At 39.6% G+C, this 121896-nt stretch overlaps 2 protein-coding genes across 4 annotated transcripts; one reads left to right on the top strand and one right to left on the bottom strand.

Annotated features, from left to right (window-relative positions):
• Positions 1 to 994: 994 nt before the first annotated feature.
• MXI1 (MAX interactor 1, dimerization protein) lies at positions 995 to 86842 on the top strand. Of its 3 annotated transcripts, none has more exons than XM_036828785.1 (6): positions 998 to 1726; positions 20663 to 20795; positions 39149 to 39178; positions 78477 to 78591; positions 79220 to 79391; positions 82972 to 86842. In XM_036828785.1, the coding sequence occupies exons 1-6, from the start codon at positions 1465 to 1467 to the stop codon at positions 83133 to 83135; spliced, it is 876 nt and encodes a 291-aa protein (XP_036684680.1). In that variant the 5' UTR covers positions 998 to 1464; the 3' UTR covers positions 83136 to 86842. The 3 variants fall into 3 exon arrangements, with proteins under 3 accessions (XP_036684681.1, XP_036684680.1, XP_036684682.1); XM_036828787.1 differs by lacking the exon at positions 998 to 1726 and adding an exon at positions 18445 to 18674; XM_036828786.1 differs by lacking the exon at positions 39149 to 39178 and having other exon boundaries at positions 995 to 1726.
• Positions 86843 to 91368: 4526 nt separating this feature from the next.
• Positions 91369 to 102681, bottom strand: SMNDC1 (survival motor neuron domain containing 1). The gene is made up of 6 exons (XM_036829403.1): positions 102500 to 102681; positions 101193 to 101312; positions 96248 to 96390; positions 95471 to 95632; positions 93433 to 93586; positions 91369 to 92621 (listed from the first exon to the last, which is right to left on the bottom strand). The coding sequence occupies exons 2-6, from the start codon at positions 101310 to 101312 to the stop codon at positions 92484 to 92486; spliced, it is 717 nt and encodes a 238-aa protein (XP_036685298.1). The 5' UTR covers positions 102500 to 102681; the 3' UTR covers positions 91369 to 92483.
• Positions 102682 to 121896: the final 19215 nt, after the last annotated feature.

Raw genomic sequence — 121896 nt, 5'->3', positions numbered from 1 at the left:
TGTGTGAAGCTGACTCTAAGCAGGGTGGCTGGGTTGCACAGCTCCAGGGGCCAGCGTTCACTGTGTCTTCTAGGTAAACGGTTTCCCTGGAGGAAAACTCCAGGTGACCTCGCAAGTTGACAATATTTAGGTGGGCTTATTGCAGATATGTTTTCCAACAAAGTGCAGAAGAGTCTTGTTTCCTGCAACTTATTTCCCCCCTTAGCTGCAGGTAGGGGACTCAGGCTCTTGTCTGGGTCTATACTGGAAGCAAAAGATCTTACTATGGGCCAGGCAGTGTACTAAGTGCAGATATAATTTAATCAGCACACGAATCTTATGAGAGGTTTCGTGGATGGGGAAACTGAGGCCAAGGGCAGTTATAGGACTCGCCCAGGCACACATGCAGTCTGTATGCAGCAGAACTGGGACTTGAATCCTTCACTATGGCACTCCCAAAGGGCCCTGACTCCCACCATCCTTCCCGGGCCTGGAGACCACCCACGGTTCCTGCAGACTCTCACTGGGTCTGCAGTAGCAGTGAAACAATGTCAACTGGGGCAGGGGTCTTCAGAACCAAAAGGTGGAATTCAGCTGGGGTAGGGGTGGGAGGTTCCTGGGCTGCCACTTCTGCCTTTCTGTCAAATAAAAGAGAGCCAGGTGTGGAGGCACCCTACTGTGAGCTTTGCACAGCTGGACTATGGCTGGGAAGAGGAGTGTGGGGAGAGATGCTTACACCTCCTCCCTCTTCCTGGAAAATAACTTTGCATTCGAAGGGAGAAGGAGAGAGTGAGTAAATCTGTAACTGGGATTTGGTGGCCTGGGGATTTCATTTGGCCCCGTGAAGGCAGATGCCCGTGCGTCTGTGAGTGAGTAGTGAGTGAGTGTGCGTGCATTGGGGGAAGAGAACTTGAGGTCATATATGACGATATTTTGGATTGGGCTTTTATTTTTTAAGTCATAGCAGCTCCCATTTGTTGGAAACCTACTATGTGCCAGGCATTGCTATTACTTTTATGTGAAGAAAAAACTAGCTCAGTAGTTTGTTTTTATGCCGGTGCGCTCAGAGCCTTCGAGTATTTTTTTCCATTCCTGTTTAAATCCTACGCTCTACAATGTGGTAAGATTTGGGGAGAGTCGGAGAAGTGTGCGGGGACGGGCAGGGGGCGGTCCCTGCCTCGCTTGTCTCCACCTTTTATTTTGACCGGTCCGATGGCGACCGGCTCGCACTAGGACCCAGGCGCCAGAGCGCCTCCGTCTGTCCTGTAGGTTCATTCAATCTCCCATACACACAGACCCACTGCGAGACGGACACACACTCACACTCAGACACACAACTGCACGCAGCGAGGCTCGGGAAGTCAGGTCGCCTCCTCGCCTCGGCGCCTTCTTCGCTCCAGCCAGCCGGTTCTCCCCTGGGGCCCGGAGCTCGGCCGGGCCGCGCAGCCCCAAAACAGGACGAGCTCGGCGGACCCCGGTTCCTCCATGGGCAAACGCGGGCGGCCGCGCAAGGAGGCGCGCTGCGAGGGTGCGGGGCTGGCCCCCGCCGCGCCCCCGGCCGTGACCGCGCCCCAGCCCCCGGCCCAGCCAGAGGAGCTCGCGGGGGCCAAGCTCAGGTGCCCCTTCTCGGACATTTTCAACACCAGCGAGAACTCGATGGAGAAGCACATCAACACTTTTCTGCAGAACGTGCAGATTCTGCTCGAGGCCGCCAGCTACCTGGAGCAGATCGAGAAAGAAAACAAAAGTAAGTTTGGGGGCGCTGGCTCCTCCTCGGCGCCCGGCTCTTTCTTCCTCGCCCATTTGGGCGACCCCTGTCGCCTGCTTGACCCCCCTCCGCCAACACACACACATCCAGCCCTCGGCAGTAAAGCCGATGACACCGGAGAAAGGACACGCACGCACAAAGCTGCTAAAGATGTAACAAAGACGAGCGGGGGGAAGGGGGGGCCTGTCGGTGCGTCCGTCTGTCCGTCTCCCAGAGGCTGGCAGGACCGCTGGGCCGAGGAGCGGGGGAGTGTTGTTGTTTGCTGACAACTGAGCCGAGAGCTCATCTCTTCGAGGTCGCCTTTCTTCCTTTTTTTTTTTTTTCCGGAGCCTTCTCGGGCAGACAAGTGTTGTTTTTCTGTCGCTCGTTCCTGGGTGGGGTGGGGATTAGAAGCCGAAAGTTGGAAACTGTAGGCAGAGCTCAGCGGTTCCAGAAAGAAAACACACAGACACACACGACAACGATAACACCAACAACCAAACAGCCCTCCGCGGCGTGGGCTCGGGCTGGCTCGGCTCTGCTTCTCCCTCCTGTCTACTTTGCTTTTTCCTCTCCTCTCGCAGCAAGGCTGGGCTCAGGCAATCGCGTCCACGGATACAGTCCTCCTGCGCCTCTGGTGCCCTGTGGTTTCCTCACCGCCCCCCCCCCCGCCCAGAAACAGGCCGGCAAAGCCAAGCACCGCCAGCAGCTCGCCCCGGACCCGCCGTCCTGCGCCCGGGAAACTTGGCGAGGGGGACGCAGCCAGAAGGAAACTTTGGGATCTCGCAGGAAACAATAGTTATGGAAGAAGGTGTAGGCTGTTATGCTCGGTTTTTTTATTTTCCGGGATACGGCTCCCGAGTGAGCGCGCTGGGCGAGGAAGGCAAATGCCTTCCTCGTGGATTTCTACTGTTCCCCCCCCACCCCAGATTCAGGTGGAGAGCGATGCTTTGGGGGGGGTGCTGGGAGCCCCACCCCGGCCTGGCCTCCTTTTTGTATTTGTTTGTTTCATTTTTGCCTCTGCCAACTGGGTCCCCCCATCCTCCCCAGGCAGTCGCTCAGCGCCGTTAACGGGGGCACGCGTGTGCGGCGTTTCCAGCACGGTCCTCACAAATAATAGCTGCGAGAAGGGGGAAGGGGCCGAGGAATATAGACCGACAGAGTAGAGAAAAGCAGGCTGTTTTATCTGTCCGAACAAGTAGGAAGATCAATGAGATGAGAGAGAGAGAGGAGGACAGAGAGAGAGAAAGAAAGGAAGAAAGAAAGAAAGAAAGGGTCCGATTGCAACGTGTCAGATCTTGCAACCTACTCCCCCCTCCCCCAAACACAACAACAACCCTCAAACACAAAAACACCTTAGCTGACCGACACCCCAGGCCTTCGGGGTTAAAGTAACCGTGTGATGGCAGCGAAATCGTGCAGTAGCTTAAGGCAAAAACAAGGATTTTTGTAGCGTGGTCGGTAGTGCGTTCTTTTCTTCTCTCCTGTTTTCTCAGAGTGCCTGGGTTGCGAGAAAGGCGCATCGTCGGCCGTGTAGCTGAATGTTTGCGATTATTCACGGGGTTTTGCGGGGGGGGGGCCAGTGTGCATTCGTCAGTAGGGTAGTTTCTGAAAAGCCAGAGCTGGTGGGGAGATGGGGGAAGACGTGGTTTTGTTTGGTGTGTTCGCTTTTGTTGGAGGGGGGAGGGGCGTGATTTCTTACGCTATCCCCCGCCCGGGTGCCCTGTTCCCCTGAGTCTGTCCCGTGGCGTCGGCTCTGGCCGGGGGTGCACCCAAAGAGGGCACCTTGGCAGTGTGTGGCAAACCTGGTTGGCCCCCTCCGCCCCCCTCTACAGAAGGGTGTACTAAACAGGCTGCTGGAGCTTCCACCGCATCCCTCGCCCTCCGCCCCTCGCACTCGCAGACAATCGGAGACCTCTGCTCCCCACCTCGCCGCCCCCACCCTCGCTCCCCCGGCCGCCTCGGCCGCCGCCACCTCCTTGTTTACCGGTGCCGGGGCTCTGGCGTGGCCACCAGTCACGTAAGCAGAGGGCCGGGCGCGCTGGGCCGGGCTGCCCCGCACCGGGCGGGCCAGCGGCAGCGGAGCCAGGCTCCCGAGACTGTGGAAGCCAAGGGGCTTCCTCCTGGTCCCTTTCACGAGGTGTCCGCGCTGCAAGACCCCGAGAGGGGCTCGGGAACCTGGGCGCCCCAATCGAAGTCAACTTCGTGTGCGTAATCAGCCCCTCGGCCCCGCTGCCCCCCTCCTTCGGCCGGCTCCCCGCAGGAGTATTTTTAGCTCTCGCCTCTTTTCGCAGCCGCTGTTTGGCTCAGCATGACGTGATGCCAGCGGCCCCCAGATTTCCCCGAGAGCGGGAACTCCGCTCTAGGCTCTCGCCCCCTCCCCAACAGCTCACGCAGGCGAGGGTGACCTCCAGCAAACTATGGGGCGACCATCCGCAGGGCCCTCTATTATCTCCCCTTAAAATTGGAGCGGCCCACGGAGGCCACTTTATTTTCCCCACTCTCGCCCCACCTCCCGCCCAGTCTCGGTCTCCTGGTACGGAAAACAGCGGGCCCTACATCTGCCTCATTTTATTGGGGGTGCTTCTTCGCGCTGGCGGCGCTCGCCGTTGTTTTCTGCTCGCTGCACACAATGCCCGCGCGTCACGGCGGTCCGCGTGTGCACAGCAATAACGCGAGGCGGGGGGCGGGTCGTGCGTGCGTCGGGTTCGGGCACTGAGGGTCCCTCCGCGCGCGCAGGACTTGTTTTGCTTCAGAGCCCCGCTTTCCGAAACGCTTACATCATTCGGTCGTGGGGGGAGGGAGGGGAATCTAGGCGTTCCGATAGGATTCCAGCGTTTCTCAGGTCCCTGGTTTTTGGAAGGAAGCAAGGACCCTAGCTTTTTAATTATTTTTATGATTGGGGGGCTCAAGTTTTGTTAGTTGGGCAAGGTCTTTTTGTTTGTTTGTTTGCTTGTTTTCTTAGGTCACTACTGCAAAGGGCATTACTGGCCGGCTCAGGTGCACAACCTCCCCGCTTTCATTTCAGCCAGTTCTCCTGTAATCACTTGATCTCAGTTTCTCCGCCTCCTCCTCTTCCCCCTCCCAGCTAGAGACACATGGTTTCCACATGGAGACAAACTTCTTTCCTCTGACTGGACTTGACCTCGCAGCGTCCCTCAGCCAATCGGCAGCTTCAGCTTCCTCTGACGTCACGAGTTGCTGAGGCCAGAGACTGGGGGGTGGAGCCAGGAGGCAAGCCAGAAAATCACGGGGAGCTCTAGTGTGGCCAGCTGGTACAATCCCTTCTTAAAGGGACGCTCTTCGCCCGGGTGTTGAGCCTCAATTCTCCATTTCGGGTTCTGTGAGACATCCTCGAAACGCACCGATAGGCCCTGGTCACGAGTTTACACGTTCCGCTTTTACCGTTTGCAAAGTATTTACTTGGCAGGAGCTTGCCTTATTTTCCGTTGTCACCAGAACTGCTTTTCATGGCTTCTTTGAGGTTTCCGTACTAGCAGAGCTGAGTGTACACAGTACTGAATTATTCTCAGTATATATAATGAGTTTTCTTGGGGTGTTCAAATTAAGTCACTCAGTATTGACTACTCTGTGCAAGGCAAGGATTGCTTAGGATATGCTGGTACATTCTCCCAAAGTTCCAACTGATGTGAATCCCTGAGAATCTCAAATTATAGGCCTCCAGAAATATTAATCATGGATACTGTGACCCTGTTATCACAAATTCAGAAATTATACATAAATAACCTCTGATATATCACCCATATCCATTTGGGGTCCAGTGGAGGGATAGCAATTTAGGACTGACTGATTAGTGGAAAAAATATGTACTTCCTGTTTTAGAAAAGGTTAAAAATGAAAGGGAATAAGAAAGAAATTCACAAAAGGGTGTTCTGTGCATAAAAGTTGTTCAGCAGGCAAGTGGAAGTTACTATAACCGGTAAGGTCTACAGGACAGAAACGGGCTTCCCAGTCTGTAGGGAAGGTGGCTTTGGGGCAATGCTTAAGATAGAAAAGAATGATTAAATGGGAGTAGAAGCCATGGGTGGTTCTCTGGAGTGTATTACCTGGGTTTGAGGGTGAGGTGCTTTCCTAAGGGCATGGACAGGCTCAAGAGCAGCCTCTTCCCCCTGATAGAGTAAGCTGCTGCTGTGTGGTGTCATTTGGCCCTACCCTGCCTTCCTGATTTAATCTCTGCTCCCGTCCAGCAGGTCCACCAGCAAGCAGGCTTTACAGTCATGCCTCTGTGCTTCACTTAGACTCTTCTCTCTGTCTAAAATGCCCTCATTCTCTTACTCCCCTGGGGTTATCTGTGTCTTACCTACCCTTCAAGGCCTAGGTCAGTTCCCACCTCCTCCAGGAAACCTCCCCTGGATATTTCTTAAGTCAGGGTAGTTGAGAAAACAAAAGCTTTATAGTCACCCAGAGCAGGGCCCAAATTCCCCCTTCACTGCTTACTGGTTGTGTGACCTTGGGCACAAGTTACCTAACCTTTCTGAGGTTTCATTTCTTTTTTGTAAAACAAGGATAACAATAGCATCGGCCTCCTGCCATTGCTGAACAACTAACTGAGGTGCTCCTTTTAAAGTACCTGGAATATAGTAGGTGCTCAATAAATAGTCACTTCTTTGAGCCTTGATAATCAGCAATTCTCTACTTGCTTGCTGTGCATTAGCTTTATCCTCACAGGGAGAAGATTAGCATCTTAAGGGAAAAGATCACTTACAGTATTTCAGTATATGTCACCGTTGCAATAACACTGGCATACGGTAGACAGTATACAGCCTTTGATTGGTTGGATTTGTCATTTACTGGCTATGGCACAGTGATCAGGTTTGAAGGCCAGGGGACACATGACAGACGTTCTGAAGACTTGGAGAAGAGTTAGAAATACTGATCTCTTCCAAGAAGGGAGGATGTCTTCCATTATCAATGCAGAATGCCCTTGGGCTGTAAAGACCAGGGCTTATAAGGAGATGGTAGGTCAGGCCTAGAGAGCTGAAACTACATCAGCTGTGACCCTACAGACAGATCAGTTATTGGTTTAGAGAGCAGGAAACCAGTGCAACTTATGCTAAAATTGAGGGCTTTGGTGGCAACTAATGTTCACCTAGGTCACATTTCTGTACAGAAGGCATCTTACGATTCATTCATTCATTCATTCCACAATATGTAATTGAGCATGTACTATGTGCAATTGCTTTTTTTTCTGAAAACCTCCATGGGTTGATTTATGATGGAGTGGAGTGATGTACTTGTTTTTGGTGGAGTTATGTAAAGAGCATTATTAAATCAGGCTTCTGTTTCCTCAGCATCCTAAATTATGTTCCTCAGATTCAACTTTCTTTCCAGTTTTAAATATTATCTCTGCCCATAGGTAAATGCCAGAAATAGACTTTTGAGGATACTGTTGTGGCTTTCAGAGTCCCAGAGCTCCCAGGGACTGGGTAACCTGTGGAGGGGACCCAGGAAAAGCATCCGGACCATGGGAAGTTAGAGAAGCTGAATTGAGCCATTTCTGGTTTGGGATGTGGTGGGGGGGGGAAGCTCTATCAGATCCAAGGCAAAACAACAGCTGCTCACCTACCTGCCCTCTCTGACCAAAACACTCTCCCACTGATGCACCTAGAAATGGGGGTTTTCATCTGAGGATGGCTGGCAGAAGTCTGGGGGTAGAACGGAAGGAAATGAAGAGGGTGCCAGCATGCGGTGGCAGCAGCAACTAATTGCATTGTATAATGTCAACACTGGCAACTATTTATCGAGCACTGACTATACTTGGTAAAGAATGGGGCTAAACATGCGTTATCTCCTCCAATCTTCACAACAACCCCACGGCATATGCACTTCTATTACCCCCATTTTACAGAGGGGGTAACCAAGGAACAGGGAGCTGAGTAACTTGCCCAAAGGTCACAGGGTTAATAATGGCAGAGCTGAGTTTTGAACCTAGGCCTCTGATTCGACTGAGCCTACAGTTTTAACCATATATACGTGTATGCATTTTCCAGCCAAGGAATGAAGTCCAGAGAGGTGAAATGACTTGCTCAAGGTCACCCAATAATCTGAAGCAGAGCGGGTGTTTGTAACACCCTGTTGATTGTCCAGGGTCTTCCTGCACACACTCTGCTTAGAAAAGGTTTAGAAGTGAAGCTGGAGACAGAAGAGCCAACCAGAGAGATTGTTTTTGTTTTTCAGAGTTGTTCAACTCTGCTGGCCCTACTCAAGTTTAGGCTCCTAGGAAAACACTAACCTACCACCCCCCTCCTACTGCCTTTCCCAAGTCTGTCCTCTGGACATATTAGAGGACCTTGGGGCTGTTGCTATGGTACTAGGGCCAACAGCAGGTTCACCAAAAGCTGGGTCTTTTGCCTTTTAAAAAAAGCCTGGCCCTGCAGAAATGAATTGGCCACAAAGATTTGCATCAGTCATTGTGGCTTGTTCTGTTTTAGATGCCCCTGCCTCCCTACCCCCCCCCCTCTTCCCTACCACCACCACTTTCTATAAATACAGTTGGATAAATATTGATTTAAACTGGGTTTCTGGAGGAGAAGCCCATGGTTGCCCTGGCCTGGTCTTCACTTAGATACCACCAGTATGCCAGGCCTGACACACCTAACCCCCGATAGCACTGGCTTCCAAATGACCCGTTTTGGGGAGGTGACTTGTGGTTTTGTGGCTTTTGAGTTAAAAAAAGAGAGAGAAAGAAAAAGAAGTATAAAAATCAATAACCCAGCAAAAAATGGGAATCTTCCTGCAGAATGAATAAAGGCATTTTCAGCAGGAAGAAACGGGGGAAGGTTTATGGTAGCCTGGCCTTCTGAACCAGTTCTCTGCCCTTTCCCATTCTGCCTTCCACTCCCTTTTGGGTTTTGCCTTTAAAGGAGGCAGGTGGTAAGACGGAGCATCAGGGCCAGAAGGAGCCCCAGAGGTCACAGAGCAGCCATCATCCTCACTATACAGACGGGGAGGCCGAGGCCCAGAGAGGGACAGTGGCTTACCCAAGATGACACAGGAGAGGCAGAACCAGGGAACCAGGTCCTTCTGGGCTGTGTTCCCTCCCGCCTGACGTGAGAATGGGTCCCAGGCAGAGCCCCAAACCGGGCTTTTGTTTTATAAGTCAGGTGCTCATAAAGTCAGCAATTCTCAACCCTGGTTTACTGATCCCAGGGTGTGTCCGGTTATTGCAAAGGTCATTGCAACATTCTCAATAGTCTCTCAAAATTGAGCTAATTTGAATTCACCATTTAGAAGAAATATTTCCTTTTACATTTAGGGTGGGGGGAGTGGGTGGAGCCCGAAGGCCATGACAGTGACAGGATGGCTACCCAGCCTTAACTGAGGAGGAGGAATTCAAGTCTTCCTGGAGGGGCCTCCTTCTGGGGGTGGAGGGTGGAGCTCTGGCTGACACTGGAGAGAAGCTTCAATTCCGCAGGGAGAGACACCTGCTCTCTGGCTCTTCTGCTAAACTAAAGGGAAGTAATTTTCTCGATACTGTTGTCCCTGAGTGGCCTGGCTGGAGGTCTTAAAGCTGTCAGCAGCTGACTTGATCTCTCCGGCCAAAACGAATGGGCGTTTGCCACCATCCTCCGCAGCTGGAGGTTCCTTCTTTGCTTCCTCATCTTGGCAGAATGCTGTACAGGGCCCCTTGCTTGTGAAATATTTTGAAAGTTCAGGTGACCCTTGTTTTGAGCAATACATCTCCAGGAAATATATGTAAATAGGATCTCTTTTTTAAAAATTTAGGTTAGAGAACCTTTCTTTAAAAGGCCCTTGTGGCAAATAATTTTATAAAATGTGGAATTATATTGCATGCCAGGAATTCTCCCTAAATGTGTTCTGTGAGTTTGTTCATTCATCCATCCATCAAACTGGTACTTAAGGGGTACACACTGCTTTATGTCAGGCTCTGTGCTAGGACCTGGAAGTACAGTTTCCTGCCATCATGGAGTTATACTCTATTGCAGTGCCAGATTTTAGAAATTCAGTTGTCTTAAAGTAAACCCCAACAGTGTGGGACTGCATCTGACTTGGGCTTTGTGTCTTTGGTTCTAGCCATCATTACAGATAGAACAAAAATTTATGCCGGGCTTCCAAAAAAAGGAATAGTCCCTCCCCTCCTTGCATGCACCCTGCCACCCCCCAGCCTGGTGTTTAAAATCCTTTGTGTTTTCTGTTTATTCTTGTAATATTTACAGATCTGACTCTTTTTTTTTTTTTTTTTTTTAAAGCTGCCTGAGCTTAGGAAATCAAGTACTGTGTAAGCAACCTTGTAAATAAGCACATTCCACTCCTAGTTCTTTACAGACTAGGGCACTCTGCACTTGGAGGATTGTCCATAGCAGTGCTCCTACCAAGCCTGCTCTCCCATACAACATGCCCTTGGCCTCATACCTCTAATATCCAACTCCAGTGTCTGCTAAGGAAATTTAAACACAGCAAAATTAGAAAGATAAACACAGTGTCCTGAGGGAGAGAAAGATTGGGAAGTTTAAAGCTAATAAAAGGGGATTTGGATTACCTGCTATTAGAGATATTTTACCCTGTGTCTTTATTGCCATTAGCAAGGATACTTGAATAAAGATGATTCGGGACTGTTTTAATACTGTTGTATTAAAATGGAGGGCGTGCCCAGGGCTGCTCTGTTTTTGGCCATGGGTGACGAGTGTAAGCGCATGTGGCCTTTGTTTTTATTTCTACAGGGGCCCAGAACTTCATTATGATGTCCCTGTGTTATCTCCCTCTTACCTCCACCACACCTGACCATCTCTACCATATTTCTTGACTCCCAAGACTCTGAGTACCTTGCATGCAACTTTCTTTCCTTTTTTCCACCAGCTGTAAAATTTCTAACACCTGTGAGGAGCCAAGCACTGTGCTTGTTGCTTCCAAAGTGCAGTATGTGTGGTCTCCAGTTCTAGTTCTATATTCCAGTGCAAGTGACAGACAAATAGAGAACAGTAAATAATACTTGCCTGTCTCCTGCGAGTCTGATAGCCTGTCCCCAAGGAGGCTGCTGACAAATACAATGTTGTCTCTGTTTTCCAAAGGAATAGTGATAATGGTGCCCTTTTACTGAGCAGTTACTACGTGCCAGCACAATGCTAAGTGCTTTATATTAAATCCTAACAATCATCCAACAGGAGGGTGCTATCATTATCCTCATTTTATAGATGAGGAAAGCCTTAGCCTTAGCAAGGCTAACTAACTTTCCCAAGGCCACCTGCTAACAAAGAGTGGAGCTGAGACTCAAAACCAGGTTTTTCTTTCTTCCTAGGAGACTTCAGAACTCTGAGAGAAGTGTCAGAGAGCAAGAGGCAAGAAATGGAATCTGGAATGTTTGAGGTTCAGGCTGAGGGTCCCCTTGGGAATGCCTCCCTGGAGCGACTTCCTTTACTTCCCACTCATCCTAGGGCAGAGAGAGGGCAGCCAAAACCTTCCGGGACTCTTTAGGCATTGACACTGAAGCCAGATAGGGCCCTTTTTTCTGGAAGGCAATGGTCTAGGGTGTTGCCACTTGCCCTTGCAGTACCACCTTGCCCAGCACCCCCTGGGGAACTCACCCAACCAGTAGGGCTCCTGACACTCTGGGTGCTACAATGTCAAGGGTGTGAATCCACACCCTGTCAGGCTCTACTAGGTTTCCAGAAGGCACTTGAGCTTGTAGGGCAACTGGTCTGGCCCGTGCTTGGCAAGTGTGAGCTGCACAGATGAGCTTTAGGCCCTGGCTGCCACCTTGCCAGTGTGGGCCAGCTGGTTCCGGTCAAACGGCGTAGGTCCAACCTCTTCCTCTCCTCCATCGAGATCTAGGAAACAAGAGTGATCTTAAATATAACTGGGTTCATGTCATTTATTTGGTTAAAGCCCTTCAGTAGTTTCCTTCCTATCTCACTTAGAATAAAATCCATCTTCCCTGCATGGCCGTCACCCTTACTGTTTAACGTGAGTGTGGTCTGAAGATGGGTAGCCCTGGTGTCTCCTGGGACCTTGTCAGAAATGGGACTCCCAGGTCCCACCCCAGAGCTGCTGAATCCAAATCTCCATTTTAGCATGATTCCCAGGTGATCTGTGCGCTCATTAAAGCTTGAGAAGCTGGCCTAGACAGCCCTTGTGATTGCCCTAATCCCTCTACCCACCTAAAGCTACCCCCCCATCTCATTTATTATTTATCCCTTATCCTACTTATCACAGTTTACAATGATTTTACTTGCTTATCATCTGTCTATCAGGCTAGAATACAAGCACCTTGAGGACAAAGACCACAAGCAGTTTTTGGTTTTTGTTTTTTGTTTTAATAAATTTATTTATTTATTTATTTATTTTTAGCTGTGTTGGGTCTTCGTTTCTGTGCGAGGGCTTTCTCTAGTTGCGGTGAGCAGGGGCCACTCTTCATTGCGGTGCACGGGCCTCTCACTATCGCAGCCTCTCTTGCTGCGGAGCACAGGCTCCAGACGCGCAGGCTCAGTAGTTGTGGCTCACGGGCCCAGTTGCTCCGCAGCATGTGGGATCTTCCCAGATCAGGGCTCGAACCCGTGTCCCCTGCACTGGCAGGCAGATTCTCAACCACTGCGCCACCAGGGAAGCCCCACAAGCAGTTTTGTTCATTGTTCTCTTTAGCATCTAGGTTAGTGCCCAGCATGTAATGGAGGATTAAGAAAGATTCGTTGAACAAATGATGAGTTCTCTGCCTTTAACCTTTTGACCTAGTGTTTATCAACAAGGGAGCTATTGATGAGACGGTTCTTCTTGAGCAGGATTTAAAATCCTTGGTTTGTACTCACTAAATGCCAGTAGAACTCCCCAGTCATGGTGACACTCAAGAAAGACACTCCTACACATTTCTGAAGCCTTCTAGGCAGATGGTATTACACCTGGGTGAGACCATTGCCCTAACCAATTTTGTCTGACCTTGTCTGACGGAACATACCCTGACGTATGCTGTGGGGTCCAAGAGTTGGGAAATCTAGGTTTGAATCCGTTTGCTACCTATGTGACCTTGGGCAAATCACTTAACCTTTTGGGGCTTCATCTGGGAAACAGGAATCTCAGAGGTGTGTAGAGGATTAAATGAACTGATTATACAAGTGGCACCATGCACATTGTTGGCTCTCATTATGTAGCAGCTAGTAGGCAAGTGGAGGCATATGTTCTAGGATCTCTGGAGAATCCCAGAATCCTAGAATCAGAATGCTGGAAATAGAAGTGATGGTGAGATCACAGACATCTTTGGCCAGGCAAAGGCCTGGTGTTTTATTCTAAATAGTGCACCTGAAGCTGAGAACTCAGCCACGAGGCAGCAGGGCCGGGTGTGTGATTTAGTGTCCAGGGCCTGGCTGGCCCTAAGAGTGACCTCCACAAGTTTCTGCCGCTTGGAAGGGAGTGGTGATGCCAAGGGGTGGTGAGGCAGGGCAACTGTAGGCAGGCTCCTGGCAGGGGAGGGAGGGTTACCCAGGGCTGTGTCAAGAATGTGGGGCATCCTCTTAGCAGCAGGGGAAGGCCTCTGGTAATATATTTTTTTAAGGCTTTAAAATCAAGTTGCATTTAACTTTGAAAGAATAGGTCATTGCATCCAAAACCTGATAAGTGCAACAAAAAATTACAGTACATTCTTGCTTTTGAATAGAGATGCAAACATTCTAAACAAAATATTAACCCATGGAATGAGCAGTTTTAAAGAACAACATACAATGGCTGACCAGGATATATGCCAGAGATGGCTGAAAGTCACAAAATCTATCAGTATAAATGATTATAACCACAAATTAAAGGAGAATAATACATGGCTACAGCAACACATGATGAAATGTCATTTGAAAAAAAGTATTCGGGAGGCATTCCTAATGAAGGGAGCTACTTCCATACAACAAAGATCATTTACCTGTGCTGGTCTTTTAATTAAAGTGATGTAGCGAGGTTGGGCCCATGGCTTGTGGTCATCACCAGCAGAGGAGTTGATTCTTCCCTTTCCTTAGGGAAGAATGAACCTTGAACAGAAGATGAAACAGGAAACGCTTTGGATCCCTTTGGAATGTAACTTGATCTAGATATTTAAAGGAGAGGGTCTCCATAAATTTAAAAGACCAGAAAATGTATTCCACTTTATTTATCTATTTTTTATTTATTTTATTTTATTTTTTATAACTTTATTTGTTTGTTTTTGTTTTTTGTTTCTTGGCTGTGTTGGGTCTTCGTTGCTGTGCGCGGGTTTTCCCTAGTTGCGGCTAGCAGGGGATACTCTTTGTTGCAGTGTGCAGGATTCTCATTGTCGTGGCTTCTCTTGTTGCAGAGCATGGGCTCTAGGCACGCGGGCTTCAGTAGTTGTGGCACGCGGGCTCAGTAGTTGTGGCACATGGACTTAGTTGCTCCACGGCATGTGGGATCTTCCCGGGCCAGGGATCGAACCCATGTTCCCTGCATTGGCAGGCGGATTCTTAACCACTGCGCCACCAGGGAAACCCCATATTTACCTATTTATTTTTAAAACCACAAATCAACTAGAAAAAGAATTATGGAGATGGGTAGAGAGCACAGGATGAGAGTCTGTAAGACTGAGTCCTAACCCTTGCTCCATCAGTTTGATAGATAACTGTGTGACCTTGGTAAGTTACCATACCTCTCTGAGCCTCAGTATTTTCATCTGAAAAATGGAGGCTGGATTGAGGAATAAGCTTAATGATACAAACTTCTACAAAACAAACCATGAAATGTTATTCGGGGGGACATTCACTTGGCATGCCCCTAGCAAGATCCTCCCGCATACCTTATCAGTTGCACCCCCAAGTGGGGTGCTCCGGGGTAAGCAAGAGTCTTGCACGTGCATATTAATTGAGTCCTGCAATGCAGATTTCTTCTTGGATCCAAGTTAATGCAAAAAAGAAGGAAGAGGACATTCGAAAGATTAACACATCCATTACAATCACCGAAACAGGCTGCTGTTATAAGGGCCATTTAATAAAATGTAAGAAGCCCTTTTCTAAGAGGGAAGAGATAAGCCAGGATGGAAGTCAAGTGCAGCTGTTTGAGCTTCTGCCAGTGGCCTGATCTCACCAGAAAACCAAAGTTAAAAAACAACAAACTTCCAGATTCAGCGATCTCAGATTAACACTGCCTCCCCCTGCTGTTTCCTCCACCCTCATGTCCTTTCTTTCCCTTTATCCCCAGCTCAGGCACCTGGGTCGTGGTGCTTTTCCGTGTGGTTGGGATGTCAGCCGGCAGCCCTGGCGACTGGAGCCCTGGGAGGCGGCAGCTACCTCTCGGGTTTAGCATTACGTCATCCCTTCTAGACCCAAATTTATCTCGGCTGCACACAGACCCGCAGCTCTGAGCTGCTGCTGACTCGAGGAGAGCTTACGCATGAAGTTAGGCAAGGCTGACTCACTGGGCAGAAGAAAAGGTTTTCTGCTGCTCCTCACGTTTCTGGGCTCCGAGGAGAGAGGCGAGGAGGAGGCTGCGGTTGTCATTTTGGGGTGGGCGATGGGAAGATGTATAACTGTTAACGGTTCTTACTTAGGAGCTCAGGACTTACCTCCCCCGTTCCCAACCTTGATTATTTGAAGATCCCCACCCTTGAAAATAACTGCGGAAAACAGTGCCCTGCACAGTATACACTTTGCAGTTTCAGAGAAGTTCTCTTAAGCGCCAGGTGTCACTAAGACAGTGACTTCGGACTTGCACCTTAACCTCGTGGCCCCTTCCCCTCTATTCGTCTTTCCTGTCTGCAGAAACGATGTAACGCAGACCAGCCTTCTCCATTGTTCATGGATCTGCAGTAAATCATTTGAAAATTTACATTGAGTAAACGGTGCAGGGAGAGGACCCCTAGGAATGGAGAGCTTTGCCGTGTTCTTCCAGAAGGCAGACTGTCCCCATCCAGGCTGTTTGTTACAGGGCTGGGGGACTCTGGAGGACTTTTTCCGTCTTCAAAAGAGACTCCCCTGAGTGAGATACTTTAGGGAGAGGACAGAAGAACCAGAAACTATGGGTAAGATTCCAGGTTCTTTTGTCATAGACTTTGGAAGCCTTGCTTTTCCTCAGTTTCCCCATTTGTAGTGCAGATTGGATTCATCTGCAAAAGAAAGGCCATGGCTGCCTCTGGGCTTCCCCAGGCTGGGCTGGTGCTGAGGGATGGTTTGTGGGTAGCATCACTCTCCCAAGGCTAGAGCCCCAGGCTTTGTGCTGTAGGAGGCCCTTGTGGCCAATGTCCACACAAGAACTCTGGGAGTCAGCCGGAGCAGGTCATTTGCTGTTAGAAGAGGCTGGATATTTCTGTACAGAAACCGGTTCTTAACACTGCCCACCATCACCATCACCTTTTCTCTTCTTCAACATATGCAGGTGGCCTTTTGGTGATTCTTGCACTACTTTCCATCTCCTCATCTCCCTCTTGGCCATGGCTTTAAAAGAAGGGTTGGTTAATTCATCTGGAGGTCAACTGTGAAAGGCCAGGCATGTGCTCCAAGCATCCTGCTTTCTCTTAATAGCCCGCTAGGGCTTATGATGTATGGATTTAAACCCATCTTGAACACATGTGTATTTTCAGTTTGTACTTTTTTCCTTGATTGCATGTCGCATGGTTTACCTCCCATTGGGTAGACTTTTATTTGTTATAAAGCTACCTCTTTTAAGTTCCTGGGGTAGCCCTTAGCAATTTGTGATCTGAAGTGGTAGAAACTTTCAACTTTATTAGAAACTTTCAACCTTATTTTTATTTCTACCCTCAACTTACAGATGTTCTGAGTGAACAGGTATTTTCTTTTAAATAATTCCATTCTTCCCCTATCCAACATGTCCCTTGTTGAATGTGGAGGGTGGTTGTTACCAACACCCAATGGGAAAGCCCAGATCTGAAGTGACCTAGCCAACAGCTGAAAAAGCACAGTTCCTGTTTCAAAGCTTTTACAAAAAAAAAATCTCCTGTGGCTTGTGAACATCTCTCATTTTGGGTCTCCCTGCATTTGATGGAACATCTATTTGGTTCTTAAATGTGGTGCCAAGTGTAATATTTAATAAGGCTGGTAGAATTTTGCAGATTTTGACCTCATTGGAAATCTTGTTCACTTTGGAAAAAAAAAAGGAGGAAGAGCATATTAAAATGCAGCATGAAGCCCATGACATTTTTGAGAGTAACGTTTTCATTCTGAGATGGTTATTTTCTGCAGTAGCCACTGGAATGACCACAGGAAGTTCTCCCCTCACCAAGAGCTTCCTGTTATTCTGGATGTCCACCAGGAGGTTAAAATAATCAGGGTGGGGAAAAGTTATGGATGTTTACGCAATTCCCAGCTTGCTCCTAGAGCTTTCAACAGTTATGACCCTCTTGCCTTTCTTCGCCCTAGACCAGAGCTTCTCAGTCAGGGGTGATTTTCTGCCCCAAGAGACATTTGGCAATGTCTGGAGACATTTTTGGTAGTCACACCTGAGTTGGTGGTGTGCTACTGGCATCTAGTGGGTAGAGGCCAGGGATGCTGCTGAATATCCCACAATGCACAGGTCTCCACCCCCACCCCCAGTTAGGAATTATTCGCCCAAAATATCAATAATGCTGAGGTGGAGAAACTCTGGTCTAGACTTTGAGGACTTGGAAAGACGGTGGTGGTGAGGGCAGCCATTGGCAGTCTTTTAATGTGGTCCTGCTCTCTTTAGCCTCTGCTTTCAGTTCCTTCTCTGTGGAGGAGAGCGTGAGAGGAAATGATCATCATAGCTTCCATTTATTGAGTGCCATGTACTAAGTGCTGGAATTATTTAATCTTCACAATTAGCCCTACTGACTACACACTCCTTGAGAGCAAGGCCCATCTCTGTTTCTCTCATTACTGTACACATTATGTCTAGTACAGTGCCTGACACATGGCAGGCCCTCAATGTTTGGATAAATGGAGTAATTATACCTGATATAGATGTGAGGAAAATGAGGCCTGAAGAGTCCACACAACTAGTGTTAAGTAGCAGAGTCAGAATTTGAACTGAGCCTCATGTGACTCCAGCACCAAACCACTGAATTATATCCCTCACTTGCAGCACCAGAGAGGTTTTCTAGTCTCTAAAATCTCGAGGTTTTCTAGCCTTTTCCCCTCCTGAGGGAGGTGAAAGGAGTTTTAAAAAATAAGATTAAAAAAAAAAAACACAAAACACTACCTCTCTGTGAAAACTGAGGTGGAAGAAGGGCCTTATGGGAGCCCTCTCTGGCTCTGATAGGATCACCCCTTGTTCCTGAACAGGGATTTTTGGCTTTTCAAGTATTTATTCTGCACATGGGGCAACCAAGGCACACAAGTTACAGGAGAAAGTAGTAGTAGATAGAAAACTGGAGCGTGGCACTGCGGATCAAGCATGCTTCAGCTCCTAGGCGCCCGCCGGGAGTCATTGAGAAAAGGGCTCCCCGGGAGTAGACTCACAGTTCGCTCAAATCCTTCCCTCCGCGAAGCAAAGCCCAGAGAGCTTCTTAGTCTTTGCATCTGGGCGGTAGAAGTCGAGCGGGACTACATCTCCCGGCGGCCATTGCGGAACTTGGCAAGGCGCAGGCGCATTGAAGCGGCGTGCGTACTACGACTCCCGGCGTGCAGTGGGCGGAGCGGGACTACATTTCCCAGGAGGCAGAGGAAGGGGCGGGAGGGGGCGGGCCGCGGCACTGCTCCCGCCCCTCCCCCGTGCTCGCGCGGAGAGGTAAACAAACCCCGCGCTGGCTGTCTGCTGAGGCGCGGGGGCGGTGGGGCGGCGGGGCGGCGGGGCGGTGGGGAGCGCGCGGAACCGCGGCGGGGCTGGCCCGCCCGCCGCCGCACATGTCCCGGGGCGGTGCCGGATTGTAGCCGCATGAGGCGCCTCCTGTCGGCCGGGGAAGGGAGCGCGGAGAGGCCCCTGTCGCCGCCCGCGGTGCCCATGGAGCAGGTGCGGATGATCAACGTGCAGCGCCTGCTGGAGGCGGCCGAGTTTTTGGAGCGCCGCGACCGAGGTAACGGCTGGACGCCGCCGCCTCCTCCACCGCTTGAGCCCGCGCACTCCAGCTCCGCGCAAGGAGTGCGGTGCGGCGGGTGAGGGGTGCGTGTGTGAGGAGGGTGCGTGTGTGAGGAGGGGGTGCGTGTGTGAGGAGGGGGTGCGTGTGTGAGGAGGGGTGAGTGTGTGAGGAGGGGTGTGTGTGTGTGGGGAGGGGGTGCGTGTGTGAGGAGGGTGCGTGTGTGAGGAGGGGTGCGTGTGTGAGGAGGGGGGGTGCGTGTGTGAGGGGGGTGCGTGTGTGAGGAGGGGGTGCGAGTGTGACGAGGGGTTGCCTGTGAGGAGGGGGTGCGTGTGTGACGAGGGGTTGCCTGTGAGGAAGGGTTGAGTGTGTGACGAGGGGTGTGTGTGTGAGGAGGGGGTGCGTGTGTGAGGAGGGGGTGCGTGTGTGAGGAGGGGGTGCGAGTGTGACGAGGGGTTGCCTGTGAGGAGGGGTGCGTGTGTGAGGAGGGGGTGCGTGTGTGAGGCGGGTGTGTGTGTGAGGAGGGGGTGCGTGTGAGGGGGTGCGTGTGTGAGGAGGGGGTGCGTGTGTGAGGGGTGAGTGTGTGAGGAGGGGGTGCGTGTGTGAGGAGGGGTGAGTGTGTGAGGAGGGGGTGCGTGTGAGGGGGGTGCGTGTGTGAGGAGGGGGTGCGTGTGAGGGGGGTGCGTGTGTGAGGAGGGTGCGAGTGTGGAGGGGTGTGTGAGGAGGGGGTGCGTGTGTGAGGAGGGGTGAGTGTGTGAGGGGGTGCGTGTGTGAGGAGGGTGCGAGTGTGAGGAGGGGTGAGTGTGTGAGGAGGGGGTGCGTGTGTGAGGAGGGTGCGAGTGTGAGGAGGGGTGAGTGTGTGAGGAGGGGTGAGTGTGTGAGGAGGGGTGAGTGTGTGAGGAGGGGTGTATGTGTGAGGAGGGGTGAGTGTGTGAGGAGGGGGTGCGTGTGTGAGGAGGGGTGAGTGTGTGAGGAGGGGGTGCGTGTGTGAGGAGGGGTGAGTGTGTGAGGAGGGGGTGCGTGTGTGGGTGTGCGTGTGAGAGAGGGTGGGCATGTGAGTGGAGGGGTGCATGAGGCAGCAGGTATGTGAGGGGAGGAGTGCCACTGGTGCATGCGTGCGGGGGGCACATGTGGGTGTGTGTATGTTAATGAAGGAGAGGAGACTGTCACCTGGGGGAGACGGAGAGAGGGGTCAGGCTGGAACTGGGAACTGCCCTGAGTGGAGGTGGACCAGAGGAGAGGGAGGGAGGGTGTTGAGAGTGGAGGTGATCTGAGGACCTGGGAGGCAAGAGGATGCAAAGAACTGGAGGAAAGGGCTGGGAGCAGTGCAGGTAGGGGTGGAGGAGACAAGGCTGAGAGCAAAGAAAGGGAATGCCTGCTGAAGAGCAGGGCGGAGGGCAGACACTTGTGGCCAAGGGACCTCTTTGAATCTGAAGTGTGATGCGATGGGATCCCCTTAGGAATGGAGACTAAGGGAGCTGTAAAGAGATTGGGGTATGAAGAGTACAGCCCCTGGAAATTGTGGTGTTGAGAGAAAATGTCCTCCTAAGACTAGGTGATTGATTTATTTGAAGTACACAAAAACGTGGGGCTTAGAGAGACACCTTCTAGAAGGGGGATAGTTAAAGGAAAAGGGATTTTGAGGCAAGTGAAATAATTTAGGTGAATGGTAATTGGTCTCAGAAAAGAGTGTTTGAGTCAGGAATTCTTGGAGAAAAGGATTTTGGAGAGGAGGGAGAAGTTCCTTGGTTTAGAGGAGGTGTTGGTACACCTTCCAGGGGTGAGTTGGGTCTGTATATAATGTCACAGGATTGATGACCAGGCAAGGACTGGGAATTTTATCTTCCAACCAGAAAGAGTGGAAAAAATTTACCTCTTTTTCTTCTCTTGTTTTCAACAACCTGTTACTGCAAGGACTTGAGATCTGTAGATCCTTGAATTTGGGTATATTCCTCTTATCATATCTTTTTTTCTTGCCATCTCTTTAGAGTGTGAACATGGCTACGCCTCAGCGTTCCCCTCCATGCCGAGCCCCCGGCTGCAGCATTCAAAGCCCCCACGGAGGTTGAGCCGGGCACAGAAACACAGCAGCGGGAGCAGCAACACCAGCACTGCCAACAGGTAGCAAGCTGGGGAGGTTTAGAAAGGGCAGCTGGAGGGAGGGAGCACATACTCAGGCAGAAGTGCTGGCCCAACTGACCTCAGTTCTCTAATACCGAGTCTAGAGCAACACTGAACAGCCAAATGGGTGCCTTTCCCACCATCCCTCGGGATTTGGCCCTTTTAAAATAATAAAGTCTCGGAATCATAACCTACCTTTGTGTAGAAGAGAAGAAATAGAATCTGGAAAGACAACCAAAGAAGTTCTTGCTGGGGATTATTAAGTGGAGATGTCTGTGACTGAGAGCGATAGTAAGTTCAGAGACCTGGCAGCATGTGTCCATGCATGCAGCCACATGCTAAATGCAATCTTGGGCCAGCTTTAAACTTGGATGATCCAAAAATTTTTAAAAATCAAAAATAGCTCAGGCAGAATATAAAACAGAATCAAGGGTTTTGTCAAAGGAATAAAAATATTTAGGTAGAGTAGGAAGTTAGTGGGCACAGTCTATTTTTTTTAAGGATGATAAGATTGAATTGGGAGCTTTTAAAGCAAAAAAAAAAAAATGGAAAAGAAAGAAGGTGCTATTCTTCAATCAAAACAGAAACTTAGAAAATGCTTACTTGGCTGTACTCAGACATAGTTGACTTCTATTTTTTTTGAAAATTTTTGGTAGTGTGTGGCTCTCTCTTCAGTGTTTTTGTTCCAGAGGGTCAGTGAATTCTAAAGATTCATCTCATATGAAGTTTTCAAAAGTCCAGTCTTAAAAGAAAGTCAAAATCAACAGATGCTTGCCTTTTCCATTGATAAAAGGAATTAAATGAGATCTTTTTTTCCAGAGTTTGGTCTAGAGAATATAAGCATTCATTTTGGAGGGGCACAGAGCAATCTCTGGGTAACTAAGTTTGCCTGAAGACTTTGGAGAGCTCGAGACAGGAAATTGGATAACACCTGGGGAGGTGGATTGGGGAGGGGTCAGGAGTAGGGGCTCTAACTCACTGATGCAGAAAACTTGAGGTTCCTATACATTAACAGAGCTCAAAATGTTGGATCTTCCCACTCTGGATTACTGAGGCACATCACTAGGATTCACTCTTCTTTCTCTGACTTATCTTTAAAGCTGTGTTTCCTTTATGGCTTCTATTCTTCATTAAGACTATTCTGTGTATTTTAAACAATTTAAAAAATTATAACAATAATTAGCCAGAAGTGTAATATGCTGTATTTATGTTTATGTGTGGATCTAGAGGGTTTGTTGTGGTATGGTAGGTTTGGGAAGAAAATACGTAGTATGATATGCAGCATTAAACAAAAAGTACGTATAAATTTTCTTGCCCCTCACAGTTTCTCTGGTTAAGGTATCGTCAACTAAAACCTGTATTCAGGAATTTATGAGTTTTCCAATCCATGTGTAGATTAAAAAAAAAATTTTTTTTTAACTTTGAGACATGGGAGAAATACCAGGTAGGAAACCAAACGTGGATTCTGCCATGCTGCAAGTATTTATTGTTTCCTACTTTCTAGAAATCAAGTATATGATCTCATTACATTTTTTCTCTGTCCTTTACTGTCATCATAGTAAATTGAGGGATGAACTATGTACTCACCAAGGTCCCGCCTTCCCCTGAAGTTCTGTGACACTGATTTATTGACAGTTTTAGAGATCAGTTACTATATTGGTTATTCAGTACACCACCCCATCATTGCAAATGTGACATTTTTACTAACAACTCAAGGATTATAGAGGTATAAATAAGATGTGTATTTCTAGATTTTACCAGTTATGTTACAGGTCATTAATGTCTTTGTCATCTGTTGACTTATACTTTGCTTAGCTTGGGGTTTTGACTAAGTGATGTTTCTCTTTCATGCTAGTGTTCTTGTCAGGATTCTACTATTGTGTGTGGGACCACATTGCTAATTACTGTGTATTTTAGCACAGCATGTCAGAAAATTTATAACACTACAAGTATGCCATGTTGTTCTTAGTACCCAAGGGAAAATAATTACGTGTACATTGGACCACCTAAGACTAAGTAAAGTAATTTTTCATGGGAATATAAATAGTAAGAAAGAAAAAAAAAGAGAGAGAGAAAGAAAAAGAGATTTTAGGATATATTATCTCAAGGTCGACCCATGTGTGGGATTTAGGGTGGGGCCTTTAGATGAGAACTAGTATGTTAAACTGGAATACTAGAAATTATTTCTCCTTACCATTTAAGATTTCTGCTTCATGGAGTAGGGAACCAGGGATCAAATTCTAATACTGGGGTACTTGGGAGATAGTGTTGTTGTTTCATTTGTAAGGGAGCACTGTAGACTCCCTGTTAACTTTAAGCCTATTACAGGATTTAATAAAGATTTTATTATACTGGTTGCATAAAGCAGAAAGAAAGAAAACTTGTAAAAATTTTCATTTATTAGTCATCTGAAACAAGGAAAGGAATAGAGTTGATGAGTATATGCGTCTTATTTTCCTGATCAAAAAGCTACCTATATGGAAGTTGCTGTTCTTATGCGTCTTGAACATTGATCTCTTGTATGTCATAAAGTGACATTTGTTTCCCTGACATTGTAGCATCCTTAAGATATAATGTTGGTTGACTTTTCCCCCCCTAATATTCTCAGGTATAATATAATATTCCTGATATAAAATGTTACTTTATAAATTTATGCTGAGAGTTGACTCATAATATTATAAATTCCTATTCCTCCTTTCTCCCAAGCCTTGAAACCTTACTTTCATAGAAGTAAAAAGGAGAGAAAATGAGTGATGTAATGTGAGTTTAAAAGCATGTACCTTGAAAATCCCAGTAATTTTATCATTTGGGATCCTTTTAACAATTAGGAGGTGGGATCTGTAATACATAATTATTTTTTAAATTCATGGTTGACTTTACTGTAGTCTTGGTTCATGGCCTTCTGGCACACTTCCAAAAATCATCCTTGCTAAGATGTTATTGCTGTTAGAGAACTGGCTGCAGTTGCTATCTGGCTTATTGAGTAGTATCAGATAAGTTCAAATTCCCAGCTTCTTTACTGTTTGGTCTCACAACTGAAAAATATTAAGATCTGTCATCTTTAAAACTCTACTGACACTACTGTACATGGCTTCAGCGTAACACCGATTTCCTCCTAAATATCTCTTGAGCCTGCCTTTTCTCTTAGCTTCGTTACTACCCTCCTAATCCAAGATACTATCACTCCTCACCTGGACAGCCGTTGCGACCTCCTGACTGGTATCCCTGCAACCACTCTTGTCCCAAATATAATTCTGATGAATTATATTGGCTAGCCTTCCTTCAGTTGCTTCAGTATACCACGTTTCCTCCTACCTCAGGGTCTTTGCACATACTCTGTTCTCTTCTGAGAATCATTTTTCTTCCCCTTTTGCCATGTTACCTCTATCTAATTACACTCTTACTTCAGCTCAATAATAACTTCTTCAGGGAAGCCTTTTCCTCATCTGCCAAAGTAGAGCAGGTATTCACATACCTCATGGCATCCCTACTTTTCCTTCACTGTTTATCACAGTCTATAGAAATACAGTTATCTGATTGATAAATTCATGTCTCATTTATTGGACTAAAAACTCCATGAAGGCAAGGATTGAATCTCTTCTGCTTAAAGATTTATCCCCAGTACCCATCACAGTGCTCTGTACACAGTACAGGTTTTTGAAGAATGGAAGGTTTTCAAACTCCAAGTAGACTGTCCTAAATTGGAACTGAGTTTTTCTTTTGTGCCAAGTATTATATTAGACTCTGTAAGTAGAAATAATGGAAGAATGTGCAACTCCTGCTTTGGCAAACTCTGATTACTTTGTGTTCTGAAGGATATTAATGATAATACATCTGGAAAGGAAAACAATATATAGTATTTGAAGAATAAAAATCTTCAGATTACCAGTTCTTTTAAACAGGTATGTTATTGTAGACTACAGAATGCTACAATTAATTTTAAAGACTACTATTGTCATCCTGTGTCATGAGAATTCAGTGATATCAGAACTCATATATGCAAAGAACCGTAAGTCTGTCAAATATTGGCAGTAAATATTGGTATGCGCTTGTGACACACATATAGTAATTGTATTATTTTAAGGTGATCTACAAAGTAGTAAGTACAGGCATACCTCATTTTCTTGCACTTCCCTCTATTGTGTGTCACAGACATTGTGTTTTTTACAAATTGAAGGTTTGTGGCAACCCTGCCTTGTCAAGTGATGGTAAGCATTTTTTAACAATATTTTTGAATTGAGATATGTACTTTTTTTTTTTTAGACATAATACTATTGCACATTTAATAGACTATAGTAGGAACTTCCCTGGTGGTCCAGTGGTAAAGAATCCGCCTTCCAATGCAGAGGACACGGGTTCGATCCCTGGTTGGGGAACTAAGATCCCACATGCCGTGAGGCAACTAAGCCCGCGTGCCACAAATACTGAGCTCGTGCGCTTCCACTAGAGAGCCCGCATGCTGCAAACTACAGAGCCCACGCACCCTGGAACCCGAGCGCCACAACTAGAGAGAAAAAAAAAACCCAGCACGTCACAACTACAGAGAAGCCTGCGTGCTGAAAGGAAAGATCTCGCATGCCTCAGCAAAGATCCAGTGTGCGGCAACTAAGACCCGACGCAGCCAAAAAAAAAAAAAAAAGACTATAGTGTAATGTAAACATAACTTTTATGTGCACTGAGAAACCAAAAAATTTGTATGACTCACTTTATTGAGATATTCGCTTTATTGCAGTGGTCTGGAACCAAACCCATGATGTCTCCAAGGTATACCTATACCAATTTACGGTTGAATTTTCAAGTTGATGAAAAATGTCTTACATTTTTCAGCTGCAGTATTTCAGTACTATGTGCTAAGATTGATGACGTAAAAAACAAAACTTTCCTTTTGCTTGTAAGGCTTTAGTTTAACTTTTCTTAAACTACAGAATGATGAAATGTTTTAGTCTTATTTTAGAGGGAATGATGTACTGTTATATTTTCAGCTTTGTATCCTTTTTGTCTGTCTTCTTCATGGATTATTAGGGATTTTTTTGTTTTGTTTTGCAGGAGCGGGGTGAATTCTTTTTCTAGTATAGTTGTAGAGGGTTTTTTTTCCCCCTAGTGGAAGTAATTTAAGATATATCTTCGGTTGTTATTCTTAAACATGTACTTATTTGTTCACAGAATAATAGAATGAAACCTTATTTTTATTTTTGTGAAATTTCTTTTTAGTCTATATTTTTCAATTTTTCTATATTAAATAACTAGTTGCTGAGTTTTTGTCCAGTAGAGAACTCCCAAAGTTTCAGGACAAAAGTGGAAATTAGTAGCAGTTAAACTCTTAATGATATTAGTGTTGTTCTTCACGTACTTTCCAAATGTTGAGTGATGTGATCTGATGTGTTCTGTGATATTCTGTCTTCCACTAAAACCAAGTTTAAATGAAAAATTCTCAAGAATTATTTATATACCTCAACAAACTCAGATTTTCCATTAAATGCTTCATTGAAGCATAAGTTTGCTGTTGTTGGGTTTCTTAAGAATATATCCCCCTGTGGAAGTATCGTTTGAAGGAGACTTGCATGATCATGGCTTGTAAGTTGGTAGGACAACTCCTTCTGTTCCTATTTGATGAGAAGCCTTTCGCCAGAATATTTATGTGATACTGTAATATAGACGATCACAAATCATAGAAAGGGAATTCAGGATTTCATCTGGTACAGCTCTCTGTTTTATGAAGGTAAGATATTATCATATATTTTATGGTTAAAGCTCATGTGGCCTAGAGATGCTTAAGGGATTTTTGTCCAAGCCTTATAGCTATAAGTGATGGTTAAGTTTAATATCAAGACAGATTTTAAGCAGTATATGCATAATTCTAAGCAGGCAGGAATGTTAACCTGAAGAAAGCTTTCTCTTCTAGTTTTTTCCTTACAAATTAAACAGCATTGCCTCCTTTTGGATATATTGTAGCATGATTCTTTGTCATTTCTTAAGTGAAGACAGTTTCCCCAATACTAATCTAATCAAAGAGGTTTTGTGGTGTGGTTTGACAAAATATGTATCCAGATCTCATTTCTGTTCAATAGTGCTAATGTAATTTAAGTATGCATATTTTTTTTAGATTGTTTTTATTTTCATTTTGGCTTCTGACATTTTAAAACACTGGCAGACTTTTCTTCCCCGTGTGTGTGTGTGTGTGTGTACACATATGTATACCATCTTCATTATCATCTAACACATGTTATCAAGTAAACATATAAATACATTATTTCAAACTATGATGAGCTTAATAGAGAAAAATAGAAGATCCTGTGAAGGCCATAATAGAGGACCTGATCAAGTTTGAAAGATGAAAGAAGGCATCTCAGTGTTGTGAACCTTTGCAATCCTGCTTTCACTTACCTTGAACATTTTTTCAAGTTCATACACATCTGTTAAGTCGTTTTTAATTACAGCATGATATTCTACTTCATGTGTGTACCATAATTTGTTAAGCCAACCATCTGTTAATGACGTTTTTAAAAATATTTATTTATTTATTTGGCTGCACTGGGTCTTAGTTGTGGCACGCGGGCTCTTTTGTTGTGGTGGGCGCACTCTTTGTTGCGGCACACAGGCTTCTCTCTAGTTGTGGCCCATGGGCTCCAGAGCATGCGGGCTCAGTAGTTGTGGCATGCAGGCTTGGTTGCCCTGTGGCATGTGGGATCTTAGTTCCCCGACTAGGGATCGAACCCCTGTTCCCTGCATTGGAGGGCAGATTCTTAACCACTGGACTGTCAGGGACGTCCCTGTTAATGACATTTAAAATGTTAATTTTACACTACTTTTTCATGCCATGCAGGGCTACTATGAACATCTTTGTACAGATACTTTTGTGCATTTGTCCACCTACATCCTTAGGATAAACATGAAGAATTAGAATTGTTGGATCAAAGGGTAGAATCCATCTTCAATAACACCTTGCATTTAATATGCTACTTGTGTGCAAAGCCCTTTAACATACATTATTATTTCTTTTGAATTTCAGAACATTTCTGTGAGGTGAAGTGGAATTTATTTCTCTATTTTTTTGATAAGGAAACTGGACTGGTATGCACAGTACAACTAGAAGATGAGAGAAATCCCTGCAATTTGTTTCTCTGGAATCAGCAAACAGTCCTTAGTAATAATTTACTTAAAAACTAAGACTCAGTGACTATAACCTGAAATTTATGTGTTTTACTGTTCTCCTTTTCTGCTCTGGGAAATGCCTGAAACGTGTGGTCTGCACCTGCTGTTTTAATGCCTTACCACCAGGGTTCTTTTTTACCCTTTGCAATTTGCTTCCTTATTTGCTAGCTATTGAAACTGCTCTCTTAAAATAATTTGTAATCAAATTTATTGAACTTACACTATAGATATAGAACTATTGCTGTACATGCTTCCCTACCATAGAGGAGCTAGTGGTATATTTGGAAAGATAGTGTATATAGTAAAAATGATAAATAATACAAATCAGCAAGATGTTATAGACAGGGCCATTTTTATTTATGTTGGATGATGGTACAGAGAGTAAATAGCTTAAATTTATAGAAAAAGGTTATTATGGAAATGCTATAGATTCACAATATATACTTGTTCATTGATTAAATTTAATGTGCATTCAAGGAGACATAGGGATTCCACCACATAGTATTAGAGAGAAATTCCTTATGTTTTATCTAAGTAATGAATTTCTTATAAGAGAAAATATTTGGTTTAGTAGATAATTTTGTTATTAATGTTACTGCATACATTTCAGGGGAAAGTGTTACGGATTTTCTTTTTATTTAGTGTTATGACATTGGATAAAAGGGTTTCCATGTGGTATTTATTTCCTTGTCTTTGTTTATCATGGGAAATATTTTTGCTAGTCTTTTGAGAACACTATGTAAACACCATTTGTGGAGGCCACATGACGAGCGCTTTGAAGCCATTTGAAACGAGCATTTTTAAATTATAGAAGAATATAATTTTAGTCTTTAGTCAGTCATGTATTTTGATAAAGCAACTGATTTTCCTTTACTCTTATTTTGATTAATTAGACAGGGGCAATTTAGGATTCTTTTTGAGGAGCTATAAAGAACCTTTCCTCTCATGTAATAAAAGAGACTAGAGAGTAAAATGTGGTAAGTTTGCCTTGGTATTAGAAGAAGTAAATTTTCAGGTTTTTAATTTCGATCACCATAGTCCTGTGTGATAGTATATATCTTCTATAGGAACAACAGAACAAAAGTGATCTTTAGTCTCCACAAAAACTCTGGATAGTGTATTGTCATTAATACTTAGTCTGTTGGATGGTTTTTTGTAGTCTTTGTTGGTAACAGTAAATGCACATAAGTTACAATTTAAAATTTAGATTTCTAGGCCTGGCTCTTAAGTTTTGGTGTACTTAATTTTATCATTTTAATATGTTACCCAATCAGTTGTCCTTTGGAAGGCAGGTTACTTTCCTGAAAATAGCACTATTAGTCAAAAAGAAGTATTTGAATCTCATTTTTGTATAGAATCATTGTTTATTGCTGGGAGGGGGGGGTTACCAAAAGCTCAGAGTCTAATATTTTAATGGAATTTATCACAAACACCATATTTAATCCACTGACTGTTTAAAGAAACAAAATGATTTATTTGTATAAAATTTAAACATGCTTAAGTGTGTAGAAATTAGTTTAAAAGAATTACGTGGTGGTTATCTAACATTCTAAGAATATAGTGCCATAGTGTATGGTATATAGTTGCAATTTTCTTAGTAAGTCCTGCGTTATTTTTGCTATTTTTGTTATTTTTACTTTTTGCAAAAATTGGATGATGGAATATGAGCTACATGAGGGAAGAGACTTTGAAATTTTAGAGTACTTATATTCCCAGTGTAGGCACTCAATAAAGCCTTACTAAGTAAATGAATGGCTGAATACTTTGAGCATGATTATGTAGACCTGAAGGTACTTTTTAATGAAATGTTGATATAGTTTTGAGAAGACTTTTAGAGAAACTTAGGCTTAATTGATTGTTTTGTACAAAACTGATCTAGGGATGTTTAATATCTTTATTCTAATCGTCAGTTTATTTGTAGCAGGTAAACTCATTGGAGACAAAGTTGTTTTTGTTTTTGTTTTTTAGCATTTGAGGTTAAGACCCATATTATCAGAAATAGCTGAGTAACATGTTTCTTTTATTCTTTTAACAAACATTTTAAGTATCAGTAGGGATTTAATATTAATTTATTAAGTATCAGTATGTGCTTCATACTGTTGGCCACAAATGTGAAAAATCATTTGGCTGTTAGTGGTAAAGTGTAACAAGTGTGAGGCACTGTCCTGTAAGATGAAGGTCTCTTATTCTACAGGAGTCCACAGGAAGACTTGAACATGCATGGTCATGGCATTATTCATAATCACCAAAAGCTGGAAGCAATTGAAATGTCCATCAGCTAGTGAATGGATAAACAAAATATAGTATATTGTACAATGGAATACTACCCAGCAATAAAAAAGAAAAAATACTCATACATATGACAAAATGGATGAACCACAAAAAACTTATGTAAACAAAGTCAGATACATAAGAGTACATATTGCATAATTCCATTATATGAAATTTATAAGGCAAAACTATAGAGATAGAAAGCAGATCAGCAGTGGGTGAGGGGTGGGAGTGGAGATTGACTGCAAATGGACATGAGGGGACTTTTGGGGTGATAGAAGTGTTCTAAAAGTGGAATGTGGTAATGGTTACACAAATACGTAAATTTACAAAAGCTCATTGAATTGTACACTTAAAATGGGTGAATTTTATAGTATGTATCAATAAAACTTAAAAAAAAGATTGCCTATCTTATTTATTGCAGTAAGATAATGAAGGGTCTTGGACATATGACAAATGATAAAAAGAACTAAAGGTAGAATGAATGAATGAATATTAAGCAATGTTTCCTTTATTTTTTTCTTCCAGTTTTATTGAGATATAATTGACATACAGTGCTATATAAATTTAAGGTGTATAGCATAATGACTTACATCATGAAGTTATTATCACAATAAGTTTAGGGAACGTCTATCATCTCATACAGATACAAAATAAAAAGAAAAAAATTCTTTTCCTTGTGATGAGAATTCTTAGTATTTACTGTCTTAACAACTTTCATGTATTACAAACAGCAGTGTTAATATATTAATCATGTTGTACATTACATCCCTGGTACTTATTTATCTGATAACTGGAAATTTAAATATTTTGACTGCCTTCATCCAATTACCCCTCCCGTCACCCCCGGCCTCTGATAACCACAAATCTGATCTCTTTTTCTATGAGTTTGATTGTTTTTGAAGTATAATTGACCAACAACACTATGTTTTTGAAGTATAATTGACCAACAACACTATGTTAGTTCCCAGTGTACAACATAGTGATTTGTTATTTCTATTCATTACAATGATCACAGCATTGATTCCTTTAAAACTTGAAATAAACCAATAAGGAGTAGGGAGTGTAGTCAGTTGGAAGAAGGCACTTCCACTCTCCTGCAGCAACCAGAACAAGGAAAATTCAGCTATCCTGCCAACCTCTCCTCCCTTACTCCCTTTGAGAATCACTTTTCTATGTGATATATTTCCCTTAGACAGGAGGATTCTTTGAAATAGATATATGTATAACATCTGTGTCTGCTTCTAGTACTATAGTGAGGAATGGAGTATACTAACAATGAAAATTGGGATCTATGGGCTTTCTATTATGAGTAGTGCTATTAATTATGGTACCATTTGGGTTTTTTTTTCCTTCAACAAATATCTACTGAATGTTTATTTCATGCCTGACTCCTTCCTGAAATACTGAATTACAATTTGGAAGTCCAGTGATTTAGGAAATCACTGATATTTTTTCCATTTTCAAAGATTTTTAGAATGTTGCTCTGTAATAGAATCAAATAATGAAGCAGTCTAGGTAATTAGTGGTTTGTCTTTTTAAATGCCTTGTTTTAACTTTTGAAAATTTGTTTAAGAGCAGTCATTTTAATCTTGAAAATTCTCTGTAGTTCCCAATATTGCTTTTACCTAAGAAGTGATTATTTCACAAATATTGTATAACTTTAGTATGTATTTAGATGCGTCTTAATTTCTGGCACTAAGATAAAAGTTAGTTAACACTAAATGGCTTACAAATTAAAATAACATTCCTCTGCCTCATCTCTCCCCATCCAATTTCTGCTTCCTAGAGGCTACCACTTGCAATAATTTAACAGTTTCTTCTACTGTTTGCTTTCATATTTCTAAATTAGGAACTTATCCTGCTTGTTATCTGTTGACTTCCTGTTATGAAGATGAAGATTTGACTGTCTATACTCTTGACTGACAGCAGATTAATCATATGCCAGAAATGAAAAATAAATTTAAGTAGATGAAAGAACAGATATTCCCCAAAGCGCTTATGTTTTTAAATTATGCACTTTCTAGTAATTTGTATTATTAGTCTTCTAGAATAAGGAATTGATGTTTTAGTCTCATTCCTGAATACTTTGTGGTAGATTAGAGTATTGCCTCAATTGTAGGATGAGGTTTATAACTTTAAAAAAATTTTTTGATGCAGTGTAATTTCTATACAGTAAAATTCCTCAATTTTTAGTGTATGAGTCAGTGACTAGACGTGTATACAGTCATGCAACCCCCAACACAATTATGATACAGAACTTTTTTTTATCATCTCAAAATATTATTACCTCATGCCTCTATAGTCAGTTTCTAATCTCCACCTTCTGATCTGTTCTGTCACTACAGTTTTGCCATTTCTGGAATTTCATATAAATGGAATCATGTATATACTATTCCGTGTCTGACTTCTTTCACTTAGCATGATGTTGTTTGAAATTCATTCCTGTTGTCCTATGAATCAGTAGCTAAGTCCGTTATATTGCTGAGTCCATTGTATGAATATGCCACAGTTTGTTTATTCATTTACCAGTTGATAGACATTAGGTTGTATATAGTTTCTAGCTATTATAAGTAAAGATGCTACATACTTTTATGAACAGGTCTTTCTGTGGACATATGTTTTCATTTTTCTTAGCTACCTAGGAGTAGAATTCTGGGTCACATAGTAAGTGTATATATAACTTTATAAAGAAACTACCAAACCATTCTCCAAAGTGACTGTACCATTTTACATCCTGACTAGCAGTGTAGGGTACTTCCAGTAGCTCCAGATCCTGGATAGCACTTGGTATTGTCAGTCTTTTAAATTTTAGCCATTCTAGTGGGTGTGTTGTAGTATCTCACTGTGTTTTATTTTGCATTTTCCTAGTGATTTTGAATATCTTATTGTGTGTTTGTTTGCCATTGATATATCTTCTTTGGTGAAGGGTCTGTGTCTTTTGCTTTTTATTTTATTTAGTTGTTTGTTTTCTTATTGAGTTGTAAGAGTTCTTTGTAAATTCTGGATACAAGTTCTTTGTTACATATGTGGTTTACAAATGTTTTCTCCTCAGTGGTTTGCCTTTGTCATTTTCTTAACAGTGTCTTTTGAAAAACAAAAGTTTTAAATTTTGATGAAGTACAGTTTACATGTTTATCTTTCATGGTTCATGCTTCTTTTTTTTTTGAATTTTTGAATTTTATTTATTTTTTTATACAGCAGGTTCTTATCAGTTATCCATTTTATACATATTAGTGTATACATGTCAATCTCAATCTCCCAATTCATCCCACCACCACCACCCCCCACACCAGTTTCCCCCCTTTGTTTCCATATGTTTGTTCTCTACATCTGTGTCTCTATTTCTGCCCTGAAAACCGGTTCATCTGTACCATTTTGTTAGGTTCCACATATATGCGTTAAAATACGATATTTGTTTTTCTCTTTCTGACTTACTTCATTCTGTATGACAGTCTCTAGATCCATCCACGTCTCTACAAATGACCCAATTTCGTTCCTTCTTATGGCTGAGTAATATTCCATTGTATATATATATATATATATATATACCACATCTTCTTTATCCATTCGTCTGTTGATGGGCACTTAGGTTGCTTCCATGACCTGGCTGTTGTAAATACTGCTGCAATGAACATTGGGGTGCATGTGTCTTTTTGAATTATGGTTTTCTCTGGGTATATGCCCAGTAGTGGGATTGCTGGGTCATGTGGTAGTTCTATTTTTAGTTTTTTAAGGAACCTCCATACTGTTCTCCATAGTGGCTGTATCAATTTACATTCCCACCAACAGTGCAAGAGGGTTCCCTTTTCTCCACACCCTCTCCAGCATTTGTTGTTTGTAGGTTTTCTGATGATGCCCATTGTAACTGGTGTGAGATGATACCTCATTGTAGTTTTGATTTGCATTTCTCTAATGATTAGTGATGTTGAGCAGGTTTTCATGTGCTTCTTGGCCATCTGTATGTCTTCTTTGGAGAAATGTCTATTTAGGTCTTCTGCCTATTTTTGGATTGGGTTGTTTGTTTTTTTAATATTGAGCTGCATGAGCCATTTGTATATTTTGGAGATTAATCCTTTGTCCGTTGATTCGTTTGCAAATATTTTCTCCCATTCTGAGGGTTGTCTTTTCGTCTTGTTTATAGTTTCCTTTGCTTTGCAAAAGCTTTTAAGTTTCACTAGGTCCCATTTGTTTATTTTTGTTTTTATTTCCATTACTCTAGGAGGTGGATCAAAAAAGATCTTGCTGTGATCTATGTCAAAGAGTGTTCTTCCTATGTTTTCCTCTAAGAGTTTTATAGTGTCCAGTCTTACATGTAGGTAATCAAAATCCATTTTGAGTTTATTTTTGTGTATGGTGTTAGAGAGTGTTCTAATTTCATTCTTTTACATGTAGCTGTCCAGTTTTCCCAGCACCACTTATTGAAGAGACTGTCTTTTCTCCACTGTATATCCTTGCCTCCTTTGTCATAGATTAGTTGACCATAGGTACATGGGTTTATCTCTGGGCTTTCTGTCCTGTTCCATTGATCTATATTTCTGTTTTTGTTCAAGTACTGTATTGTCTTGATTACCGTAGCTTTGTAGTATAGTCTGAAGTCAGGGAATCTGATTCCTCCAGCTCCATTTTTTTCCCTCAAGACTGCTTTGGCTTTCGGGGTCTTTTGTGTCTCCATACAAATTTTAAGATTTTTTGTTCTAGTTCTGTAAAAAATGCCATTGGTAATTTGATAGGGATTACATTGAATCTGTGGATTGCTTTGGGTAGTATAGTCATTTTCACAATATTGATTCTTCCAATCCAAGAACATGGTATATCTCTCCATCTGTTTGTATCATCTTTAATTTCTTTCATCAGTGTCTTATAGTTTTCTGCATACAGGTCTTTTGTCTCCATAGGTAGGTTTATTCCTAGGTATTTTATTCTTTTTGTTGCAGTGGTAAATGGGAGTGTTTCTTTAATTTCTCTTTCAGATTTTTCATCATTAGTGTATAGCAATGCAAGAGATTTCTGTGTATTCATTTTGTATCCTGCAGTTTTACCAAAGTCATTGATTAGCTCTAGTAGTTTTCTGGTGGCATCTTTAGGATTCTCTATGTACAGTATCATGTCATCTGCAAACAGTGACAGTTTTACTTCTTCTTTTCCAATTTGTATTCCTTTTATTTTTCTTCTCTGATTGCCGTGGCTAGGACTTCCAAAACTATGTTGAATAATAGTGGTGAGAGTGGACATCCTTGTCTTGTTCCTGATCTTAGAGGAAATGCTTTCAGTTTTTCACCATTGAGACTGATGTTTGCTGTGAGTTTGTCATATATGGCCTTTATTATGTTGAGGTAGGTTCCCTCTATGCCCACTTTCTGGAGAGTTTTTTACCATGAATCGGTGTTGAATTTTGTCAAAAGCTTTTTCTGCATCTATTGAGATGATCATATGGTTTTTCTTCTTCAATTTGTTAATATGGTGTATCACATTGATTTATTTACGTATATTGAAGAATCCTTGCACCCCTGGGATAAATCCCCCTTGATCATGGTGTATGATCATTTTAATGTGTTGTTGGATTCTGTTTGCTAGTATTTTTTTGAGGATTTTTGCATCTATATTCATCAATGATATTGGTCTGTAATTTTCTTTTTTCATAGTATCTTTGTCTGGTTTTGGTATCAGGGTGATGGTGGCCTCATAGAATGAGTTTGGGAGTGTTAATTTAAAAAATTAATTTATTTTTGCCTGTGTTGAGTCTTCGTTGCTGCGTTGGGCTTTCTCTAGTTGCGGCGAGCGGGGGCTACTCTTCGTTGCGGTGCGCGGGCTTCTCATTGCGGTGGCTTCTCTTGTTGTGGAGCACGGGCTCTAGGCACGCGGGCTTCAGTAGTTGTGGTTCGTGGGCTCTAGAGCGCAGGCTCAGTAGTTGTGGCGCACGGGCTTAGTTGTTCCAAGGCATGTGGGATCATCCCAGACCAGGGCTCGAACCCATGTCCCCTGCATTGGTAGGCAGATTCTTAACCACTGTGCCACCAGGGAGGTCCCCTTACTATAGTATTTCATTGTTTTTGTTTTACTTGTTCTGAGTTTTCTTCTCAGATTAAGGCAGTTAAACCAAAACTTACTAAGAGGGGGTGGGTGGGAAATTTTATTATTGATTACACGTTCAAATTTTGGACAATATTTTTTTGCTTTAAATCTCTTTAAAATACACCTTTTCCCTCTTCTAACTTATTGATTTACTTTGACATTTCATCAAACAAAAAAGAACTTAAACCTTTTTATAAATACTTATAGGTGGTAGAGATTTGGTTGTAATTTATTTATTGAGTTTTGAAGTCTGAGTCTTGTGTTATACTAAAAGTTCTGTGTTTTTATTGTTTCTCCCATCTGAGTCATACATATCCTTGCCATTAATTTGTCTGAACTCTTAAAGCATCCTGAGATTTTTTTTTACATCTCGAGAGAGAGAGAGAGATGTTTTTTTATTAAGATAATCTCTTAAAAATGAGCATCAGACTACAATGAGGTATCACCTCACACCAGTCAGAATGGCCATCATCAAAAAAATCTACAAACAGTAAATGCTGGAGAGGGTGTGGAGAAAAGGGAACCCTCTTGCAGTGTTGGTGGGAATGTAAGTTGATACAGCCACTATGGAGGACAGTATGGAGGCTCCTTACAAAACTAAAAATAGAATTACCATACGACCCAGCAATCCCACTACTGGGCACATACCCTGAGAAAACCATAATTCAAAAAGAGTCATGTACCACAATATTCGTTGCAGCTCTATTTACAATAGCCAGGACGTGGAAGCAACCTAAGTGTCCATCGACAGGTGAATGGATAAAGAAGATGTGGCACGTATATACAATGGAATATTACTCAGCCATAAAAAGAAACGAAATTGAGTTATTTGTAGTGAGGTGGATGGAACTAGAGTCTGTCATATAGAGTGAAGTAAGTCAGAAAGAGAAAAACAAATACCGTATGCTGACACATATATTAGGAATCTAAAAAAAAAAAAGGGTCTGAAGAACCTAGGGGCAGGACAGGAATGATGACGCAGACGTAGAGAATGGACTTGAGTACACGGGGAGGGGGAAGGGTAAGCTGGGACAAAGTGAGAGAGTGGCATGGACATATATATACTACCAAATGTAAAATAGATAGCTAGTGGGAAGCAGCCACATAGCTCAGGGAGATCAGCTCGGTGCTTTGTGACCACCTAGAGGGGTGGGATAGGGAGGGTGGGAGGGAGACGCAAGAGGGAGGAGATATGGGGATATATGTATATGTAGAGCTGATTTGCTTTGTTATAAAGCAGAAACTAACACACCATTATAAAGCAATTATACTCCATTAAAGATGTTTAAAAAAAAAAGGAACATCAGTCTTTTTCATCCTGTGTCACTTGGACCTTATGAAACTGCTAAGAAAGCAAAAGGTGGACAGTAGACAGTAATTCAAAGAAGCCTTTTGGCTCTTGAACTAAGACAGTGGGTAAAATTTCCACAAATTATGAGACTGACAAAAATATTCTTATTGTTAAAGTTTAGAAATTTGATTATTAAATATCCATTAAAATAATAAATCAGATTAAAGTAATCAGTAATATAATAATCTGAAGGCTTTTGATATTAAGGAGAATATATTAAATGCTTAAAGTTTCAGTTCTGATGACAGGAACTTAAGTTTTCCTTTATAAAATTCCGTTATTGTTAATGCTAAACTATTGTAAAAATTAATACATTTATTCAAGAGAACTTAGTATAACATAATTCTAATAGTAGCTAACTTTAGGTAGAGTTTGTTATATTTTGATGTTCAACATAAACTTGTTTATTCCTCATAACAATCATATGAGGCAAGTACTGTTATTTTTCATATTTTGTAGATGAGAAAACTGAGCACAGAGAAATGAAGGGACTTTTAAAAGGCCACACAATATTTGAACCCAGTCAGTCAGGCCTTAGAGTCTGTGCCATTAACCTCTCTTCAGTATTGCTTGTCACTGAGTGGTTAAGAACTTGGGGTTTGGAGTAACAAAGACGTGGGCTTAAATCATGGTTGCAACTTATATTCTTGGGACAAGAGCATGTCTCTTTACCTCTCTGAGCCTCAGTATTCTTGTTTATAAAATGAGGGTTGTTTGGAGGATAAAATGAGGTAACGTATGTTAACTGTTTAGCAGACACTCAGCTTGTTCAATAGATGGTAAGTATTATTATAACAAATACTAATAAGTAAAATGAAAAAAAGTCACAAAGAGAAGACAACCATTGTTATTAGCATTTTGAGGTGTATCCTCCCAGTCTTTTAAAAATGTGTTTTTTATTTTATTAATATATTTTCTTCTCTTCATGTTATTTTTTTCCCTTGTATAACTTTTTTTGGTTTATGTTTCACATTCAAGGAAAGAAGACTTGAATTTGTCTGTATCACTTAGCAATAAGGCAAGCCTGTTTCAGCTTCTGTGGTGGCCAAAACTTTTTCTCTCCCTATGTTTAGGAGTAGGTAAATGGAGATAGAAGAGGACACGGAAGTACATATACCTTTTTCTTTAAACAAAAAAAATGGGATTATGTTTGAATTAAAATTTCTAATATGATGTCTACAAATCAGTAAAACGTAGGACCCTAGAAGTAGGCAAGAGAATATGTGCTAGTATCAATTTTATTAAAAATGACAACGAGATCCTAATTTCAAAATATTTAGAGTTGTTAACTGAAAACAGTATACCTGAATGAACAGTCTTAATGAACATAGACTATTTCTTCTTGATGAGTGAGATAGATAGAAGTCTGACCATGTATTGCATTGTTAAATAAATTAACTGTGTGAATTTATTTAGCAGTACCTAAACTAATCCCCCTTTCTATAGCCTCAGCAACAAAACATGGCTAATACTCTTTTTTTCCCCCTTTTTTCCTCCCTTTTAGGTCTACACACAATGAACTGGAAAAGAATCGGTGAGTCAGTGATGAGGTGCAGCTTTCATATATGTTAAAAAGCAAACTCAATATTTGACCTGTGAAAACATATTGCATATGTAGTTATAACTTTTTTACATGTGTAACATATCATGATTCTGATATATGTGTATTCTCTCCAAAAAGTGGTCCGCATACGCTATCTAAACTGGCAGACATAAATATACTCTAAATTTATTTGAACTTTGAGTTTATGTTGAGCGTTTTTTATTTCTGTCTCAACGGGTTAATTGTGATAGGCTCATGGCTTAAATATGGTCTTGCTAAAGGATTAGGTTTCTGTAATGTAGCTGATAACTATTATGGCAAATTGTAGGATATTGAATTTCTCTTTCTTTGCAGTTCATTCATTCATTCATTCATGCATTCAACAAATCTTTATCTTGCACCATCTATATGTCAGTGCCAGGCAGGCGTAATGCTTTACATAGTAAATACAAGAATGTGTAAGGCAGCTTATGACCTTAAGGAATTTATAGCTTCCTGGGAGAGAAAGATAAGTAATTAAAATACTGTATAGTGTGGTAAGTATGATGATGGAGAAGCAGAGGATGCTGAAAGATCATTTTTGAAGGTCACCTGATTCTCTCTTGAGGGAGTCTTAGAAGGCTTTCCAGAGGATAGTGAGCACTGTTTATTGAGGAAACTGCAAGAGGTTCAGTATGAGTATAAAAGATGGTAGCATGAGGCAAGCCAGGCCAGATGTTGACAGTTACGCTGAAGAGTTTGGACTTTTTCTGAGAGCAGTAAGGAGCAGTTGAATGATTTTAAGGTGGGTTGTCATATGATCAGATTTGGGTTTTGGAAAGATCACTTTGGCTACAGTGTAAAGAATTGGCTGATTGGCAGAAGGGATCTCAGAGACAAGAAAACTCTTTGGAGGCCATTGGAAGCCTCCAAGGTAAGAGATGATGGTAGCCATTGGAGATAGAAGTAGACAGAATAAAGAAATAGTATGGAATATAATCAATAGAAATTGGTGATTAGTTGGCTATGGAAGGTTAAGTTTTAGATTGTATTATCATTTACTGAAAAAAGGAATATAGGAAGAGGACAAGTTTGGGAGAGAAGATGAGGATTGAATGACTAAATATTCTCTTTCTGGTACAGAGGTTAAAGTAATAAGCAACAAACTGGAATTGTTTATATTAGCCATTTTTTTAATTATATAAGTTTCAGATGTACAGCACTATAATTCGACATCTGTATGCACTAAAAAGTGATCACCAAACAGTTGACCCCCTTCATCCATTGCACCCTGCCCCACAACCTCCTTCCCCTCTGGTAACCAGTAATCTGTTCTCTGTATCTATAGGTTTGTTTTTGTTTTATTTTGTTTGTTTAGTTTTTTTAGATTCCACGTACAAGTGAAATCATAGGTATTTGTCTTTCTCTGTGTGGCTTATTTCACTTAGCATATACCTTCAAGGTCCATTCATGTTGTCACAAATGGCAGAATTTCATTCTTTTTTATGGCTGAGTACTATTGCCTCGTGTGCATGTATGTGTGTGTGTGTGTGTGTGTGTGCGTATACACACATACATATACATGCCACATCATCCATTAATCCACTGATGAGCACTTAGGTTATTTCCATATCTTTACTACTGTAGAGGTTATTTCCATATCTTTACTACTGTAGATAATGCTGCAATGAACATAGGGGTGCATATATCTTTTCAAATCACTGTTTTCCTGTTCTTTGGATAAATACCCAGAAGTAGAATAGCTGGGTGTACCACCCATTTTTGACAAACAAGATCTCTATGACCTTCAACTTTTTGTCCTGCCCTTTTTTAAATAGAAGGGCCCTTACATATTGACTAACCCAACTGCCTCATTGCAGATGAATTTAAATGTCAAATCCTCTTGAAGAGGCTTAGCATTTTCCTCCAGGCTGACTTAGTGGCTTTTACCACTTTATTTGCACAATGCTCTGTTCATATCTCCTATTGTAAAATTAATCAGGTAGTCTTATAATTATCTGTTTATATGTCTCTTTCTGCCAAATGACTATGACTACCTCAAAGGTAGGGATTCTGTTTTGTTCAATTTTGTATCCTTGGTGTCTAGCGTTTGATGCATGTATAGTAGATGATAGCTTTAATACTGAATGAAGGATAAAACTGGAGCAAAGTTCAGTGGTCTAGTCAAAAATGTTTTGCTAGTTAGAGGCAAAGTAGTTTGGCAGGAAATGTTTTATTTTAAGGAGTCTCTTTTCTGTCTTATATTTCTAGTATATTAAAGGAAGTATCTGGCTAGTTTAAACATGGCAAAAAGACTAAGAAGTAACAGCTTTGAAGATACTAAAAATAAAACCTTCTCTTGACCTTTAGAGCACAGAGTGTATTTTTGGGCCATATGTTTTAAATACTGATAAACATGTGGCTTTTATAATTATTTCACCCACATGAATGTGGCCCTTGGGATACCCTCATTGGAAATCTAGCAAAAACCTTTGTTTAACACGAGAGTAAAGAGACTGTTTAGTAAAGTATTTGGAATTGAGCTTTTAAAATCTTTGAGTAAACTTCATTCAATGCATTCTGTATATCAATTCTGACTTATTGATAACCTTATACCCATAGTATTACTTTGATATGCCCTGTAAATTGTTTAATCTAGTATTTGTCTGTAGCACTGGAGTAGCATGTGTGGCTTTTATCACCTGGACTGTACCTGATCTCTGCTCTCTCCAGTGCGGGCTTTTTGTTTCCGTTTTATTTACTTAGGTCTAAGACTTTCTGGCTGGTTTCCTACCCTACCTCTCTTAAGGCATGGTTCACTCATCCTTTTCTGTCCTCTTCTGATAGTCCTAGATGTCTTTATTTCTCAAATTATGTCTTCTCCTCTCTCCCGTCTTCCCTCCTGTTCTTTCGTCCTCCCTCCCTCTCTTCTTTGAGGTTGAAAGGTAATATAGAATTAACCTTTCCAAGATATATTTGTTTTTAAAAGGGATATTTATCAATATAAATAAATCTCTAATTTAGTGGAATGTGTCAGAGGATGAGTGTTAAAGGAAGAATCCAGTTGAATAACCTATACTCCACTTCTGAAAAGTGGATCTAACAAGAAAACAAAAATATTGGTAGACACAGGATGATTTAAAGGGAGGGGGGGGGATGTTTTAGCCAAAGAGCAGGAAAGCAGCACAAGAATATTTTTAATATTTAAGCCTGTATTGCTATTACACTTTTTAGGCCCCCACCCAGTTCTATTTAATGATCCTCTTTTCTAAGGCAGTGTTTTTATTTGACATATTAAATAAAAAGTTAATGTAGATTTGGCATCCTTTAAAATAAATAGAATTTTGGCTTTACCTTTCATTTGCTTTTGAGTGTGAGCTTATTTGAGAAAAGTAATTCACTGTCAAAAGAGTGATTTGATTTTGTTTTCATTCTGAAAAGATATTCCTGAAGCAAGTCATATTTTTGAAATTTTGTCCCTCTACATACAATATGTTCATATCAAAAGTTTTTTTAAAAAGCTTAGTTCTAAAATCTTGCATGTAAAGCTACTCCAAGTTAGTGGTTTTTTTTTTTACTGGGGCAATGCAGTGAGAATTAGAGTAGATGATTTTAAATTGTTAGTGAATGACAGAGTAATTCCAGATGGCTATCTTTTTTTAAAAATTTATCTATCTATTTATTTATTTATTTTTGGCTGAGGTGGGTCTTCGTTGCTGCTTGCAGGCTTTCTCTAGTTGCAGAGAGCGGGGGCTACTGTTCATTGCGGTGCGCGGGCTTTTCATTGTGGTGGCTTCTCTTTGTTGTGGAGCACGGCCTCTAGGCGCACGGGCTTCAGTAGTTGTGGCACTCGGGCTCAGTAGTTGTGGCACTCGGGCTCGGTAGTTGTGGCTCATGGGCTCTAGAGCGCAGGCTCAGTAGTTGTGGCACACGGGCCCAGTTGCTCCGCGGCATGTGGGATCTTCCTGAACCAGGGCTCAAACCTATGTCCCCTGCATTGGCAGGCAGATTCTTAACCACTGTGCCACCAGAGAAGTCCCCAGATGGCTGTCTTAAACAGAGCCCTAAGATTGTTGAAGCCCTGGGTCTGGCCTTGAGGAGACAATAGCCAACAAATCTGGAGGTTCGTACTCCCAGATTTCAGAGGGTCTGGCGAGCACAGAGTAGTTTGCTCTGGCCCACAATTACCCCAAGATGCCTATAGCCCATTAGGGAGCTTTTAGGTAGTTTCAGACCTGATAAAGAAATTCAGATTCTTTCTTGGATAGGTCGTGGGTTTCTTTTTCTGCCTAAAACCTTGATGGTTACACTGAGCCTGGTCTAGGCGGTACAGAACATTTGTTACCTGTGTATTCACCCTGTCCCTCTAGACCTACAAGAGGTCGTAACAGGCTCAGGAGGTAGAAGTAAAGGGAAGTAGAATACCTTTAGCTGTTCTGCATTCCTCAGGAGCCTATGTGAATCATCTCATGGTAAAATTAATTTTACTTTTGAGTCTTTGAGATTTGAAAATTAAGAATTTACATTGCCCCATTGGCTTATCTTATAAGTTGGGTCTTTTGCCAGAGAAGAAACCATTCAGTACAGATTTTAGATCGCTTCATTGCTTTTTCATTTTCTTAATTCAAATTACTGAAGATGTTTTTGAAAGAGTCAACAACTTTAATAGGACTTTAATGATCAAGAACCTTAGTGCTGACAGCAGGAGAGGCCATTTAACCCTAATAGTTGTCATTCCATTGAAACAAAAGGCTTACTCTTATCCCCACTTTGGCAAAGCTAAAAGGACCACATGAGGATACTGGACTTACAATGCCTTCCTAGGCAGAGCAGAAGTACCCGAGTATTTGTGATAAAAGAGAAGCATGCCCAGTGAATGGTAATAGGTGTCCTCCATATAGAGGTTTTCTTATACCTTTGAAGGAATGGTGAAAATGAGCATTTATTGAGTACTTACTGTGTTCTCCCACTATGCAAAACCATTGTTTAATCCTGTAAGGTAGGAAGGCAGAAAGTATAGATCAAAGTGTTATTAAAAACTAGCCATTTTGACCATCATAACTACAATTTGAAACAAGTTGATGGGAACACAAAACAGTCAGTCATGATCGTATCTGATCATAAATATGATAGCTGTGTGTAATATCAGTCTTTCTCTTCAGTAAGAATTAATAAATACTGTGTTTGACATCATGGTAGATAAAACGAAGTATAAGATACCCTGTCCTATCCTTAAGGTTAAGGCCATTGTAGTTTGGTAGTTATAAGTTGCCTCTTTCAATACCAGGATATGTATGATAAGTTAACAATTAATGTCTAGAAGGATACATTAAAATTGTTTTTCAAACTGAATGTTGAAACCCATTAAGTAGTCTATGCAGTCATTTTAGTGAGTCATTTGAAAAAGAAGTAGAATAGAATAGAAGATACCAAAGTGCGTTGCTTGAAGTAAAGTTAAATGTAGAATTGTGAAACTTGTATATACTGGCTCGTGATGTAAAAATGCTGTGGTCATAGTCAAACAGCTACTGCCTGGATAGTCAAGGAGAATGTATCCTGAGCCATGAGGAAGAGAGAGACTTTGAATCTAAGGAAAGGATAAGGAAAGGGGTCAGAGCCATGGAAGCAGGAAGGTGGCATCATAAGCTCTGTCCAGGAAAGAGTGAGTAGCCCATATATAGTGGAAGAGTAGAGTCTATCAAATTGGTGTTGGGAAATGAGGCCAGAAAGGTGGTTTGGTATTAGACTGCAGTGTTATTGAATGTCAAGGAATTTGGATTTCATTTTGTTGGTAGTAGTGAGTTTTTGAGACTGTTGATCAAAACATACACATACAAACGCACACACGCACGCACAGACATGCGCCCATACGCACACATACTCTAGCTGTGAAATCAGGGAGACTGGTTTGGATATTCTGAAGTAGCCCAGGTAGGAGAAGGATATAAGAACCAGCGTTCAGTTGATGGAATTAGGAATAGAAAGGGACAGAGCAGACTAAGAAACAGTGTAAAGAAAGAATATTATTTTCCGTTAACTGCTACTATTCATTCCTCCTTACATTTCATTCTTTACATAGCAGCAAGAGTAATCTTCTTAAAGGATATATCATGTCATGCCATTTCTGTTTACAATCCTCCACTGGCTTCCTATTGCAACTAGATAAAATCTATGGCCGACAAAGTCCTACACCACTCTATCCCTCATCTCCTATGGTCCAGCTGGCACTGTTTTCTTTCTTTTCCTCAAACACACCATGTTTATTTCCATCTTAAGGCTTTTGTACCTGCTGTTTCTTCTGCTTGGAAAGCCCTTGCTCTAGTCTTTCATCATTATTTAGTTCTCAGTTTTCAGGTCATCTCCTTAGAGAACAGTATTTGCCCCCCAGTCACTTTCTATCCCATTGCCTTTTCTGTCATCTTAACATTTATCTCTGTATGAATTATTTATTTGTTTGAGTTATTTGACTTCTTTTACTAGAATATAAGTTTCAGGAAGGCAGAGACTTTGTCTTATTTACCCTTAGCAGATAGCAGTCATTCATTAAATGTTCACTGAATGAAAAAATGATTAAATGTGCTATTGAGCATATCTATAATCAATAATATGTTATTTATTGAATTATAATGACTTAAGTGAAAAATGACAAATATATAAAATACTCTTGAGAGCTCAAAAGACATATTATTATAATAAAACAATTTCATAGGAGGTAAATGGAAAACTTAATGAATTCTTAAAATGTAAATAAATTATATGGAAAAAATTTGATATCTGGCAACATACTAAAGGATTTTTACCATGCAGAACTTTATCCTGCTCATAAGAAGAGAATTGGTAACTTTTTTTTTAGAAGCTAATTGATTCTTTCAGTTCATTAAGATATCACATAGCACACTAAAAAAAAGACAGGTAATTTTGTAAAGGGGAGCAGTTTACCTGACGGAGTTTATGCTGCACTTGTGAGATCTTTACTCATTTCTCAATCCATGACTTGAAAATGGTTAAGCTTTTTTTTTTTTTAATTTATTTATTTTTGGCTGTGTTGGGTCTTCGTTTCTGTGCGAGGGCTTTCTCTAGTTGCGGCGAGTGGGGGCCACTCTTCATCGCGGTGCGCGGGCCTCTCACCATCGCGGCCTCTCTTGTTGTGGAGGCTCCAGACGCGCAGGCTCAGTAATTGTGGCTCACGGGCCCAGTCGCTCCGAGGCATGGGGGATCCTCCCAGACCAGGGCTCGAACCCGTGTCCCCTGCATCGGCAGGCAGACTCCCAACCACTGCGCCACCAGGGAGGCCCTGGTTAAGCATTTTTTGAGGTAAAGATTTATATATACTTAGAGACTGGAATGTCATAAATAATTTCAACTTTTTTGTGTTAGAATTTTTGGTGTATTATGTTTATCTCAGTGGTTTGGACATGATAATGAATACAGTTTTTTTTAGACTATATACATGTCCTCATTTGACATGGACATTTTGACAGAGTGATTGTTTTGGTCTACATTATCTTAGAACAAGACATAAGAGTAAATCTTTGACCGTGGGTTAGGCAATTGTTTCTTAGTGTATCACCTGACTATTTAGGATTCCTTGGCAGGAAGAGCATATCTTAAATGGTTTTAGCTGCGTATTTTGGGTGCTTTAATGACACTTGTTTAAAAAGAACATATGCTTTTATGTACAGTGTACACATTCTAGAAAAAAATGTACATTTGTTAGGAGGAAAAACAAATTGCAAGATTGGTTTGGTAGAACTTTCATTAAAACTCTTATCTCAACTAATATTGAAGGATATTTGCTTGCATTAAAAACAGGTTATGTGGGACTTCCCTGGTGGCGCAGTGGTTAAGAATCCGCCTGCCAATGCACGCAGGACACGGGTTCGAGCCCTGGTCCAGGAAGATCCCACATGCCGTGGAGCAGCTAAGCCCGTGTGCCACAACTACTGAGCCTGCGCTCTGGATCTCGCAAGCCACAACTACTGAGCCCGCGTGCCACAACTGCTGAAGACCACGTGCCTAGAGTCCATGCTCCACAACACAAGAGAAGCCACTGCAGTGAGAAGCCCACGCACCGCAACGAAGAGTAGCCCCCACTCACCACAACTAGAGAAAGCCCACGCACAGCAATGAAGGCCCAATGCAGCCAAAAATAAATAAATAAATAAATTAAAAAAAAAAAGTTATGTAGTTAAGGAAACTATACCTTTATTGTAGGTTTGAAATATATAACTGCAGCCGGATCAAAAGTCTGTAGTTTTAGATTGGGTCCAATAATTCTGGAAAGTTCAGTTGAAAGTTTTTCTTAGCCTTGGTTTATTACTAAGATATAAATTTCATTATGAAAATACCTTATAGTAACTTCCTTAGCCTGATAAAAAGGTCATTTATGAAAAATCCACAGCTAACATTGTACTTAATGGTAAAAGACTAAATTCTTTCCCCTAAGATCAGGAGTAAGACAAATATGTCTGCTCTCATGCCTTATACTCAACATTGTACTGGAGGTTCTAACCAAGACATTTAGGTGAGAGAAAGAAATAAAAGGCATGCAGGTTGCAAAGGAAGAAGTAAAACCATTTCTACTTGCAGATATCATAGTCTTGTCTTATGTATAGAAAATCCTAAGGAATACACATAAAAAACTAGAGTTCATTAAAAAATTTAGCAAAGTTGCAGGGTTCAGGATTGACACACAGAAACCAGTTCTGTTTCTATAGATCAGCAGTGAACAATCTGAAAATGAGTTTAAGAAAACAATTCTATTAACAATAGCATCTAAAAAAATAAAATACTTAGGAATAAACTTAACAAGGGAGGTGAAAGATTTGTACACTGAAAAGTACAAAACACTGTTTAAAGAAATTAAAGAAGACCTTAGCTGGAGAGAGATCCTGTGTTTATGGATTGGAAGACTTAATATTGTAGTACTCCCCATATTGATCTGCAGATTCAGTGCAAGCCCTGTCAAAATCCCAGCTTCTTTTTTTAGCAGGGATTTACAATTAATCCTAAAGGTCATATGGAAATGCATAATACCCAGAGTGGCCAAAACAATCTTGAAAAGAACAAAGTTGGAAGATTCATACTTCCCAATTTCAAAACTTACCACAAAGCTATGTAACCAAGACAGTGTGGTATTGATCTAAGTATTCTTATACTTACAGACTTATAGATCAATGGAATAGATTCCAGAAACAATCCCTCATATTTATGGTAAATTAATTTTCGACAGGGATGCCAAGACAATTCAATGTCTTTTCAACAAATGGTGCTGATACAACTGGATATCTATATGCAAAATAATGAAGTTAGATCCCTATCTCACACCATATACGCAGATGAACTCAAAATGGATCACGGACCTGAATTTAAGGTATAAAACTGTTATAAAATTCTTAGAAGAAAACCTGAGAGTAAATCTTTGTGACTTTGGCCTAGGCAATGGTTTCTTACATAAGACACCAGCAGCACAAGCAACAAAAGAAAAAATAGATACATAGGACTTTATCAAAATTTAAAACATTTGTGCTTCAAAAGACACCATCAAGAAAGTAAAGACAAATTACAGAATGGGAGAAAATACTTGCAAAACATATATCTGTTAAGAGACTTGTATCCAGAATATATGAAAAACTCTTACAACTAAACAATAAAAAGACGACCCAATATAAAAATGGGCAAAGGATTTGAACAGATATACAAAGGGTCAATAAGCACACGAAAAGATGCTCAACATCATAATCATTAGGGAAATGCAAATCAAAACTATTGAGATACCACTTCACCACTCACTAAAATGGCTAATTGCTCACCAACTTTGTGGTCATCCTTTCATCATACCAGTCACCACTGGCTGGGGAAAAGGTCTGAAAAAGTCTACTGAACTCACAGTTTGGCACTTAAAAAGTGCTGATTTCATCATTGTCTGATGGCATTGCACAAATGACTCAACACTTTACAACTGCTTAAGATGTGTAATTAACCACAGATAAATTTCCAATATATTATATGGTGCTACTACCTAATGTGGTTCGAGTACTTGATAATGAGGAAAGATTGAGTTCTGTAGCATATAAAAAGGGAATATTTAAAGATTTTTCAGAGCCTCTAATTAACAGTGAAACTTAACAAAATTAAGACCATATATTGAAAGCATATAGTAATTGTATCAGTTTCGCTTAAGGTATACTAAAATATAACTTGATTGTATTTGTCAGGCCTTGAACAACAAAATTTTAAAAGTATAGCTGTGGGGGGCTTCCCTAGTGGCGCAGTGGTTAAGAGTCCGCCTGCCAATGCAGGGACACGGGTTCAAGCCCTGGTCCGGAAAGATCCCACATGCCACACAGCAGCTAAGCCCATGTGCCACAGCTACTGAGCCTGCTCTCTAGAGCTCGCAAGCCACAACTACTGAGCCCAAGTGCCACAACTGCTGAAGCCTACACGCCTAGAGCCAGTGCTCCACAACAAAGAGAAGCCACCACAATGAGAAGCCCATGTACAGCAAAGAAGAGTAGCCCTTGCTCACCGCAACTAGAGAAAGCCCGCGCGCAGCAACAAAGACCCAATGCAGCCATAAATAAATAAATAAATAAATAAATAAATAAATAAAATTTTTTAAAAGCACAGTTCTTTGGAGGATTTTTTGAAGAAAAAAAAAAAAGAAAATGTATAGCTGTGGAGGGAAGGAGAAACGGCATTGTCCAGGTAGCAGGAAATAGCTACTGATCTAGTTTTCTGATTAGGCAAGTAAAAATGATGGCTGTTTCCTCTTTTTAGTCTAAAGATGGAAAACTGGCCCTTATTTTTTAAATTCGTGTAAAAGTCCCTGAAGAAGTTAATTTTATTCTTTGTACTTTTTTAGACAGTAGGAGTCCAGTTACAGTACTGAGTTATCGAGGGTAACTACAGAACCCTAAAAAAGTAGTTATGCACTGGAAAGTAGGGGACACATATTTAATAGAATTTGACTATTTATGAAACTGTAGAACCAGCTATATGGAGATGTTAACATTATCAAACAGTATGCAGAGTAACATCATCATTTGTCAGAGAAACATGTAATTGATGCATTTATTGTTGTATGCAAGTAAATGAATATTTTAACTGTAGTTTTATAGGGGTAGGAACGCTGAAAACTGTAGACAGACTAAAAATAGCTGTCCAAGTGCAGAGATAGGCACCTGTTAGAGTTCAATTCAATTATAGTTGAATGTTATATGAGATAGAGATGAAGTAATGGGTGGGTTTTAGAGGTAAAATTTATGGTTAATAGAGGAAGCATAGCCAGGATAAAATTACACATCTAAAATGCAGCCTATACAGTGAAGTCATTGCAGCAGTGTCTAGACAGATTCACAGTTTCTATATTGACCTTTGTTAGAAATAGCTCATTAAGGCTAAGCTTTCTATTCCCTGACTCAGGCTGCAAGGTGACAGAGGCTGACTCAGACAAGGATTGCGTTCTAGAAACTAAGTGTTCTCAGAACTTCAGTTATCCAATTCCTAAAGTTTAAATCAATTCTACAGATGATACCTGGGAAGAGATGAGATCATTAGGTTTTAAAAATAACCAAGAAATATTATAACTTGAAACTCAGATTCTAAAATTATGTCTATAAATAAATAAGTCAGACTTTAAATAATTGACATGGTGAGTATTATAGTGAAGGTGTAGTAGCTTTTTATCCAAGTGATTGCAGAGTGTGTATCTCAGGGCAACTGTAACTTGTTTAGGAAAACACTTCCTCTCAAACTATGAATTTGTAATTTAAAGAGGAATAGTAATAGATTTTCCTGATATATTTTAGATGATTCAGTATACAAGAATTTATTTTATGTCAGCTTTAAGGAATATTGTAGTATGTCAGCTTTGATCCATAAAATTGGGTATACCTTTTACACTGATGTTCATAATAATTATACAGCAGCAGAATTTCACTAGATTTTAAGGCAGTGTGCTGTTTTGCTAAATTCTTTTGTTGCATACAGTAATTAATGCAGTGTAAATGCTCTGATAAATATTGGTTTAATAATAATAACTGCAATTCAAATACTTTTTCTTAAACTGTCATCTTCTTCATGTAAAGAAATTTCTATTTTGGTACAAATTTTGGCAGTTAAAGCATGCCAAGAGGTACATCAGTGAGACATCTTTTTATTACATGAGATACTTTTTTAGTATCTTCAATTTATTTACTTTTAAAAATGAAGAGATTCAGACCGTTTGATATGTTTTAGCTGTTGCAGAGAAGAGGATAGTTATTTTGTACATGCTTATCTTTTTCTGTGCATTCTAGTGAATAATGCCAGTTGCAAGTCCCATGGGTGTTAAGAGTGAAAAACCACAGTTCTAAAGGAGAATTCAGTAATAAGAATTTTCTAATATGGTTAGTTGCTAATCTTTTTTTTTTTTTCGCCGCACTGTGCAGCATGCGGGATCTTAGTTCCCCAACCAGGGATTGAACCCATGCTTCCTGCAGTAGAAGCGAGGGTTCTTAACCACTGAACCACCAGGGAAGCCCACTAACCAGCTTTTGAAGATAAATTTGCTTGGAAAATAATTGATTCAGCCCTGGGACAACCACATGACATATTGCTTATATTCATATCTTCTAAATCAAGAAAAGTTGAAACTTTGTGAACTAATAAGTATGAATGACTTCCTTTTTTTGTTGTTATTTTGGGGAAAGCCAATAGAGAAAGGTAGATTTTAATACTAAATGTGATTTAGGAGCTAAATTGTCAAAAAGGATACCTGTAATCCAACACAGATGACTTCTTTGGGGATATGTAATGCATTGATGTGAGAATTGTGCCATAAGTTAGAAGATAATAATTTTTCTTTTCATCTCTACTACTGGTAGAATAATTTTTCTTTTCATCTCTACTAGTGGTAAGTTGTGGATATTATAAGTTAACTAAATTCTTGGGGTCTTGCTTTCCTTGGCTGTAAAAAGGAGGGGACCTAGATGATCTCTGATTCCCTTCCTACATGAAAAGTTTTATAGTTCTGTGAATTTTTTAAGTTCAATAATTATAGGCATATTAAAAACTTAAATATTATTCTGCTATCTCCACAGCATATATGTATGTATGTATGTAAATACCCCACACACACACACAAGATTAAAGAGCAGCTGGAAAAATGAGCTTAGAACCTCATCTCATTCAAACTAGAGCTTTGTAAAATATCTATAGATTATTGTAACACATGGTGCTATAGCTACAATAAAAGCTTATTTTGTAACAAGTACTTATTTTATAATGATAAATAGTAAATATTTCTGTAAAACTAGAACTTGCCCTAAGAAGCAAATATGTCTTTTATAACTAATATAAACACATTCCTTAAAGCTGAATACACACATAAATATAGATATGAGTTCTGAGATTTAAATACTAATGAATATTAGGACCTTGTCCCTTTTGGAAAAATACTTACCATTGACTCACTAAGGAAATGTAACAAGTTAATCTGTAAATATTATTGTGCTAAATCCTGGTCACTTTTTTTTTTTTTTTTGTATTCTCTGACAAGTTTAAGTTTACATTTGCTCAGGCTCCAGAAATCTGATTTTGTGGTTGTAACTGTATTGTATTGCTATATCTAATCAGTCATTTTAATAGGCCCCACTGATCATTAGATGAGGGGTGCCATACCCGGAGGAAAAAGCAGACTGCTGTTACACAAAACTCCAGGGAAGGGCAGCTTAGCTTATTTAAAACATTTGTCTATAAACAATCCGAAGAAGAAGTAGATAGGTATATTGGGATCTTTCTTCCTTACCATTTGGACAAAGTAGCTTTTCAATAATGTCCTCACTGCTTTGATAGTCTGCCAAACCCGTCCCTAATTTTAGGACATCTCCACTGTTTATTTTTTTTCCTCTTCAGAGTTGGTAAAGTTTGCTGGAAATCAGAGCTGTGCTGACTGGGTCCACTAGAAAATTCTGCTGTCTTTAAATGTAACATTATGGGTCGGTTATTCTCACTTCTTATTGTGTTTCTGTAGTATTTATCACAGTGACTATTCAAGCCCTTCTAAAAAAATCCTTTCAGCAGAGTGTGGGGTAGAAACTCAAAGCTAGGGGCCATCAAAATCACATTCTAGATTACAGATAAGACTTTAGTTTCTCTAAAATCTGGAAGTATAAGTGAATGATCTTTAAGATCCCATCTAGTCTGAAAAAAATTATGAGATTTGAAATACCCAATTCCACTTTTTACTGTCAGATCTAGTTTGTGAGCCAAGGGCTAGGACTCATATCTCCCAATTCCTAGTCTTAAAGCTACTTGCAGTATATTATTGTGACTCCCGTTTCCTCCTTTGCTGAAAATAAGAACTCCTGGTTTGAACTTCTTCATCTTCCTCTTTATTTTCTACCTTTATGCTTTTGGCTCAAATTCCTTCCTCCCCCCCCCGCCCCCACACTCCCCATTTAAACTTCTAATGCACAGAGAGGGATGAATAAGAATAACAAAAATGTTTATAATAACCTCAAATTAAAAGTAACATGGCTATTGTAAATAGAGCTGCAATGAACTAAATAGAGCCGCAATGAATAGCCAGGACATGGAAGCAACCTAAGTGTCCATCGACAGATGAATGGATAAAGAAGATGTGGCACATATATACAATGGAATATTACTCAGCCATAAAAAGAAACGAAATTGAGTTATTTGTAGTGAGGTGGATGGACCTAGAGTCTGTCATACAGAGTGAAGTAAGTCAGAAAGAGAAAAACAAATGCCATATGCTAACACATATATATGGAGTCTAAAAAAAAAAATGGTTATGAAGAACCTAGGGACAGGACAGGAATAATGACGCAGACATAGAGAATGGACTTGAGGACACGGGGAGGGGGAAGGGTAAGCTGGGACAAAGTGAGAGAGTGGCATGTACATATATACACTACCAAATGTAAAATAGATAGCTAGTGGGAAGCAGCCGCATAGCACAGGGAGATCAGCTCGCTGCTTTGTGACCACCTAGAGGGGTGGGATAGAGAGGGTGGGAGGGAGACTCAAGAGGGAGGGGATATGGGGATATATGTATATGTATAGCTAATTCACTTTGTTATAAAGCAGAAACTGACATGCCATTGTAAAGCAATTTTACTCCAATAAAGATGTTTTAAAAAATTTAAACAATTGATTAATGTCATAACATAAATTCTCCTAAAATTAATATATATTGATAGATGTCCTATAATATTTTTTGCTAAACTGCCAGCTTTTTAAAAGATTTGAATGAAATGTTCCTAAGTGTCATATGGGAAAATAAATGCCCAAGTATATCCAATAAATTATTTCCATCTTTAAAAAAAAAAAAAAAGAAGTAACATGAATTCCTATCAAAAGAGGTATGGCTAAGTAAATAATACATCTGTACCTTGTATTGGGTGAAAAGAATGATATAGATTTCTATGTGTTTATGTGGAAAGATTTCAAAGACATACTAAGTGAAAAAAAGCAAATTGAGAAGTGGTATTACCAGTATGATCTCATTTATGTTAAAAATAACACAATCAAATGTGTAAATACATTGGAAAAGTTTTGGAAAGATACATGTCAAACTGAAACACTTGTTGCCTCTGGGGAGGGGAGTGAGAATCAAGGAGAAACTATCATGTTGATTTTGTTAGAATTTCTGTAGTAAGAGTGTATTACTTGTGAACTTAAAGATTTTTTTGAAAGGCAATAAATGCAATTCTACCTATACATTTCCATAGATAATAAAGCTAGAAGGATTCTTAGAAAATCATCTAGTCTAGTATTCTTATTTAATGGATAAGGAAAACTAAGTTCCTCCAAGTTTTATACTCCACCAAACTAATGACAAAGTCAGGATGAGAATCTAGATTTTCTGATTCCCAAAGGAACTTTTTCACACTGCCTTCAAGGTGTAGCTAAAATATGTTTTTCACGAAGTCTTTTCTGTTTATCCAAAATGATGTCTCTTCTAAATTCCTATCTGTTCACTGTTTGTGTCATTTATATGAACTTTAACCCATACTACCTCATACTGTAATGTCTTTCCTTTCTGGATCATGTGGAAAGGGACTGTAACTTGCTCGTCTTTATATCTAACCAGTGTCTTGCATGTAACAGGTGGTCAGTGAATTAGTAATTTACATTTTTATTTGATTTTTATAGCTGGCTATGCACATTGTGTTAGATTAAGAGAAAAAAGTTAAATGCCAAGTCAAATAAGTAGCTGGGGTTTTTTTGGGTTTTGTTTTTTTTGAAACCTGCCACTTCAAGATAGAAAATATTTTAGAAAGGCACATAGTGAGATATTTGCTACCCTGAAGATATCTTTCGTTTCCAAGGAAAATACTTTTGTTCTCCACTCCTGCTTCAGAAAGAACAGTTTGTCCTCATAGGGTATTCTAGGTAATATGACCCACTTAGGAAGTATGTGATGATAGTGCTTCATAATGGGACCTCTCCTAAAGTTGTATCATGGGAAAATGCCTCTTGAGTGTGATGGTTTTACAGGTGCAAGTACATATCTCTCTGTATCTGAATTCGGTACAGCAGACTGAGAAACTCAATTGTGACTTAAAATAAAGTTTTGCTATAAATAGCAAGAAGCGGTGACAGATCTTTTTGTTGTCGTTATAAAGACATTTCCTCAGAATGTTTAGAATTTATACGGGTGTCTTCCCCTTGATGTGTTGTTACCTTGTTCTGTCTACATAGCTCTAAGATGTTAACATCTTATTACATATTAGCTTGCTTTTTGAGATATAGACTCTTCCCTGTAATTTTTATCTGCAGTTGTGTTAATCCTGTTTTGCTTCTGATTTTTTGGTAACTTGATTTATTCTGATAGCTGTTGATTTTGACATCATTAAAAGCCTGGAGAATTATCTAAATAGATTATGACATGGAAGTTTCCATGATCACTTAGAACATTGTTCTTGGGTGGCACCTTGGGAAGACATTACTTTCTTTTAAATTTTATTAGAGTATAGTTGATTTACAGTGTTGTGTTAGTTTCAGGTGTACAGCAAAGTGGTTCAGTTATACATATACATATATTCATTCTTTTTTAGATTCTTTTCTCTTACAGGTTATCACAGAATACTGAGTAGAATTCCTTGTGCTATATAGTAGGTCCTTGTTGGTTGTCTTATCTTATATATAGTAGTATGGTATATTCATTCCAAGCTCCTGATTCTCCAGATTTATCCCTCCCTCCCCACCCACATTTCCCCTTTGGTAACCATAAGTTTTCGGTATCTGTAAGCCTGCTTCTGTTTTGTAAATAAGTTTGTATCATTTTTAAAAATTAGATACCACATATAAGTGATATCATATGATATTTGTGTTTCTCTGTCTGACTTATTTACTTAGTATGATAATCTTTAGGTCCATCTATGTTGCTGCAAATGGCATTCTTTCATTCTTTTTTATGGCTGAGTAATATTTCATTGTATATATGTACCATATCTTTATCCATTCCTCTGTCGATGGACATTTAGGTTGCTTCCAAAGACATTCTTTTTTGGAAGGCTAATGTCTCTCTTAGTTTAGAATTAATGGCTTTAGGAAAACATCATAGAATGCTGAGAATTTCCATAAATGCTTCTAGACAAATAGATTGTTATTGAAATGGCCAATTGGTGCTCATAGGTATTCATCTAGAGCTGTTTCTTTTATGCCTGAATTTAAAAGTGTGTGTGTGTGTGTGTGTGTGTGTATTTGTTTAAAAAGTAGCTATGAGTTTGGCTCACTTGAAAGCTGTGAAGTAATTAAAGTAAAGGTAACAAGTTTAGTAAATAGAAAGTGATCCGTAACTACTTCAGTGAATTTCAGATATGGTGTATTAAAACTTGTTCTTGTCGGGCTTCCCTGGTGGCGCAGTGGTTGGGGGTCTGCCTGCCGGTGCAGGGGACGCGGGTTCGAGCCCTGGTCTGGGAGGATCCCACGTGCCGCGGAGCAACTGGGCCCGTGAGCCACAATTACTGAGCCTGCGCGTCTGGAGCCTGTGCTCCGCAACAAGAGAGGCCGCGATGGTGAGAGGCCTGCGCACCGCGATGAAGAGTGGCCCCCGCTTGCCGCAACTGGAGAAAGCCCTCACACAGAAACGAAGACCCAACACAGCCATAAATAAAAAATAAATAAATAAAATAAAATAAATAAATTAAAAAAAAAAACTTGTTCTTGCTCTGTTGAGCATTTTATTAGAAATTTTAAAAATAATCATGTTTAGCACTCTTTGATCTGCTCTGCTTAGAAGGAAAGATACTAGTGGTTAGTTTTCCCCTATTCTTGAGATCTTAGATTTTTTATTTTCATACTGACAAAGATATGTAGATTAATTTACTTGTGATAAAGTTAATAGATATTTGCTGTCATTTTTCTAAACTTTTAATTGGCCTTACAATTTGCTACAATAAAATTCATTTTATTTTAAAATTATTGTCAACATGCTTAGTTTAGTAACATTTGAATGGAGTAGGAAAAAATGGATTTTTAAACGTGAGCTTCAGGGTATTTTCTGATTAGTGCTTTAATTTAAAAATAATTTTTTTTCAGATGGTAGTCCTCTACAGAGAAGCTTTTTTGGAAATGATATAAGGAACTGTATTTTACTTCTGTCCAGGATTTCTTGGTTTAGACCTAACAAAGCTGGAGCTCAAACATATGTTTGAACTTAGCAGCTTCAATTTGCAAAATGGCCTTACCTTTGCTCGGCAGGTGAAGGTTTATTGGAGGTTTCTCAACATTTTTGGTAGCGCTTTGAGTACTTTGAAGAGTTGGTTGGATGCTAGTACAGGTCCAAAAGACAGGGGTTAGGAATAAACAATTTTTGTCTTTTAGCAGCAGTTTTACTGTTTCAGCTAAGGTACTATTTGACCTCTCCGTAACTCTCTCCCCTCATCCACCTTTTGCACTTTTATTTTAACTCAGAAATATGTTGAAAATTTAGGTTTAGGATTTGTTTCAAGTTTCCTTGATCTTGAAAATTTAGAATTTGTTTTGAACTTCCTTTGAATATCAATCTAGGATGACTTATAAGTTATTGGTAATGGTCAGATGTCTATGCTAATGTCTCTTAACAGGCTTACATACTGTTAACCCCAAGATCATGTTTTCTGATTTAAAATCTTTGTGTGGAAATGGGAGTTCATTTGAAGTGGCTTAATTCCTGGCACTGACAAAGGACTCCTAAAGATAATTATAAATCAACTGACAAGCATTTATTAGGCATTGACTGTGTGCTAGGTACTGGGGATAGGATAAAAGGAGGAGAAATCCCAGGCCCTGCTTTTGAGGATTTAGTCTAACTAGGTAGAAGACAAAATTATAAAGCCCCTGCAAACAGTATGTAATTAACTGCTAAGTTGTGTGTGTTCCAGATGGGAATTGTGGTAAACTCAAAGCAGGGGGTTATCATGGGCTGAAGCTTGTATGAACAACTTAGTTACGAGTGATTGTTCCTGTGACTTGCATGATTCTCTGTAGGAGTTTGCCAAAATTGGTTTTAAAACATTGTCAGTGTGTTTGAAAGGGTTTTCAGGAGAAATGTTGCATCTGAAACTTTTTTGTTCTTTCAGTCATTAAAGGATAATTTGTCACTTGTCCTGGGGTGAAAGTGGACTTTCAGCTATTCAGCATGGATAAGACAGATATGGGCCTGGGACTACATTTAGAGAATGTGATAAAGCCTTTTTATTCTCTTAATCTATAGTTTCTTTCCTAGTATTTCTTTAATGACAGCTAAAATACAGTGTCATTTGTAATGGCTATGTTTTCCCTCTGAAGGGGTGTCTACTAGGGTTCTCCCTCTTTTGTACTGGCAGTGTAGATGAATGCCCAAGTGTCTTGTGAAAAGAGCCAAAAGCTTCAGCTGGGGCAGGTACATCTGCTGTAGCTTCAGGTAAATAAGGATAACACCAAAGGCCAGTTTTCTTAGCTCTCCAGAATCTCTTGGATGTCATTTTGTTTTGGAGTACTGTTGAAGATGTTCACTGTACTCCAGTAAGCCCTTTATGATGAAGAGCCAAGTAACTTTTGCTATCATGTGTTTCCCCTTGTAACTTATATTTCATCTGAGTGTGTCTCAATTTATCCTTTAATAGAGAACCCTGAACAAGATATATCTGTGAGAAATCCTGTGCCTTTGTAAACTCTGTGCCTGCTCTAGTACATCAACCTTAGATCGTTGACTTTTAAAAATTTCAACATACAACCTGTCACTCTTAAGTTTGCCTGATATGGGAGGTTGATGTAGGATTTTATGCCATTACCAAAAAATCTATTTTTTTATAGAATCCTTTATTTTCCAGTACTTTTATCCCAAAGTAATTAGGGCAATGCTGAGCCTTTAAAATAATCTAAAATTAAATGAGAAAAATATCTTTCTAATCTGGAAATGCAATAGCTAAATTAGAACAAAGGAGAAATCTGGAAATTAATAAAGAATACAACTAAGATTTTTTCACCAAAATCATAACAGACTAGAATTAGGAAGTGTACTCCTTTGAAGCTTGGAAAGCTTGAAGGAGGAATTTTCGGATTAAAAAGAAGGACAATCCTACTGTACACAGTGAGTGCTAACTACATAGGGACTTATTACCCTAATAAAAAACGAAAATAAAGTCAAACCAATCTAGATCAGTTCTTTGAAAACACATTGCTATTTGACTTTAGTAAGAAGATGTTAGGGGTATGTCTCTGTAATATACATGTATTGTCATGTAGGACAATCATCATAGTTTCCCTGAGCCTGCTGGTGTCACTGACAAAACTTACTCTTTGGCATTTGAATCATTGGTGTGACCAATTATTGCATTTTTCTCTAGGGTTGTAACGTCTGTATGGTTTTTCTATCTTGATTCATTTTAATCCAGCTGGATTCACAATTATTCCTTTACAGAACAGCTTGTATTTGGCATAGCTGTAAAAAAAATTCAGTGTCTTCTAAATAAGGTTCTTTTTCAATTGGAAATTCCGTCTTCGCAGTTAAAACATTTGTAAACATAACACAGTTTAGATAGAGCTGAACGGCTTTGCAAGACTGCTATTTTTGAAATGGAGGAGGCTTTTCCTAAAGAGCAGTTTGGTGATATTGGGCTCTTAGAACTCCCTTGAAAGCAGTTGGAGTTTACTGCTGCGTGTATTGGGTCAGATGAAGGAAGAAACATGTATTTGTTGGCTTGCAATATTCAGGAAATATTGGTGTGTCTAGAAGAATACTGAATAAATTTTGGGTCTTATTTTCCTTTATTTCAAAGGATCCTTCATGTATCTTTTGTTCCCTGAGATTAGAGATGTTGGTGATCCTGGAAGATGTTTCAAGACTTTCACCCTGTAGTATTTCTAATAACTGAAAGGAACTGTGGCCAAGTTGGGCAAACTTAACCTCCTAACTCTACCCCCTTCTTTGGCTGAAGCAACAGTTTTTATGTTGTTGTTGTTGGAATATACTTAAGTGAGAGAGCCACACAACCTCCCCCATGAACAGCCAGGATTTTGATTGAGTGGTAACGAAATGGAACATGTTCCCTCAGCATGGCTTTTCCTTCTTCTCAAATCCACAGAACAATATAGATTTTTCAAGGCTGTTCTCCTGGAACCAAAGTGTAATGGCACTTTTGTAGCAGTCCTTGAACAGAAAACTATAATGGTATTGCCTTGAGGCTGGAATCATACAAAATAAATATTATATCTCTGATTCTTCTCTCATTTAATTTTTTTCTGGGCTTATCCAGAGGAGAGTCAAACTAAGATTTAGACAAATATAAATAGAAACAAGCCACAAAGTGTAGTGTTGCAACCCAGTCTTAATTTGAACTCAGTCTTTTACTGATAAAAGTTTACCTTTTAGGAGACTATTGTAATTGTTCTTAATCCTTTGAATACCTTTCCTTTTCAGAAGGGTTTTTAAAAGTAAAGTAGTTCTTAAGGCACGTTCACTTTCTACCTGCCTAAAAATGCTCTTCTGTCAGTGCCCTAATACAACACTGAAAAATTTTCTGCTTTATCAGAGAAGAGCATGCCCAGGATTGGTGCCAGCTGTTATGCGAGGCCGCCTCCAAAAGTAACTCTCAAAAACTACTCTTCAGGGGCTTCCCTGGTGGCGCAGTGGTTGAGAATCTGCCTGCCAGTGCAGGGGACACGGGTTCGAGCCCTGGTCTGGGAGGATCCCACATGCCGCGGAGCAACTGGGCCCGTGAGCCACAATTACTGAGCCTGCGCGTCTGGAGCCTGTGCTCTGCAACAAGAGAGGCCGCGATAGTGAGAGGCCCGCGCACCGCGATGAAGAGTGGCCCCCGCTTGCCGCAACTGGAGAAAGCCCTCGCACAGAAACGAAGACCCAACACAGCCGAAAATAAATAAATAAATTTAAAATAAAATAAAAAAAAAGAATTTAAAAAAAAAAAAAAAAAAAAAAAAAATACTCTTCAGTTGGGCCCTTTGTGGTCAGAAAAAAATGTGATACAGTATATAATGAAAGAGAAAGATCAGAGGAGTTAAGTAACTTTGACATAAGAACATTAATTCTCTGTCATTGTCAGGACTGTGAATTCTGTGAATCTTATTTTAAAATTCTGTGAATCTTATTTTTTAAAAGGTTCCAAATGCCCTACAAATACCTCAGGATTAGTTTTTTTAAAAATTACACCTGGCCAACAATTGCTCTTTGGCACCCTTTTTCCTGCCCCAAATTTTACCTCCCCAAAGCAAAAACAAAACCAGAAAACCCCACATTTTGATTTTGGGGAAATTTTACTAAAATGGGGGTTTAAAAATAATCCCTGGCTTGGATTGACTAAATTGGCAGATGTCCAGCAATGCCAAACCATTTGCCGTCTGCTAGTAGTAAGCATAGTCACCAGTTTTAGTCATTTAGCTCTCTATTTCAGGTTACTTATATTCAGTACAAATTGTGAATATTCATCTTCCAGGGATGCATTAATTCTTAGGCCAGAGTGTTTCTGTTTCATGTAAGAAAGGTGCCTCTCCTCCTAAGTGCATACACCTCCTTAAAGTGAACTATTACACTAATCACATCTTAATAGTGGGACTATTTTTAAAGGTATCACGCTATTTTCATTTTATGCTTCTAAATGAACATCTACATTACAAAGCATTCTTGGAGTGTGCTGTTTTTGCTAAGCAGGATCGCCATTTTATTAGAGGTCAGTAACAATAGTTCTTCCTTTCCCTCTTCCACCCTGGACTGTGATTTGATAAATTGTACTGGGCTGTGGGTAGGAATGGAGCTGTGAGAGGCAGACTTAAACTCTTATAGAATAATAGACTGATGCTTGTTGTGTGCATTTTGTATATAAAACTAGGGCAGTGTCTTACAGAAAGTTATCACTGTGTCTCAAATCTGACTTGCCAGCACGTAGGAAGTTTGTTTTGGTTTCAAAATGTACTTTACCCCATGGTGGCTGGCAGGGTACAATACTATTGACATCACTGTGTTTCAAATAGAAAATTAACAAGTAGCTACTGTTGTGATTGCAGATTGCCTTCCCAGTGCCTGTGAGAGAATGCTTTTTCTTTTGGACAGCAACACTTCTCAGCCCCTTGGTACCATTAAATCAGCCAATGGGGGCTGCCAGAATAGGGATGAACACCAACAAAAGACTGAAGAGTAGAAAAACTGTTAATAATGCAAAAATCTTTAATCAGTTTCCAAATTGATGTGAAAGATAAATAATTTAAAAAAATTTCTCTCCCACCCACAGCTAAGTTTTGACAGTAGGCCAGGTTCAGAGCCTGATCTCTCCAGAGAGAAGTATCCTTTCCCTCCACCCAAAACCCTGGAGAGTTGCCAAAGGAAAATAAGCTATTTTGTATTTAGAACAAATTGCCACTGTTTTCACCAGTGATGTAGCCCTATTTCCCAGACTTTGAAACTTGGAACACAGAAAGTTCTTGTGTGACCAAAGAAGAAATATGGTGAATGAATGATCAAGTTTTTTTTTTTTTTTAACAAAATTCTTGTAAACAGATATGAGAGGGAATGAGACATATGCATGGAAGTTAAGTTGAGCACAGAATGGATATCAAGTGAGCAATTTCCGTTAAATCACTTTGGAGATTGGGTTCCTTGTGGGAGTTTCAGTAGAGAACATATGCCTCTGGAACCAGATTTTAATTATTTTTTTCACATGAGGCTGTCAAGAGTCAAGTCTCCCTTAGAGATGAATGCAGAACAATAAAAATGAAATAATTTATGTGTTCTGTACTGTAGGCTTCAAGGGATCAGCAGTCCTGAGAGCTTGTAAAACTATGCAGACATGAGTTTCTCATCTTATCAAATGAGATAAAAACTGTTCATTTAATTTTTTTCCCCCTTGCATTGTGGAGTATTTCTTTTTAGACTTTTCCCCCTCATACCTGGGTTTTCTTAGCTATTTTTTTTTTCTATTTTCTCCTTAATAATTGCCTTCCTGTCATCATACTTGTTATTATCACCATTTCTTGAACAACAGCTGGAACAGAGGCCAGACTTATCAGTCAGGTTTTCTACTTGCTAGGAGGCCTGTCAGTAAGGTCAGAAAGTTGATATTGGTGACCAAAAAAATGGATTTTAAAAAATTATCTGTGAATTTTATTTGATATTGTTGACCTAGTCCCCCATCACTGTAAATACTTTGATAAGTCACTCTCTTGTAAATGGATGCAGTTCCCAACCCTCTGCTTCATGTCTACTCTTAACAAGAGTTGGTTGGAGATTGTCAGTTACTCTACGTGTAGTCATCTTGGGTGGCGACCACAGCTGCACACCAAAGTATAGAGTTCTGGCATCCATAAGCAAATCTCTCATGAATGTTGGCCTGCCATCTGATTATACTGTTTGGAGGCCCCTGTATTTTTACCTCAACTTTGCTGAGTTAGGGAGGCCCAGAAATATCCACTAGAAATTGTTACATCCCTTCTCCCCACTGTGGGCCAGTCATTCTGTTTGGGTATTGGAAGAACTAAAACGACTAAAAAGTATGGATTCATTCTTATCCAGAAGATAATTAAAATATAGTGTGATTAGTGTAAAAATCAAGTATTAATTATCTGAGGAAGGGATATGACAAGGAAGGCCTCATGGAAGAAACAGTAGTTTGGCTGTGGGCTGACAAATGAGTTAGATGCCCACTAGAGGACAGTGGAGGAAAGGGTATTCCAGGTAGAGAAATCCGTAAATACAAACCTTTGGTTTGTGGAAGAGGTTTGCAAAAGGGAATGGATAATGGTAGGTGGAGCTGCAAAGGTGGTAGGCCAAATTATAGCATCTTCAAACAGATAAAGATTACTACTGGCATCTTTAAAAAATTTTTACAGCATCTAATTCAGTGGCATAATAGAATGTAGCTCTTTGTTTACTGATGGTCATTGTCATTGACTGAGTGCCACTTCATCCTCTTCATATCTCTGAGATGTAAAGACTAAAATTTCAGCCTACATGGAATCTGTGTAGTTTAAGAAAGAATATGTCACTGTCATCATTAATTTATTGAGTACTCACCTCTCCCCTGCTCGCTTCCCCCGCTCCACTCTTTCTCTCTCTCTAAACCTTTGAAAGACATAATCCCAACAGTAATTCAGAATTGATGTTCTGAAGTCCCGAGCTCTGATAGTGATCTGTAGTAATTTGCTCTAATAGTTTAACATAGATTCCTGGAGGTCCTGGGTTGTACTGTGAAATAATGTAAGATTTATTTGAAGTCTTCTTCAAATAAAGAAGAACACTATTTTATATAAACACTATTATCAGTTCTTGTTTTTATATAAAATAGTGTTCTTTTTCCAAACCTTTGAGGAAAATTATGACTTCTGGAAGGCATACTATATTTAACTTTCTGGCTTTAAATACTCTCTGGTGACTTCCCTGGTGGCACAGTGGTTAAGAATCTGCCTGCCAATGCAGGAGACACGGGTTCGAGCCCTGGTCCGGGAAGATCCCATATGCCGCAGAGCAACTAAGCCTGTGTGCCACAGCTACTGAGCCTGCGCTCTAGAGCCTGCGACGCACAACTAGTGAAGCCCGCGTGCCACAGCCACTGAAGCCCATGCGCCTAGAGCCTGTGCTCCGCAACAAGAGAAGCCACCGCTATGAGAAGCCCGTGCACCGCAACGAAGAGTAGCCCCTGCTCGCCGCAACTGGAGAAAGCCCGTGCGCAGCGGTGAAGACACAATGCAGCCAAAAATGTTTAAATCCATAAATAAATAAATTTATTTTTAAAAAATAGAATAACTTAAAAAAAAACAAAAAACTCTCTGGCTCCCTACCCTGAGAACTACTTTGATTTTACTGGGAGAAACTGATTTTTAAAAGTTTTCAAAGAATGAGTAACATGTATCTCAACCTTACTGATTTTCTTATCTTGTATATAGATGAGCCCTTTAAGTGCTGAGGTGGATAAATGTGACTATAGAATAATTTATATTATCATAATATTATGTACTTTATATAATTTACAACTTCATTATAACACTTGTAAATATTCCTATCTGGTTATTTTACAAGATACCAGTTGAATTAAGAGGAATATTAATGAAACCAGTTTTTTTCTGAAAAGTGAGAAGAGGGTCCTAGCTATTCTCCTAAGTTTTAATTTTATTGTCCTTAAGCCCCATGACACCACAGTCAATTCCGACGCTAGGGAAATGCCACTTACTAAGTTACTCACTGGAAGTTAATAGTCTATTTTTTATGAAGTAGATAATATATAAGTTGTAAATGAAGCATATAATTATCATGTGCTGTTTTATGGGAATAGCTTGTCTAAAGCTTATTTCACAAACAGAGTAAGCTGAACAGCAGAATATGATCATATTTGTTTTTTGTAAATAAAGTTCATGTGTAGCATGATTGTGCTTGATATCTGGATCCATCTTTAATGTCATTTTTTTTTATAAGAAAAGGAGGCAGGCAGTTTTTTGGGTTTTTTTTTTTTTGGTAACTGTAGATTTTCAGAAAATTCTCAGCATGTTACATTTTAGAGAAATGCTGGAGTACAAAATGTGTAGGAAAAACAGCTAGTTGCTGTCATGTGCAAAAGTGTTGTGTAGAGAGTTGGGAAACCTGGCCACAAGCCACTGCAGCTTTGAAGAAAGTGGCTCAAGGGAGGACTCACAGCCCATTGCGTAACATTCAACAGAGAGGAAAATACAGTACTGTCCCTATCGCTTGACTTGTTTTCCATTTTTATTTCGTTACTTGGCAAAGTCTTGGTATCCCGTAGTGGAGGAATGAAAGACAAGTAAGTTCCAGTGAAGGACCGTGCCTCCAAGGGCATCAGCCAATGGATGGTTTGTGAGGCTGGGCAGGCGTTAAATTTCTTATTGTTGTTGGGCAGAGGGATTAGAGTTTCAAGGGACGACTTGAAAAACATCATCGTGAGATAGATGCTTGCAATTTCTTTCTGAAAGGGAATTCTTTCCTCTCTCCTCCCTCAACAGTGTGCTTCTTCTGGTTGATATACCTATGCATTAAAATATCACACCTACTAGCAGGGACCATTTTATGGCAAAATCATTTCCCCTCATGTTCTGTGATATTTCACTTTGGCAGTAGAGTTTACAAGGTTTGAAATCAAAAGCAGCACTGGTTCTTTCAGGGAAAAATGATCCCAATCTACCAAAATAAAAGCCAAACAGACTCTAATTGTTCCTTCTCCCACAAGGGGCTTGCCCTTTTTGAAGGTGTGGGTAATTCTGATAAGACCTTCTCTCTAACAGGGTTAGTCACTGGGAATTGCCTCTTCCCCTGGGTAAAACCCACTTTTAAATCTCATTTTAAAACAGACCTCAAAGTGTCTTTGAAAATAAAAGTACTTTGCCATCTCTCCATTGTCTTGCCCCCTCCCTCTCTGCAAGACTCCAGTTTTCTCACAAGGCACCTCCTGCTGCAGTGTCTAATCTTAACTTTGCTTTACACTCACGCTAAATTAGGAAAGATTTTAGTTGTATAGTTTTTATTGAGCTATTGATGCGTTGTGAAAAGTTAAGTAACTGCTAACCAGGGTGCTACATTTTTTTCCATCAAGTCTGATTACGTTAATTTTACAATGTGAGGTTTTTTCCTATTGATTGTTAGTCTAATGTTCATCAGAATATTCAGAACAGCAGCCTTAACTTTCCCCAACCTTCTTACCCTACTTTGACTAAAGGTACAGAACCATGCCTTTCATGAATCCTTCTTCTTTATGTCAGTTCTTCCACTCCTTGAAGACTTGAAAAACATCATCTCATGATAGTTGCAAGTTTTTTCTCAGTACATAAGGATTTTCAAATCAAACCAAGCTTTTTTTCTTCTCTGTCTCTTGTCCTCTTTTTCCCCCATTGTCATACAGTTCATGATTTGGCAGCTCTGTACAAGAGACTCCTGAGCCACCAGTCACATGAGAATGAAGGCAAGAAAAGAAAGAACCAGATGGCATCAAAAGATATGCCTTTCTAGGTCATTGGTGGTTAAGCTTGCAATCTGGTTACCAGCAGGGAGACTATGGGGGAAAGGGTGGAGAGCAGCACAGCACCATTGTAAGGGAAGAAGAATTTTGCCATACAGTTCGTTTTGTAATTTGTTGGAGAGAAAAAACTTACACATGGAAGAGAATGGATTTTCTGATTGAACTTTCCAGTTGACAGTCACAGAGAATCCATTGCATTTACTTAAAAGTGGCATATAAGCACATGTGAAAAACTGTGTGCAGTATTTGAATGGCAACTTTGAAAAGTGTGGCTGCGCCTTGGTCAGCTGCTATTGTTCAACTTCCATTAACCCTTTGTTATTCTATTCTCCAAATGCCTGATTCACTTATAAGTACAAAAACTGGAGGAAATGACATTTGGCTCCCACACATACACTTGTCCCCACAGAAGAGCAGAGGACATCATTCACCACTCATCCTTCATAATATTATCTATTTTGAAGGACCCTATTTACAAAACATGGAAAATGGCATCACTGGCCTTTGTGAGACATGTTATCTCAGGGTATGTTTTCTTAGTATAAACTGCATCTTGGAGCACATTTAAAATTACTTGACTGAAGAAATGTTCAATAGTGGAACCCTCCTACACTGTTGGTGGGCATGTAAATTGGTGCAGGCATTATGGAGAACAGTATAGATGTTCCTTAATAAACTAAAAACAGAGTTACCATATGATCCTGCAATCCCACTCTTGGGCATATATCCAGATAAAACTCTAATTCAGAAAGATCCAGGCGGGATGTACCTGGTGGTCCAGCGGGTAAGACTCCATGCTTGCAATGCCAGGGGCGCAGGTTCGATCCCTGGTTGAGGAACTAAGATCCCACATGCAGTGTGGCCCCCCAAAAAAACCAAACTCCATGCCTGTGGTGATGGTTACACAACTCTCTAAATATACCCAAAAATCATTGAATTGTACAAGTAAAGCAAGTGAATTATATGGTATGTAAATTATAACTCAATAAAAATTCAAAAAAATACATGCACCCCAATGTTCATTGCAGCACTATTTACAATAGCCAAGACCTGGAAGCAACTTAAATGTCCATCAACAGATGAATGGATAAAGAAGATGTGGTGTATATATATACAATGGAATATTACTCAGCCATAAAAAAGAATGAAATGACATTTGCAGCAACATGGATGGACCTAGAGATTATCATATTAAGTGAAGTTAAGTCAGACAGAGAAAGACAACTATCATATGATATCACTTATATGTGGGATCTAAAAAAAATGATACAAATGAACTTATTTAGAAAACAGAAGTAGACTCACAGACGTAGAAAACAAACCTATGCTTACCAAAGGGGATAGCAGGGTAGGGGTGGGGGAGATAAATTAGGAGTTTGGGATTAACATATACACAGTACTATATATAAAATAAACAACAAGGACCTATGGTACAGCACAGGGAATTATAGTCAATATCTTGTAATAGCCTATAATGGAAAAGAATCTGAAAAAAAAAATGTATGTATAACCAAATCACTTTGTTGTACACCTGAAACTAACACAACATTGTAAATTAACTATACTTCAATTTTTAAAAATGGCTAAACAAATTGACTTGACTGAAGAAATGTTCAATAGTGGCTAATAAAAAATATTTTAGAGGGGCAGTCTGCCTTCCCTGTTCATTTAGTCATTACTTACACCTTGACTCCTTTGGCCTGGGTAGCTCCTGATTTGACAGTGCTATTGTAGATCACCAGACTGCTGAACTTGGCTGATATTTCCTTATAGAATTCCAATTCAGTTGTTTTCTCTTGAATGAAAAAAACTATTTTTAATTTTTGGTTTAAACTTGGTCCCAATGTGTGCACTTTGAATCCTTTACTCTTTTAATTACCTTGAAAATCCTTGCTTTTTTCATAAACAAATTCAGCATCCCTCAAGTTCAAAGTCAAGTTTCAACCTCTTTTAAAAGGCTGCCTTCTCCAATTACAATCTCTCCTTTTATTCAGATTCTGTTGCCCTTGATACCTGTATGACTCATTTCATTGTGAACTAAATGAAACAAAATGTTTCATTTTGTAGTCTAGATTATAAACTCTTAAAATATACGTTTTTTTTTTACTTCTCCCACTCAAGCAAGTGTCTGGAACATCATTGCTGAGTACACAAAAGTCATGTAATATACAACTGAATGATTTTTTAAAAAGAGAAGACAGACATTTTAATATTGTTAGTTGATTTCTTCTCTTTTTTTGGGGGGGACTGCTTTTTTTTGTGGTCTTCATTGCTGTGCATGGGCTCTCTCTAGTTGAGGCAAGAGGGGACTACTCTTTGTTGTAATGCATGGGCTTCTCATTGCAGTGACTTCTCTTGTTGCGGAGCATGGGCTCTAGGCATGCGGGCTTCAGCAGTTGCAGCACGCAGCCCTCAGTTGCAGCACGCAGGCTCAGCAGTTGCGGCGCACAGGCTGCAGTAGTTGTGGCATGCGGGCTCAGCAGTTGTGGTGCTCAGGCCTACTTGCTCCACGGCACGTGGGACCTTCCTGGACCAGGGATCAAACCCGTGTCCCCTGCATTGGCAGGCGGACTCTTAACCACTGCGCCACCAGGGAAGTCCCTTTTTAATTGATTTCTGCCTAGATTGTTTTTTTTTTTCACATTAAAGCATAGTTTTTTTTTTCATCTTTTTTTTTTATTGAAGTATAGTTGATTTACAATGTTGTGCCAGTCTCTGCTATACAGGAAAGTGACTCAGTTATCCATATATATATGTATGTGTGTGTATACACACACACACACACACACACACACTCCTTTTTTTATATTCTTTTCCATTATGGTTTATCCCAGGAAATTGGATATAGTTCCCTGTGCTATACAGTAGGACCTTGTTGTTTATCCATTCTAAATGTAATAGTTTGCATCTGCCAACCCCAAACTGTCAGTCCATCCCTCTCCCTTCCCACCTCCCCCTTGGCAATCACAAGTCTGATCTCTGTGTCTGTTTCTGTTTTGTAGATATGTTCATTTGTGCCATATTTTAGATTCCACACATAAGTGATATCATATGATATTTGTCTTTCTCTGTCTGACTTACTTCACTTAGTATGATAATCTCTAGTTGCATCCATGTTGCTGCAAATTCTGCTTAGATGTTAATATGACTTTAACTTAGATCTCACAAAACAGAAAACTGACCCACCCATTTTTTTCTTGATATGAAACTATATAGTAAGGAGTCATTTTGAAGTTTCTTAAGCTAAAAGTAAAAGTTCCTATATATGCACTGAATTGCTGGGGTTAAATAATTTAAACAAAATTGACAATTTATTCCTGTGGCAAAATACTTGTTAACTTTACTAGTTAGTTGCTTTGTTAACTTTTTTAGATGACTGAGTTCAGAGCTCCCTTGGGAGCCTCTAATTATTGCAAGAGAACCACCAGTCTCTCTCCACCCTCCAGTCATCTCACATGAGTTCGTTGTTAGGCATATGCTATAATAATCCTAATGAAGAGTTTAAAGGCACTTTTAATTTTTTTTATTTTTATTTTTTGAATTTTATTTATTTTTTTATACAGCAGGTTCTTATTAGTTATCCATTTTATACCTGTTAGTGTATATATGTCAATCCCAATCTCTCAACTCATCACACCACCATCACCCCCGCCACTTTCCGCCCTTGGTGTCCATACATTTGTTCTTTACATCTGTGTCTCAATTTCTGCGCTGAAAACTGGTTCACCTGTGCCATTTTTCTAGGTTCCACATATATGCGTTAATATACGATACTTGTTTTTCTCTTTCTGACTTACTTCACGCCATATGACAGTCCCTAGATTCATCCACGTCTCTACGAGTGACCCGATTTCGTTCCTTCTTACAGCTGAGTAATATTCCATTGTATATATGTACCACATCTTCTTTATCCATTTGTCTGTCGATGGGCATTTAGGTTGCTTCCATGACCTGGCTATTGTAAATACTGCTGCAATGAACATTGGGGTGCATGTGTCTTTTTGAATTATGGTTTTCTCTGGGTATATGCCCAGTAGTGGGATTGCTGGGTCATATGGTAATTCTATTTTTAGTTTTTTAAGGAACCTCCATACTGTTCTCCATAGTGGCTGTATCAATTTACATTCCCACCAACAGTGCAAGAGGGTTCCCTTTTCTCCACACCCTCTCCAGCATTTGTTGTTTGTAGATTTTCTGATGATGCCCATTGTAACTGGTGTGAGGTGATACCTCATTGTAGTTTTAATTTGCATTTCTCTAATAATTAGTGACGTTGAGCAGGTTTTCATGTGCTTCTTGGCCATCTGTATGTCTTCTTTGGAGAAATGTCTATTTAGGTCTTCTGCCCATTTTTGGATTGGGTCGTTTGTTTTTTTAATATTGAGCTGCGTGAGCTATTTATATATTTTGGAGATTAATCCTTTGTCCATTGATTCATTTGCAAATATTTTCTCCCATTCTGAGGGTTGCCTTTTTGTCTTGCTTGTAGTTTCCTTTGCTTTGCAAAAGCTTTTAAGTTTCATTAGATCCCATTTGTTTATTTTTGTTTTTATTTCCATTACTCTAGGAGGTGGATCAAAAAAGATCTTGCTGTGATTTATGTCAAAGAGTGTTCTTCCTGTGTTTTCCTCTGAGAGTTTTATAGTGTCCGGTCTTACATTTAGGTCTCTAATCCATTTTGAGTTTATTTTTGTGTATGGTGTTGGGGAGTGTTCTAATTTCATTCTTTAAGGTAGCTGTCCAGTTTTCCCAGCACCACTTATTGAAGAGACTGTCTTTTCTCCACTGTATATCCTTGCCTCCTTTGTCATAGATTAGTTGACCATAGGTGCGTGGGTTTATCTCTGGGCTTTCTATTCTGTTCCATTGATCTATATTTCTGTTTTTGTTCAAGTACCGTATTGTCTTGATTACCGTAGCTTTGTAGTATAGTCTGAAGTCAGGGAATCTGATTCCTCCAGCTCCGTTTTTTTCCCTCAAGACTATTTTGGCTATTCGGGGTCTTTTGTGTCTCCATACAAATTTTAAGATTTTTTGTTCTAGTTCTGTAAAAAATGCCACTGGTAATTTGATAGGGATTGCATTGAATCTGTAGATTGCTTTGGGTAGTATAGTCATTTTCACAATATTGATTCTTCCAATCCAAGAACATGGTATATCTCTCCATCTGTTTGTATCATCTTTAATTTCTTTCATCAGTGTCTTAGCGTTTTCTGCATACAGGTCTTTTGTCTCCATAGGTAGGTTTATTCCTAGGTATTTTGTTCTTTTTGTTGCAGTGGTAAATGGGAGTGTTTCTTTAATTTCTCTCTCAGATTTTTCATCATTAGTGTATAAGAATGCAAGAGATTTCTGTGCATTAATTTTGTATCCTGCAACTTACCAAAGTCATTGATTAGCTCTAGTAGTTTTCTGGTGGCATCTTTAGGATTCTCTGTATAGTATCATGTCATCTGCAAACAGTGACTGTTTTACTTCTTCTTTTCCAATTTGGATTCCTTTTATTTCTTTTTCTTCTCTGATTGCCGTGGCTAGGACTTCCAAAACTATGTTGAATGATAGTGGTGAGAGTGGACATCCTTGTCTTGTTCCTGATCTTAGAGGAAATGCTTTCAGTTTTTCACCATTGAGAATGATGTTTGCTGTGGGTTTGTCATATATGGCCTTTATTATGTTGAGGTAGTTTTCCTCTATGCCCCCTTTCTGGAGAGTTTTTATCATAAATGGTGTTGAATTTTGTCAAAAGTTTTTTCTGCATCTATTGAGATGATCATAGGGTTTTTCTTCTTCAATTTGTTAATATGGTGTATCACATTGATTGATTTGCATATATTGAAGAATCCTTGCATCCCTGGGATAAATCCCACTTGATCATGGTGTATGATCCTTTTAATGTGTTGTTGGATTCTGTTTGCTAGTATTTTGTTGAGGATTTTTGCATCTATATTCATCAGTGATATTGGCCTGTAATTTTCTTTTTTTGTAGTATCTTTGTCTGGTTTTGGTATCAGGGTGATGGTGGCCTCATAGAATGAGTTTGGGAGTGTTCCTTCCTCTGCAATTTTTTGGAAGAGTTTGAGAAGGATGGGTGTTAGCGCTTCTCTAAATGTTTGATAGAATTCACCTGTGAAGCCATCTGGTCCTGGACTTTTGTTTGTTGGAAGATTTTTAATCACAGTTTCAATTTCATTACTTGTGATTGGTCTGTTCATATTTTCTATTTCTTCCCGGTTCAGTCTTGGAATGTTATACCTTTCTAAGAATTTGTCCATTTCTTCCAGGTTGTCCATTTTATTGGCATAGAGTTGCTTGTAGTAGTCTCTTAGGATGCTTTGTATCTCTGTGGTGTCTGTGGCGACTTCTCCTTTTTCATTTCTAATTTTATTGATTTGCGTCCTCTCCCTCTTTTTCTTGATGAGTCTGGCTAATGGTTTATCAATTTTGTTTATCTTCTCAAAGAACCAGCTTTTAGTTGTATTGATCTTTGCTTTTATTTTCTTTGTTTTTATTTCATTTATTTCTGCTCTGATCTTTATGATTTCTTTCCTTCTACTAACTTTGGGTTTTGTTTGTTCTTCTTTCTCTAGTTCCTTTAGGTGTAAGGTTAGATTGTTTGAGATCTTTCTTGTTTCTTGAGGTAGGCTTGTATAGGTATAAACTTCCCTCTTAGAACAGCTTTTTCTGCATCCCATCAGTTTTGGATCGTCGTGTTTTCATTGTCATTTGTCTCTAGGTATTTTTTGATTTCCTCTTTGATTTCTTCAGTGATCTCTTGGTTATTTAGTAGTGTATTTTTTAGCCTCCATGTGTTTGTGTTTTTTACGTTTTTCCCCTGTAATTGATTTCTAATCTCATAGCGTTGTGGTCAGAAAAGATACTTGATATGATTTCAATTTTCTTAAATTTACTGAGGCTTGATTTGTGACCCAAGATGTGATCTTTCCTGGAGAATGTTCCATGCGCACTTGAGAAGAAAGTGTAATCTGCTGTTTTTGGATGGAATGTCCTATAAATATCAATTAAATCTATCTGGTCTATTGTGTCATTTAAAGCTTGTGTTTCCTTAGTAATTTTCTTTTTGGATGATCTGTCCATTGGTGTAAGTGAGGTGTTAAAGTCCCCCACTATTATTGTGTTACTGTCGATTTCCTCTTTTATAGCTGTTAGCAATTGCCTTATGTATTGAGGTGCTCCTATGTTGGGAGCATATATATTTATAATTGTTATACCTTCTTCTTGGATTGATTCCTTGAGTGTCCTTCCTTGTCTCTTGTAACATTCTTTATTTTAAGGTCTATTTTATCTGATATGAGTACTGCTGCTCTGGCTTTCTTTTGATTTCCATTTGCATGGAATATCTTTTTCCAACCCCTCACTTTCAGTCTGTATGTGTCCCTAGGTCTGAAGTGGGTCTCTTGTAGACAGCATATATACGGGTCTTGTTTCTGTATCCATTCAGTGAGCCTGTGTCTTTTGGTTGGAGCATTTAATCCATTCACATTTAAGGTAATTATCGATATGTATGTTCCTGTTACCATTTTATTAATTGTTTTGGGTTTGTTTTTGTAGGTCCTCTTCTTCTCTTGTGTGTCCCACTTAGAGAAGTTCCTTTAGCATTTGTTGTAAAGCTGATTTGGTAGTGCTGAATTCTCTTAGCTTTTGCTTGTCTGTAAAGCTTTTGATTTCTCCATCGAATCTGAATGAGATCCTTGCAGGGTAGAGTAATCTTGGTTGTAGGTTCTTCCCTTTCATCACTTTAAATATGTCATGCCACTCCTTTCTGGCTTGTAGAGTTTCTGCTGAGAAATCAGCTGTTAACCTTATGGGAGTTCCCTTGTATGTTATTTGTCGTTTTTCCCTTGCTGCTTTCAATAATTTTTCTTTGTCTTTAATTTTTGCCACTTTGATTACTATGTGTCTCGGCATGTTTCTCCTTGGGTTTATCCTGTATGGGACTCTCTGCACTTCCTGGACTTGGGTGGCTATTTCCTTTCCCATGTTAGGGAAGTTTTCGACTATAATCTCTTCAAATATTTTCTTGGGTCCTTTCTCTCTCTTTCCTCCTTCTGGGACCCCTATAATGCGAATGTTGTTACGTTTAATGTTGTCCCAGAGGTCTCGTAGGCTGTCTTCATTTCTTTTCATTCTTTTTTCTTTATTCTGTTCCGCAGCAGTGAATTCCACCGTTCTGTCTTCCAGGTCATTTATCCGTTCTTCTGCCTCAGTTATTCTGCTATTGATTCCTTCTAGTGTATTTTTCATTTCAGTTATTGTATTGTTCATCTCTGTTTGTTTGTTCTTTAATTCTTCTAGGTCTTCGTTAAACATTTCTTTCATCTTCTCGATCTTTGCCTCCATTCTTTTTCTGAGGTCCTGGATCATCTTCACTATCTTTATTCTGAATTCTTTTTCTGGAGGGTTGCCTATCTCCACTTCATTTAGTTTTTTCAGGGCTTTTATCTTGTTCCTTCATCTGGTACATAGCCCTCTGCCTTTTCATCTTGTCTATCTTTCTGTGAATGTGGTATTTGTTCCACAGGCTGCACAATTGTAGTTTTTCTTGTTTCTGCTGTCTGCCTTCTGGTGGATGAGGCTATCTAAGAGGATTGAGCAAGTTTCCTGATGGGCGGGACTGGTGGTGGGTAGAGCTGGCTGTTGGTCTGCTGGGCAGAGCTCAGTAAAACTTTAATCCACTTTTCTGCTGATGGGTGGGGCTGGGTTCCCTTCCTGTTAGTTGTTTGGCCTGAGGCGACCCAACACTGGAGCCTACCAGGGCTCTTTGGTGGGGCTAATGGCGGACTCTGGGAGGGCTTATGCCAAGGAGTACTTCCCAGAACTTCTGCCAGTGTCCTTGTCCTCATGGTGAGACACAGCCACCCCCTGCCTCTACAGGAGACCCTCCAACACTAGCAGGTAGGTCTGGTTCAGTCTCCTATGGGGTCACTGCTCCTTCCCCTGGGTCCCGATGCGCACACTACTTTGTGTGTGCCCTCCAAGAGTGGAGTCTCTGTTTCCCCCAGTCCTGTCAAAGTCCTGCAGTCAAATCCCGCTAGCCTTCAAAGTCTGATTCTCTAGGAATTCCTCCTCCCGTTGCTGGACCCCCAGGTTGGGAAGCCTGACGTGGGGCTCAGAACCTTCACTCCAGTGGGTGGACTTCTGTGGTATAAGTGTTCTCCAGTTTGTGAGTCACCCACCCAGCAGTTATGGGATTTGATTTTATTGTGATTGCGCCCCTCCTACCGTCTCATTGTGGCTTCTCCTTTGTCCTTGGATGTGGGGTATCTTTTTTGGTGAGTTCCAGTGTCTTCCTGTCGATGATTGTTCAGCACCTAGTTGTGATTCCAGTGCTTTCGCAAGAGGGAGTGAGAGCATGTCCTTCTGCTCCGCCATCTTGAACCAATCTCAAAGCCACTTTTTAATGTGGACTTTATTTTGTTTAGTTTTAGCCTGTTCAGCAAGAGCACTCTGTGATCATGTGAGAGTCCTCACCTAAGGGATTTTCCAATTAAAAATGAAAATTCTACTAAAGGTTCTATGATTTTGGGTAGCATAGCAGGGGAGGAGAGTGACTTTAAAATTGTTTAATCTCATTAAGGGGAATCCATTGATAATCCTTTAATTTAGGGAAAGTTTAAAAATTTTTTTTCATTATCCACATTAGGTATGTCAGGTTTCAGCCTGGAGCCAATTAGTAGATTTTAGTTGTTGAACTGAATAAAGAGATTTGGAATGGAAATGCTAGCGGACCTTTAACTAGCTGGGCTAGTGGGTACTGGAAGAATCTTGACAATTCATCTGCCAGATCTCTGACCTCACTACCCTTAATCATCCTTACTTTATGAAGCACAGGACCAGATATACGAACTAGTATTGTTTCAGGGTGAAATTATGTACCCAGAACTCTCATCATGGTAATCATAGTTCCTGTAGGGTATAGGGAATATAAATTCATGAGGCTCTCTGCTAGCATTTACAGGAGAAATTTTCCCTAACTTGCCCACAGGATGGGTGTATTAAAGAATACAGTGACTTTTAGTGAAGAATTCTGTCATGGCTTTTTTCCATGTGTAGAAAATTGGAGGTGGTAAGGGGTAGTAAGAGAGAGGGGAGAGGGAACAAATAAAAATGAAAAGCTAATGATAGCTGGTACACTTAGATATTAGGAAATAGGGAACTATTTTATGGGTTGTTGTTTCAGTGGCTACAATTGACCTCAGGGCCATATATTTTGCCTAACCCTGTCCTCACTGGCCACAGAATTTTGCTGTTTCTATTGTGTTGGATCATATGAAGTTGCCATTTTTATAAGTGAGAAATGGTTGAATATCAGAAATTTTGTATGGTTCAACCTAATACATAATAACAAACACTGTAGGATGGCTACAGTTGTGGAGAAGGGTGTGTGTGTGTGTGTGTGTGTGTGAAAGAAAGGTGGAAGGGAGGAAATGGAAATTTGTGAGCATTTTGGGGTGCTTTGAAGCTGAAAACCTCTACTCTAGCCTGTGGTTTTACACATTCAAAATCAAATACAGTTGCCCAAATATGTTTTCCTACTTCCACATTAATACAGTTGAGACAGTTTATGGGGCAGGTTAAAATTAAATCACCTCTGACAGAGATAACCATTGGGGATAATAATCTGAAGTGACTGATGTCTTCAGAGTACAACAGAAATGTCAGAAACGGAAAACCAGTAGGCACACCTGCACTTGCATGCAGATACTTTGTTGAAACTGAAGAATTAGGGGCGTAACATGGTTATAGACTGAATAATGTGAAAATTCTTATTTTTCTTAAAATAGGCTTTAGGATGTTTTTAGTGGAATATTCAGGCTGTACTGATTGGACTTTTTTGTCTTTCTTAGACGAGCTCATCTTCGCCTGTGTTTAGAACGCTTAAAAGTTCTGATTCCACTAGGACCAGATTGCACCAGGCACACAACACTTGGTTTGCTCAACAAAGCCAAAGCACACATCAAGGTAGGAATTTTTTGTCATATTTTCAGATGATTCTCAGTCCTGCTCTCTTTTTAGCAATGATTCCTATTCATATATATCAGGTAGCACAGTGCCCTCCTTTAATAACTGACCTCAAGAGAAATTTTCTGAAAACTTATCAGCTAATCTGATGGGAGCAACATAACCTGATTACATTAAATTGTTTTGACAGCATGGTCATTTGAAGAGCTGAGAATACTAGGAAAATAACAATTACTCTGCTGATACCCTGAAGGAAGGCAGTTGTGCCCTCTGGTGGAGATGACTTCATTTGGCTATGTCTCTCAGTAATTTTCCATCAAACTATACTGCAGAGCAAGTTTCTCTTTTGTGCTGGTAACTTGACAGACAGACTTTGAGAATTCTATACTGTTCTAGTAATGTAGCATTCATTACACACACGCACACACACACACACACACAAATGAAGAAAGAACTTTTTCATGTTTAAAAAATATATACTTATGTATGTTTTTATGTATATACACATATGTATAGTCATTCATGTTTTCTCTGTCAAAGAAGAAATCTTTTGAGATGTTAGGTAGGAATCAGTTTTATTGTTTGTACTGTACCTCACACAAACTTAAATATCACTTTATCATTTTAGAAACTTGAAGAAGCTGAAAGGAAGAGCCAGCACCAGCTAGAGAATTTGGAACGAGAACAGAGATTTTTAAAGCGGCGACTGGAACAGCTGCAGGGTCCTCAAGAGATGGAACGAATACGAATGGACAGCATTGGATCAACTATTTCTTCAGATCGTTCTGATTCAGAGCGAGGTAGGCAGTGAGCTTCTTTGCTAATGAAACACTAGCATCCCTGTATCTGAATTTAGAGAGGGGAGGTTGGGTGGCATTGTATTTGCTTCCTTTTTTGCCAGCACTGAATGTAGCATTCTAGATTTTATGTAGTCACATTGTCTAGCAATGCCTGTATGAATTATAGAATTTTTTTTCTTGATTATATATATATTGAAAATTTTCCACTTTGAAACAATTTTAGACTTAAAAGTTGTAAGTTTTCTGTAGAAAATTGTTGAGTTCTCATATACCCTTCACCCAGGTTCCCCTAATGTTAATATCTTATGTAACCATAATACAGTTATTGAAACCAGGAAATTAACATTCATGCAATACTATTAATTAATCTATAAACCTTATTCAAATTTCACCACTTTCCCCAGTAATGTCCTTTGTCTGATCCAGGATCCAGTGCAGTATCCTACATTGCATTAGATATTTCTTCAGTCTTTCTTTCATGACCATGACACATTTGAAGAATATTGGTCAGTTATTTTATGCAGTGTTCCTCAATTTGGGTTTGTCTGATGTTTTTTCATTAGATTGAGGTATTATACATTTGGGGGAAGAAATATCACAGAAGTGATGTTGTGCCCTTCTCGATTCATTGTATCAGGAAGATACATTATGTTGGTATGTTTTATTACTGGTGATGTTAATTTTTATATCTATATTTTAAAGTACCATGCCCTTCATTTCTCTTTACATCTGCCCCAGAACATTTGTCTTTGGCAGAATTAAGGAACAAAAAACAACCAGAAAAGAAATTGTTTGAATCTTACTGATCTGCTCATCTATAGCTCCCACTACATCAGGCCTCACACCACAATAAAAGATCCCAGAGGTGAACTTTAACTAGAGCTCACAAGATTTTGAGGATTCTAAAACAAAAAAAGAAAATTTTGTAAAATTTCTTTTGACTTTGTATTATGGAAATTTTTAAACATACACAAAAGTAAATAGAGTAATGAACTCTCATGTACCTGTCATCCAGCTTGAACAGCTGTCAACATTTTGTCATTCTTGTTTCACCTGTTCTCTACTACCCTTACTCCCTCACCATTTTTTCTGGAGTTTTTTTAAATCAAATTTCAGGTAACATTATCATTTTGTTCCTAAATACTTCAATATGTATCTTTAATAAATAGGACTTTAAGAATATATATAATACTATTATAATATCCCACAAAATTAATAAAATCAGATAATCCTATTTAGTGTCATCTAATACCCAGTCTCTGAAAGACTTTCTCAAAAATGGCATCTTACCATTGGTATGTTTGAATTAGAATCCAAACAAAGTCTACATTATGTTTGTACCTTTTAAGGTACAGTTGGCCCTTGAACAACACAAGTTTGAACTGCACAGGTGCACTTATGTGTGGATATATTTCAATAAATATGTGCTACAGCACTTACATGATCCATGATTGGTTGAATCTGCAGATAGGGAGGGCTGACTGTAACGCTAGACTCAGATTTTTGACTGTGTGGAGAGTTGGCATCCCTAACCCCCTGAGTTGTTCAAGGGTCAACTGTACTTCTAATCTATAATAGTTTTCCCTTTCTCACTTTTTTTTTTCAATGCCAATTACTTCTTGTAGAACCTGGGAAACTGGGCCATTTTTCTTATAGAGTTTCCCACATTCTAGATTTGGCTGAATGAATCCTCATGGTGTCATTTAACATGTTCTGTCCCTCATATTTCTTGTAAACTGGTTGGTAGATCTAGGGGCATGATTAAATTCATGTTCTTTTTTGAGGCAAGAATACTTCATGGGTGGTGCTGTGTACTTCCTGTTGCATCAGTGTTATTTTTGATTGTCCCATGATAGTGATAATTGGTCAGTGGGTTCAGGTGATGTCATCTTTTATGCAGATGTATCAACCTTTCACTTAATAGTTTTAACAGTCATTGATGATTGTTGCTCAATCACTATTTCATTAGGTGTTACAAAATAGTGATTTTTCTAATTCTGTCATTCTTCTTGTGTTTATTAACTTTTTCTTCTTTAAAGAAGAACATCTCATCAACTTTTTTGGTTACCCTCAAATAACCAAAAAGTGGGTACCTCCTTGTACCCACCCCACCTCCAAATTGCAGAGAGAGGGTATGTTTTCAACATTATAGTTCTCATTTTTTTAGTATTCCCAAAGTGCAAGTACCTTACCAAGTACCAGTCTTGTTCTTCTCTGGCAGCTCTCTTTCCCAGAGTTACAGGGACTTTTTTAGTAACATCTCTAGTCCATTTGGCTAGAACAGTCTCTCATTTTATTTTGTTTTAATTGAGTTCAGCATGCTCTGTTGGATAGGGTGTCTTGATTTTGTTTCCCAAATGTAGGTTGGATGAGTGTTCTGTGATACTGGGAAACACTAAATAGCCTGTGAAGCATTATGGATATGAAACAAATAGTTATGAATTCATAGGATTATTTGTACAGCTTGTTTGGACAACTGCCTGCATTTTAAAAACAGATTGCTAAAACTTTTTGAAGCAACAAGCCCTTTTGAAAATTATGCTCTTTAAAATAACTTACTCTGTCTTCTTGAGCTCAGCTAGAATCTACGTTTCCTAAAGTGATTGTGTGATCAGTGTGAACAGCTAAAATCAGTGCCAAATATGAAACATCAGGCTTTGAGTTTGTTTTAAGAGAATTGAAGAGTATTGAGTTCATCCTGTCTGTTATGGGAGAAAATGGTCTTTCAACTGCCTTTTAAAAAAAATGTGTATTGCTTTTTATATATTATTGGTGATTGTATATGTAGTATTTAACAATTAAAATATCTATACATAGCTGGGTCATATATGTATTTAGATTTTTTTATCATGTTTGGTTTTTGAAGTAAAGTTAAATACCACCAGTATTAAAATAAAATGCCTTTACTGTAATCTTTACTATAGATCTCACTATAATCCAGAGACTTTTAAGCCTCATGCCCTCATTTCAAGCTATATTTGATGCAAGAGAATTTAATTGAAGACAAATCTCTCAGAGTCCACTTTATAATGACTGGCTAATTTTGGTTACTGAATAGTCAGAGATCTTTATGATGAATCCTAGAAGTCTATAGAACTATCTGTAAAATAATACCACCAAAGGCCTGGATGGATACATTTTCTAGTTCACCTGTATTCAGTTTATGCTTTTTTTCCCCCTTTAAGGCAACTCTGCTTAATAAAGATCACTGAGAATTAGTTTCTAGTTTAATGCAAAACAAATGTTGTTAAACTACTTGGGGTTGGGATCTTTTAATATTAAGCACTAATTCCCAAATAGCTCAAGTGCTTTTGGTGGAAGGTCTAGACTGACTGGTGTCAAAGGCTTTAGTAAACTTGCTGCTTAAATTGAGACCACCACTGTATACCAGACATTTCCCTTGCAAAATATATCCCTGTGTCTCTTCATCTTTGGGTCCTTCTGTTCTTCACAGATGACTGATAGTAGTTTGTATAACAGTTTATACTACAAAAAGTAATTTCTTTTCCTCATGCCCCCCTGTTCTTGAAGGCACACATATACTAGATTACTAACGTTCTTCCTTTTTTCCCTTTGGCAGAGGAGATTGAAGTGGATGTTGAAAGCACAGAGTTCTCCCATGGAGAAGTGGACAATATCAGTACCACCAGCATCAGTGACATTGATGACCACAGCAGCCTGCAGAGTATTGGGAGTGACGAGGGTTACTCCAGTGCCAGTGTCAAACTTTCGTTCACTTCCTAGAACCCAGCATGACATAACAGTGCAGGGCAAAATATTCACTGGGCCAGTTCAATCCAAACAATCTCTTAAATTGGGTTCATGATGCAGTCTCCTCTTTAAAGCTAAACAAAGCTATACTTGAATGGAAGGGTCAAGAGACCTCTATTTAAGCAAATACTTAGCAAAAAGTGGAGCAGAGGCTCCTCAACAGAACAAATATTCATAATATTCATATCTGAAAATCAGTTTCTAATGGCAGCAGAAAACGTGTGTGAAATTTTCTCGATTTGATTTAGTTGATTTGAAAGAGGACATTGGAGATTCCATCCTCTTTTTCTTTTCTAGTTTGCTCATACTACATTGATTGAGTAGACACATTTAAGGATGGGATTATGAACCCTTCCTGAGCTTTTTGGTCCTAAAAACAAAAACCAAACCTATAGTAATGTGACAAGACAAGATAATCAGGCATTAATCTTGGATAGCTAAAGAGCTATTAAAACTCAAGCCTGGGACAGCTTATCCTGAAGCCTGTGGATGATCAATTCTTTAAAAAAAAAAAAAAAGCTCATTTCATGCTCTGCAAAAGGAGAGACTCCCATGAAGCCTTTTGAAAGGGATCATCATGCAGCTCAGCTTTCTGTTGGATTCCATGCTAAGCAAGCTAACCTTATCCAGCATTGTTAGCACTAGGGCACCCAACCGCCAGCTCTACAGTCAGCTGCCCTTAGGCCCTTGGGTCTGTGTGCATGACACGCTCTGCCACACAGGGCCTGAGTTCGGACTGAGGGGCCAGAAGGAAAAAGCTCCATGTGCCTCTGTGTCTGCGTGGGCCAGAAGAGCTGGGCACACAGATTAGCAGGCCAAGGTCTGAGCCATGGCAGCATTTTTATTTCAGATTTTGATAACTGTTTGTATGTGTTGAAAACCAAAATGACATCTTTTTAAAGCTTGTCCATAAAAAACATAGACGTCTTTTATAGTGAAAAACATGGGAAAAAATCATCTATTTTGATGCAGCATTTGATAATGATAAAACACCTCACACCTCACTCTTTATAGTGCACAAAATGAATGAGGTCTGGGCTAAGTAGAAAAAAGGTCAATGCTGTTTTTGTTTTCTTTTAGAATCATTACCTTTTACCATCTTTTAACCATCTGATATCTATAGTAGACATACTATCATAGTTAACATAGTTAAGTTCGGCACTTGTCTCATTTTAATGTAAAGATTTGCTTCCGTTTTCCTACAGGCAGTCTCTCTCCTTCCTCACAATCCCATTGTGCAGGTGCTATTGTTGCTCTTGTCAGTATTTTCAGAAATGTTATTTTAAGTGAAATTCTAGCCTGCACTTTGATGTCATGTGTTCCCTTTTTGTCTTTCAAACTCCCAGGTTCTCCCCTGGCCCTCTCCCTTACCCCAGGAAGCCTTGGAGACCTTACCCTGGCTCTTTGGACTTTGTATACTTTAAATAATTTAACTACCCTTAATTACTTAAAAAAGAAAAAAAAAAGCTTTATGATTTTCATAACTTATTGCTGATTTTAATGGGTTAATTTCAGTCCTGTAGTTTTATTTTGTTTAGATAGGGCTGGGCAAGGAAAAAGAAAATAAAGACAACCATATTTAGCAGTGCAGTTGAGTTGTGTGTGTAATGTTAGACCATCCTTTGTAAGTAGCACTTTTAACAGCTCTCACTGCTTCTATATATGACGTGAACCATCTTGGTCATACACAAGGCCTCATCATATACTTACTTGTTCTTGTGCTCTTCCCGTGCCTCCAAAAATATTTTGTCCTTGACTGTGGTATGTTTGAGTGGAAGAAATTCTTTGAAGTAGATGTGTGAAAAACTGCATGCCTTTAGAAGCCCATTATTAGAACTTGCTACTTCAGGTGCTGGGGACTTAATGAAAAACATGATAAAAGAAATTCATTTCTGTGGCCCAGGTAAATTATTTCTGGTTTCATTTATAATTACTCCTGGCCAGGTCAAAATGTTGCTCTATATGTTTGCTTATTTTTGACTTTCCCAAGGGAGACAGTTTGAAGACTCTGCTAACTACCATGGAAAGTAAATGGAACCCAGTGACAGAGCTTCCATTTTGTAATTCCCATGGCATTCACTTGCATCACTTGCCGAGGGCTGGAATTTGGGACTTCATTTAGGTGAACTTGAGGTGCTGCAATTTCGTCGTATATGTACAGGATGGTGGGCTGGGAAGCCTTTGTCACGAACCCATAGTACCTATTTCAACTGCCCCCTAAATTACTCCTTCCCTGAATTTGTTTTCCTTGGGGGAAGGGGATGGATTGTATGATGAATAAGTATTAATTTTTTTTTAAAGACAAATGGATTTTGAAGATACAAAAAGTTAACTGCAAGAAATAAAAATTGTGAATGAAGAACACACGAGTGCTTTTTGTACCACCCTTCTCTATGAAGGAAAAAATATGAATGAGCATCCGTATCTTGAGAGGCAACTATCTCCTTAAATGTCTATGTTTATACCACTTCAGTGGTCTGAATTAATGGCAGTTTAAATCATTGCCATTTCCTGTTCAGTAATTTACAACAGGTGCCTTCTTGACTGATAATGCCACATAACTTAACTGCAGATGGTTTAATGTACCCAATAATCTTAATTTCTTCAGGTAGGACACAAAGCCATTTGTCATTCTAATAATTATCTGTTCTCCAAATAACTTTTTAGGGAATCCCTTTGACTCTACTATTATTCAAATTGAAAACCAATCTGGAAGTTCCCATTTAGTCCTTACTAACCTGAGTTAACACTGCCCCCTATGTAAAATGTCTGAGTGATATATTAATAGGTACAGGTAAATCCTATTTCTGTGCATATTATTACCAAAGAAGATTGTGATGAAGTCATTACAACTCTAGTTTCTGATTAGAATAGGTATGAGAAACTCCAGCAGAAATGCCTTTTTTAGGGCCGTAACAATGACAGTTTTTAGCATTATGAAGGGATTTTAAAAGGCAATGAGGATTGTTCAGGCAAGGCTCCTAACCTAAAGCCACACTGCATCCTGGGTCACTTCTCAAAAGGAAATGGTTTACCCTTTCGGGGAAGGGTTTTTTGAGGGTTTGTTTTCTTCCACTTGAAGAAGCAACTAGCTGCCCTTTTTATTATCCTTCCACCTCAAAAATTCCATACTCCCTTCCAAAAAGAGCATAACAGGGGAAGAACAAGGGTTTTGGTTACATTTAAATAGCAGTTCTAACATTTGCTAAGGACCCTGGGCAAGACACTAAATTTCTTCATGGAGACTTGTTTCCTCCTGGAAAGTTGATAGAAATACTACCTCTATTTTGAAATTCTGTTAAGGATTAAAACTGATATATGTAGACTGAGTGAACTGATGAGGATGATTATAATTTTTGTGACTTTGTTTGAATAAAAAAGGAAAAAAAAAAAGAATTACAAAAACGGACACCTGTGGATCCACACCACCCCTACAGCCCAGGAGCATGTAGTGCTAGAAGGAAATTAACAGGTGTTATACTTCTCTACTTCCTCTGATGAATGCAGCCTTCTAATCTCTTCGTCCTTAATCTTGAATTTTAGTTATTCTGACTCTGGGTCTTGCAGAATAAGACTATTAATAAAATGGTTCATTTTCACAAAATTCTGTGGCAGGTTCTACATTGTAAGAAGTAAATTTTGACATCCTATAGAAATTTTTAAATAAAGGCTTTATAAGATTCATGTATCATTGGTTTTAGTGATTACCTGGTCTTCCTAAAAAAGGGAAAGGAGCTGAGCTTGAGTATGTTATACACTGATAGTAACCATTGCATAATAAATTGAGTGTCCTAGTTAATATTTTAGTGCTGGCCTCACCATGAAGAAAAATCCTATTGGCCTAGGTACCAGATCCAACAGGAAACTAGTTTTCTTTTGGAATACATCTGATTCTTGTAAATATTAAGTGTAGTTCAACATAGATGTACTGGCTGACAGCTTCAGTTGTTTGTTTTACCTTTCTATGTAGTAATTATTAGGGGAAATGGTTTAAATGAAGCTCTTCTAAAGTACTGCCAACTTCCTATAATTTTGGGATATTTTCTATTTTTTCAAGCTCTTAGCTATGGAAGAATGCTTTTACTCTTTACTAGTAGGACAATAATGGGGATATTTTAGATTTTCACACCAGGGCACAGAATAGCATTGTAAAAACATAAAAGCCATAAAATATCTCTAAAATGTATGTAAGAAATACAAATTTAAGAAGTCAGTTGTTTCTAAATTAGCAGCTTCATCACACTCACTCTGAAAGCTAGGTCAACTAACCTGACAGGGCTTTTGGAGGGAAAAATTCTGAGCAAAAGAACCAAAGGGATACTTACTCCTCCTTCCTGCATACTTCTGAGCAATGAACAATTGGGACAATTACCATCTATTAAAGACTAGCCTAGCTACGGATCTCAGGCTTCAACTCTAGTTTTCCCAGGATGTAGAGTCAAGTGTTTCCTCCAAGCCTGAATTCTTTGTTTCTCTGGTCAGAAATTCACTGCATCTTGCTAAAGTGAGTGCAGGGCTTGAAAGGAGAAAAAACAAAAGCACATCAGTTTCACCAAAAAAGGAAAATCATGAGCCAGCAAAATAATAACCATGATTTTTGTGTGAAGTAGCTCTTCACACAAAAAACAAACCTTTTCTCCCAATGAGAATAACCATAGCTTCTTTAGCTGTGCTCTTAAAAATAACTGGGGAAACAAGTTACAATTTTAATAATTCCAGTAACAAGTCCGTACTCGTTTTGTAAAAATGAACTGGTGAGGTGCTTGGTGGAAGTAAATTGCCAGTTTTTATTTCTGGGAACTAAAAGATGACAAGTAGCCATAATTTGATATTTTTAGTTAGTTCAGCTGTCAGCTAACCCAAGCCCAGCATTATTCTCAGATATGCTTTTCCCCACTAAGGACCACAAAAGAACCTTTATATACCTAAGCTGAATGGCAGAAAAGGCAAGTGGCGAGCCTCACAGAAATCTAACACCATCTGTTTTTGTTTGTTTGTTTTACTACTTTTGGCTAGGCCAAAACAAATTCTTAGAATGTCAATATTAATGGCTTCTGAACCTCTTGAGATGTTTCTTAAGGATACATCTATACCCATCTATACAGGTACGCTTTTTTAAAAAATCATAGTATAAGGGGAATCAATAGCTTTGGTTTTGTTTAAACTATGGCATTACCTGTTATTTTACCTGCTATGCTTTTCCTCTCCACTGCAGTAAAAATTCAGTTTAACTTGCAACTCAAAAATCCTAGATACAAAGAATGTTTACATTTACTGTTGAACTTGTAAATTACCATTTATACTAACTGGTTGTTTCATAGTTTAATACAAATAATACAATTCAGCACATGTTTATTGAACTCTCTAAATATTTTAACAAATACAAAACCTTGTTGGTTTTAATACATTTTCTTCCTTCTTTTATATCTCAGTTAATACCCAGTTGAGGCAAAAAGCCAAATCAACTCTAATACTTCGCTTAATTTGCAAGTGGTATTTTTCACCTTATATAATCACAATCTACAAACACCACACAACTTACAAAACTGAGTTTCCTTTGTCACCTCATGGTTTTCCCTTGCTATTTTAAAGGCAGACACAGCATTAAAACTGCATTGTAATGGAAACACACACGTGCATGCACATGCACATCCTTTGTTGTGAAAAAAACAAGTATTTAAAAAAATGAGTTGTTACATTAAATGGATGCATTTTCACTTTGGTTTGATGCCTAAGTCTTCATAATTGGGCTCAGAAAATTGCCACTTATAAATTTTTTCCTTCGTTTCAAAAATCCAACCGTTTTCACATTTAACCTAAAACATGGTGCTCAGCCAGGGATGCACATCAGAATCACCTGTGTGGTGTCTGTCAAAAAAACAAGACATACCTTGGCCTGGATAGGCCTGGGGTAGGACCCAGATCCAAGAATCCCTCATTAATTTTAATCAAGAATTACGAGTGGGGCTTCCCCAGTGGCACAGCAGTTGAGAATCCACCTGACAGTGCAGGGGACACAGGTTCGATCCCCGGTCCGGGCAGATCCCACGTGCCACGGAGCAACTAAGCCCATGCGCCACAACCACTGAGCCTGCGCTCTAGACCCCACGAGCCACAACTACTGAGCCCACGTGCCACAACTACTGAAGCCCGCGCGCCTAGAGCCCGTGCTCCACAAGAGAAGCCACCGCAATGAGAAGCCCGCACACCGCAACTAGAGAAAGCCCGCGTGCAGCAACCAATACCCAACGCAGCCAAAGATAAAAATAAAATTAAAAAAAAAAAAAAAGTGATTTTTTTTTCTTAGGAGTGTAACCCCCTTCCCACTAAGAAACAAACCCTAAAATATTCTAATACAAAAATTTAAACCTCTACCAGGATTACTTAATATGTCTTAGAACTTTGGTAACTTGGTAACATTTCAGTTAACACATTTATAAGCAACAGTATTATTTCCATTATAATGTGAATTGTTATTCAAGTTAAGGAAAAAAGATCAGATAGTCACCATTAGCTCTGCACAGTAGTAGCAAACACTTCTATCTATAGTGCTTACAACATACCAGGTACTCTACTAAACACTTCACACATATTAACTCTCATCCTTACAACCTAATGAAACGTATTAATTTAATTCTACAGCTGAGAAAACTGAGGCAGAGAATTATGCATACAAATAATAAATGAGGGAGCCAGGATTCAAACAGCAGTCTGGCTCCAGAGTCCTTGCTCTTCCAATATGACTTTTCTACATGTTAATTAAAACACTGTTATCTGATTAATATTAAAATTTAAAATTGTTTGTTTTGGGGGTGTTAGGACTGTTCTTTCCTTGAAAGAGTCAATGACAAAGTCAAATGTCAAGTTCTGAGAAAAGACAGATGCAACCACAGCCACGTGGGGGCCATCAAGTATGGTTCAGTCTGTCCATTTCAGAGCTTCACGTCTCCTTTCTTGACAAGAGGGTAACCTCTAGATTAAATTTTATAACAAATCTTCATAGACCAAGCATATTTGATTTTAGAATATTGAGAGCTTAACCACCTGCATTTGTAAAATACCATTGATATCATGCTCCTCATTAAGCATTTCTCAACTTCAGCATCCACTATGAGACAGGTCCCCCCAAGATTCCTAATTCTTAAGTTTAGTCCAGAGACACTATCATCATCCTGACAACAGGACTTTACAAAGGACCACATCTAGGTCTTCAACACACAGGCTCTTGACTTCATGCTATATGCCTATTTGTTAAAAAATGTTTTATACAACACGGTCACTTTTTTTTTTCCCTTTTCTCTCCTCCTACTGAAAAGCCCTCCAGGAAAATTAATGTGCGGAAAGGAAGGCCCATAGAGTCAAAGGAGGCACGAGTCTCAACACAAGTCTTGCCTACACAAACAATTACTCCAGCAAACATACCAAGATAATCTCACCAAAAACCACTTTGTGTGGCCACAGAGTTATACCAAATTTCTTTCCAGTGCTTTTTAATTACTAGGGTTCCCTTGCAATCCTTTAAGGATACCATTGATTTAAAGTTTGTTATACTGGTAACAAGAACATTAGTATATTTAGAAGTTTTTCAGGCTAAGTAGCTCCTTTTCTACTGTAATTTGTGCCTTGTATTGAAAAACTACCTCACCTTTCATTCTGTCCTATGTGCTCTACCCTTTGGCCATAAATTACAGGGAAAGAAACAAGAAAACAAAACAACAGTGATCTGGGTTGGGAGGGAGATGGAGACACGAGGAAATCTCTCTCATCACTGTCCTCCTGAAAGTTTCAATTTGCCAGACTTCCCTGGCGGTCCAGTGGTTAAGACTCTGAGCTTCCACTGCAGGGAGCACGGGTTCGATCCCTGGTCTAGGAATTAAGATCCCACATGCCGTGCTGCGTGGCCAAAAACTTTTTTAAAAAGCTTCAATTTACCAAAAAAATTAAAATTCATGAAATAAAAAAAAATTTTTTTTCTTAATGAAATAAATTATTTTCCCCTTCTACCAAAAATTTACAAACACCCCTATGCAAGCACAACCCTTAAAACTAGTCTGTCCTTTCCAATTTCTTATGTCCGATATAAGGAGCACATAAGGATTTATCGAAACATTTATTACACACTCAATATTCTTTCCTGTGGAAATGATGTATGCTTAATCACTATATCAATGCTGGCAGCTAACTTCACCTTTCTGTTAACACACCCTGGAGATTTTAAAAACACTTTATTTAATAAAAGTTAAACATACAAAAACTGAAATTAATACACATCTTAAAAATCACCATCTTCCATTAATAGGAAGACCCTTTTCTACGCATACATTTGGCTTAAACTCAACTCAGGATAATTGTGATGTTCACTTACCAACAAATGCTGACAACTTGATCTAGTTAACAAAAATTACAAACTCAGCTACGTGAACATAATATACAGGGAAATTATGGTCAGATTAATGCACAAGAAATACAGTAAATTTTTAATGATGAAACATTCGGTACTCTTGTTCATTAATTTAGCCTTGGTTTTTTACAAAAATAGTATCTACATTGTATACAGGGCTATACATCAGCTTTTTGTTTTCTCATATAAACATTACACATCCAAAAAATGGTACCACTACCATAAGTGAAAATCAACACAGGAGGAAAGCAAACGTACAAAAAACAAAAAAAACATTAGAAAAGGTAGCTGATTCTAAACATGGTTTCTTACATAAAACTAAAATTCAATGAAAAGAATACAGAGCTGGATCAATTTTAGAGATGGCCTAATAGGCTTAGGAAACGAGTTGAGAAAAACCTCAAGAAAAACTCTGCCGTTTACAAATTAACCTACTTTTAGGTTAACTGGGCAACAGCTAGGCTTAAGCTGAAGATAAAAAAAATGAAGAGAAGTTCTCTTTAGCAGGTTGGTATTTTGCCTTGATGTTCCAGTGAATTGCTAGAATATGTGGCAAGTTCAAAGCATCTGAAAATTCCCAGTTAGTTAGAACCTTACAAAACGTATATGCCATTCATTAAGTGGGGGCCTGATACTAGGAAGATCAATAATTCATCTAAGTGCTGTATTTATCCAGCATCTATCTAGAAAAGTTGCTTTATCCAACAAACTTTGAGGAAACTGGTAGTAGTAATGAAAAAAGTTTAAATGAATAGCAGTTATCAAATACAATTTCTTCAAGTTTCATTCTACTGAAGTCAAACAATGACGACAATGGTATCTTCCTTACTCGTCTAACAAATAATTTACCTTTAGAAAAATATAAGGATAAAAAGGTAAATGTAAAGCCCTGCAGAGATGAAATCCAACAGTTTTTCTGATTATTGAGGCATCAAATGCCTAACATTGTATTTAGAGGTATCTTGATACTGTGTCATAGGTTTATCAGCAATTCCACAAGTTCCTACTCCAACTTTGCCAGTTACACTCTCAGGTGAAGCAAAAATACTCCTCTTTACCTAGGAGAAATGAAACAAACAATTCTTGATTAGTTTTGGAAAAAATTAAAATTCCAAAATACACCTATAAGGAAAAGTACCTCAAGGGAACCTGAGTGCTCATAAAACCCACTAGTGATACCCAACATAAGGCATGTTAACAAATCAGGTAGGGTTCAATACACTCTAAGCAGTATGTAAGAAAGATAACAAATAATTTTTCAAATTTTAGTTTATAAAAGGAAATCAGGGATTTCCCTGGTGGCGCAGTGGCTGGGAATCCGCCTGCCAATGCAGGGGACATGGGTTCATGCCCTGGTCCGGGAGGATCCCACATGCCGCGGAGCAACTAAGCCCATGCGCCACAACTACTGAGCCCACGTGCCACAACTACTGAAGCCCGCGCACCTAGAGCCCACGCTCTGCAACGAGAGAAGCCACTGCAATGAGAAGCCTGCCTGCCGCAACAAAGAGTAGCCCCCATTCACCACAACTAGAGAAAGTCCGTGCGCAGCGATGAAGACCCAACACAGCCAAAAATAAATAAATAAAATAAATAAATTTATTAAAAAAATATTTAAAAAAAATAAGAGGAAATAACCTAGATCTTTTGTAATTCCTGGTATAAACTCATTCATAGTGCTTCCATTGCAGAGACAGTGGCTAATGGAGATATTTTTCAGTAAGTCAAAATGAAGATTAAAGAGGATTCTGAATTCAAGATCCAGTTACTATTTCGTTAAATCTATGAACCTCCTTTTTCATTTTAAAGTTATTTTAATGACAGTTGCACTTTGCAAATTTACAAAGTATGATGAAAGGATTTACTAACCTGGCCTTTTTTGTTTTTAGAATAGGCTCTGTTGTTGAACTGCTGCCATTTCACCTTCTGGTCCTCTCTTTCTTGTTCAAGTTCTTTTATTCTCTGTGCTTTTTTCAAAGCTTTCTTCTTTTTATATTCACGCTGCTGGGCAATCATTTCTTTTCTGTGTGGACAGAACAGGTAAATGTCAACTCTGAAAATTTAAAAGATGACTTCCTTAGAGATATTTAGCAGTGCAACCACTGCCACCCCCACAAAAAAAAACCCAAAACCTAATGAACTTACACATTCTTCACCGCATGAATAAAAGCTAACATCAATGCCGATCACTCAGGACTACTAAGAAATAAATGTTATTTGAAATATACAGTATCCTTGGAAGCTTTTGAATGCAAGTGTAGTAATCTATTACCCATTTAAATCAAACATTTCAACTATGACTTTTAACTTGCCGTTTACATGGCTTTTGCCAGTTGTGTTTTAGGAATAGGATGAGTTTCAACATTAAAAGCTATCTAAACCTGTATCAATTGTTAAATGGGCAGTTAGCAAGTGTGATATGCTGCATTTGGAAAAACTGTATGAAGAGATTCAATGCAGATAAAACTATTTCATGTAGACTGGAAGAGCACAGCAGTACAAAGGGAAATCATAGCTAACAATTCTTAAAACAAAAACAACTAGGGTTTTCCAATCAGAGCCTAAAGCCCTCTCAATAATTTCTGCTCAGTCTGTTAACACTGACTTCTCACCAAAAGAAGGACGAAGAGAGAGGTCTTTAAAAACAAGGCTATACGATCTAGACTCCTCTGTATCATATAATCACTACTATGAAGTGTGGTTTTTACACAAATATCAAAGACTAAAAATAGAAATGTCATGTTATTCTACAATCTTTCTTATTGGGATGCTTAAACCAAGTTTACTTTAATAGATGATATAATTTTCCCAAATTCAAATATATTTATGTAGCAACTTAAGTTTTGAAAACTGACAAATCCAAAAGATAGCAAATTGTGGCAAATATGCAGAACTGAAAATTGTTCATTCTATCTCTTAAATACCTCTCAAACTATACATGGGTCCATCCTTAACTGCTACTCCCTGGGTTCAGGTCCACGATCATCTTATACCTGGATGACAGCAGTAGCTGCCTTCTCTCTGCTGCCAGGAATCATTCGAAAGCTCCAATCTGAACACATCAGATCCTCTCTACTTGAAATACATCCGTGGCTTTCAAGGTTTTTATGATCTGACCTCTGCCCCTCTAACCTCTTCTCTTGTCAAACCACCCACCCTCGAGCCCCAAGTTTTTACCAAAGGAATTTCTTTCTGTTACCTCTATGTTCCCACCTTGTTTTCTTCTTTAAACGTAAACATTTACTGAGTGAGATCTTACTACATGTCAAGAACTGTGCTACATGTTTTACTCATGCCGTCATTTAATCCTTACAACCCCATAACGGATATACTATTGTCCCTGTTTCACAGATGAGGGAACAGAAGTTAAGCAGCTTGCCCAAGATCATACCTTCTAGTTCATTAACTGGCTAACACCTGTTCTTTTCAAATCTCAGTTTACACATCATTTCCTCAAAGAAATTTGCCCTGATGACTAAAATGCAGTTTAAGTACCTTTTCTTTGTTCCCTAAAAGTACCCGTTATGTTCCCTCCATTACTTTTACATATTATTAAAGTTCTTCTTTAATTATGTGTTTGTTCTTTAGACTATAAACTCAGTCAGGACAAGGCCTAATTTGGTCTTCTTTGCTGTGATGGAACCCAGAACCTGGTTTAGTGAGAAGTATCGATATATAGAATCCTCTTAATAATTATTCATTAAATGCCTAAGTGGGAACCAAAATGTCTTCACTTTACCTAGGCATACATATATAGACAATGTTGACCATACACTGCTAATCTTCAAAATAATGGTGAACAGTATTATAAGTTTCTTACTCTAGTCTAGCCTGCATAGATTCTGCAGACCTCAAGTACCCAAATGGGGAAGATTACATTTAAAATGCTAAAGTCAAAGTCACTTACTTTGACATGGGTTTGTTGCCACTGTCCTCCTTTGCCTTCCTTCCTTCTTCTACAGGCTTGAGGTTCAACAGTGGAGTCACTTCAGCATTGCCATAGCCAGCAAAAGTGATTGCAGCGGTGCCGTTTTCTTCATCTATCTCCTCAATCTCCGCTTCATAACACCTGTAAAGATATCATGGCTGTAAGCAGGTGAGTAAAGGTTTAGCACTCAGCCTACAAGACTTATACTGCAGTGATTCAACTATTCAATGTGTCTAAAATGAAACTCCTATAATCAAATGTCCCTTTGGCAAAGATAACAGTGGCTGGAGTTAGCCATCTGCTTTTAACAAAGGAAGTCCTAACCAAAATATTGCCAAGGAAGTCTCTTACATGTCTACTATATGTGCTTTAGTCAATCTCTTTTGAGAAAAGATACTTATTATAGGAATAATTTCAGTGTATGTGCTTCACAAAAGTCTAAGATAACCAACCATTACTCAATTTTCAATTCAAGGAAAAATGAATTTAGACTATTTTTTAAAAAATATCCATTCATTTTCCTCTACTTTCATGCTTATTTCCTCTAGGATCCAAGCCATTCTTCTGCCCTAAAACTTAATCTAAAGCTAAAAATTAAACTGTATTAATGGTAACCACCCAAGAATCAAATTCGTTCTATAAGTCATACTGGCTATTATAGAAAGATTAAAATAGGGTAGTTCAAGCTGAATAAAATCACCTTACCATTGTACTTTACTATTTCATGCTATATTTACAGTTTTTTTCTACACTTACTGTCCATCTTCACTCCAGATTGCCATACACTTGTCTCCTACTTTCCAAGAATGAGTGGGCTGAGTAGAAGCAAAATTGTCTGAACTTGCCAGCGTTTCAGAAGGTTGAGTTGACAGAAGGTCTTTGGTTAGTTCTATAACTTCCTAAAAAGAAAAAACAAAAACCATTAACATTATTTTTATAATTCACATTGTCAACTACTTTCAACAAGCAAGTTCTTTCAGTTTTTGGTTAACAGCTCTCATACCACATAGCACTCATTAAGTACTCTACACATATTTATTTGCAGTTCATAACAATACTATGATGTAGATACTGTGATTATCCCCATGTAGAAACTGAGATACAGTATTTTATACACTGGTGCTGGGATTTAAACCCAGGCAGTTGCCTTTCAATTTAATTAACCTCAAATACTAACAGAAATAGGGTAGACTTGAATTTACACTGTACATTATTTTTAAGCACCTATTTTAGCTGAATAGATCTCTCTAAAGATGAGCAACAGTCAACTGTAAGGCACTGACTTAGATTCAAGATCACTTTTCTCTCACATCACTGTCACGTGTACGTCGCGCAACTGCACTTTTTACAGGGCACTGCTTGGCAGTCGTATTAACTGCCTGCCAACAGTTGAGTTCCCCCCTCAAAAACCCCCAAACACTTGAAGCAGCCTTATTAGTAATAAAAATGTTCCTGCTCATACATATTTCTACAAAGTACTGTAGATATATTAAAAAAACAGTAGTTTCTCTATTCATTTATTATAAAATCTATCCCATCTGGGTAGGTAAATTACCAAGTCAGATTTAAAATATCCCAATACCTTAATGTTAAGCACATTAGCACAGCTTCATTTAAAAGAAAAAAATAAAATAAATGTAACACACACAGGTAGGCAAAACCTTTCTGTGTGGCAAATATATTTTCTAACTCAGGCTTACACTTACTGACTTTAAAGGTGTTTAGTAGGGTTGGTTAAAAAACTTAAGAAATAGAACAAATTGATAGATTCTGCTACCAATCTGCTATATTTTTACTCTGATGAAGACTCATATTATGCATCACCTTATCTGATTTAAGAACTTGCATACCTGTTCCTCTGCTGTTGCAAATAAAATACCTTAAACATCACATTGTATGTTCTGGGAGAAAAATTAGCAAAGTTACACTCTGTATTGAGTTTCTTCTGGTTCACACTGAGGTTTTATAATAGTAGTTCTGGTTCAATAGCCAAGAAAGTTTAATGTTACTTCTCTCCTAAAGATTTTAAATCTTCCTGGCTATTTCTTAAAAACTTCTATTTGAGCCTTAAAAAAAAAAGGATTATTAAAGCCCTTGGAGAAAGATCAGTTTTATTAATTAAAAAATTTTATGAATGAAAAAACTAGAAGACTCAGATTTAAGTTAAAAATTCAGTAGATTAACATCTTTAATGAAAGTTTTATTAGGTGCCAAATATCCATTCAAATACTTTTTAATAAGACAATCTTTTGCAAATAAGCAAAGAACTTCCAAATAAATAGATCATGTACTACACAAAGAAGGAGAGTAAATTATCCAGTCTTGTTTTTAATTAACCACTTTTAGGGCCAAGAATGTAATCCAATAAGCCTGACTCAAGAGCCCATACAATCCCTATCATTAAATAATTCCATTTAACTAGGGATCATTTAACAACTAAAGCACAAACATGAAGTCTGTGTTTGTAGGTCTCAAGATTTAGAACTCTACTTCTCTTGGGATAAAACATCTCCCCACTATATTTTCATAAGGAAATACATTTTCACCAAAGAAAAGGGTCCTGAAAAGCTGTGCATGTTATAATTTCCAGAGTCCTGCACTGAAATGACGCTTTAAAAAATCTGGAGCATTTATCTCTAGTTGTCTTTTTACTTTGCCATGTTTTACATACCCCTCCCAACAACTATGAAGACCCTTCTAAATGGTTTTTTTTTTTTTCCTTCACATGTGTATATGGACCAAAGTATTAGAGAAACTATTTTATGTATGAGGGAGTTCTTAAAGGTACATACCATTAATTACTTTTCCTCCCCCAAGTCTGAGTTCTGAAACTGCTCCTTCATTGACAGATGGGCAGCAGTTACAGTAATCGGCAATCCCAGGAAGCATCAGATGTTGTGATCTACATATCAGCAGGTCAAAGGGGGTGCACTCAAGCACTCTGCTTACTGAAGGAAGGCGTTTCGGGGATGCAGAGCCACTGTAACATATGAGACAAGTGACTTGACCCCTGCCTCCTTTAGAACCAGTGTATTCAGCAAACAGCCTAATAAATTGACTATATTTTGTGATTATCAGAGACTGCCTGGGGAGCTAGCCAACTAGCTAGCCTGGATTTTACTAAACCCACTTCTTTTAAGTGAAAAAAGAAAGGCAATTAGGACTTTAGTAAATTAATCTGCTGCCTGTTGAGTAACTTTATATGAAAGATAGTACATAAAGAAATAAACATAGAAGCCTTACTGACAAAATGAAGGTCACTGAAAAAAATGCAGAAAGAACATTTTGCATAAATGAAAGGGCAAACAAATTCTTAACCAGAGTAAGGATATTCCATAAAAGGAACACAAGAAAATAAAGGAGGTCACAAACTCAAGTCATCAGTCTGAACAGATTCTTCAGCAAATATAAAAGGCAGGATTAAATATCAATGGCACAAGGTATATCCCAGAATACAGAGAAGGAAAAGGATTTTTAAAAAAACAAACACAAAAAAAAAACCTATGACAAAATAGAAGCTGTAGCTGTAGTCAATGGAGATAACAATTACTAGATGGAAGCAGACAGCAAAAAACTTTCCAGAATTTTATGTAATCCTAAATGATGCCTTCCACCTTTGAGTAGTTTTCAATTCAAAACAGACCTATTTCTAGTAACCAAAATGATTTTTTTTTCCAAGACAGAATAAGAGGAAAAGAATCCAAAGTCAAGACTGGTCAGGAAAAACATTCTCTATTATTTCTAACTGAAGTGTTAGAACTTATGCTTCTAAATCTGTGCCATCTGATATGGTAGCCACATATGGCTACTTAAATAAAATTAAAAATTCAGGTCTTCGGCCATCCTAGTCTTATTCCAAATATTCGACAGCCACATGTGGGTAGTGGCTATAACATTACACAGCAGATATAGAACATCTCCATCACCACAGAAAGTTCTATTGTACAATGCTTTTCAAAATGGTTACAGAAAACAGGACATTTTACAGATAAATGGCCCCCCAAGTCATTATTAACTGAACCCTAAGTAAGCCATTTACCTAGTTACTACAATGCCTACCACAGTGGTCTGTCTCCCAATAGTATTTCCACTATGGATCATGTCCTAATAAGACAATTCTGCCCAGGCTCTGACAATTTACTCTGTAAGTACTAAAAACACCTCATAATAATGTTCTCAGTCTTCACTCCCAACTCCCCCCTCCACCAGTTCCACATATACCCCTCCCTCCTACTGCCCAGGAAGCAATATATACAACATTAGCACATGACGTTTTATTTTCTTCAAAGAAAAAAAGCACTGCTTTTAAGTTGGGTTTAAAAAAAAAAAAAAGAGAGAGACAGAGAGATGGGAGCATGCCAGGCTCTCTCCTTGAGGCAAGCAGAAAGTTGGCCTGAGAGTGGGAGAAACTGCTCCCAAAACATCTTTTTCTTATTGACTGGCTCCTTGAAATCCACTGGCCTGATTTCCACGTATTGAAGAGAGGCCCTGGTTTCTGTGTTTTTAGGAAAATAACATACTATTGCAACTTCATGAAAGTCTATCCTAAATCCAGAATTTGAACCTGAAAATATTTAACTCATCTTAATTATGCCCAGGTAAGCGCTTTCAGAATCCTGAATCTGGACCCCATTTCACATAAGTTTCATTTGTTTGCAGTTCTAATATCCCTAAAATTTAATAATTTTAATGGGCAAGAGGATGATATAAAGGGAGGGAAAGGATTACTTAGATAGGATGAAGATGATTCAAGTTTTGTTTTGAATCAGTGAACATAGGCCATCTAATCAAAACATCTTTTAAAACTTTCCAAAAAATCAGGTTCAGAATTTTAAGTTCACAAATTTGTCAAGATGAAAACTCATACATATTTACAAGTATTATATATGGTATTTTTATTAATCAACCTATTGTTCTGAAAAATAACAGATATTTACTATTATGGCTTTATGTTTGTCTCGAAACCCCAGAGCAAGTTTTAAAAAGCAGGTTTCATACTTACTGCCCTTCCACAACAAAAAGAACAAATTAAGATCTCCTCACATAGATTCGGTTTAATTTTAAGTTGCTAACAAGTGTCAAAAACTACATGTAAAACCTAGCCTTAAGTTCAAACATTATATAACATTTATGCAGAAAACAGGCATCTTTTTAGGTATTTTTATAATGTGTTTTCAACACAAAGCACTAGAGCTAGCTCTGTTACCCACACACAGGATCTCTGGCATGCGCGCTCTATTTCATTTTCAAAGACTCTTTTGGCATTAAAAAGAATCTTAATCAGGTTATATTTTCCTCCTTTAATTTTAGTTACCCTTTGAACTAATTCCTTCTCCAGGTCTTTAAAAACAGAAGTGCTATTCCTTGTAAAGTTGTATGTACCTCTTTCTCTAGAAAGTTTGACAATGACTTCTAACGTTAACTCCTATTTTTAAAAATTATATGAGCATACAAGGTTGACGTTAACAAAGAACAATGCTTCAATCATTTTGATGCACACAAACTGAGGAAGCAACCCTACTCCTAGAAGCCATGTATGCCTATGTGCGTACACACTTGTACACACAAGGGGTGAAAAGGGGTGAAACACTCCCTCCAAATGGTGTTCTGGATACCCACAGATTCTTAACAATAGATCATTTGTAAAACACAGAAATATTCTTTTCAAGCAATGTAACTATAAGTGTCCCCTCATACTTACTTGCAAATCTTTCTTTAATTTTAGCAAATCTTCGTTTTCTCCATTTCCAGACAGCGCAGCTTCAACTTGCTGGAGTTGAGCTTTGTAGCTTGCCAGTTGCTTTGCTAGATCCTCTGACATCTGAAGAAAATAAAAAGAGTAAGGCCATGAAAACAGAACCGAAAAAAAAAACAAACCATAAAAAATAATTTTTCCCTGTCTGCCTCAATCAACCCTAACCAATTTTGCTCCCAACTCATTATTATAATTCACTGCAGCGTAATTTATCACTACTACCTTTACTTTCAATTCAGAGAAAAGCTGTGAGCCAAACACAAACTTCAAGTATTCTGATGATTATAAACATGTCAGACAAATAACATATAGGAACAGAAAACAAGAGGTAAGAGGAAAAAGAAGAATTTCTAATTTTCTTTAAAGTCCTGTAACAGGGAAGGCACTGTTAGGCTCAATTAACAGGATTGTTACACTGTCACCAAAAAAAAAAAAAAAAAGGCACTAAACTGTTGAAAGAGTTGAGGCTTCTGATTTTTAAGCACTAAAAAATACTTCCAAAACCAATTCCAACTGATTTTGGATTAACTACACAAATAACTCTCTCCACAAGAGCTATTCAATTAATATGAATGTGTTTAGAAACTCTTATCCAGAGCAAAAACCCAGTCACTTAAATACTGACGATGCATTTTCTGCAATTAAAGAAACAGCACAGATACTCTCCTATTTAGGCAATCTAAGGAACGTGGCTTTCACCAAATCTGGCTCATTCTTCTCCCGAAAATAAGATAGGAGAGAATTCTTTCTCGCTTTATTAACGAACATACGGGGTTTCCGAGGACCCGTCTGTTTTACAATCCCCGTCCAACCACAGCCTGGAGCCTGGAAGGACTCCAAAAGGGTTAGAGCAAGCCAGGCTGCTCCCCCTCGGTCACCCAACACCTCAAAGCCCGCCACAACTTGCTCGACCATTTCAGACCTCGAAATTCAAACAGCTTCCAGGGAAACCGAAAACACGAACCCAGCGGAGGCCCCCGGAGCCGGAGCCCCACCCGCAAACAGACACGGAAGGGCCCGGAGCGTCCTTAAAATGCCAACTCCACCCGCTGGGTTCCCGCGGCTAGCCCAACCCCGTCCGAGGCCGCTCAGGGCTCAACTCTGGGTGGAAGAAGAGGCCGGCGCTCCTGACACTCCGGCCGGCGCCCGGGCCTCTCCAGCGCGGCCCGCTCCTCGGCCTCAGGCCTCCGCTTCAACTAGGGGGAGGCCAAAGCCCGGCGAGGCCTTACTCTCTCCCTCATCGCGTTTGTTACCTTGTGTGGGGCTGGGGGCGTGGCGGCGGGACGGGGTCGCGGCAAAGGAGCCCAGTGGTGGTTGCGACAACGGCAGCAGCAAGCAAAAGCTCCGCCGCGACAACTAGGCGACTCGGTGTGGAAAAGAATACCTCACTCAACGGCAAGCGGGAGAGGACTAAAGCCGGGCACTGGAAGGAGGAATAGAGGAGGCGGGTGAAGTCTCGCGAGAGGTTAAAAATCCTCGCAAGACGTCGCTCGACTCACGTGATTCCCAGCTCCCTCTAGGCCGCCGGCCCTTAATCACGTTAGGGAAGTAAAGTGGGCGGGGTTTCGTAGGAAGGAAACGACGTGCTAGTATGCGCCAGGCGCCGGATGTAGGTTCGTTTTATTTTAGTTCCGGCTCGGAGTTGGGGTCCTTTGGTTAGTTACTTCAGGGCTGGGTGCTGTTGGGCACTTCTTGAGGTTCCCAGGATGCTGGGTGGTGGGAGGAACGGGGTTTAATACATCATTCATACTACCGGTTGGTTCTCTGAGTGTGGTCCCGGTACCATCAGCTTTGCGTGGTATTTTTTTTTTACAGTAATTTATAATTTATTGCAAAAATAATTTACTATAAATACGATTTCTCAACACCCACCTCACACCTTTGAGTCAGAAACTCTGAGGATGGCCTCAGCAACCTGTTTCAACAAGCCTTCTAGGTGATACCAATGTCTGGTCAAGTTTGAGAACCACCGCTTCACAGAATAATAAAAGTCTTAGTGGCAACAAAAAGCTGTTTAGATTGTGGCAGAACCTATTCGAGAGTAGATTGGTTTATTTAAAACCTAATTGGACTTTTCGAGGGCGGTGACCCAATCTGTGGAGTCGCCCCAGGAGCCGGAGCTATCGCATCCCCGCCTCTTCCACTTCCCGTAGCAAACAATAAAGGCCATGCGTACCGTGAAAAAGAAAAGAAAAACCTATTTTGTTAGCACTTACTGGTTTTAATTAAGTTATATAGGTTAATACCGCCTGAAAGGGGACAATCTCCAAGTTACAATCTTGAATGATAAGTAGTGGTGTGAATACGTCCACTTATGTTTAAAAAGAAATGCGTGTTAAGTGTGTATGTTTGTAATAATATATACCATTTATGGACGGATGCACGAATATATGTAGACATTTGGAGTGGAAGCCACATGTTTTCACTAATAATCCTTTTTATCCTTCTTTTTCCCCATACGTATATAATTTTTTCCAATTTAAAAAAAAAACTAGTTAAAAAAAAAGATAAAGGTCTGAGACACGAAGAGGCTATGTGAATGCCAGGAAAGAACGTTCCCTGGAGGATTGGGGTCTGTTGCTGGACCCTTAAGAAAGCCTTCCTCTAAGGTGGGTTTGTGAAGATTAAGAGTGGCAGTCAGCTTGCAAGAATGGAGAATGCTGCAGAGGGCAGCAGTGTGTAGCTAGAATTAAGAGGGAAGACAAACCAGAGAGGATGTACTCTTCTTTAATATAGTAGAAATCTATTAAAAACATAGTGTAGTATTTGACAACTGCTCTTATTTCAATTGTGTATTTTAAGAACTAATGCCAGGAGGATCTTCCATGAATATAAAGTAAACTTTACAGCTGTTTTAAAATTTCTCAAATAAGAACTCTTAATGAACCCCCAAGATCAGAAAATAGGAAAATATTTATAAGCTTCAGTATAGTTTTTTGATAGCTTTTGTTTTCAGGATTGCTTTTAATCTCTCCCTGTGTGCAACATAGATTATATTTGGAAAGAAAAGTTATAGTGAATGTTATTAGTTCTCACAAAGAGATAACAGTTGTGTGTACCAGACACCATTATAAACACTTTACATGTATTCATTTATTTTTCACTGTGATTCTATGTGCTTTTAAAGACAAAGCTGGAGCAAGTACAAGCTTTGACTAAGAGTGTTCCTTCAAATAGGCGTTCTGACTTACCACTTCCTTTGAAGTGTCAAAATCTTAAAATATTCTCACTCAAATTTAATCGTGTTTATCTTCAAAAAGAACAGTATCTAAAACCTCTAGTTCTTTAAAGCTGGTATTTATTTTATTGAACTCAGTAAGTACATAAAATTTAAAGACTCCACATTGTCATATATGCAGCTATTTTCTTTCACTACTAAAGATAATTAAAGTATAGCCACTGCCTTTGGAAATGTACCAACTCACTGCAGAGCATAAAAGTATAGAATAAACTAGTACATGTTGGTTAAATGGGAGATTGCATTCTTTAGCTTAGCTTTTATTGTATTCCTTCTTGACTAAAAGTAGCCCCAGATTTGCCTAACTTTTTTGCTATCTGTACAAATGCCTAAGGTAATGAATTAGAGATGTGTACATAGTCAAAATAACTATCTATGCCTTTTGCCCTTTTTAGTCATAATAGGTGTTTTGAATGTTTGCATGGAGATTTGTTGCAGGGCAAGCTACTGGCTTTTTCTTCCTATTGAGTGTTTTTGGGTACAATACCTTGCAAATATATCCTGAGATGACTCTTATCTTAGGTTATATCATCCATTTAAGTTTGATGGAAAAACAACCTTAAATGAATGCTGACCGATGCAGGTGCTCACCAGTCATAGCAATCCTGATTTGTTCACTGAAATCTGCATTGCCTTTCTAGTCTTAGGATGCACAATTTTCAACTATTCTATGTTTCACGTGTACCACTAAAAAAAGAAAAAAGGATTAGTTTGAAAAAGATGATAATCTAGGCTCTACAAGGATCAGAAATGTCAGAGTCATCAAAGTTCTTTAGATCTATTTGAAAGTGGTGTTTAATAGTACTCCTACATTCTTAGTGGGATATATTCTGAGGGCAGAAAGAACAAAAACAAAAAATCTCAAACATCACAGATTTATTTCTAATAGTACTATTAGTAATGTAATTTTAAAACTTTTATGTTTATCTACTCTAGATAAAGTGAATAATTAATAAATTTTGTTAGTTAAAACTCTAATAAGAGGAAAGAAAAATATATCAAAAAAGAAGTTTTTTGGGGGGAAAGCCCTCTGATGTTAAATTTGAATTTTGGAAAATAAAAATATATATACACATATATCTTAGAAGTAATGTTACCCCAGTGGAGGGTGCCCCTATCTTGATATTTAAATACCATTTTCCACAAAAGAAACAGTATTTCTTGGGGAAATGGTTGCTTTCGGGTCTTAGGCCCGGAAAGTACAATAGTACAAAGGTGAGCCTGGAACATCTTGCCAGAAAACAAGGAAGTGCCCCAAAACTAATAGGATCAAGTCAAAAGTTCACATAACCCAGCTTGAGGGGACTCCACTGGCTAAATACGAGTCAATCACGGCACTAAAAAGAGTAATGACTGTGATAGATTGTCAAATCATTAAATACATTTTAAAAATCCGTAAGTCCAGAGTGATACTCAAAATCAAGGGTTGGGGAAGGGATTTTTTTTCTTTATGGATGAATGCCAGCCAGTAAACATAGATGGAATTATGGAATTGGAAAAATCACCTTGTGCAGTCCCCAATAATTCAGGCAAAGGTCATCAAGAGAAGCTAAAACCCATCTTGTAAAAGGAGGTAGCGAAAAGGAGGATGTTCGCACAGTGTCAGAGTATCACTCCATATATTAATAATTATACAGGGGAAAATATACCTTACAATGAAGAAATTCAGCAGTCACCAACTTAGCCTAGTGATCACACTTAGCACCACTAATGGTAGAATTGTTCTGCCAAAAAATTATATAAAATTTTGCTAAATTCGTTGTGTGTATGTACACACACATACATATATGGAGAGAGAAAGAATTAAAACGTGGCAAAATATTTAACAGTCATTGTGGAGGATGCATGTGTTTGCTCATTGTACTAATCTTTCAACTTTTTGTTGAAAAATTATGTCTCAGAATTTTCAAAAGAAAAAGACGGAGAAAAGTGTTCATAGACTAGTTAGAATAGTTATGGCCGGTGTTGTGCATGTTGGCGGGGCATGGTGAGGAAAGGCAGCAGATAGTTGAGGAGAAATCTAGGAGCTAGCAGTAGTTTAACAAGCTCAAAAGTAATATAGGAGATTATAAAAGCTTATGTGATTGTCAGAAACAAAAAGCCACAGAAAGCCAGATGGGTCAAGATGTGGGCAGTGGAAGTTGAAGTAGTCACAGGAGCTCTTTGAAGGCCAGGAAGGAAAGCATGAGAAAAAATTACTTTGTCCCCACATGCAAGAGAGAGTCCAGTGGGCCTTGCCCTCTGATGTGGTGACAGGAGCATTTTTCATTTTTTGGTTCTGTTTGGCTTTCTCGTATAACAGCCTCCATCAGTAGTCTTAAGATGGTCTTTTACACCCAGAGTTAATTGGATTCATCTGCATCATAGCCCCTGAAAGTACCCTCCTTATCTGTGTTTCCCACCCCCCATATTCATGTTGCGTGTTTATTTATCTTAGAAAAAGTTAATCACAGAAAAAGCAGGGAAAGCCTGGTACATTCCACATCACTTTTATTGCACAGTGGGTAGATAATAAAACAATCTTTTTTTAAAAGGATACATATTATACCAAACAACCATGGGGAGTAGGGGGATATACATTCCCAAATGTAAAGAGGAAAAAGGAGACAGTTAACATGACTTTTTCCAGAAGCCAGAATGAGCCCCAGAGTTTTGCCACAGTAAGACTAGTGGTCCATAGTTTGATATGGTCACATTTAGCCAATTTATTGGTATAGTGTCAGCAGTTGGGAAAAAAAGAACTACGCAATGGAGACCTTAATGCTCAAAGAACCATTAGGTGGCAGTAGGGACACAGGTATCTTTTTTTTTTTTTTTTAATTTATTTTATTTTAATTATTTTATTTTTAGCTGTCTTCGTTTCTGCGCGAGGGCTTTCTCTAGTTGGCGGCGAGCGGAGGCCACTCTTCATCGCGGTGCGCGGGCCTCTCACTATCGCGGCCTCTCTTGCTGCGGAGCACAGGCTCCAGACGCGCAGGCTCAGTAATTGTGGCTCACGGGCCTGGTTGCTCCACGGCATGTGGGATCTTCCCAGACCAGGGCTCGAACCCGTGTCCCCTGCATTGGCAGGCAGATTCTCAACCACTGCGCCACCAGGGAAGCCCCACAGGTATCTTTTGATGTCCGCTTTCCCTCCCCACCCCCCACCCCAGTGATGGAGCCTCAGTGAAGGAACATTGCCAAACAGATTTGTTGGGGAAAAGACAGGGAAAAACAAAAACAGCCCAAAAAAACTATGGTTTATAGTATCCAAGTGATGAAGGCCTGCTATTCATCTATACTCAACTCCTGTTGTTGGTTTTAATATACACATTTTTACTTGTACTTGCTATAATTTTTTAATAAAATAACTTTATATCCAAATTCCTTTAGATCACCGTGTTCTGTTTACAACATCTCTGTGTTGTCAGTTTTAGAACATAAGCTGAAACATAAGTAGGAAGTGTGGCTCATCTTGTTCAAGACCCGGTACATTTAATATATACATGCTTCTATAGGGACACCTTCATTCTCTGTAATTAGTGACCACGAAGGACTCTTTGTGGTCCTGGTAGGTGTAATGGGTTGGGGTTCCTGGGAAAAGGACTCGGATTTCTGTGCAAGAGGTTTATTGGGGTATACCCTTGGGAACATCACCTGTGAGAGGTAACAGGAGCAGGATGGGGCAGAGGGAGAAAGAAGGAGCTGCAACACAGTTGCAACAAAGGCCTCAGCCAGTCCTGTAGGAGCTCTGGAGCTGGGATGGCCCTTCAGAGATGCTCCCCACCTGAAGTCAAGGGAGCCAGGGCTTTATACCCACCCAATCCCGAATAATCAGCCAATAGATATGGGCTGCCCCTGTGAAGGGGGCTAAGAGCAATTCAGCTGAAAACTCAGCCACCAACACTCCCTCCCTCTGGGAGAACAAGCACCTCAGTCCTGAAGAGGGAATCTGGGTAGGGCACCCAGCATCCACAGTAGGGAAGAAGGCAGACTTTCCCCATGGCACCCCTGTTTTTGGCACCTCTGATGCTGCCTCTCTTGCAGAAGCTACCCATTTTAGAAACCATGAAACAATGTCACCTTCTCATCTTGTTTTCCTTGTGTTAAAAGCTAATGGAAAAATGTCTCAGCACTTCCTGCAGGTGTTTGTTTCGAATTGATTTCTGATATATATATACATATATACATATAAAATGCTGTAGGAGAGCTTGCTTATGCTTAAGCATCTCAGGTACCAAGATAAAGCATTTCCAGTGTTGAAGGATGCTCCAAAATTTTTTGGCACAATTGGTGATTATTTACTCTGGCACATCAAAAGCCAATAGGGCAAATTTTGTAAAAAGAAAAGCCATTAAGGTAAGTTTTTTTTTTTTAAGGAGGAATAAATGATATGTTCTGAAAATAGCCTCTTTGCAGGCAGACAATGCATGATCAACTATTTATAAATAAGGTTTTTTTAAAATTAATTTATTTATTTTTGGCTGTTTTGGGTCTACGTTGCTGCATGTGGGCTTTCTCTAGTTGCGGTGAGCAAGGGCTACTCTTTGTTGCGGTGCGCGGGCTTCTCATTGCTGTGGCTTCTCTTACTGCAGAGCACAGGCTCTAGGCGTGCGGGCTTCAGTAGTTGTGGCACATGGGCTCAGTAGTTGTGGCTCGTGGGCTCTAGAGCACAGGCTCAGTAGTTGTGGCGCACGGGCTTAGTTGCTCCACGGCATGTGGGATCTTCCCGGACCAGGGCTTGAACCAACGTCCCCTGCATTGGCAGGTGGATTCTTAACGACTGCGCCACCAGGGAAGTCCCAAGAAGTTTTTTAAACTTTCTATTTTTGCCTGATTTTGTCTTCTTTTGTATTCTGTGATACTGATGCCCTTCTTATTCTTTTTTTCCAGTTTCAGCTAAGGGAATCACTTTTCTCCCTTATAGTAGTTTGACTAATTCTACTCACTAAATGTCTTTTGGATGTATTCCCTCTTCTCCATCCCAGTGCTGCAGACCAAGCTGTCAGCATTTCTCACCTAGCCTGATGCAGTAGCCTAAGAATGGGAATCCTTCCCTGAGATGCATCTTCCACACTTGGCTGCCAGATTGATCTTCTGGAAACACCAATCCAAGAATACCCACACCTAGTTGTCAAAATCCCATTTATTAACCCACCATATAAGGCCATTAGTGATATGGCCACAACCTGCTTGTCAGCCTGAGCATTGACCATACTCTCCACGTATGAACCTACCCTGTTCTTTCATGCATTACTGCTTTGCCCCTAGTGTCTGTTCTACGTCACATGCCTTTCCCCACTTTCCTGCTTGGAAGAATATCTTTAATGACCCAGTTCTGATGAGACTTTGGTGACTGCTCACCAGCTTGCACAGAACTCCTTGTTTCCCATTTCTGCTCCTTTAGTGTTTTACATCTAGTAACAAACACCCTGGGCTATTGGAGTTTAGAATGGAGCTACTCTAGACATCATATCTAAGGGGCAGTGATTACATCTTGTTCTTCTTTGCATCGTCAATATTTGGCAAGGTGTGCCTGGCACTAGTAGAATTCGGTCTCCTTGAAACACATGGTGTTTGCTATCAAAAGCAAACTTTTGACAGCAGTGAACATTATATTTGACTTTGGAGAATATCCTGAAGATTTCTTGTAATTAGCATTATAATATTTCTCTGACACATGGGCATATGATATCAGTTGCCTCATAAGTTTATTACTACAGTAACATATAAGGAGTTAATGTTTTGAAGCATTTTCTTGGTGGAGAGAATTTCTGATTGATCCTAATTAATGACATGTCTCTTTTCAGGCAGTTGAAAGTGATTTTTACATTCCTGTTTGCTGGTAAGTATATAGATAGGAAAAACATGACTGTAATTGCTTGATTATGAGCAATCAATGTATCTCTAGTTTACTTTTTTTTTCAGTGTTACTGATTAGGTGCCTAATTTGATACTTTCTCCACAGACAGAGTGAATACAACCAATTAACCTGACAGTGGAAGAACAAAACTCATGTAACTGAGACAAGAAAGTGACTACAATCTATAGATATATGTGGCCATTCGTCTTATGGCTTATGAAGAGAAAAGTATTGAACAGAGAGCCCATGTTTGTTTACTCTCATTTTTGCCGTGACTTGTCAAGTGCCCTGGGTTAAGTCACTTTCCTTTTTTCTGTCCCATCTAAAAAAAAAAATGATAACATATTTCTTGTATCCTCATAAGACAAACAAGTTGATGTGAATATAATAGCTGCTTCTAACAGTTTGTGAGCCCGGATTAAATGGTTGTGGGCTTTTTTTTGGTTGTAATTGATGCTCTGTCTTGTCTTACTCCATTTTTCTTTTGCATTGCTCTCAGGTCTCTATTTTATGATCAAAGGAAGACATGACAACTTGCTTGACTGGCAGGTAAAACAGCACACTGGACCTAGGATCTGTAATTCTAGTGTGGATTCTGCCTCTTACTAGCTGTGAGACCTTCAGCAGGAAGACCTTAACTTTGGCCAGCCTCCATTTCCTTATCTGAGCCCTGAGATTCTGTGATTCTTAGTTTATAGGAGGTCAAGAAAGTTGACATATGATCTTCTCTGATTAATCCAGTCCATAGACAATTACTCAATATTACCCCCATCTCTCCTTCCTCTGAGTTTCTACTGAAGTATATCAAGGCTACACCATCTAACCAAATTAGTCCTCTGATGGTAAGCTCTAGTAAGGCAGGGTTCAATGTATGAAATCCCATCTCATCTCCTGCCTCCCTGCTCCCACCCCGGCCAACTCCCAGATCTAGGCATTTGTTGTAGAGTCAATTAATATATGTTGGCTAGGGCTTCCCTGGTGGCGCAGTGGTTGAGAATCCGCCTGCCGGTGCAGGGGACACGGGTTCGAGCCCTGGTCTGGGAAGATCCCACATGCCGCGGAGCGGCTGGGCCCGTGAGCCACAATTGCTGAGCCTGCGCGTCTGGAGCCTGTGCTCCGCAACGGGAGAGGCCGCGATAGCGAGAGGCCCGCGCACCGCGATGAAGAGTGGCCCCCGCTTGCCACAACTGGAGAAGGCCCTCGCACAGAAGCGAAGACCCAACACAGCCATAAATAAAATAAATTTAAAAAAATATATATATATATATGTTGGCTAAAGGAGGAAGCTCAGGGACTCTACAGCTATCTATAAGAGTTGACTTCTTTTACCTTACTGAGAAAAGAAAGGTCATTTGGCAAGAATTTCCTTTGATAACTTCTTCCTCCAGCACATACACCTAAAAATAATTTGTGTTAATTCATCCTTGAAAAGATCGAAAAAATAGGACTATATTAAAATTCAAATCATGCATACAACCAAAAGCATCATTACGAAGTTAAAAACAAGCAACAGACCACAAGAAGGTATTTGCAAAAAGAAGTAGTAACTAGAATATTTTTTAAAAATCCTTCATATCATTAAGAAAACAGACAAATAACCCAACAGAAAAGCGAAAAGAATGGGGAAGAGGAGGAAGAAGAGAAGATATGAACAAACAATTTACAAAATGACACCAAATAGCCAATAAACATATGAAGAATACTCAAACTTATGAATAATCAGAGATATAGCAACAAAAACTTATCAAATGGGAGAAAATTTAAAATTTTGAATGAAGAAAAAACCACTCATGCACAATTGCTGGATATTGTTTTATCCACATTGGAGAGCAAGTTGGCTTTATCTACTGAGGGGAGACTGACATCAACAGTTTAAAAATTAGATCTGTAGTATTTACATGGTGATAAGTTCCATGGAGAAAAATAAAGGAGAGTAAGGGGATGGGTAGTGCAAAAGGAGGGCATAGTTTGTATTCATTTTACAGCAAATAGTCAGGAAAGCCTCACTGAAAAATTGACTTTGGGGCAGATATTTGAAGGGAGTAAGAATTGTGAGCCATGAGGACATCTGGTAGATCATTCCATGCAAAGGGAACAGCAAATACAAAGACTCTGAGGTGGGAGTGTTCCAGTTTGGGACATGTTGAGTTTGAAAGGTCTATTATACATTCAAGTGGAAATGCCACAAAAGCAGTTGAATAGATAGATATATAGATGATACAGAGATAGATATCTCCCCTCACTAGAATGTAAGCTGTATGAGGGCAAGGCCTTGTCTGAGAAAAGAGCAGTGCTAGGGCAAGGCCCTAGCACTGAGAAAAGAGCTTGGCATGGAATAGGTGTTCAACAAATATTTGTTAAGTGAACGTTGAAGCTACTTGAATAGAAGTGAGTGAGAAGAAAACATGGATGAGGAAGGAACACTAGCATTCACAGGCTGGGTGGTAGAACAAGAATCTGTAAAATAGACCAAAGTCCCAGCAGCCAAAGGAAGGAAATCCAAGATAGAATAATGTCACAGAAGCCACAAGAAGAGTTTCCATTAAAAAGGTGTCAAATATTGTGACGATCAGGTGAGGTGAGAACTGCAGAGTGGCTCTCTGTTTTTGAGAAGTAGAAGAGCCTTGGTGACTTTGTGGATGACAGTCATTTTAGTCATATCGTACATATTATGTGTATATGATATGTATGTATCTCATACGTATATGAAATAAATAAAGTAGACTTGGAGAGGAGCAGGTTTGCTGGAGGTGAGAGTGAGAGAGAGAGAGAGAGAGAGAGGAAATAAAGGGTTTAGTTTAATTGGGGCTAGGTTAAGTGTATGGTGTCTGTTAGAGATCAGCATGGAAATATAAAGTGGGTGCTTGAATTTGTTTAACAAATATTTATTGGGCACCTGGAATTCCAGGTCTGTTAACAGCAGGTAGTTTATATTGGATTAACCCTTTTGCAAATAATAATTATAAACTCTGGCGGGGGAGATTATCTAAAGACATTAAAGAGTAACCAAACTAGAAACTAGAGAAGAGTTGACGCTTAGAAGGAGGGAATGGCACTAGATGAGTTTTCTGTTTGTTTTTAAAAATGATTTCTTCTGCCTGAGGGCAAGCTCCAGTCAACTCCATGCTGAGGCTTTTAGAATGTGGACAGAAACCCACAGTTTTGGTGAATTGGTTTGAGGAATTAGAAGACAGAGTTTGAAGCTATCACAGCAACTGGAAAATGTTAGTGGTCATGGAGGTATCCTAGAAAGGAGAAGACAACAGAAGAGAACCTCCAAGTTCTGTGCATTAAGTTTTCCCAAACCTCTGGCTGATCTCTGAACAATACTCATGTGAGGCAGACTTCAATCAGCCCAGCTAATGATGAAAGAACTGAATAGAAATGTCAACCCTTGCCCACCACAGAGGAGAAAAACAGTCTAACCAAGTTAACTCTTTTTTTTGTGGGAGGGGGACTTAAAAATTTTTTTTATTGAAGTATATTTGATTTACAATGTTGTGTTAGTTTCTGGTGTACAGCAAAGTGATTCAGTTATAAATATAAATATATTATTTTCCATCATGGTTTATTATAGGATATTGAATATAATTCCCTGTGCTATACAGTAGGAACTTGTTGTTTAGCTATTTTATATATAGTAGTTTGTATCTGCTAATCCCAAACTCCTAATTTATCCCTCCCCCACCCCCTTTACCCTTTGGTAACCATGCGTTTGTTTTCTATGTCTGTGCCCTATGTTATGTTATGTGAGAGGAACATAACAGAAACCATAGTCTCTACAATGTATCATTCACATTGTGCAAGCACAATCTAAAATTAGAGACAATCAAAGAAACATAAAAGTGGAACCATGTTCAAGAGAAAAGACAATCAATGATGCAGAAGTTGGGATTAGGAGACAATTATTTTAAACTAGCTATTTTAACTGTTCAAGGACATAAACAAAGATATACTCATAATGAATGAATAGACAGGAAACCTCAGCAGAGGAACAGAAACTATAAAAAGGAACCAAAAATTCTGGATTTGAAAAATACAATATCTGAAATAAAAACTCACTCAATAAGATTAACAGGTGACTGGAAATGTTAGAAGAAAGAGTCAGTGAACTTGAAAATAGATCAAGAGAAGTGATCAAAAACTGAAGAGAGAAAAAAATGTTGAAAAAAACTAATAGAGCCTCAATGACCTCTGTGTCAATATCAAAAGTTCTAATATGGTTGTAATTGTCACCCCCAAAGAAGATGAGAGAGAAAATAATTCAGAAAAAATTTTTAGAAAATAGTGGCTAAAATTTTTCCAAATTTGATGAAAGACTTGAAATTACAGATTCAGGTAGCTTAGTAAATGCCAAGCAGAGTAAGTAAATTTAAAAAACAAACAAACCATACATAATACTCAAATTGCTAAGAGCAAAAGATCCTTAAAAATACAGAGCACCTGCTGTGTGCTAGGCCCTGGAATAAAATAATGCACAAGACAGTTGTAGCCCCTCTACTCAGAGCCAATACATTTTTAACTGAGAAAACATTTTTAAGTATCAACTGACCATTAGCCAGATGAGCCACCGATCACCCACATGTCTAAAATGGAATTTATCTTCTTTTCTCCAGTGTTGCTTCATTTCTTATATTTCCTTTTTCAAGAACTGATGTCACCTGCCACATTCTCCTGAGGGAAGCCTGGAGTCCCTCTGGGCTCATCCTTTGCTTTCTTCTCTACCTCAGTGGGACACCAACTCCATTTATTATACCAAATCTCTTTCCCCCTCACAGCTGCTGTCTTAGTTCAATCCCTTATCATTTAGAGCTTGGAAGCCTACTACATTGTCATCCTGCTCTTTCTTCTTTCAGCTGCCAGAATCACTATTTTAAGCCCCAATTCTTATCAGCCCAAGGAGAGAAACTTTGTACACATGCTTAGGTATGGAGACCTGAGGGTACTGAGACATATTGGGCTTATTTTCCCATCAAGAGGATAACTTGGGCTAAGTGTTTCACCTCCTTAGATGATCACCTCTTTGTATGATCACTAGCACATGGGTAGACCAGCTGACTTAAACTAGGAGAGTGGTCTTTTTCAGTGAAACTGTTTTTGTACTCTCCCCAGTTATACATGATTGACTACCCTTATTTACTTTTTAAATCACTTTTTGTGGAATAGTATTCATGCCCATCATTTATATTCCTTGGTTCTTTGCTTCTAACCTAGATTTAGTAGGCCCCCTTATGTCTATCTAGAATGGGTTTAAGCAATTCGTTTGCCAAAACAAGGTCCAAATTTCTCCAAAATATTATCTTTTGCTTGTAATCACTTTCGGCTCATCAGCATTTTTGATTTCAGATCCACCACGAAGAGAAGACTATGGCATTGACACTAGGGAAATGGTTCTCTCTGAACTTAGAGACCAGCTCAAAGTAGGAAAGATAGAACCTGCAGAAAGATTTGGCTCGCCCAACTAAACAGGGGTGAGTCTTCTTTAACTTTGTAGGGATGCCTCCCCTACTGCATCGCCCCTACCTGAGCTGCCCTCTCTCACATTCCTGCTCTTGCTTCGGCTCTGTCTTCTATCTTCCAGCGTGGTTGGGAACAGAGCTGGAACCACGTGAGCCAGCTCTTACCTCTGCCCTCACTGGCTTATGCCAGCCCTCTCCTCTGTGGCCTGGTGTTCTCTTTCTAGGAGCTCCCAGACAATAACCATTCTCTGGTAAAGTTTATAGTATGACACCTACTTGAAAAGTATGCACATATTTTGTTTTTTTCATTGCTGAAGCTAATTATCACATTAATACTTTCTGTAAATACCTCTCCTACCCAGAGTTCTCACCCTGAACCCATTGAATAATAACATAGGAAAGGCTCTTGAAACCTGGGAGAGGAATATTCCTCAAGAGCATCCAGCCCAAGACACATATGGCAAGTCTGTTGCCAACTCTCTATTTCTGAGAAACTCCTTTAGCATGCAGGAGACCCCTTTAGAGTTCACTAAAATGCAAGTTAGATGCAGCAGAAGTAGTAACAACAAAGGTATAAAAAAGAAGGAAAATAAGTTGTTACAAACAGTGAGTAATGATAGCATTTTTTAAAAAATCAATATCTGTCCACATATTTCTATGCATGAGGTGCATCCATCAAAGTGAGTGGGTGATATTTGTCCAAGCCCGGCTGAGCGAGCCAGTGCAGCATGACTCACCTTCTGTGCTATCAGTAAACTGCCAAGCCTCTTGCCTGGAGTTAACAAATAAAAGAAACTCTACTCTGAATATGTCACTAGTTGAATCTTTAAATGTAATCCAATTACCAGTCAATTTACAAACTTTCTCCATATTCTTCAGGTTGTTTCTAACCTTCCTCCTAATCACTTCTGCAGCCTGGCTGGATTTTATTGGGTTTATCTTAGTTTGCTTTGAGAAGGGATTGAAATGTCTCCTTCTCTAAGAAGATCATTGTGTATCCACCCCCCCACCTCACAACAGGTTGGGTAGAGCAGAAAGGTGATCTCATAGGGTTTTTCCACCCAATTATTCTGATTTTTCAAACACAAATATATGAAAGCCCCAATCGTTGCCTCTTAAAATCCCCTTTGTGCTCAAAGAGGAAGCTTGGTGAATAGTTTCAGTAAAGTATCAGGAATATCAGATAGCACTGATTCACCCAGTTCTGGAAACAAACCTCAGTTTCTTCAATCATTGGTTCAAGATGAGAAAACTCTAAAAATGTGAAAACTTCCCTTTGTCATGTACTAATATGGCAACAAACCAGAGATCAGCCTGTCCTCTGACAAACATGACACATGAATTTGACAAGTGTTCCATCTTGTTCCATCCCCGCTCATGCTGTGCCCTTCTGGCTACATTGCTCCCTGTGTTCTCTATTCAAGTCTTATTCATCTTTGGAGGTCCCACTCTCTCCCAGTAACCTTCCCCAATTTATTGGCTTAGAGGGAGCTTTTCCTCCCCTAAACTCCTCTGGCACATATGTCAGAATGTCTTAATTGGCATTTAGTTGATTTCCAGGGTAGAGATTGTGCTGAATTCTTATTCTCACACCTATGGGGTGCTGGTGCTTTACTTATAGCACTGGTGTGCAATGTTGCCTGGGCATCAGAATCACCTGTGCAGCTTTTAGGAATTACAAATGTCTGGGTCTCACAACAGAGTTTCTGAATCAGACTCACTACTTAGGTGATTTTGATTTACCCCTGGAATGAGAACTACCACTTTGCCATCATTGTAAGGACTACATGAGCTAATATGTGGACAGGCACTTTTTAAAAAAGAACTATAGACTTTCATTACACATTATGACTTGAAGTGAATGCTATGGCTGCTCCCTAGCCCCACCTTTAGCCCTTAGACCCGACTCCCTTCCTTTCTAACAGAACCTCTGTATGTTCAGAGGGTCACCCCTCCTCAACACAGTCCCCTTACTTCAGAGGAAGCCCACCCCATCCTCACTGTGTGGTGAGGGGCTGAACGGTCTGAGGCTAAGTCCATGGTTCAGGAATGGGTGTGTGACCCAATTCTGGCCATTGAGAAGCAAGAGGAATGCTAAAGACTTTGGGAAGGGTCTTCCTCTTTACTCTTTCTCCTGCTATTACCTTAGTTGTTACTGGCAGCCACCCTATGGTCTTTCTCTCTCCCTCCCCTCTCTCCCTTTTCCAGAGGGGAGAAAAAAGTTTAGGATGAAACTGTGAAAAATCCTGGATCCTTAATGGTGGGACAACAAACCTGAGTTGATCTAAATTTGGACTTCCACTTATGTGAAACAATAAATACCTAATTGTTTAAAATAGTTCTGTTACTTGTGGCTGAAATATCCTCCCAGGTATACTTGTTTTCATTCCTTCGATCCCAAGTATCACCTGGCACAATGCCCTCTTTAGTAAATGCTCAATAAGCATTTGTTGAATGAATGAATGAATAAACACATATGAGTGCCTATATATGCCAAATACTGGAGATATAGTAACTAAACAAAGTCCCTGTCATCATGGATCATTTTGTATTCTGGTGGGAATAAAACTGCATTTGTGGGTCAGGTTAGCAGCTTCTCTACAGAAACAAGCTGTATGTTTCCACTTTGTAAGGAGATGGGTTCAACCATCTTAGTTAGAAGAGGAACACTTGTGCCAAAGGGTCACTGCTCAGGAATTCACCTGACCACCAGAGTGACTTTCTTTTCTTTTCTTTTCTTTTTTAATTAATTAATTAATTAATTATTTATTTTTGGTTGCATTGGGTCTTTGTTGCTGTGTGCAGGCTTTCTCTAGTTGCGGCAAGCGGAGGCTATACTTTGTTGCCGTGCACGGGCTTCCCATTGCGGTGGCTTCTCTTGTTGTGGAGCACGGGCTCTAGGTGCACAGGCTCAGTAGTTGTGGCTCACAGACTCTAGAGCGCAGGCTCAGTAGCTGTGGTGCACGGGCTTAGTTGCTCTGTGGCATGTGGGATCTTCCTGGACCAGGGCTCGAACCCATGTCCCCTGAATTGGCAGGCGGGTTCTTAACCACTGCGCCACCAGGGAAGCCCCAGAGTGACTTTCTGAAGTTAAAGAAAAAGGAAATGACAAGTGGCATCATGAAGAATACTTTGTTCCCAAGTTTATGACTTAGAGGAAAAACTACAGTGCTCTTATCACTATACCTCAGCCTCAGAGCATAAGACAGGTAATTGCAGAGGACCAAATGGGGAGTAACAATCTGAAAGGGGTAGGAAAATGTAATTTTAATAAATGAATGGAATTTGGAGAAGGGAAACCAATGACCTACTGAGTGTCAATCTGTGAGTATGTGAAAGGTAACCACAAGAGGTAGTGATCGGCTCATCTCCGAATCTTCCCTCTGTGTGAATGCAGGCAAAGGGAGGATGTCTTTCCCTTAGAGATTGTCCAGTGCCAGTTTAAACTGGGGATTGGCCTTCCTTAGAGATATTTTAGTATAGGATAGACTCTCGTTTAAGACCACCTTAGATGTATTCTTTGTGTATGTTATAGGATGACCTCATTCATTTTCTGGGGTAGTGAACGCTGGTGAGGGTGAATGCAGCCATCACTGAAGATTAAGGAAGGAACCACCTGGTAAGGACTGATGTGAAAGCAGACTTTGGACAGCAACAGGCCTAATGATTCAGCTAGCTGGTCAGAAAACAAATTCAGAGGGATCATGTAGGAGGGAGCAGTCCAGCAAAATGAGTTGAGGGGCAAAATCAGAAAGATTAATGATGATGCAAAGCAAAGGTAAACACTTTAGACCTACGGAGATGAGGGCTTCAGGGAGCAGGTGTCATTGAAGCCTGACACCAGGGAAATAAGAGTCAAGGACATTGACGCTAAGGTTCTGAGGTCAGGTCTTAGTAATTAAACTCAGCACCAGCTCACAGACAGGAGACTGACAAAGCATAACCCCTGCCAGGGTAGAAAGTGTCACATAGACCTTGTGAGATAAGCTATGGTTAGTGCTGTGTAAACGTTCAGTGGGTGAATGAGCTCACCAGGCTGTCCTGTAAGATGGCGGCAATCAGACAGTTCTTCATCCTTAAGCTCTAAAATTGTAGGTTCTTCTGGAACTGGCAAAAATTTCAGTTCTCTGAAACAAAAAGACCATTGTAATGGACATCTTTTTTCCCCCCACAACTTGCATCTCTTCCCCTGGTGATAGCATTGCAGTTTCCTTTGGGAGACCACGCCTCCTTGGCTCTCAGGTGATGCCAACTCCCAATCACACTCTCCCATCTAGGAGTGGGTAAGTGACTTGGTTTGACTAATTAGCATATTCCATCCCTCTAGACACAGTGATTGGTTCAGGAAAGCATGCGATCCAAGTTGGTTCAATGAAAGTCAATTCTGAGATTTTTGCTGGGACTCCTGGGAAGAGGCAGTTCTCTTTCTGCTGGGGCTCCTGAGCTGTACAATGTAGAATGTAAGCACAGAGCTGGCAGGAGCCACTTCATGGAGAGGACTTGCGTGCAAATGGAACCAAGCCAGAGGTAAAGAGAGCTAAGGCGGGAAGAGGGAGGGAGAGATTGAAAGAGAATTATTCGGATGATATAATTTGAGTCTTTGGAACCAGCTGTGCCTGAAGACAGACCTAGCCTTTTCTGTTACAATTAAGACATCCTGAATTGGGTTTCTGTTACTTGTGACTTATTATTTATCATTGAAATGACAAATAATGGAGACTATATTATGATAAATAACTTTGCTTCCCCATCTTTTCAGATGAGTTGATGAGATCCAGCCAGTCAACTTATGTTGTGCTTTCTATTGCCAAATACTGTTCTGAGCACTAGGGATACAGCCTTGAATAAAATAGAGTCCTTGCCCTCAAGAAATTTACCTTCTAGCAGGAGGAGACAGCCATTAAACAAGTCAACAATAAATAAGAAAAGTTTAGGTATAGCTAAGAGATATCAAGAAGATTAAATAGGATCGTGAGTAGGAGAGGCCATTTTTAGTGAGGGTAACCAGGGAAGGTCTCTTGGAGGAGAAGGTGACATTTGAGCTGAAGTCATAATGTTAAGAAGAGACAGCTGTTCAAAGATTGGGGAAGAATGCTCCCAGCAGAAAGAAGAGCAAATATAAAGGCCCTCAGACAGGAACAAGACTGACCTGTTCAGGGGATGGAAAGAAGGTGAGGGTGGCTGGAGTGTCCCGTGTGATGGGACAAGTGGAGGGGAGTGAGACTAAAAAGGGACTAGTTTGGGACAGACCCCTTGACCTTGTGAGAGTTTGGGTTTTATTCTGGATGCAATGGGCACTCACTGGAGTGTTATCAGGACCTGACTTACCTTTTAAAAACATTATTCTTATTGTCAGGTGAAGTTTGGACTAAAGGAAGACAAAAGGGAAGTAAGAAAGACCCATTAGGAGATAATGCAATGGTCCAGGCAAAAGATGATGGAGGGGCTGTGAACTAGGGTTGGAGCAGCAGAGATGGAAATGGAGAAAGGTAATTGTATTTAGGATACATTTTGGAGGCAAAGCCGATAGGGTGTATGAATGGATTAGAAGTGAGTTATGAGGGAAAGAGATGATTCAATATGTTGACTAAGTTTTAGCCTGAGTAGCTAGGTGGATTATGTTGCCATTTACAAAAATGAGAAAGCCACATTGGGGAGATTTGGGGTAGGAAAGGATCCATAGTTCTGTCTCAGCTGTGTGAGACATCCAAGTAGAGATGCCAAGTGAGCAGTTGGCTAGCCATATCTGGAGTTCAGGGGAGATGTTTAGGCTGGAGATGTTTAGTCATAGACATATAGATGGACTAGATGAGTTCACCCAACTAAAGAAGAGAAGAGAGATGGTCAAAAACAGAGCCCTAGGCTCTGCACCATTCAGAGGAGGAGATAAGGAGCAAAGGAGAATGAAGAAAGGCCAGTGAGGTAAGAAGAAAACCAGACAAACACGATGTTACAGAAGCCTAGATAAATGTTTCAAGAACAAGATAGATGTCATCTAAGTTGAATGCTGCCCAGAGGTTGAGTAAAATGAGGACAGAGCACCGACTGTTGGCTTTGGCAAGATGACCCTGTTAAGGGACCTTTCAGTGGAGGGATAAGGGTGAAAGCAAT

The sequence above is a fragment of the Balaenoptera musculus genome, chromosome 16 (assembly GCF_009873245.2).
Source record: "Balaenoptera musculus isolate JJ_BM4_2016_0621 chromosome 16, mBalMus1.pri.v3, whole genome shotgun sequence".
NCBI lineage: Eukaryota > Metazoa > Chordata > Mammalia > Artiodactyla > Balaenopteridae > Balaenoptera > Balaenoptera musculus.
Note: the sequence above shows the minus strand (reverse complement) of the source record. Positions and strands in the feature narration are given on the sequence as shown.

Bases quoted from the DNA above. Each gene is read 5' to 3' on its own strand.
- MXI1 (XM_036828785.1), top strand. From the start codon at position 1,465: ATGGGCAAACGCGGGCGGCCGCGCAAGGAGGCGCGCTGCGAGGGTGCG. The intron at 20,796-39,148 runs GTAGCAAGCTGG...CCTCCCTTTTAG, and splicing joins AACACCAGCACTGCCAACAG to GTCTACACACAATGAACTGG. The intron at 79,392-82,971 runs GTAGGCAGTGAG...TCCCTTTGGCAG, and splicing joins TCGTTCTGATTCAGAGCGAG to AGGAGATTGAAGTGGATGTT.
- SMNDC1 (XM_036829403.1), bottom strand. From the start codon at position 101,312: ATGTCAGAGGATCTAGCAAAGCAACTGGCAAGCTACAAAGCTCAACTC. The intron at 95,633-96,247 runs GTAAGTGTAGAA...ATATCTTTACAG, and splicing joins ATCTGGAGTGAAGATGGACA to GTGTTATGAAGCGGAGATTG. The intron at 92,622-93,432 runs GTTAGTAAATCC...CATTTCTCCTAG, and splicing joins CTAAAAACAAAAAAGGCCAG to GTAAAGAGGAGTATTTTTGC.